We start from the raw sequence: 144,179 nt of genomic DNA on the forward strand, positions 1-144,179 counted from the left end.
TAGTGTCTTTTTAACTTTTTTAAAGAGATGTCAAACCTAACCTTATTTACATTATATTATTTTTTATTTAAATTATATTATTTCTTTATCACAATATTTCAATTTTAAAAAATATTTTCTATATTTTTTTAAAAGTTAAAAGGTATATTAATTTAACACTTTCCAAATAACTCATAATTGTCAAAAAATATATTAATCTAGGTCACGCTTGTTTGGTTCAATAAGATAGAAGATATTAAAAGTACGATGAGATATAGCGAAGAAATTATTAATGTAATGCTATTAAGTTAGAAATATAGGATAAAGAGTGTTTGTTTGTATACCACCAAATTAGTAATATTATAGATAGTAATATTTTTTTAATTTGCTTAAAAATTATTTAAAAATTCTCTAATTCTCTCGCTCAATTTTTAATCTCAACCCCACCATATGATTAGTAGTTCTACCAATAGGAATAGTTAATTCTCTCACTTATGTCTCCAACTAAACACTTAGCCCTCTGACAAATTGTAACCCTCTGGCTAATGCGTTCTTTGTAAACTCGAATTTTCTCATGCTCTCTAGCAAAATGAAGCCCTCTAGCTTAACTCAAACTCGTGCCCTCTGGCAATGGGTAACCCTCTGGCTGGACATTTACTCAAGTGGAGGAGGAAGTCGCGATGCGATGACCCACTGCGAGTTAGCTCAGAGAAGCATTGGGAGCATGAGTGATCATTAGAGAAACATCGTCCAGAGGAGTCAGCTCAGAGGAGCTTGAGTTTGCTCAGAAGAACTTGAGTTTGCTCGGAGGAGCATTGGCAGAGAAGCCATTTGAGAAGAGTGTTTGTTTGTATACCACCAGATTAGTAATATTATAGATAGTAATATTTTTTTAATTTGCTTAAAAATCATTTAAAAATTCTCTAATTCCCTCACTCAATTTTTAATCTCAACCCCACCATATGATTAGTAGTTCTACCAATAGGAATAGTTAATTCTCTCACTTATTTCTCCAACCAAATACTCTACTGATAGTCTTCCATACTATTAATCTAATTCCCTTTCGCAGAAAGCCAAACAAACATGGCTTTACGATTGTCCCGAGCAGTTGGTGGATTGCTTTCACACAACTGGTCCCCGTTTGATTTTTGAGGTCACACATGAAAAAAATCAATTTTCATAAGTTTTTTAAGTTTTAGCGTGGATGAACTATTTTTGATCGGATAAGAGACTAAAATTAGTTGAAAAATGTCAAATAACTGAACTAAACATCCCTAATTGCTGGAATATATATATATATATTGCGTGATAAGAGTACTATTGATAATTTTTATTCAAAATTTAAAAATATTTATATTTTTAATTTATTTAAATTATTTATAAACAAAAACTACAACATAATTATGAATTGGGGTTATTCATAGTTTTTTTTTTTCTTTATTTAGTGAGTTTATTTAGTTCAATTTTGGATTATAATTTTTAAAATCCATACTTCTATACTATATATTAAGCAAAATGGGGTTTTTAACCCCAAGGCCTATGGGAGCTCCAATATCTCAATCTGAATTTTCTAAATTTTTATTTTTTTTTTAAAAAAACTCAGCATTTATTGATTTGGTCAAAATCTCTTCTTCAGCATTTATTAACTTCTTTTAATCCACATGTCTTTCTATATGCCTGCATTTATTGATTTGGTCAAAATCCCCTTATCAGCATTTAAAATCTCCTCAAACAAATAATTACAAATGCAATCTGTGTATAGTTACTACAGTATCCTTTTCAACTTTCCCTATACACTATGGTTAGTGATAAGATTGTTAAATTATTTTTATAAAAAATCTTAAAAAACATAATTTATATATTAAAAAAAATCTAAAACGAATATAAATATATAAAATTATCCCGTGCATAGCACGGGTGATAGGCTAGTAATAATTTAAATAAAAACCACAATTCCCAATCTCAACATGTCAATGAAAGATCAATTGATCTAGGTTAGAAGTTAACTTTTTACAAAGATTCAAATCATATAAAAAATAAATTCACTCTGACCTACCTCATTAAGGTTAGAAGTTCAACTTCCTACAAAGATTCAAATTATGCCTTGGGATGCTACAGGGAAAATTAGTTTAAGGTTTCTCTCCCATATTTAGTAATGCAGGAGATCCACAATATTATTTTATTATCAACTCTCACACTCATATATACCACAAAGAAATTTCCAAATCAATCGTAGCACTCTCTCTCTCTCCCCGATCTCACAATCAGTGTAGTACAACAAGTTCAAGCATCTTCTGGTATAGAAAACTTTGCTAGCCCCAAGCTCCAATGCAAAACCACACCAAGAGGACTTTGGGGTTCGAGCCCATCTTCTCCAAGATCTCCATTTTCGATCTTGAAGAACAGTCTTCATTTCTCTAGCATAAGAATTCTATAATCTGAAAATGTGTTTACATATATATATGTGTGTGTGTGTGAATAGAAATTTGATTGGACTTTTGGTATGTTTTTGCAGAATAGCTGTGGTGTGTGCTTGCAGAGTGTGAAGACAGGTCAAGGAATGGCTATATACACAGCCAAATGCTTGCATGGGTTTCACTTCCCTTGTATAGTGACACACGTTAGCAAGAACGGTAATCTGGTTTGCCCAATCTGCAGCGCTACCTGGAAGGAACCCAGAGAAATTTGAAAATCCAGAGAAAATTGATCAAAATGAACCCAGAAAAATTTGAAAACCTAGAGAAAATTGATCAAAATAAACCTAGAGAATTAAATTTTCTCTGGATTTAAGTGAATTTCTCTGAAGTGGAGGGGGAATTTATCTGGTTTTCAGAGAATTTCTCTAGGTTGAAGTGAAAGTCCAGAGAAATTCTTGGTGAGATTTTCTCTGCATCAATTTGAGGGACCTTAGACATTATTAAAATACTGAATGTCTTAGTCTAATAAAATAAAATATCAGATCTAAATCATAATCATTTCATTTTTTCTTTCATAAAACTCAAAAAAATTAAAAAAACCTATCCAAAATGGGACTTTTTAGCCTCAGACTAAAAAGTTAAAAAACTAAAAAATTAACCCACATTCCAAACGAATTCATATAGGCGGAAAAAACACTTTTCAATTATAATTGATTTGACCATGGTATTGACAATTATAGGGGACAATTTTTAGATTGAATAATATTATTTAAATGATTATTTTTTATTTTAACATATCAAGTCAAAAAAAATTAAGATATAAACATATAATTATTAATTTATATACGATTTTATTCTTCATGACACGGCATCTTTCCACAAGAAAGCAATAATGTGAATAGAAAATGTTATAGTTCTTAAATTTTTTACTAAATAAATGAGTAAATGTCTCACAGTGTAGGGATTACAGACCCCACATCCATGTGAGACATTTGATAATTTATTTGGTAGAAAATTTTACATCCCTAACATTACCTAATGTAGATTAGGCGTTGGCGCCACAACATCCATGCCCCAGGGGCCCGACATCCTTAACGCTAGGATGATAAATAAGCTGAACGAGTCGAACAGCTAACTGATAATTTTAACAAGTTTTAAAATTTATTGAAGCTTGATTCGTTAAACTTTCGAACCGATCTCAATGAGTTTTTATTAAGCCAAACTTGAGTAATTTAATATTTTATATAATTTTAGACTTATTAAATCGGGCCGAACGAGTAATTGACTGGTCAAGCTTATTTTGAAAATCCTAACGAATTTTAAAATGTATTTAAATTTAACTTATTTATTTAATAAACCGAACACAAGTTGAGTTTAATTTGTTTATAAGCCCTATCTAACACCATGCTTTGAGGAAATATTGCAAATGAATGCAGTTACAACCATGTAAAATTGAAAAAAATAAAAATAAATTATAAAAATCGACTTCACAACCAAAACGCACTTCTCCTAAATAGATGTGAGATCAAATATTCAGATTGTATAATAAATAAATAAAAAAATAGAGAAATTACATTTAAACTAATTACAACTATAATTAATATCGTGATCACAATACAATCTCATCAAGGATTAATAGATCAATAATACTACAAATTTAGAATTTATCCAGAAAAATGAATTAAATATTCAAATTCATTTTACTCGTAGACTCACATTTATCAATTTAACCTCCATTACACAAACACATTCAGAATAAATTATGAGTTGATAAAAGTGAATTCATAACTGAGAGGGTAATTTTGGTGAAAATTGGGCCGAGCTATGAGATGGACTTTATGGCCCAAAGTACGAAGGACTGGGTAACAAGGCCGAAAAGTTACTCCGGCCCAAGAATTGTAAAGTTACTCCGGGCCAAGAATTGTAAAGTTACTCCAGCCCAAGAATTGTAAAGTTACTCCGGCCCAAGAATTGTAAAGTTACTCCGGTCCGGAAGCAACTTGGAGTTAGGTCGGTCTCAGAGGTAGTCCGGTCATGATGTATTATGATTAGAATGGTCAAAACCTTGCTACTCGGTAGCTCGGTCTAAACACACCATGGGTTGAACAAGAGAGAACCGAGATAAGGAGGAGTGAAAGGAAAAACCGAACTAAGGATAGTTCGGCCTACTTTGTGGCTCAGCATAGCTAGTTTTATTTCGGTCATATGGTAGTTCGGCCATGGTAAAAACCATCTCACTTGGTTTAAGCAATGAGGGGGGTGTTGAGGGATAAGCATTATCTTTTAGGAGTATGAATCCTAGGAGGACTCTACATGGAGGAGTGAAAGGAAAAACTGAACTAAGGATAGTTCGGCCTACTTTGTGGCTCAGCATAGCTAGTTTTATTTCGGTCATATGGTAGTTCGGCCATGGTAAAAACCATCTCACTTGGTTTAAGCAGTGAGGGGGGTGTTGAGGGATAAGCATTATCTTTTAGGAGTATGAATCCTAGGAGGACTCTGCATGGGGGAGTAGAAGTCCTACTAAGATTGTGCCACTCGAAACCTATAAAAGCTCACAAACATCACATTTGGGGAGGTAACACACAACTTTGTTTTCTGAATACATAGAGCTTTTTGTCAAGTTGGCTGACTTAGGCATCGGAAAGGTTTCCGGCACACACCCGCCGGCTAGCTCACGTTTGTGTTTTCAGGTGATAAAGCGACGTCGTACGGAGGAGCGTAGACTTGATCAACAGGATTATACGAGGAGTATTTCTTTCCTGTACAATTGGCGCCGTCTGTAGGAAAAACAGACAGGACAAAACCTCTTGATTAAGCTCCTCCTCTTTAGAGACAATGGCGCACATTGAAGAATTGCCGCAGTCCGCCGTCGACGGCTAACTCCAGATGGAGGCGCAAAGCGTGAAGGATTACCTTCTGTCCCTCCCATGGCGGACTTGGAGTCCCAGCGACATAACCCCAGGAGAGATGCTAGGAGAAGACGGACTCACAGCCCCTGTCAATCTCATTCTCAAAGTCCTGAAAGGCAAAGAAGGAGGATTGGCCCCCAAGCTCTGGAAGATCGCGTAAAAGAGCAAGATGAATTAATAAGAAAAATGGCGGCGGACATGGAGACCTTAAAACGCCAGATGAAGAAAAAAGAAGTGGCGACAGGAGAGGGGCGCAAAAACAAAACGCCCCCTCGCCACTTAGAAAATCGTAGTAGGAATACCACACCCTCGCAAGGAGAGAGTAGAAGCCTCAGGACAGGTGATACTCAATCCTGGTCTTCCAGAACTCGTCACTCCAGGTCTGAGAGGACGAGATCTGAAAAATCATACACAGAAGGAAGCACGTATTGGCCCTTGTATTCGCACCAAACCAGATCTAGACAGACGGAATTACCCAGATCATCCGACTTATGAATCGTGCTCGAAGCAAAGGCACGATGCAAGGAGAATGCCAGGACAAGGGATCCACACAGAGTTTCGGCCTTACAGCGGTTGGCTCCTCGGACGCATGGAAGCGTCGAGGTTGGAATGCCAATACCGCGCCCTGCCTATGAACCAACAGACAAAGCATTAGCAAGGCTGCAGACTTCGCCGTTTGTTCCGGCGATTGAAAACGCGCCCCTACCATCAGGCTTCCTTCAGCCAAAATTCACTACATATGAAGGGAAGACGGACCCGTACTCACACTTGAGCCACTTTCGCCAAGTCATGGCCGTATATAGGCGAAACGAGGCCTTAATGTGCATACTCTTCCCATCTAGCCTTGGCGACCTAGGCTTGACTTGGTTCGAGAAACTTCCTGAGGGCAGCATAGCCTCTTGGGTGCAATTAGCAGAGGCCTTCGTAACAAGGTTCCGAACAAACACTAAAACCCCGGTGGAAATCGACCAACTGCTCTCCATCGACATGGGCGATAAAGAGACCCTCAGATCGTACAATAGTCGCTACTGGGAGACATTCAATCAGATTGGGGACTGCCCCACCAATCTCGCCATTGCACAATATAAAAGAGGCCTTCCAGTCGGGAACAGACTAAGGGACTCAATCACCATGACACCACCCCTCACCATGGAAGCCCTGATGGAAAGAGTGCATCAGCACATCAGGGTAGAAGAGGATGGCGCACGTGCCAAAGTAAAATCTAGTGCAACCACAGTACCAGAAAAGAAAACCTCAGCAAAGGTCAATACAGGAGATCGTCAGAACAGAAACGGGCGTGGCAGACGAGATAACGGAGAAGACCCAGACAAAAGATGGTTGAGAATTCACACTGCCATAACAACGGTGTTCAAAAAACCGATATATCGGATTCTTAGCGAAATAAGAGATGAGCCTTTCGTCAAGTGGCCAGCCAAATTAGGGGAAGCACAGAAGGACTATGACGAAAGGTCACGGTGCACCTTCCATAAAGAAAAAGGACACCGCACTGAGAATTGCACACCATTGAGACAACACCTGGAAGAGTTGGTGGCAGCAGGCCACTTGGACAAGTACATTGAAGGAGGGACGCAACCAACCACCCAGGATCATAATAACCCCAACGGGATGCCAGTCGACGTCCCACCTCAAGGCGTTATCAATGTGATACATGGAGTCTTTGAACCTGAGCGTGTATGCGAGCTCAGAGGATCAATCAAAAAGGCTGAACATTTAAGAAAAGTGCTAAGTGCCCAACCTGCCACAAAGAAAGGGAAGACAGAGGCAACAAACGTCATGTCTTTTTCAGATAAAGACTTAGAACGGATATATAGCCCACACAATGATGCCCTGGTCGTCACTCTCCGAGTCAAGGATTTTGACGTCAAGCGGATTCTGATTGACCAGGGTAGTTCATGTGAAATCATGTACTATGAAACATTTAAACAACTGAAGCTACAAGACAAAGACTTGGCGCCTGCAGTATCTCCCCTAATTAGATTCAACTCCATGCCAGAATGGCCCGTCAGCAAAATAATTCTTCCAGTCAGAGTAGGAAGCGTAACAAAACAAGTGGAGTTCTGGGTATTGAAGGTCCCCTCCACTTACAACATCATCCTGGGCAGAACATGTCTGCATGCCATGCGATCGGTGGCATCATCTTACCACCAAGTAATGCGGTTTCCCAACGACACCGGAATAATTGAAGAAGTCTATAGAGATCAGATCATGTCAAAGCAATGTTTCGCCACGGTGAATGGCAGCCGCGCTGCCAAAGGAAATGTTCATTCCGTGGAAGAACTTGAAAGCAATGAACTATTCGCGAATGTTGGCAAAGAGGCTGATCAGAAAGCAGTAGAGGACTTGGTGGAGGTAAAAATAGATGAAAAGAACCCGGATAAGTTCTTCTTGCTCGGCTCGTCGTTGTCCAGCACTGAGAGATTAGAGGTCTTGGAATTCTTGACCTCTAACATCGAAGTGTTCGCCTGGACACCCTACGACATGCCAGGCATTGAGCCAAACTTCATCAGTCACCAACTCAATGTCCACCCATCCGCCAGGCCGGTCATTCAACGCACTCGCCGATCGGCACTTCACCATGCCGAAATAGTGGCGGAAGAAATAAGTAACCTACTGGAGGCAGGAGCAATTAGAGAAGTGCACTACCCAAGATGGATCTCCAACACGGTCGTAGTGCCAAAGAAGAATGGCAAATGGCGTGTCTGCGTCGACTACAAAACAGTCAACAAGGCATGCCCAAAAGACAGCTTTCCTCTACCACGGATAGATCAACTGGTAGACCTAACGGCGGGACACAACCGACTTAGCTTTCTGGATGCATACAGAGGCTACCACCAGATCGCCATGCATGAACCAGACCAGGAGGTCACGTCCTTTATGACTCCAAAAGGACTATACTGTTACAAGGTCATGCCCTTTGGCCTGAAGAACGCAGGGGCAACATTCCAACGAATGGTCACCAAGATGTTTGAACCATTGCTAGGCAGAACAATGGAGGCTTACATCGACAACATGGTGGTCAAGAGCAAGGATGAGAATGACCATCTTAAAGATCTAGGCGAGATGTTTGAGATCCTGAATAAGCACAAGTTTGCGTCCAAGTGTGCATTTGGAGTAGGATCTGGCAAATTCCTGGGTTTCCTTGTGACCAACCGAGGTATAGAAGCAGACCCCTTCCAGATCAAGGCAATCCAAGATTTGGAGAGACCAAACTCTGTGAAAGAAGTGCAGCATCTCACCGGCATGGCAGCTGCACTCAACCGGTTCATAAGCAGATCGTCAGATAGACTACGACCATTTTTTCATGCCCTAAAGACCAAGTTTAAGTGGGATGAAGAATGCGACCAAGCTCTGGAAAGCTTGAAGGAATATATGTCTTCTCCACCACTACTTGTTACCCCAGTACCTGGTGAAGAACTCTTCTTGTACCTGGCAGTCTCTCAGCACGCAGTTAGCGCAGTGTTGGTTCGTGCAGAGGGAATCCAACACTTGCCCATCTATTATGTCAGCAAGACATTGCTGGGAGCCGAAACAAGGTATTTGCCACTGGAAAAACTGGCATTAGCCTTGATGATGGCCTCCAGAAAATTGGCACACTACTTTCACGCCCACACCGTAGTCGTCCTCACAGCTTTCCCACTAAAAGCTTTGTTTGAGAGGGCGAACTTTTCTGGGCGAATTTTGAAGTGAGCAGTAGAGTTGGGACAATTCGACATAATAAAAGCCCAATCTTTGGCAGACTTCGTCGCAGAGTTTACTCCTGGAAGTCATCATATCTGCCCAGTCGAGCTAACTGACACCTCTGAATTAGGGATGGAAGTTGACGCCGGAATAGCGCAACCCCTAGTAGAAGGTACTCAGTCAGACTCCAAGGCAGACCAGGCTAAAGACAGCAAGGCAGAAGCTACACCAAACCAAGGCTCTCCAACAAAAAAAGACTTGGTACAATTAGATAGCGAGGGGCAGACAGCAAGCATGGACCTTGAAGAAAACACCATTCTTGACCCCACAACATCATCTGACCCCTCCACTTGCTAGAAATTGTTCGTTGGAGAGATGTGGAAGCTCTTTGTAGATGAAGCATCCAACCGGCATGGTGCAGGACTCGGCATAGTCCTCATCTCACCAGACGGACTGGTTGTAGAGCAAGCAATCAACCTTGGCTTCCCAGCATCAAACAATGAAGCGGAGTACGAAGCACTTCTCGCAGGACTCAAATCAGCATATTACATGACGGCTACCGAACTAATGGTCTACAGCGACTCACAGTTGGTGGTAAACCAAATTTCTGGCGACTATGAAGCAAAGGATGATAGGATGGCCAAGTACCAAGAATTGGTCAGAACAGAGATCAAGAAGTTAAATGTAGTAAGGATAGAACAAATCGGCAGGGAGGAAAACAGCTGAGTAGACGAACTAGCAGGCCTCGTTTCAATGGCAGATACCTCCATACCTCATCCACTACTGATCGACTACCTACCTAGACCAAGCATTGAAGACCCCGAAGTAGAAGAGGTATATTGCGCAGAGCTAGGCCCCTTTTGGATGGACCCCATCATCCTATTCTTAAAAGACGATATCTTACCAAAAGAGAAAAAAGAAGTCAACAGAATAAGAGCAAAGTCGCAGCGATTTTGGCTCTCCCCATCTTTGGCATTATACAAGAAGTCGTTCTCAGGACCCTATCTAAAGTGTGTCCACCCCAGCAAAGTGGAAGCATTCTTGTACGAGATACACGAAGGGGTGTGCGGAAGCCATCAAGGAGGAAGATCGTTAGCTTACAGGGCCATTTCACAAGGATACTGGTAGCCATATATGCAGGCAGACTCAGAGAAATATGTGAAGAAGTGTGAGAAATGCCAAAAATTCGCACACAACATCAACCAGCAAGCGAACTCCTACCATTAACCAGCCCATGGCCTTTCGCAATGTGGGGCTTGGACATAGTATGACCACTTCCAACAGCACCCGGCAACATAAAGTTCTTTCTCGCAGCAACAGACTACTTCACAAAGTGGGTGGAAGCAGAAGCATTAACATCAATCAAAGAAAAAGATGTGAAGAAGTTCGTTTGGCAGAATATCATCACTCGGTTTGGCATACCAAAAGCTCTAATCTCAGACAATGGCACTCAGTTCGACGGCAGAATCTTCAGAGGCTTTTGTGAAGAGTATAAGATAGAGTTCTACAATTCTACACCGGCATATCCTCAAGCAAATGGCCAAGCAGAAGTATCAAATAAAGTCGTCTTGGATAGACTGAAGAAAATGTTAGAAAAGGCAAAAGGCAAGTGGGCGGATGAACTTCCTCATGTTTTATGGGCTTACCGCACCACACCTCGGCGATCAACAGGAGAAACACCATTCTCCTTATCCTACAGAATGGAAGCAGTAATACCACTAGAAGTTGGCCTCCCCACAATTCGAAGCTAGAATTTTGATCCAGTCTTGAATGGAGAAGCCATAGCATTGGAACTCGACCTTGCGGAAGAAAGAAGAGAAAGAGCACTAGTTCACATTGCCTCATACCAACGAGAGTTAATCAGAAAATACAACAAAACGGTGCATCCAAGACAATTCAAGATCGGAGATTGGGTACTGCGCAAAGTGATGGAAAACACCTTGATACCAGGAGATGGCAAGTTAGAGCCAAACTGGAAAGGACCTTACAAAGTGGTTGGGTTAGCAGGCAAAGGGGCATACCACTTAGAAGACAAGGACGGCAAAGCAATCCCTAGGCCATGGAACACGGCCAATCTCAAGTTATTTTATTTTTAGCTTTTTTCCTTTTCAAACATGTGTAATTTCATTTTTCAATAAAACAATCGATTCTTTTCAGCATGAGTTGTTCTCTATAAAAGTTAGCTTTAGTAAAGATAGGAATATTGCAAACATTATTCTAAGTCGGCTGAAAAAACTAATTTAGAGGTTGGCTGGAATAAACCAACACCCCTCCTAAGCTCAGGATAAGGATCCAGGCTGCAGGACGTTTGGTCGGAATAACCAAACATTATTCTAAGTTTGCTGAAAAAACTAACTTAGAGGTTGGCTGGAATAAACCAACACCCCTCCTAAACCCAGGATAAGGATCCAGGCTGCAGGACGTTTGGTCGGAATAACCAAACATTATTCTAAGTTTGCTGGAAAAACTAACTTAGAGGTTGGCGGGATTAAACCAACTCTTAGTGCTCTTCAGCCGAAGTATGGGTATGGCTGAAGAGTGGTTGGCTGGATTAAACCAACTCTTTGTACTCTTCAGCCAAAGTAAGGGTATGGCTGAAGAGTGGTTGGCTGGATTAAACCAACTCTTAGTGCTCTTTAGCCGAAGTATGGGTATGGCTGAAGAGTGGTTGACTGGATTAAACAAAGTCTTTGTACTCTTCAGCCGAAGTAAGGGTATGGCTGAAGAGTGGTTGGCTGGATTAAACCAACTCTTTGTACTCTTCAACTGAAGTAAGGGTATAGCTGAAGAGTGGTTGGCTGGATTAAACCAACTCTTTGTACTCTTCAACTGAAGTAAGGGTATGGCTGAAGAGTGGTTGGCTGGATTAAACCAACTCTTTGTACTCTTCAACTGAAGTAAGGGTATGGTTGAAGAGTTGTTGGCTAGATTAAACTAACTCTTTATACTCTTCAGCCGAAGTATGGGTATGGCTGAAAGAGTGGTTGGCTGGATTAAACCAACTCTTTGTACTCTTCAGCCAAAGTAAGGGTATGGCTGAAGAGTGGTTGGCTGGATTAAGCCAACTCTTTATACTCTTTAGCCGAAGTATGAGTATGGCTGAAAGAGTGGTTGGCTAGATTAAACCAACTCTTTGTACTCTTCAACCGAAATAAGGATAAGGCTGAAAAGTGGTTGGCTGGAATAAACCAACTCTAAGTACTCCTCAGCCGAAGTAATTATGTCAGCTAAGGAGTGGTTGGCTGGTAAGCATAGTTAGTTTAAGCAGCAAAAACCGCGATAAAAGTTGGAAGTGTTAACATACAAATCAACCGAAGTAAGAGATAATGAAAAATTTCATTCACCATAAAGCAAATACAAAGGAGGGGCCATAGCCCGGTTACAAGAGTAAAAAAAAAAAAAAAAAAGGGTACAAAATCAAGAGAAAAGGTCTTCAATCTCGGCATCAATGTCAACTTGAACGCCGGTTGCAGATGGAACATCCGTCTCAGCAGCAACTGGTAGAACGATATCAGTCGATGGCTCAACAGTCAGGTCTTCCACCGTTGCCTCCAACCGAGCTGATTGATCGTTGACTTGCGCATTGACTACCGGAATAACAGTTTGTTCATTATCTGAATCATCTGAATCCTGCAAGAATTGTTCTTGGACCGAAGTAGCATATTCCGCAAGCGAGGCCGGAATAAAGTATTGTGGAGCATTGTAGACCTCAGTTTCAGGCCCATAGCCGAGCTACTCCACCGCACTTCTCCAGCCGCACTTGAAGAATAAATCCTTTGCCCCCTCGCATTGCGGAATGTATAGGCCCTTCGCTTCTTTGAAACCTTGGGCATTGGCATCACTGACTTTCTTCTTGAGTTCTGCTATTTCGGTATCTTTTTTGCCTTCGAGTTTGACCAACTCGCGCAAGTACTTGTCTTTCACCGTTGCCGCGATTTTTTGTTTTTCGGCTTCAGCCGAGCCAACAAGTCCGGTCAAGCGACCGTTCTCGAATTGTAGCTCGGCTATCTGCTTTTTGGCGCGCTCAAGCTCGGCCGTCTTTGCCTCGGCTTCAGCCATAACCTGCCTCGTCGTTTTCCTGAGCTCCAGCACTTTCTTATGTGCAAGACTGTTCTTTTGAATGGCCTGCAAAAGAGTAGTAACTCTCTTTAGTCGGACTAACAGTTGGGAAAAGTTAGACAAAGGAAAGGGAGAGCCACTCACCAGGATCATTGACTTTATTGATGACCGGATGGCCTTCAGTTCGGTGTTGAGTTGCTTGTTGTGGTGCTCCATATCTTTTGGAAGGCACACACTCTTGGCTAGGTTGAAAGCCATTAAGTGGTCCTTCTCAGCAACAACCGAGTCACTTTCCTCAATATTTCGATTTTGAAAGGAGAGAACTGGAGCCCATTTTGAGGAGTCAGCTCGGTCAGATTGCTCCGGTTGAAGGATGGGTTGAGGACTTAGTGGAGGGATGGATTCGTCCTCATCCACAAGTTGTTGTTCGGTCGGAGCAGATCGGGCACGCTTAGAGGGGCGAGATGAAGAAGGCTGTTGAGAAGGGAGGGCCACAACGGCAGGCTGCGTTTGGCCTGGTGGCGGTACTTCGGGCTTGTTTGTCTCGGTTAGAAGCGCCCTTACTCTGTTCTTTTTGGCCATTTCTTCTTCGGCAGTTAGTGGAATTAGTCTGATTTGTGGTAAGGTTGGGTCCGGCTCTGGTGCGTCTTCAAGAAGAAAATCAGTCACTCTGGCTTTCCGACGACCACTGTATCTGTAGGTCGGCTCGAATTTGAGCAACTTGGCCCAACTACGTTCTGGATACCGTAGTGCGGCGCGCAAAGTTGCTAGGTTTGGGTAGCTATATAAGGAATAGAGGTGGACAGAATCTGCGAAAAGAAGACAACTGTTAGTTCGGCTGATAGATAAAAAGCCGAAATATCAAATAACACGCAAGAAAACCGAAGTAAGTATACCGAGTTCTCCTTTTTTCCAGTTTATAGGTCGGTCGGGAATCTGGGCTTGATGATCCTCAAAGTTCCTAGACACCCAGAAAAAGTCGTCGTCGTTTAAGTCTTTATCCGGTGTATGTTTTATTATCTTCTCTCAACGACGACGTATTCTCAAATAGTAGACCCACCCATATTCTTTTGAACCAATGGAGTATTGGTGGAAGATTTCGGCCAGGCCAAGGTTTGGTCCGGCTTGGCGGTTCAGTTCGCCTATTCCCATAATGATACGGTATGAATTGGTGGATAGTTCGGTAGGGCATAATCTAGTTTGCCTAAGAAACTCGCAGATTAAAGGTTGGACTGGAAATCGTAGTCCGGTTTCAATAATTGACAAAGAGGGTGAAGGGGACAAAGCCTTCATTATCCCAAGGAATGACATCTTTTTCGGCTAAAGACAGGTGTACGTTATCGGGTATATTATAGTCCTTTCTGAATTCGGCTAGGCCGCCTGGAGTGTCTACTAGATACCCATACTTCCCCATTTAGGATATAAATTATGAATAATTTATATCGGTGCAAAAGTTGTGCTCAGTAGCTCGGTTGAGTGCACGGAGGAGTGTCTGGGCAACCTAAGTCTGCAAAGTAGAAAACAAAGGGGTTAAACACAGATCATTGGATCGTGCTACAAATTAAAAGCAAGGTAAAAGAGCTCTACTTCGGTTTTGTGGACAGGTTCTATCTCGGTTCAGCAAAATGCTTGGTAGCTCGGTTTGAGCAGGGTTTTTATTAGCCAGACCTTGGCAAGCATCTCGGCATACTTGCTTTGGAAACAATTTTGTTAGACCGGTTCATCGTCTAGGGGCAGCTTTCTGAGTTCGGTCTAAAAAACTAAGAAAGCTGGTTTAGCCCCAAAGGCCTAAATCAGTTGAACTATGAGTTTTGTTACTTCGGTTGAGCCTCTAGGGGCAACTTTCTGAGTTTGGTTCAGAAACTAGGAAAGCTGGCTTAACCCCAAAGGCTTAGCTCGGTTGAAGACCGAGGTTCCTAGTTTTATGAGTTCAAACTTCGTTCGGCGAGTTTATCTCGGCTAGAGTGATTCAGGAGTTGGTAACTTACTGAAACTACTGTTATTTCTACGAGTTCTAGTTCGGTTATTGACTGAAGTGATCTACGTATATAGCACAAACAGTATCCTAGTTCGGTTGCATCATGATTATAGATCAAAAACTAGTTCTCTACAGGATGAATCATATGCTCATGTGTTCTACAGTTAAAGTTTTTTTTCATAAGAAGTACAGAGCAAAACAAGAATAAAAAAAGTGTTTGCAAAAAGCAAACAAAACAAAATATACAGATACGAAAGCAAAACAGAGCAAGAAGGATAGGCTTGCTTACCAAATTGAAGAAGACCTAGATGGAAGCAGCAACAGTAAAGGAGGCACATGCGAAACAAACTTCACAGTTGCAAAAGTTGGATAAAAATGAAGAACTCAAAGAGAAGGAAGAAGGTGAATGGCAAAAGTAGAGGGACCTGGCCTCAGGGATAGTTTTTGTTAGAAAGCCCAAAATTTGGGCGGGACTGTTCAAAATTGTGAAACACGAAGACGGCGTTGACAGCTGCCTTCTGCGAATGGGAACGTGACACATGTATACGGAAAAGGAAGCGATTCAGTTTTTGGTGATTGAAAAGACGTTATGACCGGATGAGGGCGGCTCGGTTTAAGTTTAGCTCGGCAGGATTGACTAAATTGGTTGTAGCTCGACTGGAAGGTTTGGGGACTATAGCTCGGCTGATGAACGGTTAATCCCAATCATGCTGTACAGATGGAATTAAGGGGCAATTGAGAGGGTAATTTTGGTGAAAATTGGGCCGAGCTATGAGATGGACTTTATGGCCCAAAGTACGAAGGATTGGGTAACAAGGCCGAAAAGTTACTCCGCCCCAAGAATTGTAAAGTTACTCCGGCCCAAGAATTGTAAAGTTACTCCGGTCCGGAAGCAACTTGGAGTTAGGCCGGTCTCAGAGGTAGTCCGGTCATGATGTATTTATGGTTAGAACGGTCAAAACCTTGCTACTCGGTAGCTCGGTCTAAACACACCATGGGTTGAACAAGAGAGAACCGAGATAAGGAGGAGTGAAAGGAAAAACCGAACTAAGGATAGTTCGGCCTACTTTGTGGCTCAGCATAGCTAGTTTTATTTCGGTCATATGGTAGTTCGGTCATGGTAAAAACCATCTCACTTGGTTTAAGCAGTGAGGGGGGTGTTGAGGGATAAACATTATCTTTTAGGAGTATGAATCCTAGGAGGACTCTACATGGAGGAGTAGAAGTCCTACTAGGATTGTGCCACTCGAAACCTATAAAAGCTCACAAACATCACCTTTGGAGAGGTAACACACAACTTTGCTTTCTGAATACATAGAGCTTTTTGTCAAGTTAGCTGACTTAGGCATTGGAGAGGTTTCCGACACACACCCGCCGGCTAGCTCACGTTTGTGTTTTCAGGTGATAAAGCGACGTCGTACGGAGGAGCGCAAACTTGATCAACAAGATTATACGAGAAGTATTTCTTTCCCGTACAATAACACATTCATATGAATCTATTACATTGTATTGCACGTTAACATCCCCACCATATTGCATTATCACACATCATATCATAGAGCATATTGTCACCAATATGGTTTGAAAGATATTTCAAATGCTCACACACATTATGCAATTTCATACCTGTGTTGTTTGTCTAAGCACACTTGCGAAGCCAATGAAAAATGTCTTGCGAATCCTGTTCTCAGGATTGATACCAAGCCTTGTATGCGACAAATATTTTGGGAGTTTGCGTTAAAATTTTTGATATAATTGTTACTTACAATTTATAAATAAAAAAAATAGACATTAAAGTGATTGATTCTTAAGAATATAAGGGAATTGTGCTTTTAACTTACAAATTTTAAGCCTCCTTTAGGAACATGCTAATTTAGTAATTTTTTGATTATTTGATTAAAATATAAGGTAAAAAAAACTAGTATGTTTAGGATGACTTTTTAATTTTTTACGAAAAGATATGCAAAAAATAGAGAGAAAAGAAAATATTTGACTTTTTTATATATGTTGTTGACTTTTTGAATAATTTTTTGACTTTTTGGTTAAACCAATCCTTCCCAAATGAGGCGTTATTACTTGTTTTTGGTTTACAAAAAATTGCACCTCACCAGACTCATTATTCATTGTGGTTTCTACTATGTACAAGCATAATACCAATCGATCTATTCGAGGGAATTAAAAACTGTTAGAACAACCTAAAATCTACTTGAAATTTGAAAAGATATATGATAAGATTCATAAGTTTAGTATGTTTCTTTCAATAATGGTTAACAAAGAAAAAAATAAGTCATATTGAGGGCTTAAGTAAATGAATTTAAAGAAACAAAAAAGAAAAGAGCTACAATAATTGAAAAATTCCATTGACAGAGTGAGAGAAATTACAATGGAGGCTCATTTCATATGCCAACTTGCTGATCACAAAAAACTAACTTCCCTCCTTTCTCACAAAGCCCTTGTTCACCAACTGAATTAACTACCTTCCCATAACTATATCTCAAAGGCATCTTCCCCAAAATCCTATGAAACTCCCTTATACACTCCCCTCTCCTCTTCCTATGATCCCTTCTCCTACTACTCAACCCCACCTCCCTCACCCCCTCCTCCTCCCTCATCTCTCTCCTCAGCCACTGCCTCCGCCCCTCGTTCCTTGCATCCCCCCAATCCCTCGCCTTCTCCGCCCCCACCAGCACCGGCCCACTACTTCCCTCCTCCGCCGCCACAAAATTCATCAAAATGTCTTCGCAATTCCGCATTCGATCCACCACAGCTCTCGCTTCAACCATCTCTTTCCCACCTTCACAACTATACTTGTAAAGAGACTCAATTTTAGTGATCATGAATTTGGTGAGAATGATCGAGTACTTGTCCGGATGAACCGTGTAAATCCAAGTCCGCATTGACAGATCGATGTCGTGCGATCTCGCGAAGAACCCGACCAGGCGGTTAGGGTTTGAGGTCCAGATTTTGAATGCAAATTCGATTGATTTGGGGTCGATCTCGACGTCGTCGTCGCAGATGAGGACCGATCGGGTTGAGATGGAAGGGCGGGGGAGGAAGCGGGAGTTTAGGCTGTCGGAGGGGTGGCGGACGACGGAGATGGGGGCGGAGGAGAGGTTGTGGGAGAGTAGGGCTAGGGTTTGGGGCGGAGTGGAGGGATTTCCCCAGAGGACGAGCACTGCGGCGATTGATGGGGAGGCGGAGTAGGAGGCGGCGATGGAGCGGAGGAGGGGGATCCGGGATTCGGAGTAGCCGTTGATCAGGACCGTCGTTTGATCTGATCGGAGTGTGGTTGGGTCGGGTAGGGTTTTAGGGTCGCAGGGGTTTGGGGAGAGTGGTCGGAGAGAAATGACCGGAGGGGCACAAAAAAGTATTAAGAGGAAGAGAAAAGAGAGGGTGTTTGGCATTTCCGGCTGGGTGGGTCAGATCCCGATGAGTGTGTCAGATGCCGGCGACTGGGATTTGGAGTGTCAGGAGGAGGGTCCTTTTGCTGTTACGTTATGAGCTAGCTACCCATGTTCCGTTTGCTTTTGAAAACTAAAAACAAATTGAGTGAATTTGCAAACAAGATAGTCAAAAGTTGATTGGGTTGTTTAGGATGTTGTATATAAGTTTATTTTTTGATTTTTTATAAAATATAGGTTAAGTTTGAAGTGATGTGGTAGAGAGGTATGTGACTTAAATAAGATGGTAATTTTTTTGTGAAGATGACAAACTTAGCCTAAGTGGGCGTCTGATAAATGAGTTTTTATGTAAGTTTTTTTAGTTGTAGGATATTATTGGAGAAAGATTTTTTAGTGTTTGGGAAGATCGTTGGGGTTTTTTGTGGTTGAATGTGATATTTGTGAATGAAAAAATGAAATGATTATGAGATTGGATATAATATTTTATTTGGATTTGTTTTTTTTTATTTTGCAAAAAGTTTGTCTTTTAATGTAAAAAATAAAAAAAAACTCAACACACAAACTTCCCAAACACCACCCCTCATCTAGAAAGTTGACTATTTTAATTTGTAATTATTTTAATAAATTAAAATATTTGTATTTGAAAAGCGAATTAAATTTTTTTTTTTTTGTAATTAGATGTGATATTTGTGAGAAAAAAATTAAATGATTATGGATATGATATGACATTTTACTTTATTAACTATTTTAATCTATTTTATCTTTTTATAAATTTAAAAAAAAAAAATCAATTTTTATCTTTTCAAACACCACATAAATGTATCCATGAAATAGTCAAGTTCATTTAAAGTGGATGATTCTGGGATGTTTTGAAAAGTTGGTAAAAAGTTGACTTTTGACTTTTTACTAAATTTTTTCACTTTTTTAGAAAGTGATTTGAAAAGTCGGTAAAAAACTAGTTTTTGCCTTTTTGGATTAATATTTGTTTATGGTATCAAATCAAAATAAAATGACCAAAATATCTTTGCAAACTTTGAAATTTTAGGTAATTTGTTAACAATGAGGGTATTTACGTAATTTCACATGGCAGCATTTTTGTCACATCCCAAATGCAACAATTGCGTTTTCAGCTGGCCCAGCTTTTTTTCACATTGACAAAACGCTTGCGTTTTTATGCTCTTCCCAAAAAGGCACTCTATTTGCATAAAAAAAATCATTCAGTAAGTTTAATTTTTCAATACATTTTATTAAATTATTTAATATTATAATTTATTTCTCACTGCATTTTATATTTTTTCATAAATTATTCTTTAAAATAAAATTATAATTTGTGATACACCCAAAAAAATAAAATAAATGAATCCACCATGCGAACCATAAGATTCAGAACCTCCATCACCACAATCCATGTCAATCAATGTACAAGCAGGTTAGATGGAAAAGTATAAAGAGAACAAGAATGTCGAAGCAGTAGGAAGGGAATTAGTAATATTATATGCAATTTTTGTTACCACAACGCTGATGTAGAGAAATACTGGAGAAACTAGAATGAGATGGATTGATTCACCTCCAAATTAGAGAGGCGCTATCACTTTATGGTATTGCAGAAATTGATTGAACTAATACTTCTCTGGAAACAAAATGCAGCTACTCTAGGTAGGGGATGGCGTAGGTCGAGTGCGGCTACGGAACTTTTAATTTGTTATCTATCCGTTAAATTAGTGGATTATAAAAAATTAATCTGCATCCGTCCATTAATTCGGCGGATATTGATTGAGCGAATTGGCGGATGACAACGAATCGGTTTGGCAGTTTAAAATTTTATAAATTTTTAACTTAATTCAACTTGTGCACTTCTTCTAAAAAAAAAAATTACAGTCAATAACTTAAAAAAGTTTTACAATCACTGCATGCCTCATCCAAAGAAATGAAGTTTGAAATTTTAGAATATTACAATTACTGCATGCCTTATCTACATATTACAATTACAGCATACCTCATCTACATAACGTATTACAATATGTGGTTCTTAAAATATAAAAACAATTCAAACCACTAAAACCACGAACATAACAGTAGTAGAGATTGTATGCATCTGTATTGTTACATCTATATTTGTTTTTGAAAACAAAAATCAACCAAAATATATCATCTTTTTTATTTATTATTTTTAGAGTTAGATTTAAAAATAAAAAAATATAGATGAATAATACATTTATTTTTTTTAATTCAAAAAACATATTCAGAGTAAAAACTCTTTGTCAACAAAATATTTAAACTATTTTTCAATTTAAAAAGCAAACAGAATATTAAACAAATTGAAAATACAAAATATTACAAATTATTAGGGACGCTTGCGATTTGGTAGTTCGGTTGCGGCCAAAGGAATCTCAAATTTGTCATCCATCTAAAACTAGGCGGATTGAAAAAAAATCAATTCGCAACTGTCCGTTCGTTATCGCGCATCCATCCAAAATGCGGCATATTGGTTCAGTTCGGTCAATTTAGACGGATCAATATATCCGCTGCTTACTCCTAACTCTAGCCCTTCCTAGAATCCCGAATTATAAAGCCCAATACACGGCAATGGCCCTTTTTTCTATGGCCAATATTTATTTATAAGAAACAATGATGTTAATAATAATGGTCAATTGTTATTTATAAGTCATTAATTTTTAAATTTTTGCTATAATTTAAAAAATTGTTCATAGAAGAATGTCATTAATTATAAGTTTTAGAGATAACTTATAAAAATGTGACAAAAAAAAGTTATTAATTGTCAATTTTTAACAATATATACAAAAAAATTGTCAAATTTTTTTTAACAACAATTTTATTATAACTTATTTTTAATATGACTTGATAGAAATTAAATTCAACTATTAAGATGTATTAATAATTTACTCAAATTTTAATTGAAGCACTGAATTACCATTCGGGTGAAAATAAAAAAGGATAAGCTTTGGGTTGGGTAAAAGCCCAACAAAATTAAATGGTATCGGTCGTGCGAGCCCAACACACGTATCACAACACAAAATGTATTTTTTATTTTATTTTTTAAATTTTGAAATGAAGGGTTTCGGATAATAGAAAGAAAAATAATATACTAGTGGAGTTGGGTTGGGATAGAGGAGTAGAATATGAGCAGTGAATGTGAAAAAAGTAGCGATCATGTCTCTGATTCGGAGTCCGATTCCGAGCATGGTCTCTGCGAAGCTCAATTTTCTAGAGACGAAGAAGATGTTGCCATTGGAGCCCCCATCATCAGCATCAGCATCAGCAGCTGTAAAGGGGCGTTTTGTACAGGCTTTGCGTTGCACACCTCTCCAGCAATTCCAACAAAAGGTATCCATTTTCAAACCCCCTAACACAACAGCCTCCTCTTAACAACTACTAGGCTGTGGACAATTGGAATACCTACTATGTATGTATATATCATTGTTCAATCGACCCATAAATGCATCTGCTAATTGCTCTCTTCTCTCTCTCTCTCTCTGATTATTGTTATTTTTTTGTTAGCTGTGGGGCAAATGCGATGTGTTTTTAATTGTACATTTAAATTTTTGGATGGCTCGATAATTTAGACACAATAGCAGTTTTAGGCATCTTTTGGGAATTGGTTAATTTTTTTTTTGGTTTTTTTACGAAAAGATTTGTAAAAAATTACAGAGAGTTATGTTATAATTTATAGTGATTTTTTTATTTTTTGATTTTTTAAAAAAATCTAAAATAGCCTATTGACAAACAAGGCCTTCTATGGTTTGATGAATGAGAAAAATTGCGAGGAAAGAAAAGAAAAGAAAAAAAAAAAGAAAAAGAAAAAAAGTGACAATGTTCACATTAAATGGGTCTATATGCTTTATGTAATAGAATAGATGTGAATGTGTGTAAAAAGTACTTACTTTATATGCAAGTTGTTATTAGAATGCTTGAATAATCAAATGCAACGCATAATTCTTTTAAGAATAATGCTTGGGACCCCCTTTTGGGGGTCACCCCCTCACCCCCTTTGCCACGTGGCAGGGGGTGATTGGTGGAGAAGGAAAAAAAAGAAAAAGAACAAGAAAAGGTAACCAATGAGAGAGAGAGGGGGTCAAAGGGGGTGGGGGGAAAAGGGGGATGAATCATTCCTCTTCTTTTAATGTCTCCTGGCCCTAAAATAACTTGCTGAAAAATGGCGGGCACTTTAATGAACTGTGCTAGAGCAATGAATTGACGTATGATTTGGCTGATGGTTTGCGGTGATATGTTAGGCTTAGCTTAAGTATTCAAGCATATGCCATACATTGGGAAACTTGTTACTATGTCTTGTTGTGAACTGCATGAATGTGGAGATGTAATTTTGGTATTAGTGTTTTTTTTTTTTTTTTTTTTTTTATATGTATATATAAAATTATTTTTGGCTTAAAGGTACTCCTGTATTTTTGTTATAGAGGTTGCAAAGCTAGGGTTTTAGCAAGTCAACAGTAATGCTAGGATTCCCATGCGTTGTTTTGCTCTAATACCATGTAAGATTAGAGACAAATTATTATTGTGTTGCCTTGATCTCTCCTACTTACAATGTGTTTAAATACAACCCAAATAGAAACTAACCCTAATGAACAAAAGATCACAAAAATGTATGGATCTTATGCAACTCAGCAAATCAACATCAATGTGCCAAGGATTTTGCAGTGGATGACATGGTTTTACTGTGTTTTAGGTGAGATGAATTTCCAATTGGCACTTAATATAAGCTAATGTCTAACAGTGTGGTCCATATACAAGACACAAAGATTAGTTTTTCTTTTCTTTTTTTTTTTTCTTTCTTTTTTTTGGAGTAGCTGCCAGACATGCCAGTAAGTGCATTCTTCAATGTTGTTGAATTGAATACTTTCAAAGGTTATAGTTGAAGATGTCTTGGATATAGAAGGGATAGATGAAAATCTTATCCCACAACCCTTCAATGATTCAATCTCTTCTACTTTGTCTTCAACATTTCTTTCAGACCAAATTATCTAGTATATGGTACAAATAACACAATTCCAAAGTGCTCTCGTTTTCTTGTTAGACCCAAATCGTCTATATAGTTGGGTTGAGCTTGTTAAGTTTGTTAAGTCCTAGGGATGGTTGGTGTTGCCTCATGGTAGGAACATCCTCAATCTGTTATTTTATTTATTTTTTTTTTTTTTGGAGGGGTTGGGTGGGTGGGTAAATGATAATATCAGATAATAATGACAAATAAGTAAAAAGTTCCTAGTCATAGAATTTGATGACCAACAAGTCTCTTATAGGGCATGGTAGTGCATCCTAGGTTCCCATTTTGGAATTTTTATTTGCACCTCATGATTAAAACGTATGTGGTTGTCTTGATTGCCTTTAGAAGAATTTAACCCTTACAGAACTCAAATTTTGTTTTTCCATGTCCCAAAGAAAAAAAAAATGAGAAAAAAAAGAACGAAAGTTTCATTTCATTGAGCAATAGGCTATAGCTTTAATTGAAAACCAGAAGACATTCTAATTGCTAAATTTCATAAAAGTTTCTGATAGAGTAAAATTCCCAAGAAGGGTTGGGTTGAGGATATTCGGAACTTTCGGCCTATTAGTCTTTTAGGCAATGTGTATAAGCTTTTGGAAAAAGTGTCGGCAAATCGATTACGTGGTGCGTTGGAAGGGGTGGTCTCTGAGTCTTAGAATGCTTTTGTGGGTAGTCGCCAAATTTTTGATGCGGTCCTAGTGGCGAATGAATGTATGGATCCTAGAATTCGACAGGAGCAGGCGGGGCTTATTTGTAAGCTCGACATTGAGAAGGCATATGATAATGTCAATTGGAAGTTTTTGCTACATATGTTGCACAGATTAGGTTTTGGGGATCAATGGAGGAGGTGGATTCAATTTTGTATCTCCACAGTACGGATGTCGGTGACTTGTCAATGGGTCCCCAGTGGGTTTCTTTTCTACTTACAGAGGGCTTCGGCAAGGGGATCCATTATCTCTTTTGTTGTTCATCTTAGTGATGGAGGTGCTGGGGCGGTTGTTATCTAAGGCGGTGCAGGGAGGTCTGTTGCAGGCAAGGTTCTGAAAAGCGGTTGCGGTCACCGTAACGGTGGCGGTGGCGCGGTTGCGGATGCGGGGCGTAAAGGCCGTAGCGTAACGGTTGCAGTAATCGAAACCGTGAATTTTTTTATTTTTCGCATAATTTGAAAAAAACTTATCGATACGCACATTTTTTTTCCATGATCATATTTATTAGGTTTTAAAATAAATATTAATTAATTTTTATAAATTTTTAAGTTTGATCCAATATATTTCATATTTTTAAATCACTATAAACTGAGTTTTTTATATTTTATTTTAATAATTAATGACTTTATATTTTACAAAAAATCAATCACTAATTATTATATATAAGATAAACAATGACAAAAGCAAGAAAATAAATAAAAGCTTAAATATATATATATATATATATATATATATATATTAATCAAGCCAAATAGATAATGACCACACTTATTATTATTATTATTATTATTATTTTCAAACAATATATAGATAGACATATACAAACAAAATGATTGAATGAGAGCAGCTGAATAGAATAGCATAGGTCTTACAGTTTCAACAAATCAATAACATGTTCTTCATCTTCTCTCTCTATCTCTTGTTCTTCCATTTTCCCTCTTCATCTTCCCTCTTCTCTCTCTATCTCTCTTTTCCCATTTTTTACTTTTTTTTTTTTGTATTTTTTCGAAAGAAGCAATTCGGAACCGTTACGTAACGGTGCGTAACAAGCCGTTACGGCCACTATAGCAACCGCTACGGCCGATACACCTGTGAATCTCAATCACACTGCAAAAGCGGCCGTAACGGGTGGCGGTAACTACCAAAACCGTTACGTAACGGCGTTATTACGTAACGGTTGCGGCCGCTTTTTAAAACCTTGGTTGCAGGGGTTTGATGTGGAAATGGCTCCTGCAGTTTTGATGGTATCCCATTTGTTTTATGTGGATGATGCGCTTATTTTCTGTGGAGCAGATGATGCTCAGCTTGCCCACTTGAGACGTGTGTTGTTGTGTTTTGAGGCAGTTTTGGGTCTTCGGTTGAACCTGGCCAAGTCGGAATTGATTCTAGTTGGTGAAGTGGCACGGACATCGGTGTTTGCAGTTATCCTGGCGTGTAAAGTGGCGTTTTTGCCAATATCTTATTTGGGGTTACCTCTGGGTGCGTCCTTCAAGGCCAAGGGAGTGTGGGATGGGGTGGTGGATCGGGTGCAGCAACGGTTGTCAGGATGGAAGCGACAGTACTTATCTAAAGGTGGCTGACTCATATTGATTAAGAGTGTCTTATCTAGCATTCCGACTTACTTTATATCTGTTCATGTGATTCCAGTGTCAGTGGCGCAACGGATTGAGAAGTTGCAGAGGGATTTTCTATGGGGTAAGGGGGGGGGGGACGGCTCTTATCATTTGGTAGCTTGGGACCAGATTTGTAGCCCCAAGGTGAATGGGGGTTTGGGGATTCGGAGGTTGGCTGTGTTTAATGTGGCTTTGTTGGGCAAGTGGTTGGAGCGTTTTGTGGAGGAGAGCACTCGTCTTTGGAGGAGGGTGGTGGTAGCCAAGTTTGGTGAAGGGAGGGGAAGGTGGTGTTCAGGGCGGGTGGGGCAGTCCTATGGTCTTGGTCTATGGAAAGGGATTTGGCTGAGGTGGGAGGAATTTTGGAGGAGGGTTAAGCTGAAGGTAGGCGGGGGATAGAGTTCGGTTTTGGCGGGATAGGTGGTGTCGTGATCTTTCCTTAGAAGTGCGGTTTCCTTTGATTTTTGGTATTGCCCTTGATATGGAGGTGCGGGTAGGTGTTGTGCGATCTGGGCACGGGGATTCGACTGTTTGGAATGTGCATTTGCGTCATGCTGTACAGGATTGGGAGCAAGATCAGCTTTTGGAGCTGTTGGGTTTTTTATATGCGTTGCGTATTGAGCAGGCTGGGCAGGATTCTTTGGTGTGGGATTGCCCGAGGGCTAAGGGGAAGTTTTCTGTATCCTCATTTTATGGTGCGCTTGTTCATGTAGAGGCTGTTGTATTCCCTTGGAGATGTGTTTGGGTGTCAGGTACGTCGTCCATGGTGGCCTTTTTTGTGTGGACGGCCATGTTGGGACGTATCTTGACCCTGCATAATTTGATTCGTCGTGGCCACATTTTGGTCAATTGGTGTTGTTTGTGTTGTGGTGCTGTGGAGTCGGTGGATCATTTGTTGGTTCATTGCCCGGTTGCTTCCCGTCTCTGGATGCTTGTTGCTGCAACCTTTGGTTTGGCTTGGGTGCAGCCGCATTCAGTTAAGAGCAGTTATGCAAAGCTGGGCTGGTGGTCGAGTTAGGAGGAGGCGTCGGAAGGCGTGGATGCTCGCTTCTCATTATCTTCTATGGTTGGTGTGGTTGCAACGTAATAGACGTGTTTTTCAAGGAGTGTCTCATTCGGTCCCTTGGTTAGAGAGTCATCTTCTTACGATTTTGTGTAGTTGGGTGACACACTTGGTCAATCATGATGTTTTGGCTTTTTTAGATTTTGTGGAGGATTTGATTTGTTAATTCTTTGAGCCGTGGTGGCTTCCAGTTTTGTATCTTTTTGCATCTTCTTGATGCTTTTCTAATAAAGTTTGGTTAATGAGAGGGTAATTTTTGGTAAAAATTGGGCCGAGCTATGTGATAGGCTTCGTGACCCAAAGTGCCAAGGACTTGGTGAAAAGGCCGCAAGGTTACTCCGGCCCAGGAGAGGTATGGTTACTCCGGCCCAGGAGAGACAGGGTTACTCCGGCCCAGGAGAGACAGGGTTACTCCGGCCGAGGACAGGCAAAGCTACTCCGGCATAAGAGGGATAAAGTTACTTCGGCACAGTGACTATAGAGGTACTTCGGTCCGAAAGCAATTTGGAGTTGTGCCGGTCTTGGGGTGATACCGGTCGAAAGTCGCTGGTTCGGTCTAAAACCGTACTATGGGTTCTATATGGAAAGCCGAGATAAGAAAGGGAAGACAAAAGAACCGAACTATGAATGAGTTCGGTCCATTCGGTGGCTCAGTACAGCCAAGTTTTATTTCGGTCAAATGGTGGTTCGGCCATGGAGAAAACCATCCCACTTGGTTTAAAGGAGTGGGGGAGGGTGTGAAAGGATAAGCATTATCCTTAGGAGTATGAATCCTAGGAGGACTCTGCATGGAGGAATACAAGTCCTACCAGGATTGTGCCACGGGAAACTTATAAAAGCTCACAAACATCACCTTGGAGGAGGTAATTGAACACAATTCTTTCTGAGAACTTAGAACTTTGTCTATTTGTCAAGTTTTCTGACTTAGGCATCGGAGAGGTTTCCGGCACACACCCGCCGGCTAGCTCACGTTTGTGTTTTCAGGTGACAAAGCGACGTCGTACGGAGGAGCGTGGACTTAGTTAACAGGATTATACGAGGAGAATTATTTCCTCCCCGTACAGTTAATTTTCAAAAATAAATAAATAAATAAAAAATAAATGTTTTCATGTTTGATTTTCTAGAGAGAAACCTAAGTACCTAAGCATTATCACTTTGACACCATTTCTTACAGAGGTTAACCATTAGCTCTATTGATATGGATAAAAACTTTCATACCAAATTATAGTTTATAAATACCGAGGGCAATAGAATTTTGCAGAGTGTCATTATACACACATTTACCCATTTGTTTGCTTGCTTCCTAGATGCCATAAATCTTTGAACCTCTATATGTCTTTACTACTCTGCTGCAGCTGAATTTGCCTGCAGTCCTATGTCTTCATACACTTCTGCTCTTTCTTTCTTACTCTGATATAATTTTTGTTTCAATTTGGAAGGTTGAATCCGGAATTATGTGTGAACCTTGCAATGGAACAGGGTGGTTGCTTTGTGATTTTTGTGAAGGGCAGAAGACCAATGTGAAAGCTGCTAACAATCGAATCTATCGTCGGTGTCCATCTTGTAGAGCTGTAAGTAGCTCATTAGTTCACCTTTTTTGATTTACTTCACCTATGCAAATTTCTACCAATGCTTAATTTTATTCATCAAGCTCATCCAATCTCCATCGAGATAACTGCCGTAGCCCTGTCCTATCATCTGTATAATGGAGTTTGTCATTTTAATTCATTGAAAAAGGCAATTATTTTAAAAATACAACAGCTGGAAACTTTTCAGTCTTCGTGATCAAATATAAGGAGTTCGGATCCTCGGCCGCCATACCCAGCGGCCCTTTCCAGCAGCGCCCCAAAACGACGTCGTTTTGGGGCCAATTTTCCAAAAAAAAAAAATAATAAAAATAAAAAAGAACGGGGTCTGCTACTGGTTCATCCATATATATATATATATATCTTTATATCTATAGATGAAGAAAAAGAAGAAGAAGAAGAAGAGAAGAAGAGGAAGAAGGAGCTGCTGGGTTCTGTTGGGTTCATCATCAACAAAAAAAAAAAAAAAAAAAAAAAATTGTTCAAAATCTAGATTTGATTGTTGATGAAGATGATGAAGCTGATGATGAAGCTGATGATGATGTTGAGCTGCTGGGTTCTGCTGGGTTCATCATCAACAAAAAAAAAAAAAAAAAAATTTGTTCAAAATGGATTTGATTGTTGATGAAGATGATGAAGCTGATGATGATGTTGAACATGATGATGATGTTCAAAAAAAATTTTGATCGCCGATGGCCTCTACTTTCTCTACCTTTTTTTTTTTATTTTATTTCTTTCTAGTTGATTTGAATCTGGATCTAAAGGGGGAAAAAAAATTGATTCCTGTGTTGAAGACCTCTGTGTTTTTTTTTTTTGGACCACCGATCTGTTTTTTTATGCATTCAAAAATTGATTTGGTCACCAATCTATTTTTTTTTTGATCTGAAAATGATGAAGACCTCTGTGTTGTTATTGATGAAGGTGCGTTTTTGCTGATGAAGATGAACTGAATGTTGGTAGATGATGAAGACCTCGGGTGTGTTTGGATCATTCTTCAAGAACTAAATGCTTCCCCAAATTTTCCAAGAATGCTTCCCAGATTTGGATCATTCTTCATTTCTTTTTGAAAATTTACAAAGGAAATATATATATATATATATATATATGGATGAACCAGTAGCAGACCCCGTTCTTCTTTTTTATTTTTATTATTATTTTTTTTTGGAAAATTGGCCCCAAAACGACGTCGTTTTGGGGCGCTGCTGGAAAGGGCCGCTGGGTATGGCGGCCGAGGATCCGGACTCAAATATAAGTGGGTAGTCCTAATATTCCTTCTTTTGCAATATTCTAATGACATGGACCCCTTTCACAAAAACATGAAGTCAAGAATGCTAACTATTTTACCTTATCTTTTGGCCGCAGATTGGATACATCCTGTGTTCGAAGTGCAAAGTTTTCAAATGTGTTACCTTTCCTAATTATAGTGACGGTGAGGATGTAACCTTTTAAGTCTACTGTTCGATGCGACTGGCATTCAACTATTCTCCTGTTGGATGCAGCATGTTAGTTTTTTTATCCAGGTGTATTTTGAAACCAAAGAAGATGTTCTTTGAGAGGCACTTGCATATTTTGAGAGATAGATGCTTAGCTTATGTGTCATATGACCTATATTAATTCTTTGTTATTCTAATTGGAGCAATATGCAATTGGAAAAAGTAAAGAATGGCTTCTGTTCTTGATTGCTGAATTTATTATCTTGTACCTAACAAGGACTACTAGTGTAGGAAAAAACTTCAGACCTATAATTCAAGCTTAGCACTCTGATTTTCAGCTTTGAACTCCATGATTTTTAACTAATGCTTTCTGCTCCCATTTCTTAGTTTTTACCCAAGACTAAAGGTAGGAATTGCAAATGAAACAAGTGGAAATAATTGCAAAAATATAGATGTGCAATTAGATCTGTGCTCTGGTGTAAGTGAAAATTGTGACCTTATGGAGGACTTAAACTATGCATTTTGTGTTATTATGTTGCTCAATATTTAATTGTGTCAAAATTTCATTCTCCAAGTATTAAATGAGTTAAATTGGTCTCTATGAATAATGTTATAGTATTTATCATTAGAATAAAAACAAAAAATTACCCTTTTTGAAAAAAGTAGCCTTTTACAGATTGACTTAATTAAAATATTATGGATCAAAATGACACATACATTTTGAACCAAAAGTGTAATTAACATTCTTTTGTGATTTCTTTATTGCGAAATTATTATTTATTTTGACAATGAACATTAACTATTTTAATACATATTTAATATTGGGATTGGATTGTTTCCGACTTGGAGGGTGCCGTTGGGCTCTACGGAGGGGTTCATCACAAATCTCGACAATTTAAATTGTTTATTTTATAAGTTTTTTTTGTAATCTATAAATAAAAAAAAAAAATCAAATTGATATAATAATTAATAAAAATGATTGAGACCACTAATTAGTGGTGGCACCAATGATATGGTAGTGTGCCTCACACACTGTTAGGGGTGAGCAGCGGATATATCGATCGGTCAAAACTGACTGAACCGAACCGATTCGCCGCATTTTGGACGGATGCGTAATGGCGAGCGGACGGTTGCGGTTTGATTTTCTTCAATCCACCAATTTGGTGGACGGATGGCAGATTTGAGGTTTCTTTAATCGCAACTGAACCGCCAAACTGCGAACACCCTTAGTAATTTATAAGATTTTGTATTTTCATTTTGTTTAAATATTTTGTTTGTGTTTTTAATTGAAAAAGAGTTCAAATATTCAGTTAAAAAAAAGTTTTCAACTTGAATATATTTTTTAAATTGAAAAAAATAAACGTATTATTTATCTATATTTTTTGGTTTTTAAATCTAACTCTAAAAGTAATAAATAAAAAATATGATATATGCTGGTTGGTTTTTATTTTAAAAAACATATATAAATATAACAATACAGAGACATATAATATTTACTATTGCTCTGTTCATGGTTTTAGTGGTTTGAATTGTTTTTATATTTTAAGAATCATAGATTGTAATATTTTATGTGGATGAGGTATGCTGTGATTGTAATATGTAGATGAGGCATGTAGTGATTGTGATATTCTAAAGTTTCAAACTTTTTTTCTTTAGATGAGGCATGCAGTAATTGTAATATTTTTTTAAGTCATTGACTGTAATACTTTTTTTTTTTTTTAGGAAGTGCACAAGTTGAACTATATTGAAAATTTATAAAATTTCAAACCGCCAAATCGATTTGTATTCATCCGCCAAACCGCTTAATCCGCATCCGTCGAATTGGCGGACGGATGCAGATTGATTTTCTCCGTTCCGTCAATCTGGCAGACGGATAGCGGATTGGAGATTCCGTGGCCACAACCGACCCGCGCCCACCCCTACCCATTGTCAGAGTGTTGCTGTTTTTTTTTTTTGATTTTTCACCTTATTAGTGGTGATTTAGTGGTACCAAATTAATGGTACCAATCACTACTGAATAATTAAAGTTGTATAATTTTATTACACATGTCTTAAAAAAATAACTAAATATATTTTAAATTATAATTGTCTATTTTTTTTTCTTGAAGATAAATTTAATAAAATACCGTGTCTTTAATTATATCATATTATAATGATTTTTTCATAAATTGAAGACATAATAAAATAAATAATTTAAATTATCAAAATAAGATTTAAAATAACGTGCAAACTCAATAGTACTCTCCGGACCTCTCCCTTGAATATATTTTAAAGAAGAAATAGCACAATCAGAATATCCAAAACTAAAATGACGTAAAATGTAGGTTGAGAAACCGAAAGTGTAATAAAACTTTCCCAAAAATAAGAGATATTTTTTTGTGAGATTTGAAACCGATCAAGAGAGAGAAAGTGTTGTAGGAATGAGTTAGGCACACACGTGTATGGCACCATAATGATAATAATAGTCGTGTAGGAGAGCATAAATAATAACAATAAAAAGGATAGATGATAATAGTATAATTGGATAACGCATATCACTTGGCTACGAAAACGGCTATCCATTTTAAATTTCATTTGGTTATTATTCTTTTGTTAAAGATAAGTCATTTGTACCAACATTAAAAAATTTATCACGACTTGGACTCAAAAATAGAACACTGAGTAATTGTGTCAGAAGTACACTAATATATAAAATATTTCTCAAAATTGCCATCTATTTTAATTTTAGGGGCACTACCACTCACACTATTAATTAGGTAAAAAAAGGAACGTTCAAAAATGGTAACATTTAGGGTTAGGGTGATAGATAGATAGATGGATTATTTATACTGTGTTTAGTTAGGAAATTTATAAAAGAATTTAAAATAAATAAATAAATAAAATATACCTAAATTTTATATATATTTTTTCTTTTCTTTTGTAAATTTTTCCAAATCTCCCAACCAAATCTAAAGAAATAAAAGAGTGAGTGAGTGATGACACACAACACATACATGAGAATGGCTTGTGTGCGCGCTTGCACTCTTGTTGGCCACCTCTTCTCTCTCTCTCTCAATTAGATCTTTCTTTCTTTCTTTCTATTTACCAACATGCCATTCTTTCTACTATTTTTTTCAATGCCTTAATTTTAAATCTCTTAAACTTTTGTTGAAATATGTCCACCACCGCCCTTATGTAGCTCTTATTATTCGTGTATTCATTCAAATTTTTCTCTCCCACCTTAAAAATTTATTTGTATTAATTATGTGTTATATTTTATTTTTATTAGTATGACTATAATTTTTTTCTTATTTCATTCATAAGCTACTAAAGTTTCTTAATTTTTTTTATAACTTCTACGGTTTAATTGAAGACGATTATCCAAATTAGTAATCATTAAAGTCTAATTTGATAAGTCAAAAAGTTAATTAAGAATTTAAAAACAACTGTCCAAACACTCAACTTAAATCTTTTTATTATTAATTTGAACAAATTACAGACCACAACCAAACATCCATAATCTTCCCACCCCACCCCACCCCTCTCTTACCCTCTCCTTCTAATTGGATCATATGAACTTAAATACAAAAATTATAAGATGAAATTAATAATTTAGGGTATAAAAGTTAAATTAACCATTTTTCCAATCAATAGGAAATTATTTTGTAAGTTTCATGAGAATTACATTAAATTAGGCACTCAATTATGTAATAAAGTGTAACAAAATATACTTGTAGCAAAATATGTAATAAAAGATTTATCAATTTTACTTAATTTTATCTTTAGTAGGTAGAAATAATTTTTAAAAATTAAAAAAAAAATTTCTTTTGGCATTTATTTTGTCAAATTAGGCCTCGTCTGGCATGCAAGTGTTTTAGTCAAAAAGATACTAAAAGAATCAAAAAGTCTATAACTAATACCAAAAAGTCAAAGAGTCATTTTTCTTTTTATTTTTTACAGATCTTCTCGTAAAAAATTAAAAAGTCATTCCAAACATACTAGTTTTTTTTTTTATTTCATATTTTAGCCAAAAAATCAAAAAATTACTAAAATAGTCTATTTCCAAAAGAGGCCTTAGTTTATATTTTATTAAATTGACGATTTTACCCTTGAAATTAAGCAATGGTATCTTCAATTTTTCTTATTTGGAACAAGATTCAAAATTTAAGATCAATTGTATCACAATTGAAAAATCAGAAATTAAAGTGACACGAGTCCTAAACTATAGAAACTGTTAACGTAATTTGCCCTAAATTTTATGGTCCAAACAACTTTTATTGCACAATTGCTACCAATTTAGGATTCGTTTAGGAAGTGGGTTAGTTTTTGACTTTTTTTTTTTTTTTAATTATTTTAGTCTGGGCTAAAATAATCTCGTTTGGGAAGAGTTTTTGACTTTTTTGTAAGAGAAAGAATGTAATGATTATGAATTGGAAGTGATGTTTTGTCTTATTAAGTTAAAAAATTTATTTTATTTTTTATGACTAAAATAACCAAAAAAATCCCAAACTTAACTTTGCAAACGAAGCCTTAGTAAATATACTAAACTCTAGAGGCATATATATAGGAGACCAAACGGGACAAAAAAGAAACAAAACTCTCAGGTCATGTTTGATTCACAATACTAATAGTGAAGTATTAATAATCCTATTAAATTAGTGTGGTATTAACTATCCCACCCCTACCCCATTACTAATAATCCTACAAATTTGTTGAATTAATTATCCATTGGATTAATAGTCCTAAATTAAAATGTCAAAACAAACATAGGATAATTGGACCCACGAATTAATAATCCTAATCCCATACTTTAATCATTCCAATCAAACATGCTGATTAGGCCTGTGTTTCTAATTTAATAGGAAAGTGGAATTGTGCTTTTTGATTGTTTCTCTCTCTCTCTCTCCTGCTCTTCAAGGTTGGATGTTGCATTCATTCAAGTCCATATACATTAAATTCTTGTTACACTATATATACATACAAACATATATATATATATAGAGAGAGAGAGGTCCAAAGAAGCCAAAGAACGTTAAAGGAGAGGAGCTAACTCACACAAAATATACAAACAGTTGCACAGAGAGAGAGAGAGAGAGAGAGAGAGAGATGGAATGGAAGAAGTGTTACTTGGATGTAATACTGGTGCCAATGGGGTTTGTGATGACGATAGGTTACCATGTTTGGTTATGGCATATGGTTAGAACCCAACCTCATGTGACCATCATTGGAACCAATGCCATGGGTCGCCGCTTATGGGTCTCTTCCATCATGAAGGTAATAAATTTAAACACTCACTCTCCCTCAAAATACAAATATAGTTTTTTGAGTATTGTTGCAAAGAATCATTTTGATTTTACAGAGGAAGCAAAGCATATATATATATATACAGGGAGTTAATGAGCTCACAAGCAAAGAATTCCGGCTTGCCGACTCTTTTGTGTACCCACCACCACCTGAGGGTGGTACTTTGAGGTTGGGAGCTTATTCCCATGTAATTTGAAGGCAAAGATTGGGGACCAATAGACTCATGCACATTAATTTTGGGTACCCAAGCTCATTTTGAAAGATGGACTGTGAATACCCCATGTGTAGTACTTTGTGGTGTGTTGCCGGGCTGGTTTAGGTTACTTTTGTCCAGCTACCTAGCAGGTGGGAGCTTTCTATAATCATAATCAAGGAGGATTACAACGTGGTGTTTGCCTAGCATTTTTTTTTACTTGCCCAAAAAAACTTACTCATACCTGCTACTAGTTCCTTAGTTGGGAGCTAAGTAACGCGATGACTCAAGTTCGAGTCCTCACGAATCTCTCATGTCCAATATCCTGCATTAATATTATCAGATCCATCTAGGTCAGTCTTGTCCAACTCCCTAAGACCGCAGGAGTTTCAATAATCACACCCAACAAAAATTGCTTTTTTAACCTCAAAAATATCATGAATCATAAAAATTTATCCCAAATTTTACTATGAAAGTGTGTGTGATGTGGTTTTAAAATTAGTGGGATATGAGTTATATTTACAATTGAGGTAAACCATTGATTATTATAATTAGATAATTTTCTGAGTTCATAACATTGTTGGTTTCACCTAACAAAAAAATCTTAGAAAATGTTGATTAATGTCATTTTATTTACCCCTCAATGAGATTCTAATGTTGTGTTTGGTTGAGGGATTTGAGGAGGGATTTGGAAAAGGAAATGGAAAAGCTAGGTGAAATATAAATAAAACATGCCTAAATTTCACATAGTTTCACACACCTTTTCCCTTTTCCTTTCCAAATCCCTCCCCAAATCCTCCAACCGTCTTGTCATAGCATAGGCAATTATTCAATATCTAATAAAATTATTTACGTATTATTTCCACGAGAGGACTGGAAATTTAGAGTTTTTAAACTCCACGAGGCTTTCATGGTGGAGTTGAGGCCGTTTAGCAATTGAATCCAAACAGTCAATCTCTTTATCAAATGATTCCCTCTTAATGTCAATCTCTCTATCAAATAATTCCCTTTTAATTTTTTTTTTTAAAAAAATTTAACTGTAACAACCCAATCTTGTGATATTGTATATCATTTTCAGTTATCTTTGGGGGGGTTTATTGTCAATCGCTTTCATTTCCAATATTTTCCTTTTCATAATGCAAATATACTACTACTACCTTTCAATTCCACCCAATGAAGACATTAGTCTTTTTTTCCATTTAAGCCCTTCTACTTTCAAACATTACTTTTCCCCGATGTTTGAGGGGATTGACAATTGTTTTCTTAACAAATTTTTTTATTGGGTGGCCTCGTTTGGGAACAGGCTTTTTTAGTAACTTTTTGATTTTTTAGTTAAAATGTGATATAAAAAAAACTAGTATGTTTGGAATGATTTTTTGACTTTTTACGAAAAGATGTGCAAAAAGTAGAGAGAAAAGGGAATCTTTGACTTTTTGGTATGGGTTGTTGGCTTTTTAATTTTTTTAGTAACTTTTTAACTTTTTGACTAAAATGGACACTTGCCAAACGAGTCATTCATTTTTAGTGAAATATTCAAAAGATTTTTCATTTTTAGTAAACTTTTTTTTGTGACGAGTTGTTCACATGTCATTTTCTGTCAACTTCATTAAAAATTGGTGAATAGGAGGGTAATATTACGATTTTAATTAAAATTTAAAGGATTGATTATCACAATTGAGAGTGAGAATTTGTGAAATTCTAATAAAAAATCAAGGATAATTTTTTTGACAATCTTTCTGAGTACCTAGCATTAACCAATGTCTTTGGTCATGTAGGACAATGAGAAGAAGAACATCTTGGCCGTCCAAACCCTAAGAAACACCATAATGGGATCAACCTTGATGGCCACCACCTCCATCCTCCTCTGCTCTGGCCTTGCTGCTGTCATAAGCAGTACCTACAGTGTCAAGAAGCCGCTCAATGACGCCGTCTACGGCGCTCACGGCGAGTTCATGGTGGCTCTCAAATATGTCACTCTCCTCCTAATCTTCCTCTTCTCATTCATGTGCCACTCTCTCTCCATAAGGTTTACAAACCAAGTCAACTTCCTCATCAACTGCCCACAACAACCGCCGGAGACACCGTGCGTGGCGGTGACTGCCGCCTACGTGTTGGAGCTGTTGGAGAGAGGGTTCATGCTCAACACTATTGGGAACAGGCTCTTCTATGCAGCTTTGCCTCTCTTGCTTTGGATTTTTGGGCCAGTGTTGGTTTTCTTGTGTTCACTCACTATGGTCCCAGTGCTTTACAATCTCGACTTCGTGTTTACAAATGACAAAGGAAAGGGGGGTGAGATTGAAAGCAATGGATACCACCATGAATCTGTGTAAATTTTTTTGAAGGCATTTTCATATTAATTATATATATGGGTTGGTTGATTATATGATTATTTATGTTTATCATCATAGTGTTATTTTATTTGGCATTATAGTTTTTTTGCAGAAGTGGGATTTACTCTAAATATATAGTCATTGACTTATAATCTTGTTCTACTGCATGGGCATGGCACTAACTAAAGAAAACATTTCGTGAAGGGAAAATTCAATACTTTAGTTTTTGTGTCATTTAGGTTTTCAAAATTTCAATTGACTTGATTTTGATATCGAGTTTATGATGTTTTTTCAATTTGGTTTAATTGTAATCCTAATCAACTTAGTGAGTTAATCTTAACCAACTTTTTGATTATTTTTCATCAAAAATCCTTACCAGCGTTATCAATTGGACTAAAATTGACACCAAAAAAAAAAAAAAAAAAAAATTAAGAATAAAAATTGAGCTAATTAAAAATTTAAGGACCAAAATGACACAAGAAACAAAATGCAAGAACTACCAATATAATTTGTCCTTTGGTAAACTATAAGAAATGTGATAAATGCATTTTTGTTTCATCACAATAGTGCTTAAAGCTTCACCCCGACTAGTCTTCGGATATATGTAATTCCCCGTTTCACATGTACCAAGTCATTATCAAGCCAAAACTCTGAAAGTAACTTCAAAGGTGGAGTGAGGAATGAAATTTTAAACTATTGGTCTACCCTAAATGTTGGAATACACGACATCTCTCATAAGAGTTAGAAAGTCTATGAGAACTAGTAAATTAGTTTATAATCAGTGAACTGAACGTAATCAACTTATAATCTTCTTCTAGTGCATGAGCATGACACTAATTAAAGAACTTGTGGGAAACTATAATAAATAGTGTAATACATCATTCCCATTTTGTTCTCTAATGAGGTGGAAGATAGAGAGAATAGAGAGAGGAGTGTAATTCCTCTTCACATGGTCCATTCCATATCATTAGAAATGGATTGGAGGTACTCAATCAGAACTGCCAAATATTTTTCATCAAATATATACTAATCAAACTTATAAAATCTTGTTCACTAGTGCATGCATGCATGGGTATGGCACTAATTAAAGTGAACTTTTGGGAAAACTACAAAGAGATAATAATATAATATAACGGCAATAGTTTTGAAGGTGATTGAAGCATATATAAATAAAACAAAACTTAAGGGCCACCGCCACCACTATCAAAAATAAAAAAGAACCAAACAGGTTTGTAGTGTTGGAGATATTAGTAATACTCACTAATGGTTTAAATGTTTAGATTTGTTGTTAATATGATATGTGAGCAGGTAATAGATTTTACATATAAATTTCACTATCTACTCAATAATAATTATCCTCTTTATGAAACGTGTTGAGCCTCTTTATGCTCTTTATGCATGTTGTTTAGCCTCTTTATGAAACGTGTTGAGCATATAAATAATAAAATTGCCGTTCAAACTTTAGACGAATTAGTGATTAATTGATATAATCCAGAAGTTTATCTGTCAATTTCTAATTGGTTTTGCGTCTGTGGTATGTTGTCTACAAAACTCTAAACTCTCTTATCACATAAAACAACTACTTTTGCTTTTAAAAAACAAGAATCTGGGGTTGGTCGGTCTGACCGGAGTTCCATTCTATAGTGTTTTCTTGTATGTATTTGAGGGACTAGACCATATGTTATTTGGACTTGTGTGATTCTTGAATCCAAAGCTTCAAATGTTTCAAGTTATCATGTATTTTAATCCTATTCTTTCATTATAGCCATGTGTGTTTTTAATTGAAAATAGTTTGTAAACTTGTTTTTGCATAAAATTTAAAACAAAAACAAAAATAGAATGGAATTTTTGATGGAGATTATGACTTGATTGGAGTTTTGATGTGATATCTTTTGACTCGGTAGATTCATGAAAAGTTTGGGGTTGTAATCTTGTTGTACCAAGAAACGAATCTTCATTTGTACCTAAAATGTTTAGATGTTTTGGAGTTTATAGATTCATATTTATTAGGCGATGATAATTTGCCCAAAATATTTTTTTTTTATATGATGATATTAGGATGTTTTTTTTGTTGTGTTACTGGGCCTACTCGGATGGATTAATTTATTCCTCTACTTAGTCTTCTTGATGTATATTAGGTCATTTGCAAAAGGTATTGTATGACAGAATATTCCTCCAAATAGGCAGTGCCCAATGATTTTTGTTTTGTATGTCCTATTTTGTGGCTTCTAGATGATGGTTGTAAAATTCATTAATCGAGCATATGTATTGTATTGTAGTTTTTCAAGATTATTGGTCGCCTCCCTCATTAGCCCCCTCTGCCACCTCTAGCCGCTACTACCCAGTCCTTTCCTACCCTTCACAGTCGCTACCTTCTCAACACCACCATCGTGAACTAGCATCCCTAGCGCTACCACTACAACCAAACCCCACTTCTTCTCCTCATTCTCTTTATTCCTTAAATCATATATCTAAAAACCTAGATCTACTCTCTCTCTCTCTCTCTCTCTCTGGGTTGGGGAGGCTGGGGGGTGGCAACGATGAGTTGGAAAGGGTGAAGAAGGGCTGAGGGTGGTAGTTGAAGGTCATGATGATGGGCGGTGGCTTGGTGGAGATAGGGTTAGGGTTTGGGGATTAGGTAGCAATAACATTGGAATTAATTGAGGTGTTGAAAGAAAAATAACAAAACTTAAATTTGAAAATGGAGTGTTCAAATAAATAGGGTGTCCAACCAAATTTTTTGTCTGCATTTGGAGGTGCCAATTGAGAGATGTGTGGAATTCTGTACAATTTCTTAATGTATGTTACTAATTAGATTAAATTGACAAAATGTAAAATATTAAAGGGCAATATTGGTACTTCACTGTAGAAAAGTTGGGCAGAAGTTGAAATCAAAAGAGACAAAAAAAAAAAAAAAAAAAAAAAAAAGAAGCAAAACATGTCACTTTCATATTTTTATTTTAGTGAGCACACAAAAGTAGGATGACTCATTCACAGCCATATTCTATCAAACATATTTCAGTTTAGTGCTAGTCCAGATCAACCTCCATTATTGCTTTGCACCATTTTTTGCTTTGTGTAAAGCTCCACGTCAACACTTTAGTTTTGCTTACTGGAAATACCACTGCTGACTTTTTCTTTGGCAGCCAACTTGAAATTGGTTTTGTTATTTACTTGCTTTGGGAATCAAAAAAAATAAAATAAAAAATGCTAATATTACTACATTCTTTTGTATCAAACTTCAATTTTAATCTCTTAATAATGAAATCAAATTACAAAATTTAAATGACACATCAATTTTTTCACCCAAAAATAACTAATTATTATAACTTTTCAAAGGCATTATTTTTTTAGTTTCCTAAAAAAATGAAAAAATTATAAATAAATAAAAAAAAAACAAGTAGTCACCGAATCTGGTAATTAAAGGTGACTTCAGAGGATACTTAGGTAATTTTCAACAATAAAGTGACATCTTTTATTTTTATTAAAAAAAAAAAAAAAATTGAGTAAGAGCACCGTACCCACCAAGGGCACAACTCCAACAAAAAATTAAAACAAAAATTGATTGCGATAAAAGGGTTGATTCTCAAAAAGAAGTTTGAAGTAATTGAGTCATTTCCATATAAATTAATAAAATTTTCTTACACAGATAAATTATTTCTATCATATATTATCAACATGAATACTATTCTAAATTTCGTCTGCATGCATCATATTTGTTACTAAAATTCTTTTAAATTTCTTTAGTTCCTTCTTATTTATTTATTTTATTTTATTATAATTATGCTAGATGCATCCAAAATTTTCACAATAAATCCCAAAACAAAAAACAAAAAATGGATATAAAATTCCCATGTGGGTGTAAAAGTTTTCTCTGCCACATTTAATTTCCTTTGTGTTTTGCCTCTCTTTGTTTTGTACTTCCTTTTTACAATGCATGTATACATACATATATAATAAATCATTTACTTCACCTTTCTCTCTCTCTACCCCTCTCTCTCCTAAGTGCGCTCTCTCTCTCTCTCTCTCTTTGTATAGCTTACAGATTAAGAAAGCAAAATCCATATAAGAGGTGTGATACAACAAAATGGATCAAAAACCAGTGGAGGAGGCATCAATCTACGGCGGCAGAGGAGGAGGAGGAGAGATGAAGCGAAGCCAATCGGAATTGGCTCTAGAAGAACTCTTTAGCAAAGATGAGAAAGTTGGTGGGAAAATTCGGACACAAAGAGCTCGTGTTTTTGCCGATGCTGATGCTTTTCTTGGCCTTGATGTCAGCCAAGCCCACTCTAAATGTTTTTGTGACGTTTGTGCCGCCACCGCCGATCTTACCATCCCTTTCCGATATCAGGTTACTCTCTCTCTCTCATCTCTCTTTGTATCTTCAAATTTGTCTATAATATCTATACTCTTATCTATCTACTCTTACACAATTCATTTAGTGGGTATTTTGTCACAAAATTTTGATTTTTTTTTTTTGATTTTTTTATTAAAAAATAACCACAATAATACTAAATTTTCTTTACTATTTAACTTTGCCTTAAAAAAGGCAAAATCAATCAACAAAATTGACTGTGTTCAGTTGTACACTATTCGCTCCACTCTCACCCATGATCTCCTACAATTTCAATTGCACACGTTATTGTGCAAGTCTTCAAGTATTATTATATCTATTCTACTACACAAAGCTTACACCTAAGTGGGCGTACCTCATCTAAACTACTTAAAATTTAACACCATTTACAGGCGTGAGATCTACACATGATGGTGTGTAAAATTTTCCAAAACATGGTAACTTTTCAATTCTCCTAGATCTAAATTACTTCAAGTAACTGCCTTTAGTTATTTTAAACTTCACACATGTAGTGTGTACTCACACGTCTAGTATTATATTATATAAAGCTCACAACTCAATTACGGCACGAATTTTCTCATGCCCAAATTACCTAACTGTCCATTGGCAGTTCCAACTAAGATGGGACATCTCAAACATATGCAATATGAAACCTAAAGAAATAAATGAAAAGCTACCAATGCAAAAGAATACGTAGGGAACAAATATTTGTCATAGATTTCAGCTTTCCGCTTAGGAAATAAAGGATCGAGATTTTTTGATAGATATTTTAGTATGTGTTTTGTGAGAGTTGAGGAGTAAAGACATGTTATTGGTGATGTATCATTAATTTGTGAGGAGAATTTACTATGCTTAAGCAACAAAAATATTTCTTACAATATATTTGTATAAAATACATTAAATGCTCCTCAAGTTTCTTTTAGCCTTAGACTCTTCTATGTGCACCCACTCCCACTTCCTACAACTAAGAGCTAAATCACAAGCATAACTACCGTTATCCCAAAAGCAAACTTCTTGTCTTCAAACCTCCAAAAATAACTAAAGTCCATTTTCTCAGATGTGTTGATGTCATGACATTTTCAATTATTCATTGTTTATTCAACAGTAAACAAGGCCAAATTGGAGTAATAGGATCTTAAGATCCTACAATTTAGATCAGGATTCTAATAATCATCGATAAAATATGTTTCCATCAAGAAAGAATCATAGTATATAATCGATATATATATATATATATATATTAACTGTACATAAATTGCTATTCATTTTAATAATTTCTATACTCGCTTGTAATATCAGCAGACAATGAACAGCGTACCGAGTTGTGGTGGACTAACAGACAACATTCTATGGCCTGAACATGTCACTTCAAATCAATCCTGCATCTCGGCAACAATTGAATCCCAGTCATCAATATGTGGTACGATAAAACTTATGTGAATAGGATACATTTGTGTGTGCATGAGTGCATGTGCGAGCGTGCATGCATATTAGGAATCAATCAACTATAACAAACAACTTACATCTCACATGTACTCCTTTTTTATAAATAAAAATAAATGAATTCATTGTGAAGTTGCTTGAAAAAGTGTTCAAATGTAGTTTTTTTAAGATATAATCCACTGTATTTTATTCAATTACTTTTCTATTGTTTAACTTGTGGATGCACCTGTAATTGGTCAGTTAGCAGTCCAGATTCAGCTACTAAACCGAAAGGCATTGATAACCAAACAACAGGAGCTACAAGTGGTTCCTCACGCGAGCAATCAGATGATGATGACATCGAGACAGAAGCTGGTCAATGTGAACAGAGCACTGATCCTCTCAATTTAAAACGCGCCAAAAGGTATAGATCAATGTCTATGAATCAAATTACAGACATGGGTTAGATCTTGACCAAGCCTATATGGCATTGTTGCCGTGGTTTCAGAATGGTTTCGAACAGAGAGTCAGCTAGGCGCTCAAGGAGAAGAAAACAAGAACATCTGGCAGACCTTGAGAAGCAGGTAACTAGTTTTCCATTTTATGTGTTATTTGATTGGTTGTCTGAAGGATGGTGGACCTAAGAGGCAAAATTGAAATTAGTCTTACCATTTATTTGGTTTCAGAAGCTTTCTATAAGATTTATATTTTTCTTGTTTCTTCATGCTACTGCAAATATATAGAAATTAATAATTTTAGCATAAAACAACCATGCATAAATGTTGAGTTGTTTCGGTTTTCTTTTGGAAGGTTGATTTATGGCTTTTCTCTCAGGTTGAACAACTGCAAGGAGAAAATTCAAATCTGTTCAAGCAATTTACAGGTGCTTCTCAACAATTTAAAGATGCTAACACTAATAATCGAGTGCTTAAGTCAGATGTAGAAGCTTTGAGAGCCAAGGTATCATGGTTAATCTACATAATTAAACCCTTGAAACATCACTACAACATATTCTGTTTTCATAAATGCAAAAACCAAAAGATATTTAAGCTGAAATCCTTGTGCCATAAGATCCCATGGTGGTTGCTTTCATAATCTACATCACTGCTGCTGTTATTGTAGGAGACATTATTGAAAATTACATTAAAGAAGCACAAGAAATTATATGATATTACAAATGTTTTCAAAAGTTGTTATTTTCACTGCACTTAACATTGCAAATCTTTACATCCAACTACTATTAAGGTGGGTGAAACGTATTGTGACTTTAGGTGAAGCTGGCTGAAGATATGGTCACTAGAGGCTCGTTGACAATGTCTACTTTAAGTCATCTCCTTCAAAATCATTTAAGCACTCCCCAACAACCTTTTACTACTGACAACATGTGTCGACTGGGCAATAATATCTCACCAACAATCGCTGTACATGAAGATGATGTCTCATATCCTGGAATAACAGTTTCTGGGCAAAATTCAACTCTTGGACTTGAAAATCCTAACACCTTCAATGGTGGTGCCAATAATGATTTTATAAGCGATACTGTCAGCTGTGTGGCCGAGGATTGGTCTTGGAAATCTCATGCACCTACAATTTCCAAATAGAGCTGAAGTTTTGCTATTTCTAGACTGTGGCCTTAGTTTCTCTAGAGCTGCTTTTCTTTCTTTTTTTGTGTGTGTTTTTGAACTCTCTCTCCCCTCCTGTTCATGGTTTTAAATAATGGTACTGGAATACGGATTGGTATCAGCGATATGGTTATATATTGGTTGACATCAGATAGTATCAGCCGATAGATCAATATCAAAAGTCTAAAATCCTGATACGTAATAGCCAATACAATATGTAACGGCTGATGTTTAAAGCCTTGCTCCTGTTGTTTGTTTATTTGGGATTGTGGCTTGCAAGAGACCTATTGTTTCAGTTGTATCTTGCACTATAATTGTTAGTGTACAATATTCTTGTTTCACAACACAAAAGTCTTCTTCACACGCTATTAATGTTTTCAGAGAGGAAGACATATATTGAATATGTGGATGTATGTTTAACATTAGATACCATTTTGACAAATGTACGGGGTGAAAACCAAATTTAGATGGGGTAGTGGATAGAATAAGACTATGTGAGGAAAACTGAGGAGAGAAGAGGAAAATTTCGTTTTGTTTGGGTTGGAAATAGAAGATCACTAACCACAGAGCTATGAAGCACGGATACTTCAAATAGGATGACGTATCCGTATCGTATCCGTATTGGATACCGATACTCCTTAGATACTCGCGGATACGTATCGGATACTTCTTAATTATTTTTTCATTAATTTTGGAGTATCGGATACTTAATTTTAAAGTATCGGACACTCCGAGTCATGTTTACTTGTTTTATAAAATTAGAATTGTAACATTTCTTACATAGTAATATAATATAATATAATATAATATAATTGCAAGTATAAATAAAAGAATATTTTTCTAATATTTTGTTAAGTTCTTTGATAAGAAGAGCATAGTAAATTAAATAATAGAATTTATCAAATTGATGTATCCTAATTATTTCATGCATGTCCCCTATAACTAGATAGAAAGTAAGAATTAACAAGAGAATATAACAATGGTAATATCAGTAAATAAATAAACAAGTAAATTTGAATACAATATTTTTTACTAGCCAAAGGAAAAAACATAGGGATAAGTTGTGAATTGTTCTATTATTGTAATATAAATATATTAAACTTGATGTTGAAATGAAATATTTGCAAGACCTATTAAAAATTTTAAAAGTAAACAAGATACTAGCTTAAATTAATACAAAATTCTTAAATGTTAGTATTTTGCGTTATAAAACTACATTGTGGTTTCTCAACGTTCTTTAGCTTATATGTAACTCACTATTAATAATTTTAAAAAATATATTTTTCGCAAACGTATCCTAGCCGTACCGGTATCCTATTTTTTTAGGTTTTGTCGGACCGCCGTATCCATATCGTGTCGTATCCGTATCTATGCTTCCTAGCCACAGAGTTACTACACAGAGAAGAAGAGGATGCAAATGCTGAAAGCATGAAAGGACAAAGGTTGAAAGGCCAGTGGTAAGGGATCCAATAATTATTCCATAAAGAAATCTCATTCCCCTGTCCGACCTGCTAACAAAGATCTAATTTTATAACATTTCTGCCATAGAGGATGCTTAGCTAGCACCAAGGTAGAAACTGGCGAAAACGTCCTACATTTGAAAATTGTGTTGGACTAACTCTGTATTTGAACAAAAATTCAAGCAGGGGTCAACAACTTTCTGCAGGTCACACATAATTATTGGTGATAGACTTTCAAACATGTCACTAATACTGTCTTTGTTATGAAGGAAAAGTAGAACTGTAGGAACTCTTCTATTAGAACTATTGGGTCAATCCATCCATGGACACCAGATATAGGTTCAAACCCAATCCAAAAACTAAAAGGAGGGGAGGGAGAAATATGGCTGTGAAAGACTGGAAGCCATCTACATGGTCTAAAAGTCAAATTAATGTCGTACATACTAAGAAGAAAAGAGTACACAACATACCAAAAATAGATTTTTGGCTGAGGGAGAAAACAAAAATTGAAGAGTAACATGTAGATATAGAGAAAGCAGCATTACCTGTATATGATTGTGACCATGAGAAATATCTCTAGTGATGGTATTTTTGTCCTCTAAGAATAGTCCATGCCCTATAAATGAAACCAAAAAGCATCCATTATTCAAGTTATTTAACATTGAACAAAATATCCAAGTAGAAACCTTTGTTGTTCCATGCTTTTAATGTATGCATGGGCTTCATTTCATGTCTTCTTTTTTTTCAGTATTCTTTTCAATAAACAAAATAATAATAATAATAATAAATTACGCCAAAACTCATAAAAGAAATCTTCAATAATAAAAACAGATATTAAGTACAACCTAAAGTGAAATTGTAAATCAGAATATAATCACCTATATAGTTGCTCCATGAGTACAACCAATGCAATCTGATGATTTAAGACCAAAGATGACAACTTGATTGATAAGTTAGCCCGTTGTCGCAATTGTCTCCCATGACCATAAGATCCGCCAATGCAAAATAATAAGCTTGAAGCTCCCTGTCAATATAGAAAAGATAAAAACTCTGTCAACTGGTTCAAAGAAAAAGGAAAAAACCGGATGACTATAACTATCCACTAAAATGTCTACTTCAGACTCTTTATTCTTACTTCTTAATTTGATTCTTGATTTCAGATGCTTTGGATGCTTAATTCGAGATACTCCATTCCAATTGATGCAGTGCATAAGAGGAGCAAAAAAAGGTAAATTCAACAAAGATGCTGAAGTCAGTTATTAGCATAATTTCAAAGTGTGACCTATAGGAACCAAACCAGGCATAGTCAAGTTTCTAATCATAGTAGTCTTAAATTTAGTCTAAATAAGATGCTCATCAATTTTTAATATATTTTTCAACCTTTATAGACCGGGGTATTTTGGTAATTTTCAGAATTTCATAGCATAGGGCTGTAGGGGTCAAACCATGGGTCATTGTATGTGAAGCTAGAGTTCTTAGTTCCCAAATAGCAAAATTGTAGGTATTAAATAGGTTTGATGCCTGTGGAATTCTAGGTGTGATCTTTTTCTACATTATTAATTCTTGCATCTTTACATCAAATCATGCATCTTATTATCGTCCTACCACATCAACACCATTGAGGGAATGCAGGATAATGATCATCTTACTCATCCAACATACTACTGCAGCAATGATTTTATTTTATTTTTGATAAATAACCAAACTTTATCGAGAAAGCATCAAGATAATGCAAAGAATACAAAAGCAGCCTCAAAAGCCCGACCAAACTAACAAATCAAATCCTCCACAAAATCTACAAAAGCCAACACATCCGGATCTACTAAACCTGTCACCCAACTATACAAAACTATAAGAATCCGCCTCTCTAACCAAGGAATGGAGTGAGCCACCCCTTGACACACCCGCCTATTACGCTCCAACCAAATCAACCACATTAAATAGTGTGAAGCAAGCAGCCAAGCCTTTCGACGCCTCCTCCCAACCCTCCCCCCTACCCAACTTTGCACAACTGCGAACACAAAACCCGGCTGAACCCAAACTAAACCAAAAACTGCAACCACAAGCATCCAAAGACAAAAAGAGACAGGATAATGAATAGGCAAATGGTCAACCGACTCAGCTGCCCTACCTCACATACAACACAAATTCACCAAAATATGCCCATGATGAATCAAATTATCAATAGTTAAGATACGCCCCAAGCTCACTGTCCAAACAAAAAAGGCAACCTTGGACGGCGAGCCCGGCACCCAAACACCTTTCCATGGATAAACCATACATCGTGAGCATACACATCCTGAACAAGCACCCCATAGAATGAAGATACAGTAAAAATACCTTTGGATCTAGGACAATCCCATACCAAGAAATCCTGACTTGCCCTCCCAAGATGCAAACCATATAAAAGACCTAGAAGTTCCACCAACTGATCTTGCTTCCAATCCTAGACAGTGTGACGCAACTGCACATTCCACACCATTGATTGCCCTTCCCCATCAATGATTTAGCAGTCTTATTTTCTTCTAGGGTTTTGTTTACTTGGGTTGGCTTTTAAATGACAATCAAGATTAGTTTGATTGAAGACATTTCTTTATTGGGATTTTCAAGTCTATGAAAGAGAGTAGTGTCATCACTTATGAAGCTAGTTAATATTTAATCTACATCTTGCAACTTTAAAGCATCATTCAAGATATTGTGATTGGATTTTATTTTTTTCCACCTCTTTTTTCATCTTCTACCTATTCTTCATATTATTCTACTCTTGCTCTTTTAGTTTCTTTGCAGTAGAAATGGTTGGCTGTTTCCAGCTTCGAACTAAAGTAGGCACTTGAAACCCAGCATCTTCCCAAAAGTCTCTTGTATTAGATGGGCATGATTCTTTCCAATCTAACAAGTTCTTGACCAAAAACAATCAAAAGAGAAAAGGTAATTGGCAAGAATGCATATAGCGATCCCGGTTTCTAACTCGACTTTTATAGTGTTTCGGACTCGGGTCTTGTGGTTTAATGTTGTTGTTTATGTCTTTTCCTCTTGTTACCCTTTGAATTTGAGTTTTGAAATGTCCTAGGGGTGTTCAGAACAGGGCGGTTGGTTGTTGGTTTAGAACCTTATTGTCTAGAATTTTGGTCTTCCGCTTGAGCGGGATTTGCAATCTTTCAGTACTTTGTGCGTCTGTAAAAATACTGCGGAAGTGTTTTTCACGCTCGAGCGTTGTTTCTTACGCTCGAGCGGGTTTGAGCTCGAGCAGCCCCTTTGGTGCTCGAGCGACTGTCTGAAATCTGTAAAATACTGGGCGAGTGTATTCTACGCTCGAGCGAGTCTTGTTGCGCTCGAGCGGGTAGTGCCTTACTGTTGTGTTTTGGCGCTCGAGCGGCCTTTATTGCGCTTCAGCGGGTCGAATTTATGTGTCTGACGCTCAAGCGTTAAACTCTCCACTCGAGCGGACTGTGCATATATCAGATTGCGAAAGTGACTTTTTAAATCACTTTTTCTGTCTTTTCTCTCTCTAAAACTTTCCAAAACTCTAAGTTGAGAGCTTCCCTCTCTAAAATACTCTCTCTTTCTACATTTTAACCTAGATCTAGTGATCTCCTCACCCTCATTCCTTTGATAAAAAGATTGAGCTCTTCGAGATCTCCATTTTCATCTGAGTAGAAGTTGATTTCGTCATCTTTGGAGTTCATCTCTTGCTTAGCTCATCTTCTCTTCTTGAGGTAGGGATAATCTACTCATTACTATGAGCTTTAACATAAATATTGGTCATTTTTGTATAAATGGTTGGCTTGGGTGAAGTTAGGGTTTTGAGTTTGAAATAATAAAAGAGAGGTTTCCGATTTTTGGGTTCTATATGTATGTAAGATCTTGAAAATGGGGTTGTTTGTGTATAATGGGGAAAATTTGGCCTTAGGTGCAATGTTTGAGAAAAGGAAGAGAATGCCCTAATTTGCATTATATAAATTATTTGTTTAAATAGTGAAATCATTGTGGAAATATGAAATTGGTTGGGGAATTATGAAATTTGGGGAAATTGTGATTAAATGGTGTAGTCGGATTGATAAATCATTCACCTATGGAAAAATTAATAATTTTATCTGTTTGATAGATTTATTTATCCGTTTAGAGATAACTGTTTTGGACTATCGGTGAAGGATAGTCATGATTGTTGTAGAAACTGCATGATGATTAGGTAAATTAAAACTAATTAATTGGATTATGTCATTGAATATGACGGTTGGATTAACATACTGAATATGTGATTTAATTGGTCATTGTATATGACAACATGTTTAAATATATTGCATATGTATCTTTGTTTAAGAGGAGAAAGGGGATGTATTCCATTATTTGGGAGGAGATAGGGGATGGACTCCATTGATAATTAAGTTGGCCAGAGTGTCTAGGATGAAAGTCCCAAAATCTTATATACATCTGAATGATGTTGATGATTGAAGTGTTGTTGATACGAGTTGTACTCTCATTTTGAATTGATTGGATAAAAATGAACCATGTTAATGAATTGATTTAGATAAATAAATGGAAGTAGACTGAAATATGGATGTCAATGTTGATTGGTTATGGAAAGAGTGTAACTTGGTTTTCAAATGTTAAACATTTATCGGATGCTAATGTTTTAGTTAATTCTCATATAATGTTTAGCATATCTCTACTGGGTATTGGCTCACCCTACTTAGGACACATTTTTCAAGTACAGGTGGTATGCCGCCTCCAAGATCTTAGCTTAGGAGGTTTTGGAGTTGAAGACTCCCTTTTGTTATTCAAGCCTAGGGCTTTCTATGTATAGAGTTAGGACTCTTTTGTTGTAACCAAGTGATGACATGGACAAACTATAAGCCCGTAGGGCATCCATTTTATTGCTAACATGTAATATCTTTTGTAAAGAATACTTTAATGAATATAATATGTAACATTTCTATTATGTTTTATAGATTTTATGAATGGATGAGTATATCTTATTTTGAGGGCATTACAATGCATCTTTTCAGAAAGACTTTTGGATTTAAGAAGTAGATCATACTGTGTTCCCTGCATCCCCAATCAACTCAGCCATCTGCTCAGACTCAATGTCTAGTCCATGCTCATCCAGCATCACAACCTACACATAGGATTATATGACATAGAAATAAGAATATGCATTGATTTATCTACACACACAACCAAAAAAAAAAAAAAAAAAAACAACAACAACAACAACAAAATAAGAATACACATTGAAGCTCCAAATGGTGCCATGTTGTAATAGAGATTGCCCTTCACTTTCCCAAGAAAATGGAATTGTATATTTAGCTTGTTGAAGGTTCAAATTGATCTCTTGTGATGGAGTTCATAAGGAAAATACAAAACCCTTATTAAATATTGCTAACCTAAGAAGCATGGGCATGGACATGGACATGGACATGGACACGCTGACATGACAATTTTTAAAAAATGTAGGACACAACACGTGGGGGACAAGTAACAAAATATATAAAAACAACGTCCAAATAGTAAACATTAATGTATATTTGGAAGGAAAAAGATTGGGTGCACACCTAACTTTTAACATAGTACACAAAGTGGTTGTCCCAAGACTTTAACACATAACCTCAAGGTTATTAGGCCAAAGTTTTACAAAATATATAATTTTATATATTTATTATATGTCATATATATAAATATATCGTTAACAAATAATTAAAAGAATGTAATATAACACTAATTTCTATAAAGTTACATATTGTTTTTCTTTTATTATTGTCTAATAAGTTATTTTGTTCAAACTTATAATTAGTTTCATATGTGCCTAATTGATAGATACATGTGTTTAAGTGATGGACACATGTGTCCTCTAAGTGAACAAAGAGTGTCCAGGTCAATAGAACTACAAGAAACGGAGAAAATTGAACTCTCTAGGTGATTCAATCAAAAAAAAAAAAAATTGACATTATACCCAATCGTCAGACCGGATGAGATGCATGACAGCCATGTCTTCATGTTCTACCTGAGCCTTTACATCTCTGCTACACGGGGTAAGAATTAAATAGTAAATCTTTCACTTTGTAGGAAAAAAGTATCCAGAAGAAACTAATCAACAAGTTTGGCAATAATTTCTAATCTGTCTAAACAATACTTTCAGAATTCCACCACAGACAAGAAATCAGAACTATAAGCTGATGAAAAAGCACAAACGAGCATACTTTTTTCTTATAAAAAAAATGAATCTTGATTTGCTGAATTTGGGGTTCCAATTTGAGCAGTGAAGTGGTAGAAATGCAAATCGTCCACCCAAACTTGAAAGGTATAGATCATGCCAACTTGAAAAATAACTACCTACTATATATCTTCCTTTGTTTTTCTCGTGAGAAAATGAACCACTACCCCTTTTTTTTATCCAGACAGATTCCATTATTCGACAAACAACTGGGATTTCTCCAACATCAGTGCCGAAGTTAGAACCCCAAGTTCAGATAATCCAAATTAAAAAATTGTATACATTGATACATTACAATTACTAATACTATATAAAGCAATCAGGAGATATATGTATATAGATATGACATCTTGTTGAAAGAGATGTCAGCTATATATTAGTCATGAGATATGAGCAAAGCTGAATCAGACGGCGACGCACCGGGAATTCTTAGGATTGGACCGGATACGGACATCTTCAATGCGGCAGTAGCATTTGAGTTTCTCAATGTAATCATCAACTATTAGTTGTACCCCCTGTGACCTTGTTCTTCCCACCGTTAATATCTTTATGGGTAGTGCTCTCTGTCCCCTCATTAAAAACTAACTAAATTCAGTACCTACACACATATACGTAGTCCAAACTTGTGTGTATTATGTGTTACTCTTCAATTCACAATTGGGTTTAAAAAAGTTCATCAATAGGGTAATTGGGTAGGATTCAACAAAGTAGAATGAAAGATAATTGTATTAAAAAACAAATGTAAAGAGTGAGATGTGGAGATAGTTTTACCACTGATTGACCCGTGTATTTGCATTGTCTACCTGAAAAATTCAATCAAATTTTGCAATTGCAGAAATTAAACCAAGTAATAGCAAAGTTAGAATAATAGGGATGAATGAAAACCTTGAATACGAGTTGAATGATCTGCGTTGAGAGTCGCAGAGAGTGAGACCGCCATATCCACAGCATAGAGCGAGAGAGCGAGAGAGAGAGAGAGAAATCTTTCGCATGTATTTTACCTATAATTTCACTTTGCCTCTCATTCTTTAATTGTACTAGCTGTTGTCACTCATGATCATGATGTGCCTATAATTTAAATAAATATAAATAAAATAAAATGTTTATTATATGTTATTGGTGATTAAAGTGGTAAAAAGCTTTCTTTGGTAAATAAAATATTTAACATTTCATTTATCCATTTTTTTTTTTTTATTATTATTTGGAATGAAGAAATGGATACTTGGCTTTAAGGAAAAAGAAGTTTCAATTCTTAACACCAATTGAGACTATGACAATTAAAAGGTTAAGAACAAAATGAAAATAGGTATAACATACAAAAGTGAGGTTTGTCTAAGTAGATTAGGAAGACAGAAAGATCGATGGTAAACTAAAGAGCAAAATAGTAATTCTAACCATATTTTTCCAATTATTTTTTTCATGTTTTCATATATACTCCAATTACTTTTAATTCCCACAATTTTTGGAATTGCTTAATTTTCCCTTCATTTTTTGATTTTCCAAATACATTTATGTTTATTTTTATTAAAATAAAATTTTAAAAACATGTTGGACACACATACTTTCAAAAAAACATCTTTAAGACACATACTTTCAAAACCAGCAAAAGCAAGCATCACAACTATCTTCCCTCTTGCAACTTTGAGGATGTCTTTGAATATTAAATTTATGACATTTTTTTTTTTTTTTTGAGGAATAAATTTTGAGAAATTAAGTAAAATTTCCTCCATTGAACCTTTAATTGGTGACAAGAATAATCCAATTTATTTTTCTTCATAAATCTCTTAAAAATGGACGCATAATTGAATAAGAACAAAGTAAAATATCTTTTTTTTTTCTTAGACAATATTGTCAGAGTAACATGTTAGTGTCAACCAGAATAACATCTTATTGTGAAACATATTACTGTCAAATAGAGTAATATGTTACTATTTACATTAATTTTTACATAATATTTTTTTTTTAAAGAATTTCATAGTTAACATGAATCTTGCTTGATAGATCTTGATGTCAGAATTCTAAAAATACTAATTTTATTAAAATCCGACATCTAGTTTAAAAGTTATATTATTTTAAAATTTAATATTTTGATAATAAACCTATATATATTTAAAAAAAAACTTTTTGTACTTGTCTTTAATGCATTAAAATTTTATTATAATGAAATTCTAACCAAATCTCTCATAAATTTATGACATTATTCGCATAGAAAAAATACAAATAAAAAGTGAATAAAAAATAAATTAAAATTTTCACATTTTTCTTTTTTGTATCTTTACGTACACAAATGATCCAACGTCCAAAAGCATTTTTGGTTCTCTTCCCTTGCTTAGAGTCTCTACAATTCCACCCGGTTTACAAGCATACCATTACCATCATCAAGGACATGGGTTTTCCCTCGTCACCTTTGGCATTTGCACATTGTAGTTTCTAACAGGTCACCATATTTTCTGGTCAGAAAAGCAGAGCAGAAAATACACATTCCGTCACTGAAAAATAATGGATCGACACTCTAACAAATCCATGGCATTTAACATCAATTTTCTAGAATCTTGGTTAGCACGGTAACAAGTAAATACAAATTTGTTTACAGATATATGCAGGCACTTAGACACACAGAGATGTCCAAACCAAGAAATCAATAAATTATAGGCACATTACAAATAATATTTCAAGTAAACAACGCCAAAGACTGATTTCAACTGTCTAAAGGATTTGAAGCAAAAAAGAAGTATCCCAAGCACAAAAAAAACAAAGCCCTCATAATACATGAATTTCCAAACTACCCAGCATTAACTTAGTTATGGACAGAGACTTCAAGCGTCTTTTACTTTGAACCTTTATAAAATCAAGTGAAGAGCTCCAGGAACAACAGCCATAACAACAACAACCAAAAAAAAAATCCTAGTTTGTCCATAGAGACCAAACTTCAGAGCTCCACAAAACATCCAGGCAAATAACGCTCATACATACCTGCAGGGAATGATAAAGACATGGAATAGACTGAATTAATAATTATGTTTTCATAGCAGTATATATAACCAATAACAGCAGTGCAGGTCTACGCCGGTGTGAAATCATTACAGCACTAGCCTGTATGGGAAGCAAAAATGGTTGCATATCATAGATCATGAATCAAAGCATTATATATCTATGCATACCCAACTGTTCTGTAATTCCCTTCCACCCCAAGAAAAATTGATAGAAGTAGCTACAATACATCAGTTTTATCTAAATCAATAGAGACCTTGAAGGCTCATATCGTCAAAGGCTCACAACATGTAAATTCAATCACATTAATAAAGAACCAATCATTAAAAAAATAATAATAAGTATCAATGCATTAATGAATTGAATTGCAAATATGACAGAAAATTATTGAATCTTGAACGTTTTCCCTGCTGCTTGAAATATCTTACGAAGTAATTTTTTTGCAGAAAACACTACGTGAACATATTATATTAAGCATTTGCTGTTTATTTACAGCAATCTATCATATGGCACGGAGTCATGAGCTGCAAGTATGACTTTGGAGTCCTGCTAGCTACCTTTGAGTAGCTACAATACATCAGTTTTATCTAAATCAATAGAGACCTTGAAGGCTCATATCGTCAAAGGCTCACAACATGTAAATTCAATCACATTAATAAAGAACCAATCATTAAAAAAATAATAATAAGTATCAATGCATTAATGAATTGAATTGCAAATATGACAGAAAATTATTGAATCTTGAACGTTTTCCCTGCTGCTTGAAATATCTTACGAAGTAATTTCGTGGCAGAAAACACTACGTGAACATATTATATTAAGCATTTGCTGTTTATTTACAGCAATCTATCATATGGCACGGAGTCATGAGCTGCAAGTATGACTTTGGAGTCCTGCTAGCTACCTTTGAGTTGCCATAGGTGGGTTTGGCATGAGGGCTGACCCATTGGGTGGCATTCACTGTTTACTCTTTTTTCATAACACAACCATAGCACCAAGAGATATCCCTACTTCTATTCGCTAATCATTTTAAAAAAAGCTTCTCATGGCAATGATTGTGAACAAGTACCAATCACATAACTACAAAAAAAAAAAAATTGGTTGACATTAAAGTAAAGGGTTTTTACCCACTTTCATCAGCAATGCTGATCATCATCAGTAGTGTTTTTTTTTTTTTTTTAGTTGCCTTTTTTGGCTTTTTTTCACTTCGGCTTACTTTCATCTTTAATGAACTTTTTTTAAAATTATGTAATTTCTTTACTTTTTAGATCCATCTTGACTAGATGATCCTAAGAATTTTAAAATATTAAATTTCTTTTTTAAAGTTAAGAAAATACAAAAATAAGACAGTTTTTGTAAAGCATTTTGATAAAATGTGACTTATATTCATCTTTCGTGAAATTTTTTTCAAATTTAACTCAATTTTAAAAATTTTAGAATCGTATAGTCAAGACAGAGCCAAAAGTAATTTTTTTTGACTCATTAAAAAAATGATAAATTATCAATAGGTCATAATAGTTAGACTTAATTTCTATCAAGTACTATTGAAAATAAGTCATAATAAAATCGTCGCTAAAAATAATTCTTTGTAACGGTTTTTTTGCATATGTCACTAAAAATTGATAATTAGTAACTTTTTTTGTTACGATTTTTATAAATTGATGCTAAAACTTACAAATAGTGACGTTTTTCGGTGACGAATTTTTCAAGTTGTAGATGAAAGTTGAAAATTAGTCACTTTTTTGTGACAATTTTTTTTTTTTTATAAATAAATTGACAACTTCATTAGAAAAGCATCAAGACGATGCAAAGAATTCAAAAACAACCCACAAAGGGCCAAACAAAACTATCTAATCAAATCCTCCACAAAATCTACAAAAAACAAAACATTTGGATCAATTTGTCGCTAAAACTTATAATTAGGGACATTTTTTGTGACAATTTTTAAATCGTCACTGAAAATTAACAATTAATTATATTTTTTAATAGTGTTGGATGAAAAACGTAATTAATTATGGTGGGACCTATTGGACAATAAGTCCGCCTATTATAACTTACATGTAAGTCCCCCTTAAAAAAATTGAGTCAAATTTTAAAGGGAAAAAAAAATCACTAAAGACTACAATAATAGTCCTGTTTGGTATTTTGATGTGTTTGGTTCAGCTTAACAATACAGCTTATAGTTTTTTGTAAGTCAAAAATCAACTTATTCTTTGAGTGGGGGAGGAGAAGCTTAATTTATAAGTCAAAAATCAGCTTATGCTCACAGTTATAAGCTATAAGCTGTTAAGGTATAAGCTATAATCACTTTCCCACAACTCTACCAAACGGGGCCAATAAGTCCCCAAAAAGATATTAAATAAAAGAAGACTTTTCAGTATTAGCCAAATGTTAACCTGCTTCCAGGGTTGGCACTTGATCAGGTAAATCCAATTGCAGGAGTTGTTTTCTTTAAATCCACAGATAATAATAAAGGTAAGTGTACGCTTACTTTCAGAAACTCGTATTAAAATCAGTCATATGCCAGCACCTAAATTGCTTTATGTGCTGAGATTATGATTGGCCATAGCCCTTTCCTTCTATTCTCTTCCTAAAACCTCTCTATTTTGTAAAGATTCTACTGTTATTTCTGAATATTCTCTTACAAAAAATAACCAAAGGGATAATTAGATTCAATTTTCTGGATTGCTAAGCTCAATGTCCTGGAAAGGAAGTGTTCTATGTTTCAGAGAGTATGTCTTAGGCTGCACATAATACCAAATGACCTAGTGTAACCGACTGGCCCGATCTGAACCGCCCAATTTTGGACGATTTCAGAGTGTAACTGCAATTGAATCGGTTTCCTTATTCATCAGCCAACCAATGATTGATTATGCAATGATTTGCATAGTTTTTAAACCAACGAGCAACTCACGTTATATATATATATTATACAAAAATAAATGTCAGGTTCTAGCGCATCTCTTCTCTCTCTCTCTCTCTCTCTCTCTCATTCAAACAATCTAGAGAAGAGTTTCACTCATGTTCATCTCTCTCATCTCCAGCCTCTTACTCTCGATCTATCTCCCGATCCTTCTCCTTCCCTCTTCAGACTTCCAATTCGTAGAATGGCATCAGAAACCCCAGGATCCGAAAGAGCCGGCTGTGTTGCTGCAAAATGACGAAGCGTTGCAGCCAGATTTGAAGTACTGCATCAGAAAACCTACCTCAGCTGCAATATGGCGCAATGACGATGAACGTTACTGGAAGATTTGATCTATGTGCAGTGCAAGTCTCTTCTCCTTCAACTGGGATTTGGTATTTTTGTTTTTGAAGTATTTTTGTAGATCCAATGGATACGTTCTTTCTGTTTTTTTGTGTGGATTGTTTTGTGGGTTTCTCTCATATTCTCTGATCTCCCTCAAACCCTTACCCATGAAACCCCCACTCCCTCTCCTTTCCACTCAACCTTAAAACCCCTCCCCTTTTCAATCTACCAAATCCAACCAATCAAACTGATAATCCGAAGCACCCAAAGACTCTAGTTTTCCTGCCACACTCAGTTGAAATTGGGTGGCCAATGGCCAATCCAACTGTGATCGATTTGAGTGATAGGTTAACCTCAAAACCAACCCAGATCGACCCATGAACCCCCCAGTATGTCACAAAACAAGAATCACGGGGGTATTATTGGGGCTTTGAGATAACAATCTAACATTACCCATTAAAAAACTATGCAACCTTGGCCCTTTTCTATACGAGGGGAATTAACTTCTTGGAAAATGCTTGGGGTCCCAAATAATCTATCAAATTTTTTACCAAACCTTTTACGTGTGGGACCCACACAAACTCACATGTGTGTGGGTTCCACACCCATGTTAGAGGTCTGGTAGAAAATTTGGTAAACCATTTGGTATCCCTGGCATAACTCTAACTTCTTTCCTGGTATCAGATAATTTCAGCATGCAATGATTATAAAGCACATTCCTCAAAATCCCTAAAATGTTAAATGTTCTGTGAGATGCAAAATTTAGCCCTATATTATGACTCTGCATACAAGATACCTGAACATGCCAAAAAAGAGCATCAGTCTATGTGCCACTACTTGTCTGGATGTCCACGCTTAGTCTTGCGTGCATTCTTTGGATTTCCACTTCGGGCAGGTTTCTTCACCTTTTTACTGCATGTTTACGTAGAAGAGAAATGAAATTATAATTCTCTAGTGGCCAAAAACAAAAAAGTTGAAATGTTCTTTTTTTCTTCTTTCAAAAACAAGTATCAAGTTGAAATGTTAGACAGACATCTATTTTCCTTTTTCCTTTGCCCTTACTTTGCGGCAGGAAGACAGCAGAATCTACCTTAACCTCTTCAACACAAACGAAGATAAAACACACATAGTCTGAAAACTAGAAAAAATAAATTGCAGATCAAGTAACTGACCAGAAAATGACTGAACAGATTCTCGGCAGAACAATGATGGGTAGAGCCAACAAAGCAGAGGCCTACAATATATATTTAAGAAAAATTAGACATCTATCAAATGTCAAGTAAACTAGAAATGCATAAGTCAGTTCAGCAACACATACAGCAAACCACACCAACTCTTTAGTTGCAAGAGGTCTTGTAAGCTCATGATTTTGTAGTGTATCTTGCACTTTGTCTTGGACCTTCACAAGTCATAAGAAAGTTAGAGAAATGCATAACATAAACAACAAAGGGCATATTAAGAATTGCACATGAATCACATTACAGTTAGGATATTGTCTAATTAAGCTTTCATTTTATTTGACTCTAGTTATATAAGAATGGCATGTTATAAGAATTTCTTACATTTTCAAAATCCTGAAAAACATTTTAAATAGGATCATCCATAACTAATATACCTTCAATTATTGAAATTCATGTTCAAAAATAGATGTTACCTCTTCTAAGTACTAATAAATGTTTGCTTACAAGTGAGCTCATATAAAAGAAAATAAGTAAATAAGAATTCCAAACTCTATATTATTTTTAGTGCATTTTCTTGTGGGGAATTGATATAATCTATTAAAAATGTATTAGTGTGAGAATATTGTTGACTGTGAAATTAATACTCGATTGGAAACTATGATTGATTTCATAGAATAATTTTGCCAATTTTACATTAAATATATTTGGATCATCTAAAGACACAAGATAGAAAATGGAAAAGGCAGAATAGACAATGCACATTTATGATCTTCTAAATTTTGTAGCAGTGTTTGATATAAATTGCTCCAGCAATGTAGTATGTCCTGCTTCATTTATCAAAAAAAAATGTAGTATGTCCTGCTTCACATAAAGGATATTCCCGTCTGACAATCCTAAATCAATCCTTTAACCATCCTATTACATGATTTTCTAATTTCCAGTGTTCAGCATATTTTTAGCATAGAAACAATCTTGAAACCCATTCTACACAAAGGGATGTCATTGAAAATGCTTTATTCTTATCACCCATCCAATGTTCTTTTTTTTTTGGGTAGGCAAGTCATAAAATAAATACAAAGAATTTACACATTTACAAGGAGCATTCCCCAGGCAATACATCAAAACTAAAACCGCGGGGGAAGATCAATGCAAATCGTATCTAAAAACAACCCCGCATTTGCAGAAAACCAACAAAAGAAGCCATAAACACCGAAATTTGCCCATATATCCTTTGTTTTCCCCAAGTAACCCTTGCCATCAAAGATGATAGATGGAAACTTGGGGAAGATATATGTGCAAGTGTACAAAAGGAGCCACATAAACATAATAAACTGATATACGACAAGACACCATAATAAACAAGCTAAAGCAACCACTAAGACCAATTAGCTCTACTACCCTCCCCCACAAGCTCCCAGTCCCATCATGGATAAAACCTGAAGTCAAATAAGCATCTCGCATCTCACAGCCATGACATCCATAGCCACTCACACAGCCATGATGGAGGAAAAAGTATACCCCATGAACCAGTGTTGTTAAAAGCGCGCCTAGGCGCAAGGCGCATCGAGGCGCAGCCTGTGCGCCTGAACTAGTCACAGGCGACGCGCGTTGAAGAGGTCGCGCGCCTTAGGCGCGACTAGAAGCAGGCGAGAGAGGCGCAAGGTTCGCGCCTAGGCGCGACTAATGTTTACGCCCTAATCTTTGATCTAACGACTGTGGTGTTTGTTCGGAATGGCTCTAACCACAGAGGATTACAACTTATATACACTGCAAACCCCATACGACTGAAACGAAAGCCCTAATCTGTGTCGCCTCTTCGTCTCTCAACTTCGATTCGACTTCGACTTCGACTTCGACTTCAACTTCCAGGTGCGCTACACTCTCTCTCTCTCCCCTTCTGCCTTCTTCGACTAGCTTCTTCAACTTCGATCGTCTCTCTCCCTCCTTCGACTTCGATCGTCTGATCAGTCTTCATTTTATTTATTTTTTTCTCCTTCTTCTTCTCTCTTCTTCGCTAATCAGTCTGCTCTGCTTTGTTTTTTTTTTTTTTCTCAATTATTTATGCCTTTGAGTCTCTGTTAAAAACAAAAAAATAATAATATAAAATAAATACAAATACAAATAAGACTTATATTATTAATTGATTAACTAAAAAAATACACTAAATTGGTCTCTGTTATTAGTCTCTATTTTTTTACAAAATAAATTTTTTGTAAAAGAAATACAAAATAAATTGGCCTCTATTATTGGTCTCTGTTAAAGAAATACAAAATAATTTTTTTTTTACAAATAATTAATTAGCACACTGCTATTGGTCTCTGTTTTTTTACATTACATTATTTTTCTAAATTGACACATTACATTACATTAATTATTTTTTAAATTGACACGTTACATTACATTATTTTCCATTACATTGTATTAATTAAAATTAATTCATATTTTCCAAAATTAGATTCTGATTTTGATTCTTATTTTCCAAAATTCATATTTTCCAAAATTAGATTCTTATTCTAATTAACTAAAATTAATTCATATTTTCCAAAATTAGATTCTGATTATTGTTCTTATTTTCCAAAATTGAAATGTTATGTAATATGCACTTTCATGACTTTGAGAATTATTCTATATTTTGTCTTGAATCTTGATTACTTTTTATTTTTAAAAAAATTGTCTTAGTACTATGAATGATTAGTCTATGTTAATTTTTCTATTTTTTACTAAGACTGTGCGCCTTACTTCAATAAAGCCCGCGCCTCGCCTTACGCCTATGCCCCGAGAGACCTTCAGCGCCTTAGTGCGCCTTGAGCCTTTAAAAACACTGCCATGAACGATCTTGATAGTGTCATATGAAGCTCGCACGGTAGATACCATGATTAAAAGTCTCAGGAAGAAGAGCAAAAGCAAAAGCAAAACCACTGCATCAACAATCACAATCAAAGCCGATCCCACCATGCAATCCAGTCCCTTCCATCACAGATCACAAAATCTCAATCGCCACGGTAGTGTCTCCCTCACTCCATGTCGGAAGTGGCTTAAAGACGAAATCAGGATGAGTCACAAGAAGACAAGAGGCAACCAGAAAACTAGTATATTCTTATCTCTCAATCTCTAACTCGGTCAACCATCAAACCACAATTCTCCATAGTAGTGATCCCTAAATCACTCTTGGCGAAGATAGCTCAAGAACAACCTCATACTGAGTCACATGAGGATCACATAATCAATGATCATGAATAAACCGGTTATAGACAGTATGCCATTGCGTAATGGCTCAATCAAAATGTGGGGCCAAAAATTGCCCACTTGCCATAACCAAAATCACGTCAAAACCCACGGATACTTTCCCAAATTGAATTTCCCTCCAAGAAACACTCGCGGGTCAAACCCATTGCACCATAATCCAAACTTGAATATCCCACCCAGTCCCCACGAAGAAATCCCTCCAACCACTTCCCCACGTTATAGCCCAGCAAAATAGCATAGAGAAGGAACCAACACATTTGGAGCATATTGCACTACACTCAATAACATATATAATATACATATTATATATATTTATAATAAGAGACAAACTTAGCTTTATATCACCCCAACACACTACCAGCCTGAATGACTGTTCATAGTAGTCAGCCACCCCGACCCATGTGCTCTTGGAATGATGAGAAGCAAACCAGTAGTGCCTACACGCACCAACGGTGCGTCACCAAAACTCCATCGTCTTCCTTGAGTTAACTCCATAACCAGCCATAACCGAAGCTGCAAACCGTCGACAAACAAAAGAACTCCAGCCATGGCTAAACTAGAATGGTCCAGTACCGAGACTGCTACTTAACACCACACCCTTATCGATGAGGCTACAAACCATCCAATGTTCTTATTCTTATAAAATCATAATTTCTACTTTTTCATAAATCCAGCCAATTTTTTTTTTAAAAAAAAAAAATAGCGTTAGGGAGAGCCTAGCCATTACTGCCCTCTTTCCCACACAAGGAGGGTTGGTTTAGTTTCTTTCTTATGCACTCAACCATACCCTGGCTACGTGTCGGGTGTGGATATGTATCTAGGGGTTGGACTCGGCAAACCTCTAAATGCGGGATACGCGGGTACGTCTAAAAAGTATCCAAAAATTAGACGCAAGTACATGGATACAACTAGACATGGATGTACCAAAAAAATGTTAAGTATGTTTTTTATAAAGTTACAATAATTTAATGCTCTGAATGATTATTGTAATTTAATGCTATGCTGAGAAGATACAAGAGGGTGTGGGTCGAGTGTAGGACAATGGTTTATGGATTCTCACCATTGCCATCGCCGGTCGAATCCCACCATCGCCATCGCCGGTCGAATCCCACCATCGCCATCACCGGTTAACTCTCACCATCTTGTATCTTGTAAGTAACTCAACAATCCTTCATTGTCTCTCATCCCAGCCGTATCCATTTGTATTTAGCCTTATTCTGCACCCGTGTCCGTGTCGTGTCGTGTCGACACAAGTATCTCTCCAAAAACAAAGAGTCCGTGTAACGCAGTCCCTTGGTCAAGCTCTAGACTAAGCTCGCACTCAGCTAGCATCAAATGTTTGGACATAGTTTTCATGCCCGAAACCCTCGCGATTGATTGTAAGAAAGAGCGAAAGAGATAAATGTTCCCTCCCTATCATGGCAACAGGAAACTAATGATAATGTTATTACAGGCTGTTGTGGAGTACAGTTTTATTATTGAAGGGCTACCTTCACGACAACTATTAGATCTGTACAGGTAAGCAAAGAAGCTAATCCAAGCATGTCAATACTAGCACTCTTCCTTTTATGGTAAGGCCACAAGGCATACTAGCTGAAACTCGAAAGTTACCCACAAGGTAGACTTGAGGAATTTAGTAACATTTAATAATACAAATTCTTGTTAAGCAAGGTCATCCGGAAGGGAGTTCAAAAAATTCTTGAAAAGGTGGCTGATGTAAGCTTTCTTTTTCTTTTCTTTTTTGAACTGGCTGATGTAAGCTAAACCAGGTAAAAATGTCACTAAAACTTCTACTCATAAAAAAATAAATAGAAAACTAAAACTTCTGGATTATTTTTTATGCGTTTAACAGTTTCAGAGTAACTAGTCAACATGGTAAATAATGTGCAGGGTAAGATGGATGAGTTCTGCCATTTGGGCAATAAAGTTCATGGCCCCTTCTCTCACCAAATCTCCCAATCAAAGATAGAGCAGCATCCGAAAGGCAGTGCAAACGGAAAACTCACATAAAAGCAAATAAAGTAGATTCAACAATAGAGTAAGAAATGATAGCAAATATCATGCCTGCTGATGATAGACAGTGGCAGATTCAAGAAACTTCCCATACGCAAGAACTATCTCCTTTGTATACGGCTTGATAGCAACCCGTACTTTATCAACATGGGGCTTTGTCACAGTGGCAACATGATCAATGTACGGCTTGCCAACTTTCTTAACTTCCTGCGACCATATTAATTACACTCAAGGAGCATAATGATGCACCTCAATAAAGTAGGTAAGCAATAAGGATGAACCAGCTAGTATTAAAAGACATACCTGATAGTAAGGATCCACAATTTCTTGTACTTTGATAATATGTGGAGTTATAGCACTTTTAGATGTCTTATAAACTTCAGTAGCTTTTGTGGTTAGTGATTGCACATGTGGTTCAACAGATGTTGTTATCATCACCCACTGTTCTTGTACAGCTGGGATCCATTTCTTCACATTGCAGGACAAATTTAAGAACAAAAAATAATATTCAATTTAGTAAGAGACTAATCTAGGAAATGCCAAATTCAAAACCCAACCAACCAATGGGCAAGATTGAGCACAAACTCAGTAAATATGTAATGACTTACAATTTTAATTGTTTCCACGTGGGGTTCAGCCCACTTTGCAGCCTGGGCTTTTTTCTCCAGTGCCTGAAACAGTTCAACAAGTAATTTCATTTTATTAAAGAATTCTGAAAGATGTAACAGGCATGTTCTACAATTACATGAACACCTATAAATAAATATATAATTGCCAGCAGCTACTATGTAAGACATGCTAAATCTGTGGAAATCAAGAAAAAAACACCTTCTGGTTTACTTTATCCAATGCTGGTTTTCCATGCATATTCCAATGTGTCTCGACAAATGACTGCAAGTTAGAATTATTGTTCAAAACTCATGTGCAAAGTCCTCATACATATATCATATACTCCAAAAACCTACCTGTCCATGAATTAAATGAACAGCAAGCCAAGGGGGGAGCCATGCACCGTGAACCTGCTCATGGATTACAATAGAAATGAATCAGAATGCAGACAAAAACACTGGAATAAGACCTTTCAACAGAAACGTAGAAGTTACAAGGATATCCATTTTTCTTTTAGATGTCAATGTCATTTCATCTGTTAAGTCACCAATTGTCACAAAAGCTTAAGTTGTTAGTAAATGGGCCGAACAATGTATATCAAGCTATCCAACTCCCTCCCTCATGTGCAACCCAATCTTGCACATGGAGATGCAAATATCCATACATAGAGAGAGAAGAGAATGCATATGAGAGAGAATGCAAACGGGACCAAATGCAAATGGATAGACTTTAACCCAAAACCTCTCTTAACCTTACCTCCGATACCATGTTAATCAGGTTTTGAGAGGAAAACTAAGGTAGCATTTGGTTTGTGTTTAGAATTATGATTTGAGTGTGGAGTTGTATTTTGAGTTTGTAAGTTTTGGATTATTATTTGAAAAGAGAAAATTTGTTTGGTTATGAGTTTTGAAAAGAATTTTGAATTATGATTTCAATTGAGTGTTGAATTTTTGAAATGAGTGTTGAGTTTGTGGAAAGTTATTTGATTATAAGAGTTTTCAAAACTTAATTCAAAAATTATAACTCATAACTAAACACACAACTTAAAACTCTATTGAAAATTCTATTCAAAGCTCATAACCAAACTCTTTTTAAAATTCAATTCAAATAAGAAATTATTGACAAAAAATAATTTTTTATTTAAAAATTTTTAAAAATTCAGAAAATATTTTTTATTTAAAATATTAAGAGAAAATATTATTATTTTTTTATTTTTTAAAAATTGCTATAATAAATTAATTTTTATTTCAAAATGTTTTTTGTTAATTTTAAATAAATGTCCAAATAATTTGTCATTTTGGTCTAAATTTTTTTTTTCTATATTTAAAAAATATAAAAACCAAATACAATTTTTTTTCCCATATAACAGGTGCCAATTGCCCCAAAAAAAAAAAAAAAAACTATTCCGATCAACCGCCCAGACGTCCAAGGGGCAACCGGGCAGACCCAAAAATTCAAAATCTGTCTCGGCAGATGACCGGGTAGACCAAAAATTCAAAAAACTCTCTGGTTTACCAAACATGTTTTCAAAATGTGTTTTGAAATTGATTTAGAATCATGATTTGAAAACTGTAAACAAACAGAGGGTTGATTATTAGTGTGGAATCATGGTTTGAAACACAAACCAAACACAGCCTAAGTATCGTATTATTAAGTTTAAGAACAATAATAATATTGCAAAAAAAATTTATTTATTTATTTATTTTTTGATAAATAATATTACAAAAAAAGTATAAATAATGTAAACTAAACAAATCCTAATAACATAATAAAAACAAAACAACACCCTCCATGTTTGTGTAGCTTATTTTTTTCTGTCCCACTGTTCAATGATTCCCCCAATAATAAACCATATAGCTTAACACCATATCCTATAGTTCCATTCCATCAGTGAGATGACATCATAACAAATTTTGCAAAGGGAGCTTCTAACTTTTGTCAAACACCCATGCCACCTTTAATATAGTCAAACAGCAACTACTAAATCCCATTGCCCTTAACAAAGAAAGTAAAACATCCAGTTACCCTTTTAAAAATATATTCTCCCTTCTCTTATTTTGTTGTGTATTGTCACCAACCCTTGAAAACCTCTCCATCACAATGGCTACAACACCACCTTCACCTAACCAAATCATATTAACCTTTATGGCTTAATCTATCACAGACTCAGCCTCTCCCCTTTATAGACCATCATCTGAAAGGCTTCACCACTGCCTCAGCCCCTTTTCACTGTGCCGTACTGTTAACCATTGGACCAGTAAAAGTAGAACAATTTAGATCATGATATGAAAAAATCAAATAAGGCTATAAATTCTTTTACCTCCATTAGTTGATTAGTTTTTGATGTGGCATCAAACTTTGCCTTCATCAATTCTTCCTGGAAAGAATTTCACATGGAATAAAAGTGCACATGTCACCATCAGTAGCATATATTATTATATTTGTATTAGCAACACAAGGTTACTAGTGTACCTCAGCAACTTGAAGTGCACGTTCAGTTTTATGAATTTTGGTCTTTTGTTCTTCAATAATCTTTTGAAGCTGCAAAAGAACAGAAAGCAAAACACAAAAATCACTATACCACGATCATTCAATTGAAATCTAGCAAACTCAAATTACATGAGAAACAGAGGAAACAATCATAACACTCATTCCAACTCTCATTCATTCAAAATCAAGCAATATTCAAGTTATTCGATAGATGGAGGAAACAAATCTTCTAGGGCGTTTACAAAGAAAAAAAGGTAGGAAGGGATTTTGATGCGTCAGATGCCAGGCTGCCTATCCAACACACAAACCGACTCCTTATTCATGATTGGGACCAGCAAAATTGAAGAAATAACACAAGTGGAGTTGCTTAGCAATAATAGATATATACATTAAGGGCAACATCAAACAAAATATATATATAATAATAATGTCCCATGGTATATGTTATTGCCAGTTGATATTCAAAATTCAAATTCTTAGAAAGGTTGCACCTTAATAAAGGTAAAAAGAAAAAATGAAAAAATTTCCAAATAAACCTGCAGGTTATATAAATACAACATGAAACGCATATATTCATGTGTCTCGGAAGTATATAATAGATCAATACTTGTGTTCTTCAAAACTTTGCTTATTTACAACATGCCCCTATTTATAAAACAACAATTTAAGAGATTTAACAATCTAATAGATTTATATCCAAGGAAGACAACAAAAGTTTATAACTTAAGAATTGGCATAATTTTTCAAGTCTACCCGAAAGATTCAAATCATTACTTTTGTGGGTATCTATATTATATTTGGCACATGGCGAGCCCTACGGGTGTCAAGTCAGCACCACTACACATCCACGTGGCAGACTCCTAAAGCACCACGATGAGTATGTCATCGCCATCACACATCTGCGTGGCAGACCCCTGAAGCACCACGATGAGTAGGCTTGTATGCCTAGCCTAAGCGGGGGGTGGACACCACCAAGTATGGAAAACAGGACCACAACTCACCTTGATAGAGCTAACTCAACTAGAGCTCTCCATGGCCTAACTTAAGAAATATATTCTCTATCCATTCACCCCAGCTCACTGCAACATAGTTGGACTCTTGGCTCACCCAGTGTTGTGAAAAGCGCGCCAAGGCGCAAGGTGAGGCAAGGCGCACTGCCTGCGACTGAACAGGTACCAGGCGAGACACTTTTAGTTAGGCGCGCGCCTTAGCAGCGACTTTAACCAAGCGAGAGAGGCGCAAGGCTCACGCCTAGGCGCGACTGATTGTTTAAGAGGTAGATCAGATCTAACGGCTGTAGGGGTGTGTTCGAATGGCTCGTAATCACAGAGGATTACAACTCATGTACCATATGAGCCAAATACGACTCAGATTAACCCTAATATGTGTCGTCTCTTCCTCTTTCGCCTCGCCCTAGACTTCGACTTCAACTGGGCTGCTGGAGCTAGACTTCGACTGCGACTGCGACTGCGACTGCGACTTCGACTTCGACTTCGACTTCGCAAGTCTGTTTGACTTCGACTCTCTCTCCCCTTCTCCTTCTTCTTCTTCTTCGACTTTGATTCTTCTGGGCTTTGTAGGTCTGCTTTTTTTTTTTCTTTTTTTTCTTTTGTTGGGCTTCGACTTCTTCAGGTGTGCGTGTGTTTGACTTCGACTATTCCTCTCTCTCCTTCTTCAGTGCTCTGTTTTGCTTTTTCTTTTTTTTTCTTTTTTTTTAATTATTATTCATAAATAATTAATTATAAATAAAAAATAATTATAAAAAAATTACAAATAATTAATTATTCACAAATAATTAATTATTTGTCATATGCTATTGATCTTTTTTTTTTCCTTTATCTGTTAGGGAAAAAAAATTACAAATAATTAATTATTCACAAATAATTAATTATTTGTAATATGCTATTGATCCTATTTTTTTTCCTTTATCTGTTAGGGAAAAAAATTACAAATAATTAATTATTCACAAATAATTAATTAATACAATGTGGCATTGGTCTTTTTTTTTTCCTTTATCTGTTAAGGAAAAAAAATTACAAATAATTAATTCATCACATGATCACACATTACATTATACTGAAATTATTTTCCATTTATTAAATTTGTTGTGTAGAAAATGACATCGGAAAGTAATAGAAAAGATCCAACGTGGCAATATGCCCATTTGGTAGAGGAGAATAATTTAAACAAATTTGAGCATAATTTTTGTGGTAAAGTATCAAATGGAGGTGTTTATCGGGTGAAACAACACCTCGCGGGAGGTTATAGCAATGTCACTGCTTGCCCGAAGTGTCCTCCTCATGCAAGAGATCATGTCACAAAAAAAGACACAAAAAGAAGAAATGAACATGTTGCTTGATTTCGATGACATGGACATGGACATGGACATGGAAGATGAAGATGTTGCTGAGATCAATGTCAATCAACACCGTAAGTTGACAAGTAGTAGCCAAGATTCATCCAAATCCAAATCCAAATAAAAAATGCCAAAGAGAAAAGGGCCTATGGATGTTTACTTCACACCCAATCCGGAATCAGTGGTGAAAAATCGAAGAGACCAAGCAAAAGGGAAACAAACCAAAATTGATGCAAATGACCCTTACAAAAAAGAAATGAGAGCTCGGGCAGTGCAAAGATTTGCAAGGTGGATGTATGATGCTGGTATCCCTTTTAATGTAGTAAATTATGAGAGTTTTGGACCACTGATTGAAGTCATTGGCCAATATGGTCCTGGTATAAAGCCACCGACTTACCATGAAGTGCGGGTTACCCAACTCGAAAAAGAAGTGAAACATACTGAAGATTTGATGAAAAATCACAAAGAGGATTGTGCAAAATACGGGTGTTCCATAAAAGCAGATGGTTGGACTGATAAGAGAGGAAGGACATTGATTAACTTTTTAGCTAATTGTCCAAGAGGAACCCTGTTTGTTGAGTCGGTTGATGCTTCTAGCTATTCAAAGGATGGGCCAAAGCTATTTGAATTACTAGACAAGTTTGTGGAGAAAGTTGGAAAAGAGAATGTGGTGCAAGTTATCACTAATAGTGCTGCAGCTAATGTGTTGGCGGGTAAGAATATTTCCTCATTCCTTACATCAAAATTGTTTACTCATAGTTTGTTTTGTATTCAAAATTGAAAAACTTGAAAATAATAATTCTTCGTTATTGTTACATTATAGGGAGGTTTTTGGAAGCTAAGTATGAACACTTGTATTGGACACCATGTGTTGCTCATTGTTTGGACTTGATGTTAGAAGACATTTTCAAGATACCTAGACTGAAAAAGACATTTGAAAGGGGTATTGCAGTATATGGCTACATTTACAATCGGCCTACGTTGCTAAACATGATGAGGCGCTATACAAATTTGAAGAATTTGATCAAGCCTGCAAAAACTAGATTTGCAACCGCCTTTTTGACTTTGTCTAGGATGCATCAACAAAAAAATAATTTGAGAAAGATGGTCACCTCCGAAGACTAGACCTCAAGCAAATAGGCAAAGGAGCCACAAGGTAAAAGAATGGCACAAACTTTGTTGATGCCTTTATTTTGGAATACTGTTGTGTTTGGCCTTAAGGTCTCAGGTCCTCTTGTCAAAGTGCTTAGATTGGTTGATACCGAGAAGAAACCTCCCATGGGATACATTTATGAGGCAATGGATAAGGCAAAAGAATGCATTGCAAGTTCATTTGATCATAAAGAAGAGAAGTATAATGAAATCTTCGAAATCATCGACAAAAAGATGGGATGTCCAATTGCATCGGCCTTTACATGCAGCTGCGCATTTTCTTAACCCAGAATTCTTTTACCCAAAAGCGTTAGAGGTGCAAAAAGATCATGAAGTGATGAATGGGTTTTATGAATGCATGTAAAGGTTGGTCCCGGATGTCACTGTTCAAGATTTGATCACTAGGTAATATTTATAAACTCATAGTTTATTTTTAGTAATACTTTTAATAAAACTCAATACTTGGTAACAGTTATTTCTAACTAGTGGATTATCGCAGTTGATTGGTGGGCATCATATGATTCTAAAACTCCAAACTTGCAAATTTTTGCCATAAAAGTCCTTAACCTAACATGTAGGTCATCGGGTTGTCAACGAAATAGGAGTGTATTCGAACATGTGAGTATTTAACATTCTAACTAATTTTTTGTTCAATTCAAATATTTTTATTCTCATTATATAAAATTTAATATCTTTTTAATACTTGCAGCTTCATAGCAAGATAAGAAATAGATTGGAACAACAACGTCTCAATGATTTAGTTTTTGTCAAGTACAATAGAACATTGAGATTTAGGTATGACATGCGCAACACTCTTGATCCCATATCTTTGCAAAATATTGATGAAGCAATGAGTGGTTGCTTGGGAGGATGGATGGAGAATCAGATGAAGATAATGAGCCTGTGTTTGATGATGATGATGGCGGCTTGACATGGGCCATTGTTGCTAGAGCTTTTGGAGTAGAAGAAAGTAGCCATGCAAGTAGAGCAACAAGTTCACGCTCAAAGGCACAACCGAGGATATCTAAATCATCAACATTGACTCCACTTCAATTAATAGATGAAGAGGAAGCGAGCTCAGATGACACAGAGGAGGAAGATGTTGAGGGATATAAATCAACTGATGGAGAAGACGATGTTGCCATTGATGTTGAGGATGATGATTGACTGACACCGACCTAACCTACCCTTTCTTTTGATATTGATGTTTTTAAATGTTAAGACGTATATTAGTATTTGTTGGATATTTATGTTTTGGATGTTTTGTGTTTGTTTTTATTTTTATTTTATTGAATGTGTATTATTTTATCTTTGAAAATTAGAATGTTATGTAATATGCACTTTCATGACTTTGAGAATTATTCTATATTTTGTCTTGAATCTTGATTACTTTTTATTTTTTAAAAAATTGTCTTAGTACTATGAATGATTAGTCTATGTTAATTTTTTTATTTTTTACGAAGACTGTGCGCCTTACTTCAATAAAGCCCGCGCCTCGCCTTGCGCCTAGGCCCCGAGAGACCTTCAGCGCCTTAGTGCGCCTTGAGCCTTTAAAAACACTGGGCTCACCTATGTTCGGCTCTCTTATGTTTACTTAGGATGAGCCCTTGGCTCACCCATGCACTCACCCACTTGGCTGCCTAAGTTGGAAGTAGGACCTAGGCACTCTCGCTTGGGATCATTGGAGAATTACGGATTGGAGGCTAAGATCTCGAGATCGTCAAAGTCGTGTAGCTATCTCTCTGCAGTGATAGCTCCCCCTTCGACCTAGCTTAGAGAAAGAGACGTTGACCTTACACTTACATCTGATGCACATATGATACGCCTCTCAAGATATCATATCCACACCTACAGTTCCTATGATGCAACCTTCCCAAGGACATAAATCATAGGACACAACTAGTAGGGCTGATATCACCCTCCTGTCAAGTTGAAGAGAACTTGCCACTTGTCCTGAGGTTGCTTGGGCTCCAATACTCCTGGAGTCTATACAACGGCATCATAAGTACAGCCACAGCAAGAGCAACAAGAATCACATAACATACATTAAGTGTTCAAGGTCTCTCACTGCTACCCCTTTTCTCTCTAAGCTTGCCTTGGTCTTCTCCTTTTCCAACTTCGATAATCTCAAGCCATTGAAGTGCCTACCATCTTCCCAAAGGTCAACGACCGATCGCCTCTAATCTCTAGTACTCACAACTTTCTATCTATTCATGATTTTAATTACACAAGCATTTATCCTTAACACAGGAACTTTTGCATTTGCTCACATTTTAGTCCCTTATGCAGAACATGTTGGCTATGAAGCACAGGCACTTCAACTTAGTTACCATAGCCATGTCGTCTTTGACACACCAAGATATGCATCGGAAACATCATGTGATGTGTCCTATTTTTTAGTTATTTTTTCTTTGCTTGAACATTTTGAAAACATTTCACAGCCACACGTGTCTTGCCTGTGCATACGACCCAAGACACGGTTATCTTGCCATGAGATGTAAAAGAGTCATAAATTCATAATCATCGTTCTCTTTAAAAAAAACCACATAAGTAGCATTCTCCCCTTAATTTCAGAATTAGTGTTTGATTGTTGAATTTGTTGAATTGTCATTCTAAATTAGTTTTTGATCATTGAAATTGCTGTTTTTTTTTTTTTTTGTTGGCTTCTTTTAATTGTAATGGTTATCAAAAAACTTTTCTATTTGTGCTAATAGCTCAACTAAAATTTCGGATGTTGATACTATTTTATGCCTTGTAAGATTAATGACAAAATAAATCATAACGCAAAATACACAAAATTCTAACAAAACAAAGAACTTACATTGTCAAGATTCAAAATCAGTTCAGCCATCTTTTTCTCAGATTCATTCTTTTGAGATTCCAGGGCCTCCTTTTCCCTATCTTTTGTTCCTATTTCCTTCCTAAATTCTTCCATCTGCAGAGAAGATGCAACATTAACTTATATAACAAACAACAGTAGTCTTAAATATAACTACATACTCTGCCCATGACTAACCTGTTTCTCTAATTCACCAACCAGTGCATACGCCTTTCGCACCCGCTCATCAGCATCTAGTGTCCCTTTTCTCTAAGAAATATTGCAGTCAGAAGTTGTTAAACATTGTATGGAAAAGTGAGCAAATAATTCAAAATAGAATCAACAAAATAACAATATTAAAGGATATTAATGAACCACCTGAAGGGATGCAATCTCGCTCTGCAATGATGCAATGCTATCCGCCATGTTATGAATGATCTTCTCCTTTTCTGTTATGATATCATCCTTGCTTTTCAGTTGTTGAGTTTTCTCAACAACATGGGACTCTTCAAGAGACCATTGTGTCAGAGGAAATGAGCAGAACAGAACAAGATGCAGGAGTAAGGAAAAGAAGACAACAAATTTCAAATAACCCCATCAAAAACATAAATTGAATCAAGAAAAATCAACATATCAAGCAACAAAAGGAAAATGAATATTATTTTAAATTTTCGTTCATGTGTTTCTCCAAATATATTTTATTCATAACAAGTCAAATGGGTGCACTATAATTGTTACACATCGCCTCCAATAAAAAAGTTTTTAGCCACTAGATAATGCTGCATAGTGAATTATTCACTTTCCATATTTTGATTGGTCAGGAATTAGCAAATAAATGTCCTTTTAGGTGTTCCTGCTTCCCTATCCTTTCTCTTTTCAACAATATCACATGCCCAAATTTGAAAGTTTTTATTTCCTATTTTCTACCCGTTAAAGCCCCTTGAACTGGGTTGCAATTCTGTGTGCGCTGCCGCATGATAAGAAGGTCAAAATAACTATATAGTTGACACACACACTCGCACATATCCAAATTTGCAGACTTTCATAATGAATGCATGAATTAGTGAAGGATTCCGTCCAAATTTGGGAATTCATGTTCCCAGAGCTCCTGCCTACCTGGACGAATCAGGTGACGTAGTAGGGCCTACCTCTCTCTCTCTCTCTCTCTACCTCTTCTTTTTTGAGCTGGACAAAACATGAAACTACAGTTCCTCAAGCCATCTCCAGTTAACCAATTTAGCTACAGCAAATGTTACGCGTCTATACTATGAAGCCTACAACCAAGTTGGCAAAGCTTTGTAACGCTATTTTCATTTCTGAAAAATGCCCACACAAGAGGTACATAATAAGAGCAGTTGTTATGCCATACAAAATTGCTTTGCTTTTTTTCTTTTTCTTTTCTAAAAGATCTCTCAACTACTTCAGTTGTAGATTTCATAGCACAACTTTTTTACGATAAATAGCACAACTTTTTTAGATGGGTTCTAAAAAGAGGTACAGATTGGATGAAAACCTAACTTTTTTAGCATAAATGGTACAAAGTAGCTGCCCTCGTGTTCAATCCACAATTTTCCGATTTTCGTACCCACAACTTCATAAATCCTTGAAACTTCATTAAAAATTCTCTAAACTTTCAAAATTAAAACCCTATATATTGATCTTCATTAAGTTAAACAAGACAACTGAAGCATCTGAAATTCCAAAAACCTACCATACATGAGAGAGAGAGAGAGAGAAAGAGAGAGAGAGAGAAATTGCTGGAAAAATTCAAATCCAAATATGTGACTGAGAGTGTGTATGAACATGCATACATACAAACATACATATATATACAGAAGTTAATAAACTGACCAAGAGCACGGATTTGAGAGTTGAGTTGGTCCAATTCGATCTTGAGAGATGAATCGGAGTGATCATCCAATCTGACTTGTTCTGTTGTTTGTTGATGATCATGTTCATGGGCAGCAATAGGGGCATCATCATCTGCACTAACCTTGGCGGCGAAGAAGATTAGGGCAAGGAAGATGGAGAAAAGTAGGAGAAACCTCGAAGCAGCCATGGCCGATCGAATCCGAGTCCGACCTAAACAGAGGACTCCGGTGAGAGATACAAAGCAAGCGCCCACACACAGACAGATATACACCTCTCTCTCTCTCTTTAATTTTTTTATTGTTTTTTTCACTTGTTTTTTTATTATTTTGTCATTTGAATGGTAATTAACATACTATAATCATTAAACAAAATAGATTAAGTTTTTTTTTTAAATAGTCAAAATTAATCGAGTTGAAATTCAAAAGTTGTACATTATTGACTTGAATGAATCTCCAATTGTTGAGGGTATAATTAAAACATAGTATATAATTGATCCATTTTAATGTTGAGGGTATAATTAAAACATAGTATATAATTGATCCATTTTAATGTTGAGGGTATAATTAAAATATAGTATATAATTGATCCATTTTAACAAGTCTAAGTAATTTGAATTGTTTTTTTCAAATATCTATTAATTTATAAATTTCTCCTTATCTATTTACTAGCGTATGTCCGTGTCTGAAAGCACGGCATAAATAATGTTCGGTGTAAATAATGTTGAGATTAAAATGTAATTCTAAGTTCTACGTATAATGTCAATTAATTAATTAATTTAATGCATCCTCAACATTTAATTAATCATAGAGAACATGAATATATTAGAAACAGTATGCTGCCACCACACATAAGCCAATTTTGTTTGAATAATTGTAGGTATCATTAAAATTTAGGAAAAATTAACCAAAAAAAAAAAAAACTTAGAATTTAATACTTGTAACAAAATAAACTATTGAGTTTTTAATTTTATAAATTTAAAAATTAAATTTCTGATTTATTTTCAATCTAAACTATTTGCATGTTTCCAACCTAAACAATCCAAGCAATTTGTCGGTAGGAAGAAGTAGCCATCAGTTCTTTGCGGGGTCTATCTTTCACATATTTTTTTGCATTCCTATTGAAAAAAATAATAATATATCAACACATTTTGCATACCTATTGAAAAATAATAATATTGTATCAACACAATTTAAATAGCACATAAAATAAATAAAGATGTGATAGTGGCCAAGCATTTGAATGCGCAATACAATTAAGGAAACCGACCACTATCTCTTTTCTTACTCTGTTTCTTTTCAATTTCTTCACCATGTCTTCAACAGGGATGAAGAAATAGTCCATGAATTATGAGTGAAAATTTAAATTGAGTTATAGAAATAAAATAAAATGAAACAAGAATAATGACCTGTGAGAGACATGCGGGTTGAAGAAAAAAAAATAAACAAAAAAATGTTAAGACCCAACCCAATGTCAACAACCCCCACAAACCAATGTCAAGACTCTCGCCTGACAACACAAAAAAGAAAAACAAATACATATCAGTTTAAGGTTTAGAAACACCAACCCAAATACATAACATAACTTAACACCAACCCATATAAATTGAAAAATGCATAAATAAAAAAATGAAAAAAGAAACAGAACACAAAAAAAAGAAAGAGAAATCCAAATACATATCAGTTTAAGGTTTAAAAACACAAATCCAACACAAACACATCAGTTTAAGGTTTATAAAACAAATATAAATCCAAATCTTAAAACACACAAACCCAAAATGATGGGTCTCTTTTGCTTTGATTGAAAAGAAACATAATGATTTTCAATACTCTGTTCCAATGCTTTGTGTCTCTTAAGCTTTGTTTCCAACTTTTTTCTGTGGTTCCATTGAATACATACCTAATCACACAAAACCAACACAGAAATCTTAGAAACATAAATATTAGAAACACAAACACAAATCAAAACTGAAATCTTAGAAACACAACCTAATCAACAAAAATATATAAAAATAATAATAATAATAACACAAATCCAACACAATGAAACATTGAAAACCATTTGAAAAATCACTTAAGAATATCTTAAAAACCATTTGAAAACCATTTCATGAGGATCAATTATTATTTCAAACCCAAGGATTAGTTTGTATACCATACTACAAAATAAGTCAAAAAAAAAAAAAAAGGCTCTTTCAACCCACCTAAATATTTCAATAAAGTTGCTCTACTAAATTTTTTAGCAACTTCACATCTCCTTTCATTCTTACCTTCGTAACACAAACACAAAGTTGTTCACCAGTTTAGAAACACAAACACCAATCCAAATCATACCCAAATACGTACCTAATCCTATCTGTTCATTAACAGCAACATAATCACCAAACCCTATCTGTTCATCATCATCATAAAAAAAAAAAATCAAAAAATTAAAAATAAAACAGAGTTGTATATGCCTCTTCCAAGTACTTCTTCGGCCTCTTTGCCACACTTTTCTAAGTACTTCTTCGACCTCTTTGCCACACTCTTCAACCTCTTCATCATGATTATCAATTTGGATAGATCAAAGTCTTTTATATGTATAAATTTTAGTTACAAAAATTTACTTTGCACAAATCAAGTCTTATACATGTATCAAGGCAGAGAAATTGGGCTTAACATATCTTGCCATTTCATCAAGGCAGAGAAATCGGGCTCTCTCTCGATGAATCCAGTGGTCGTCTCTTACCCCACTTTTTGTCACTCGTTAAAATTATCTGATAAGTCCAACCCATTACATAGCGGTATTTCCTTATTATTGAAATTACATATCAGGTGCCATGTAAACTGAATTTACTAAATTTTTCACTTTCCATTTATCTCATTCATAATCTCCATTTCTTTCCCCAAATATACATTCTATCAAAAAAATGGAAAATTATAGAATACTCTAGGACTACTGAATAATCATCCAAAAAGAAAAATTATAGAATAACACATCTATTTTCAAGCATTTCTAAGTGTACAATCACCAAAATATTCCATGTTGTAATTAAAATGCGAAGAAAAAACAAACAAACAAACAACCAAATAATGGAAGAGTAAAGTTCATCAACTTATTTCAAATAGATTGTGTCTTAGTTCATAGCATATTTCGAAAGTGTGTTTAAATTTTAGCTGTTAACCAAGCTATAATATATAGAGCCAAGATTTATTCTTTGTGACAATGATGTTTGTTCACCAACCAGGATCTGGAATTAAATCCAAGTTGAATTATACTTCCGGGTTCTTCCATATGAACATTAAGCTACCAGCCAATGACTCCGGAGGAGTCGTAACAGCCTTCTATGTAAGTTTACATTTACATATATATTCGTGCTCCTTGGTATAGGTTATCACTGAGAAAAAACAAAAAACAAAAAAAGCTGATCTAGTGCAAGAAACTCCTGCTAAAAAACTATCACTGATAACATAATGTAAATCCTTTTTTTTTCTTTGTTTTGGCAGTTGAAATCGGAAGATAGTGAATTGGATTTTGAGTTATTGGGCAACAGAAAAGGGAAGCCCATCGAAGTCTAGACGAATGTCTTTTTAAATGGAAAAGGGGGTAAAGAGCAGAGGATCCATGTATGGTTTGATCCAACCACAGACTTCCATACTTACAAAATCCTATGGAACCAACATCAAATAGTGTAAGGCAACTACCTAAACGCATTCCAATTTGAAAAATAAACTTACTCCACAAACTGCTTCTGAAAGCTAGCTATTTTCAAAAGAAATAAAATCATTATATATGAAAATTGAAAATACCCTGTTTCAAGGAAACATTTTTAAGTTGTCTTTTAAATATGTCTACACAAAGATGAAATTTATTTATTCATTTATTTTGATATTTTCAAACTTTCCATTATTTTTGTTTTTGAAAACACAAAAACATTGAAATTGAAAATGATATCACACTCCTTAAATCACAATATGTTGAGTTCTAACTTATTTTGTTAATCGCCTTTTCCCCCAATAGTTATTCTATTGATGAATATCCCATTCGAGTTTTCAAGAACAACAGATGTGATGGAGTTGGCTTCCCAACACAACCAATGCAACTAATGGCAACTATATGGGACGGAGAAAGTTGGGCCACGAATGGTGGAAAAACTAAAATCATTTGGGCTCATGCACCGTTTATAAGTCACTTTCGGGGCTTTGCCATTGACGGATGCCCCTATGACAGCTCTCACAGAAAATCATGCAATTCTTCAAAGTTCTGGTGGAATGGAAAGAATTACTGGCAACTGTCTCCTGACCAAGAAAGAAGACATCAAGTCATAAAGTGCAATTATATGTACTATGATTACTACAATGATAGAACTAAACACCCAACATATCCCCCAGAATGCCCACAGTGATAACAGCCCTTTATTTTCCTATTACATAACCATCTGACGATAAGTGCAGTTTAAAACTATTGAATTCACAATATAATATTATGCTTAATCACTTTCTACTTCTTCTAATTCTCAACCTTCTTGTGGACCTTATACATTTTTCAGGACGACTATTCGGGCCTGTCTTTCTAATTCTAAATACACAAAATATTGTAGAATTAAGCTGCACCATGTACAAAAATATGCATACAAACATTGATGAGCAATCATTAGAATCAATGCTTCACTTGTATATTCTTCTCATTCATAGCATAAGAATCAACTGTGTCAGAACTTCATACAGTATTTCTTGAGCACAACCATTTGCCACTATCTCACCATCACAGCCCTTCCATCAAATTAAGCAAAGCAGAACACTACACAATAGACTTCAGAGCAAAACAAAATGTTCCTGGACAAAATTCAAAATAAGCATTATTTGCATTGGCTCTATAATAAAAAATCACCAAAATGTATGGAAAATTACTTCATTCAAAATAGGTCCATTAAAAAATTGTACCTCTGCAATAAATACCAATAATAAAATTATGGGCCCAAAAAGAAAGAAAAAAAAAGAAGATAAGGTCATTCAAGAAAAAACTTATGCAAATTGTGGGGATATATTTTTTGAGTACCAACACGTGGCTAAGGTGACGCCGACGTGTCAGCTGAGGTGCCACGTGTCCTGGTCATGACGCCGAGGTTATCTCGGCGAGGCTGAGGTTACCTCCGAAGATATCGGAATCCGAAATAAGCGGATAAGGTACAAGAGTCCTAGAAAAAGGGAAGACTACAGTTGAGAAATGATAAGACTCTTAGGGAGTTTATCCCAATCCTACTAGGAGTCCAAGATTGATAGTAATACTAAGTCCATTAGAGCTAGGCTCCTGTTGGGACAAGGACTGTGTTGGCTATAAAAGAGAGGCATCCCCATGGGTCTAAGGTATGCTTTTGATATTCTGTCTAGTGAGTTAAGCACTATTGGTTATCTTTGAGAGATAATGAGTACTGACTTGATCGTCGGAGTGGACGAGCCACCGCCGGAAACTCTTATTTCTGTTGCAGGTCGTTCGGGCTTAATCTATTATGCCGGTGTTCTCCAGTTGAGTACTAAGTTGGCAGTGTGGTCAGAAAAATCACCCACACAATTTGGTACCGTCTGTGGGAACGAAAGGAAAATAGATGGCCAACGACAGACCGAAAGAGAAGCTTGGGGACAACACCCCTACTGAGAGTGGGAAACATATTGACCTTGGCGTCGAAGAAGACAACTACAACGAAAAAACTCGTGATAAGAATCACGGAGAAGAGGACGTCAGCCAGGAGGGCGACGTGCCGAAGAAATCAGACCGAAGCGAGTATTATAACGAGGACGACCTCCAGGAATGGAAAGAAAGATGCTTACGAAGGGATGACGAGATGAAAGGAATGGCGAATAAATTGGCAGACCTACAAACGGTTGTCAATTTCATGATACAGAACAACGTCATGCAGCCACCGTTCCCGTCACAAGATACGCCAATTCCAGCAGCCAAGAAAGATGTCCAGGCAGGGGGACAGAAGACAACTCCTACGACTCCTCAGCACGATAGGGCCAAGGAACATTCTCACCGGCCTTCAAGGGAGGTTGGACGAGGAGAATCAAGAAGGGGAGATTCACAGAGGACACATCGCACCAAGGAAGCTGACTCCAAGGAATATCAGCATGTTCAGGGGAAGGACCTTTGTTTCGACACGACCAATGGAGGGAGGTCCAAAAGGACTCGTAACAACACAGGAAGTAGTGAACCAAAGAGGCTGAAATCCGGAGATAGCCGAGCTCTTGGACGAACCAAGGAGGATCTGAGGGATTACCTCCAGAGAAAGCGACAAGATGCCGAGGTGACCTCACCTGTCAAGCCGAGATAACATTGGATATGAGAAGACAAGAGCTCAGCCCAAGTAAGCCGATCTCGGATTCTAGATCTCGGATCCCAGATCCCAAAAGACAAGATCTCGGCCTAAGATGATTAAGTCTGAGAAGAGAAGAGTTTACCGAGATGATGTTTAACACTTGTTGAAACTTGAGAAAAGTTTGCAAGTTGAAGTTAAACCGAGATGATGTTTAACACTTGTTGAAACTTGAGAAAAGTTTACAAGTTGAAGTTAAACCGAGATTATGTTTAACACTTGTTGAAACTTGAGAAAAGTTTACAAGTTGAAGTTAAACCGGGGTCATGATTAAAGGAATGAATGATATAGGTTCTATCACCTCAGGATGCCGAGGTAATAGAACCTAGGGGCAGTTATGGGGACATAATTTTTTAATGACAACGCGTGGCCGAGGTGCCACGTGTCCTGGTTATGATGCCGAGATGATCTCGGCTAGGCCGAGGTTATTTGCGAAGATGTCGAAATTCGAGATAAGCGAATAAGGGACAAGAGTCCTAGAATGAGAGAAGACTTCAGTTTGGGTAAAGATGAGACTCTTAGAGAGTTTATCCTAATCCTACTAGGAGTCCAATATTAGCAGTAATCCTAAGTTCATTAGAGCTAGGCTCCTATGGGGACTAGGATTGTGTTGGCTATAAAAGGGAGGCACCCCCATGGGTCTAAAGTATGCTTTTGATATTCTGTGTAGCGAGTTAAGCACTATTGGTTATCTTTGAGAGATATTGAGTACTGACTTGATCGTCAGAGTGCCCCCGGATGGACGAGCCACCGCCGAAAACTTTTCTTTCTGTTGCAGGTCGTTCAGGCTTAATCTATTCTGTCGGTGTTCTCCAGTTGAGTACTAAGTTGGCAGTGTGGTCGGAAATTGACACACACACAAATGTATTGCAACTTAGGTAATGAAAACTCTAACAAAAACTTATTTTTTGACCCAAAAGAAAGAAAATTCAACAAAAACAGTAAAATAAAATAAAAAAATATGTTTAACACATTGTCAAGTAAGTGAAGAGGGTTTTTGAATTTATATAATAAGAGAAAATATAAAATGTAAAATTCAAAAATAAAATGATTTAAACGGGAAAATTCAAATGAAATGTGAATTTTAAAATAAATTAAAAAAAAAACCGTTCTCCCGTATTCAAAAAATATAAAATAAAAAAAAAATCTCAGCCATTCAAACAAAATGTAAAATTAAAAATAAAAAAAGAACCATTCTCCCTTATTAAAAATAAATAAATAAATAAATAAAATCAGAGATGGGTATAGATGATTTACTGTCTTTGGGTCCATGAAAATCCACAGAGAACTTCTCCACCTTATAGTCACTCATCATCCTATTTCACAACAATCAAAACCCAACTATTAAAATAATAATAATAATAATAATAATAATAATAATAATAATAATAATAATAATAATAATAATAATAATAATAATAATAATAATAAAAAATTAATGGAAGAAGAAGAAAAAATATATATATATATGTGTTCTCCCTTATACAGTTTCTCTGCGTTTGCTTTGGGAAGACATGGTGCTCTCGACAATGGAGGACGGAGGTGCCGTAATGGGTTGAGATCTAATAGGGAGAAGAGATGAAAAGTTGCTGTCGGTGGAGATCGGAGGAGACGAGATGGTGGAAGCGGAGCGGCAGTGGAGGGGAGGAAGAGGAAGAGAGAGATCTCTGAGGACAGAGAGTTTGAGACCTGAGAAGTTGGAGAGGAGATCGGAAGTAGCGCGACGGTGGAGACGACTCGACGATGGAGAGGAGGGAGAGGAAGAGAGAGATCTCTAAGGACAGAGTTTGAGACCTGAGAAGTTAGAGAGAGAGAGAGAGAAGTGTGCAAATAATGTTTGGAGTGAGTGGAACACAGGAGAGAGAGGGGATTGTTTTGGGCGGGAATTGAAAATATTACAAAGCATCTCTGCCCTCAATGGTTAAAAATAAATCATCTCAGCCGTTGAAATGAACTGTATCTCTGATACATTTTACATATTTTCAAAATCCGTTCTGTTTTATTATATAGATATTTTATTTAATTCATATTATTTTTTTATATTTCAATAAGTCTTATGAGCAATATAGTTATCAAAATACCCCTAATAATAATATTCACATTAACAGTGTGAATATTTTGTAATGTGAACCTTCATACTGTCAAATGTGAATGTTAACATCACTAGGTTATTAAAGGTTCAAAAAATATTTGTAAATGTAAATTTATTCATAAAATACATTAAATATGAAAATTAGGATTTTGTGGATCAAATGTTCAAATAATACGACTTATTGAAATATAAAAATATCTTATGAATTAAATGGGATACAAATACTTGAAAAATTATTTCCTAATAAATCTCCCATCAAAAAAACGTATTTTGAAAAAGAAAAAAAAAATCATACATAAAAAATTATGTGGCAATCTCATTATTATAAATAAATTCATCTTCATTTGTATTTTGTTTTAAAATTAAAGATCATAATAAATTATATTAGGGCAAACTTTACTTTAACCCCTATGGTTTAGGCCATGTGCGGATTATCCTTGACTTTCGAAATCACCACATAACTCTCATGTGGTTGATGGAGTAAAGTGCACTGTTAACACCGCTAATGACAGACGTAAAAAGACCAATTTACCCTTGTGTATATAACCCTTATAGTGAAGTAAGAATCATTTTGTTTGATCATCAAACAAAATCATCAATCTAGAGAGAGAAACAAAGAAAGAGAGAGCAAGATCCAAAAAAAAGAAGGAAGAAATTGAGAACAGAAGAAAAAGCATCTCATATGTATATATGTAAAAGAGAGCACAATCATCAAACAAAAGTAAAAATGGCAACGGGGCGGGGCGGGGCCGGGGATCACCTACCCCGTTCTCGATCCCCGATGGTGGAAATTTTCCCGTCCCCCGCCCCGATCCCCGACGGAAAACCCACTACCGCCCCACCCCCGCCCCTAACGGGGATGGGGTTTCCTCGACCTCGAAAATCCCCTGCCAAAAAAACAACATCAACAGAAAACGAGTTATTTGGGCTCAAAAACAACATTAACAACATAAAATAAAAAATAAAAAAAACAACAACAACATCAACAACATAAAATAAAAAAATAAAAGCTCAATAAACAAAAAAAAATCTGAGCTCTAACATATCTAACAGATCAAAAAACATCTTCATCATTTTCATCACCAACAGATCTTCATCAACATCTTTATCTTCATCTCCATCATTTTCCAAATCTAAAGAACAAAAGCAAAAAACAAGAGAGAGAGAGAGAGAGACGGAGATACCGTGAGAGGGAGATAAGGAGTCGGCGGTGAGAACAAGAGAAGAAGCTGGCAGTAAGGAAGCTGCCGGTGAGAACGAGAAAAGGAGCCGACGGTGAGAGAGCTGCCGTTGTGTGAGAGAGTGAGAGTAAGAGTGAGAGTGAGAGTGAGAGTAAGAGAGAGAGAGAGAAGGAGATCCGTGAGAGAAAGAGAAAAGGAGATCTGAGAGAGAGAGAGAGAGACGGAAATACCGTGAAAGGGTGATGAGGAGTCGGCGGTGAGAACGATAGAAGAAGCTGGCAGTGAGGAGCTGCCAATGAGAACGAGAAAATGAGCCGGCGGTGAGGGAGCTGCCGTTGTGTGTGAGAGAGTGAGAGTGAGAGTGAGAGAAAGAGCGAGGGAGGCCAGATGTATTATGATATTTATATACGTAAACACACAACACACACATATATATTTTTATATATATAAACAGGATCGGGGGGCTAAACGGGACGAGACTGGGTCCGGGGTTGAAAAATGTATCCCCATTCCTGGCCCGAATATCATCGGGGATTTATTTTTAAATACCATCCTCAGCCCGTCGGGGGTATTTTTCGGGAAAAAAACGTTCAATTCGGGGTCAGGGGGTCGGGTCCCCATCGGGCCGGGTTCAAATTGTCATCCCTAAACAAAAGTCCTCATCTCATATGTATATATATAATCTTCTTTGGTTTCAATGAATATCCAAAAAAAAAAATGAAGAAATGGAGCAAGTTAGCAAACTTTCCAGTGGAATCCAATATATATAATTTGTGGTTATATATATGTATATACGTATATATATAATCTTCTTTGGTTTCATATTATGTATATATATAATATGTATAATAACATATACATATTATTATATGTATATATATAGGATTTGTTTGGTTTAGATTTCAAAATATAGTTTCACCACTGATTTGAGTGTGGTATTTGGTTGCAGCTTTCAAATCATAATTCTACGCCCATTTCTCAAAACTCATTTCAAACTATAATCATTACTTTTCAAAACTCATAACCAAACACACAACTCAAAACTCTTTTCAAAACTCAAAAACAACTTAATTTTTATTTTAAATATTTTATTTTATTTTATAGGAATATTTTTAATATTTTAATTTTCGTAAAAATATTTTAATATTTTGATATTTTAATTGTAAATATTTTTATTTTCGAAATATTTTTAATATTATTAATATTTTAATTTTCGAAATATTTTTAATATTTTATTTTTTGGAATATTTTTAATATTTTAATTTTCTAAATAATTTAAAAATATTTTCAATATTTTTAATGTTTATACAGGCTTAAAAAATGAATCGACAGAAAAATTAATTGGCATAGAAGTTATTTGAAGAAAAAAAATTATTTGAAAACGATTAATTGAAAAAAAATTATTTTTTTATTTGAGTATTTTAAAAATAATTTGGTTATGACTATTGATCAAAAATACGGATATTGAGTTATAAGTTGTGTGTTTGATTATCAATTATAGGTTGAATTAAGTTTTGAAACTATTTTGAAAACTTATTACCAAACAAATTTTCTTATTTCACATGTCACATTAAATTTTCAAAACTCAATTCCACATACAATTCAAAACTCAATTCAACATTCTATTCAAAAACCATAACCAAACAAATTTTCTACACTCAAATCATAATTTCACAACTCACAAACTCAAAATACAACTCATACTCTCAAATCATATTTACAAAACTCTACCAAACGCAACCATAGTCTTCGACTTCCTATTTTCTTCAATTGAAGATGGAATCTAGTAAAGAAGATGAAGAGGATGAGAAAGTAATGAAATCCAAGGAAAAGCTCTTTTTATTTCTTGGGGTTCATGGATTATGATTGTAGTTTAGGTTTTGAAATAAAATTGAATTGTTCATTTGGGGTTTTGGGTTTTGGTCTAAATTTGATGATTTCTTTATTTGATAAATATAAAGATAAAAGCATCACAAGAGAGGATGATGAAGATGAAGAAAATCAAAATCAAAACCATTAACGGTGGTAGGTGATGATTTTGAAATCAAAATAAAAATCATTCTGCTTTTATTTTTTCATTATGTTTTTAATTTTTGATTTTGAAGTCCAAATCTGATGATGAAGATTATGAAGATAAACAAAATAACATGAGGGTATTCATTGAAAATTGATGATAAAGATAAGGTCATTTTGGTCTTTCCATTGTGAGGGAACATAGGGAACATCATCAGTTCATGCCCACTTGTATCACGTTCGCATGCACTGCACAGCAGGTTAGAATACACTGAAAAGCTAACGGTGCATATTACTCCATCATCCACAGGGGTTTATGTGGTGATATTCGAAAGTCAAGGGTAATCCACACATGGCCTAAACCATAGGAGGATAAACTGAAGTTTGCCCATTATATTATTATATATGAATTTTTTTGTAATCATATTCTAAAAATATAATTTAAATTTTAAAATTATGTTTTTAAGATTCGTTGTTCAAAAAAAAAAACATAATTTGGTAAACATATTGAAACCTTACAATTGAAATCATTCGGATTTGATAAATAACTTTTTCTTCTTTTTATAATATATACATATAATTAGTAGTTGATTTGTACAATGCAAATTATTATTTTTTTCAAAAAAATATTTGATGGTACGATGTGCGTGTTATAAAAAAAAGAATTTGATTTTTAAATTAAAATTAAAATTAAAGTATGATTTTAATTATTTATTTGATAATATTGATGCTATTGTTTTGTAAAAATGTTACTTGAATACTTATAAATATTAATTTTAGTTAAATTGTTTGTGTATTTTGATAATTTTATTTATATCGTATTATAAAAAATATAATTATCATATAATAATTTTGTATGATATATATTAAGTTATAAGACAGGAAAATAAATAATCATTTTGATATTAAAAATAATAGTTAAATTATAAGAAGATTTAGTAAGATAAAATAAAAATAATTATAACTATTTAATTTTCTTTTATATTAATTTGTAAAATAAAAATATGTGAAAATAAAAACTATACAAAATTGATTGAAAAATTAAATATAAATATGTTGTCGTTTGACAACGACTAACCAAGAAAAAATCTCATAACAACATTTAAACCCAAAAAGAAAAAATAAATGAAATCATCTAAACAATAGATACATCTGTATGAGGTGATTAATCATCTATAATATGATGCCAAAATATAAAAGAACTTACTGTTCAGCAATTGGAAAATTAACTCAATCAGTAAATCCAAACTTGAGAGGTTAGATTCTTCTTCATGTGAGTTGTGATTATATAAAATAATATAAGAATGATTTTGTACAGTCAAAATATAATCTATGGGGATATATTTTCTGAGTACCAACACGTGGCAATGTGACGCCGACGTGTCAGCCGACGTGTCACATGTCCTGGTCGTTATGTCGAGGCCATCTCGGTTAGACCGAGATTATCTCCGAAGATATCGGAATCCGAGATAAGCAGATAAGGGATAAGGGACAAGAGACAAGAGTCCTAGAATAAAGAGGAGACTTAGCCAAGATAAGGATAAAGCTCTTAGGGAGTTTATCTTTATCTCTTGAGGAGTCCAAAGTAAGTTCTGAACAGGAATCCATAGAAGTCAAGCTTCTATTGGGATTAGAATTGAGGTAACTATAAAAGGAGAGGCACCCCCATGGGTTTAAGGAATGCTTTTTATGCTCAAGCTAGAAAGTTTAGTGCTATTGATTATCTTTGAGAGATATTGAGTACTGACTTGATCGTCGGAGTACCCCCGGGTGGCGAACCACCACCGGAGTTTTCTCTTTCTGTTACAGGTTAGTCAGGTGCCATCTATTCTGTTGGTGCTCTCCAGCTAGATACTAAGATTGCAGTGTAGTCAGAAAATCACTCACACAATTTGGCGCCGTCTGTGGGAAAGAAAGGAGAATAGATGGCCATCACTGTACAAGATCAACGTATCGAAAACGATGAGTTTAGCAAATATGAAGAATGTGTCGACATAAACGGAGTGAAGACCCTTCCAGAAGGGACGCAAAGACAGGGGGCATGAGTGCTCCCAAGGAGATGACATTCAAGTATAGAAGAGCTCAGCCCAAGTGAGCAGATCCCGGATTTCAGATCCTGGATCCCGGATCCCAGAAGGTATGATCTCGGCCTAGATGAGTAGGTCCGAGAAGACAAGAGCTCAGCCTAAGTGAGTAGATCCCGAATTCCAGATCATGGATCCCGAACCCCAGAAGGCATGATCTCGGCCTAGATGAGTAGGTCCGAGAAGAGAAGAGCTCAACTTGAGAGAGCAAATCCAAGGTTCCAGCAGACAAGACCTCGGCACTTAAGCCCGAGAAGAGAAGAGCTCAGTGAGCAGATCTCAGATCCTAGAAGATAAAAAGAAAACATACAAGGTCAGACTGCATTTAGCCAGGTTGAAGACCTTTTATAAGGTCCGCAAAAGAGCATGTGAAAGCCATGCATGGGGCAAAGAGAAGAGAGATTATTGTTTAACACTTGTTAAAATTTGTAGCAATTTACAAGTTAAAGTTAAACCGAGATTATTGTTTAACACTTGTTGAAATTTGTAGCAATTTACAAGTTGAAGTTAAACCGAGATAATGTTTAACACTTGTTGAAATTTGTAGCAATTTACAAGTTAAAATTAAACCGAGATTATTGTTTAACATTTGTTGAAATTTGTAGCAATGTACAAGTTGGAGTTAAACCGAGATAATGTTTAACACTTGTTGAAATTTGTAGCAATTTACAAGTTGGAGTTAAACCGAGATTATTGTTTAACACTTGTTGAAATTTGTAGCAATTTACAAGTTGAAGTTAAACCGAGATTATTGTTTAACACATGTTGAAATTTGTAGCAATTTACAAGTTGAAGTTAAACCGAGATAATGTTTAACACTTGTTGAAATTTGTACCAATTTACAAGTTGAAATTAAACTGAGATTAATGTTTAACACTTGTTGAAATTTGTAGCAATTTTCAAGTTGAAGTTAAACCGAGATAATATTTAACACTTGTTGAAATTTGTAGCAATTTACAAGTTGAAGTTAAACCGAGATGATGTTTAACGCTTGTTGAAACTTGAGAAAGTTTACAAGCAGAGTTAAACTAAGATGATGTTTAACGTTTGTTTAAACTTGAGAAAAGTTTACAAGCAGAGTTAAACCGAGATGATGTTTAATGCTTGTTGAAACTTGAGAAAAGTTTACAAACAGAATTAAACCAAGATGATGTTTAACACTTGTTTAAACTTGAGAAAAGTTTACAAGTTGAAGTTAAACCGAAACGAAGATTAACACTTGTTGAAATTCTAAGAGAATTTACAAGTTGAAGTTAAGCCGGGAAAAAAGATTGGTTTAAACACCTGTTGAAATTTTTGATAAAAACTTACAAGTTAAGCCAAGGTTATGTTGAAAGAAGTATCTACATACTTGCCGGGATTACCATATTGCCGAGACTTGGAAGAAATTTGAAGACAGAAGTCTTGCTAAAAGTGGAGTATCAAGTTGTAAATAAACACTTGTGAAAATATTATTTTCAAGTGTTAAGCCAAGGCTGGGAAAAACTGATTAGTGGGTACAACCGAGGTATTACACCCCGAGGAGATTGCACAGTTAGAGTGTATTTTGAAGACATGGAAATTATTAAGCATACAAGAGTAAAAAGAAGAACACATCGGCTTGAAAGGGTCTGTGCAACTTATGTTTACATTTGTAGACAGGAAGAAGGAATAAGCAAGGAATGTTAACACTTATTGAAATTTTTAGCAATTTTCAAGTTTGTTATAGCCAAGATTACACCGAAAGACGTTTTCGAAATATAATCATCCAAGATGACCAACTAGCTTGTTAAAAACTCAGAAGGTTGGGAAATGAGAAGCATGCATAAAAGAAGGCAAGTATAAATGAGGAAGTAACACTTGAATACCTCTATTAAAAAGCACACTTGTAGAAATAAAATACCAAGGTTATATTGATCCGAGGCGTCCACCTAATGATAATTCTGAAGTGATGTTTATCCGAGGTGTACTACCCCGAAGTGGTTTGCAGAATATACTCGAAAAAAGTTGAAAAAATTCTAAGTATGGGGAAGCATACAGGCAGTCAGCAGAAGAAAACATTCAACATTCAGAAAAACACAAACGTGCATTAAAAAAGGCACTTCGACCTAGTAAAGTGATTCATTGTTCAAGATCAAAGCAGTAGCACATCGGCCAACGACAGACATTTTTCAGAAGCAAAAAGGTTACATATGTAGAAAAAACAAAAGTACAAAAAAGAAGACCCTAAGAACTAGGGACTAAAGCAAGAACGTCGGAATGATCTGCTTCAACAGTTGACAGTGGTTCAGCCTCGGCAATCAGTTGGGGGAGCTTCTTTACCATTATCTCGGCTTCAATTGCAAAAAAGGGACGTGGTTCTAAGACTATACAGAAAACAGAAACGAAGGCAAGAATCTGGAAATACAACAAGAAAAATAAAAAGAGAAAATTTAGAATCAATAAGACAACAACAAAGTTCAAGAATAAAGCTAAGTGCATAGGCACTAAGTAAGTATGTGAAGAACAAGAAAGTAATGACCTAGACACGATGCTAGCAACAGAAAAGCGGATATGGCAAGAATAGTGCCAGGCATTCAAACAATAAACAATTCAAAACTTAAAGACAGACGAAAATAGAAGGCAACAGATGACAAATAAACAGATTCGAAGTGAAACAGAAGAGTTATGAAAGATTGAGCTTAAAAGCAAGTAAAGAATAGCTGAATTACCAAGTGAAATAAACGTCGATATGAAAATCGCCAGAGTCAAATAGATGACTGGAAATCAGGAGCCCACCAGAGAGTGTGAATGGAGCAGTTGCAAAGCTCTTGGAGTTTACGAATTAATGGAACCGGAACCTCGGTTAGGAGGTGCAATCTCAAACAGCTTGGAAAGCATGAAACTTGATACTTGACACAAGTGGACAGTAAAGTCCAGGGAACTTTGAGATCTGCGAGTTTGATCTCGGATAGAAGGGCACAGATGGATGAACAATGTAGGTTCCATTGCCCCAGAATGCCGAGGTAATAGAACCTAGGGGGCAGTTGTGAGGATATATTTTCTAAGTACCAACACGTGGCAAGGTGACGCCGACGTGTTAGCCGAGGTGCCACGTGTGCTGGTCGTTATGCCGAGGTCATCTCGGTTAGGCCGAGGTTATCTCTGAAGATATCGGAATCCGAGATACGCGGATAAGGGATAAGGGACAAGAGTCCTAGAATAAAGAGGAGACTTAGCCAAGATAAGGATAAAGCTCTTAGGGAGTTTATCTTTGTCTCTTGAGGAATCCAAAGTAAGTACTGAATAGGAATCCATAAAAGTCAGGCTTCTATTGGGATTAAGATTGAGGTAATTATAAAAGAGAGGCACCACCATGGGTTTAAGGTATGCTTTTTATACTCAAGCTAGAAAGTTTAGTACTATTGATTATTTTTGAGAGATATTAAGTATTGATTTGATCGTCGGAGTACCCCCCAGTGGCAAACCACCACCGGAGTCTTCTCTTTTTGTTGCAAGTTAGTCAGGTGCCATCTATTCTGCCGGTGCTCTCCAGCTGGATACTAAGATTGCAGTGTGGTCAGAAAATCACTCACACATAATCCATATAGAATTTGTAGTTAGATTTCAAGTAAAACTCAAATTGAATTTGTACAATAAGTATTTTTCAAACAGAAATGAGTATTTTCAAATAGAGTCCATATAAAATTGGTGTTGAATTTGTGAATTATCTGAATTTATTTATGATGAAAAATATATTAAAAAAATATTTCACAAATAAAATTCATATAAAATAAGTAAAATTAGTATAGTTTAAATTGAATTTGAATTTGTGTAGAAATCTATATATAAATGAAAAATACACGTTGATGTGATTTCTTATTTTTATTTTTTATTAAAAAAAAGGACCTTAGAATATACCACCTGAAAAAGGAAAAAAAACAACTTTTATATACGATATACATATATGATATTTTTTTTAGGTCTCCCACGGTATTCCTAAATTTTTTTGGATTCAGAACTAATCCGCCGAGGAAGTTTCCGGGCGCATATGCGGGGTCCTCTCCCAAGGGAGTTTGCTGCATCCACAAAGATTCGAACTCAAGACCTTTACTTAAGCGACCCAAGTCCATTTCCACTTAGACCATCCACCATTGATATATATATATATATATATATATATATATGTGATATGATTGCACGAACTATCACTAGATTTTTTTGTCCAATGTACATAATTACAAAACAAGCATCATAAGCAACTAATTAACTTTCTATAAAAATCTTAATATTAAAAATAAAAAATAAAAACTCAATAAGGTTGTTTATAAAAATCTATATAAAAAAATAAAAAATAAACACTCAATAAGGATGTTTATAAAAATCTATATAATTTAAAATTACTTATTACAATATTATTATTTTATGTTGTTTTTCAAAGCAGTGGGGTAACATCAATTTCTACCAACTTGACTTCTATCCAAATTTGCATGAAATGCAGATTGTGAAAGCAAAAGCAATTATGAATATTTGGGGAAAAAAAAATACATATTGCTAAATTAAACCTCCGTTTGGCATAAGTTAAAATGAGATTTTTTTAACTAAAATAATCAGAAAAATACAATAAACTTTTTAGCCCAATAAAATAAAATATCACATCCAAATCATAATTATTTCATTTTTTCTCTCATAAAAGTAAAAAAAATCAAAAAATCTATCACAAATGAGACTTTTTAGCCCCAGACTAAAAATAGATAAAAGTTGATAATGTATCGATTCCCGGGTGGATGGGTCGGACCGGCCCAGGTTCTCCAGACTCCGACTCAAAAAGGGGGCTCCGCCAGATGACCTGCAAGCAAGTTCAGGGGGGGAACGGGGTAGTCCCCCAGCGAACCCTCCGGTGCGAGAATTAGAAGAGCAGAGTATGAAAAGACTGTATATCGAGAGATCAAGAGAGAGAGAGCAACTTAACCTTCTTTTCTCCCTCTTATCCTTGCTTATATCCTTTTGTCATCATTTTTCCTGTCTCTTGTGACGTGCTTTTTCCGCCGAAAGCCTGTGCCATAGCTCATCTTGTTTAGGGTGATGGAGGCTCTGTTCCGGCGGGGAGTGCTGTTGTAATAAATGCTGTGATGGGTTGCATTAATGGTGATGTGTTGTGATAATAACTCTGCAGATCTTTGTCTGCTGATGTGGCCCGTGTCCCACCTGCCGTGTGCCTAAATGCCGTTGGCCCTTCATGCCTAGGTGGCCTCCAGCTGTTCTGGGCCTTGTCACCCAAGCAACCGGGTTGTGCCATTGGCCCCAAGCACTGGGTTCGGGGTGGTTTACCGTGGGCCGTGTGCCTTGTGGGCCTATCCATGTCAGTAGTCCCCCATTTCCGAGTGCAGCTTTAGACCAACGAAGGGAATAGTGAGAAGGGAGAGAAGTGTGAAACGGGTGGAGAGGCCGACTGGAAGGTGTGCCGACTGCGAGGAGAGCCGAGCGGGAGGTGTCGACTGTGAGGCGGGCCGACCACGAGGGTGGCCGAGCGGGAGGGGTCGACCGTGAGGCGGGGCGACCACGGGGGTGACCGAGCGGGAGAGGTCGGCCGTGAGACGTGCCGATCATGAGGGTAGCCGAGCGGGAGGGGTCGGCCGTGAGGTGGGCCGACCACGAGGGTGGCCGAGCGGCAGAGGTCGGCCGTGAGACGTGCCGATCATGAGGGTAGCCGAGCGGGAGGGGTCGGCCGTGAGGTGGGCCGACCACGAGGGTGGCCGAGCGGCAGGGGTCGACCGTGAGGTGTGCCGACCAGGGGGGCGTGGGGTTCTAAAATGTGCTGATGTGAAAATGGAAAAGACAGGGTAAGGGTAGGGGACAGTGCATCGTGGCCATACACGTGGCAGTGTCGTGGGGGAAGATGAAGCGTTGGAGCAGGAAATGAAGCGATAGGTCACGGGGGGTTTTGAAAAGGCGTTTTTGGCGGTTGATTTGAAAGGTTTTGAAACGGGTGAAAATTAATGTGGATCCGTGGAATACGGGCAAAACCGTAGGTTTTAGGTATAATGCGTTTTACCTACCGTGGGACAAGAACTCAAAATATCCAACTCTTTCACGGCGTGCGACATATCTGTGTAGCATTCTCTCAACTTTCTTGTGGTTGCGTCAGAAGTGTTTTGTGAGCAAGCCCTAGAAATGGCACAAGAAGGAGTAGTGTGACAATAGGCGAAGATGATGTGGCCCAGACCCCCCTGGACGAAGGCGTTGAAGAAGAGGATCTAGCATCCAGCGAGGAAGAGTAGCCAAGGAGAAGAAGAGCTGGGCGTGTTCTGTGGGGTTTGGTTAAGTGTATACATTGTAATTTTTGTGCATTGTTTTTTTTTTTTTTTTTTTTTTTTTTTTTTTTTTTTTTTTTACATTGTAATTCTATGAGTGAATGAATAAATACGTGAAGAGTTTGGTTAAGATGAATTTGTGTACGAATGTTATTTTGTGTCTGTTGGTAGCTGACTGTTTGTGCAGCAAAAGTGAATAAAAACCTTGTGCAGTAAAAATGAGTAAGAAATTTTGTGCAGTAAAAGTCCACAAATGAGGGTAAAGGGTAAGTTACAAGTAGTAGCTAGACAGTTAAGTGTAAATTTGAAAGTGAATGTGAAAAATGTAAGTGTTATGAGGAGGTTTCAAAACGGACGAGTGAGCGTGTAAACATGAAGGTAAGAGTAAGTAAGTGTTGTGGTGAAGTTTAAAAATGTGACCAAGTGTGAAAAAATGTAGCCTTGTTTGGTTTTGAAGTGCTCGGTCGAGTGTTCAGTCTAGCTGGGGCTTTGAAGTGCTCGGTCTGGCCGAGGCTTTGACGTGCTCGGTCTGGCCGAGGCTTTGAAGTGGTCGGACTGGCCGAGGCTTTGAAGTGCTCGGACTGGCCGAGGCTTTGAGTGCTCGGTCTGGCCGAGGCTTTGAGTGCTCGGTCTGGCCGAGGCTTTGAGCGCTCGGTCTGGCCGAGGCTTCGAGTGCTCGGTCTGGCCGAGGCTTTGAGTGCTCGGTCTGGCCGAGGCTTTGGGTGCTCGGTCTGGGCGAGGTTTTGACTGCTCGGTCTGGCCGAGGATTTGAAGTGCTGAGGTTGGCCGAGGCTTTGACGTGCTCGGTCTGGCCCAGGTTCTCCAGACTCCGACTCAAAAAGGGGGCTCCGCCAGATGACCTGCAAGCAAGTTCAGGGGGGGAACGGGGTAGTCCCCCAGCGAACCCTCCGGTGCGAGAATTAGAAGAGCAGAGTATGAAAAGACTGTATATCGAGAGATCAAGAGAGAGAGAGCAACTTAACCTTCTTTTCTCCCTCTTATCCTTGCTTATATCCTTTTGTCATCATTTTTCCTGTCTCTTGTGACGTGCTTTTTCCGCCGAAAGCCTGTGCCATAGCTCATCTTGTTTAGGGTGATGGAGGCTCTGTTCCGGCGGGGAGTGCTGTTGTAATAAATGCTGTGATGGGTTGCATTAATGGTGATGTGTTGTGATAATAACTCTGCAGATCTTTGTCTGCTGATGTGGCCCGTGTCCCACCTGCCGTGTGCCTAAATGCCGTTGGCCCTTCATGCTTAGGTGGCCTCCAGCTGTTCTGGGCCTTGTCACCCAAGCAACCGGGTTGTGCCATTGGCCCCAAGCACTGGGTTCGGGGTGGTTTACCGTGGGCCGTGTGCCTTGTGGGCCTATCCATGTCAAAAGTTAAAAAGCCAACTCACATTCCAAACAAACCTTAAAAATAATTCACTGGTGTGCTTGGTGTAAATTTGTCTCAATTTTGTGAGTTGAAGATCAGTAAAAAAAATAAATAAAGTGATTTTTTTATTGTCTTTGATATTTTGATACAAAAGTGATGTCAATATTATTATTATTTTTTTTATTTTTTTACTTTCTAAGCAGTTTAGTGTAGCATAATTAATAAGTAAAATAATTGTTAAAGCCATTAATTATTTTCTGCAATATATTTATTTATTTATTAATTTTCTAATTTGTCTAGTCAATCAAATGTAAACCCATATTTTTTTTTTGCAAAAAAAAAATAAATACAATAAAAATGTCACTAGAATCAATCACATGCCTATTTTGAAAAGATGTTTAAAAGTTAATTTTTTAACCTTTTATTAAAAAAACATATAAAAAATGTGAAAAATTATATGATTAAATTGAATTAAAAACTGGTTTTGGTTTTTTTAGCTCTTTCCAAAAGAGCCATTTGATTGTATCTTTATTTCAAAAAAATATATAATAAAAAATAAAATAAAAATTATTTTCCATTTATATTATAATTTATTTTATATATTTTTTATTAGTAATAAATTAAGTTGGGAATGAGGGGTAGTAGTTGAGTAAATGTTGACCGATTGCACGTCGATTGAAAATGTGTACGCACGCACGCACATCAAGGTTGTGGGTGTAGCAGTAGCACTGTAACATTACTTACATCATGGCACACGCGATCTGCATTCCTACAATTTTTAACTTGGTGTTTGGTGTAGCTGTTAAAACAGATTATAGATTATAGCTTAACAGATTATAGATTATGACTTTAATCAGAAGCGGTTAATCTGTTTGGTATAGCTGTTGGATTATAGATTTAAGTTGCTGAGTAATGTTTGTTAAATAAGCTGTGAAGTAGCTTTTTCAATTAATTTTTATTTTTTATTATTCACTATTTGTCTACATTTTTCATAAAAAATAATAATAATATTTAATAGTCCATTTGAGTCTTTTTCTATTTTAAAAAAAATAAAAAATAAAAAAATCTAAGAGTATAACCGTGAATTAACATGTCCACAGCAGAAGTTGATAATCAGAAGCAAGGGGTGAGCAGCTTCTCAGAATCAGCTTTTTTGACTTAAAATAAGTTGTTAGAATCAGAAGCTGTTTGAAATAAATTTAACCAAACAGTCCAAAATAACTTTTTAAAAGCCAGAAGCCATAAGTTGGCTTAAAAAAGCTGCACCAAACACCCCCTTGTTCTTAAATTGACCCAAGATTGGATCCTATTCACCTTCCTTGCTTTCAGTTTTTAAAAAATACTTTTTAAAAAATTTTATTTTCTTATTTTTTATATTTTTTTGTTTTTATTGAATTTTTTTAATATTTTAAATATTTTTTTATTTTTTAGACACATCTAACATAAATACACTTAAAAAGTAAAAAAATTATAAAAAAAATCTTTTAAAAATTCACTAAATACCAAAAAATATAAAAAAAATACAAGAATTCAGTATATTTTTTATATTTTTATATATTTATTAATTTTTTAAAATATTTTTTCACAAATTTTTTACTTTTTATCTTATCTAAGTAAGGTGCATCTAAAAAAGTAAAAAAAATGTTAAAATTTAAAAAATATTCACTAAAAATAAAAAAAAAAACACGAAAATCAAAAAAGTCAATTTTCAAAAAACTTAATCCAGAAAACTCAAACCAAACACACTGATTACTATTTTTGGTATCAATTTTATTTTTTATAATTTAAATTATTCATATATAAATTAATTACATATATATATATATATATATTTACATTATTTTGTTAGGCTTGATTGGCCATTTTAGCCAAATAGTTCCCTTGACCACTTGATCACTCATTTATTATACATTTTATAATCATGTATAAAATTAATTTAAGAAAAATTAATCTAAGGTCCCTTTCTCATTTTTAGTAATGGAAGATGTGAGGGAGTTTTTATGTGAATTAGGACCGAGCTCAACTATGGTGTTGTAAGGGACGAGCTAGGTCCAAGTATAGTAAGGGACTGCTTTGTGGGCCGAGGTGAATAGGCTTCACAACTTAGAGCTTGTCCTTCTTAGCTTGGTCAGAGATAGCTGCAAGTAGCTCGGTCAGGGTATTCCAAACTGAGGTAAATGGGCGATGACCGAGCTAAGCACTGCTTGTGAAAGCATTGAGCTGAGCGTGTCAGAGGTGTTAGCTTGGTTGTGCTGTTATTCTACCCTAGTAAAACCATTTCACTTGGCTTGCAGTGGTGAGGATGATTTGAGAATAAGCATTATCCATGGGCATAAGACTCCTAGGAGGACTTTGCTAGGGAGAGTAGAGTCCTACCAGGATTGTGCAAACCATCTCACTTGGTTGGTAGTGAGTAGAGTGTGTGATTTCTAGGAGGACTAATGTAAGGAGAGTTGGAGTCCTACTAGGATGGTAGTAAGCAGAATCTATAAAAGCTCATAACCAGACCTATGGACAGGTATCACAACTTTGATTCTCGAATACACAGAGCTTTTGTCTATTTGTCTATTTTGCTAACTTAGGCATCGGAGAGGTATCCGGCACACACCCGCCGGCTAGCTCACGTTTGTGTTTTCAGGGAGTAAAGTGATGACGTTTGGAGGAGCGCATACTTGATCAACAGGATTGTACGAGAACATTATTTCGTGCTCGTACAGAAAAAATCCTCAAGTTCTGGAGGATCGCGTGAGGGAGCAAGACGAGTTAATAAGGAGAATGGCGGCACACATGGAGACAATGGAGTGCCAGATAAAAGGGAAAGGGGTGGCAACAGGAGAGGGGCGCAAAGGCAACACGCCCCCTCGCCGCTCAGAAGACCGTGACAGACATACCATACCTTCACCAGCAGAAAGTAGGAGCCTTAGAACAGGCGATACTCAGTCAAGGACCTCCAGCACTCGTCACTCCAGGTCTAAGAGAACGAGGACTGAAAGGTCATATACAAAGGAAAGCAACTATCGCCCCTCGTATACCCACCAGACGACATCTAGGCACACGGAGTTGCCCAGATCAGCGGACTTACGGACAGTGCTCAAGGAAAGGGCCTGATGAAAAAAGGACACCAGGGCTCGCGACCCACGCAGGGTTTCAACCCTACAGCAGTTGGCCCCTAGGACGCATGGGAGTGTCGAGGTAGGGATGCAAATGCCGCGCCTTACTTACGAACCAGCGGACAAAGTATTAGCAAGGTTACAGAGCTCTCTGTTCGTTCTGGCAATTGAGAACGCACCACTACCTTCAGGCTTCCATTAGCCCAAATTCACCACCTATGAAGGGAAGACAGACCCCTACATGCACTTAAACCACTTTCGCCAGGTTATGGCAGTATACCGGCGGAATGAGGCCCTAATGTGTATCCTGTTTCCATCTAGCCTTGGCAACCTAGGTCTAACCTGGTTCGAAAGACTGCCAGAAGGCAGCATAGCCTTATGGGCACAGTTGGCAGAAGCGTTCGTGACCAGGTTCAGAACGAATACCAAGACGCCAGTGGAGATCGACCAGCTACTCTCCATTGACATGGGCGAAAAAGAAACATTGATGTCTTACAAGAGTCGCTATTGAGAGACTTTCAACCAGATTGGGGATTGCCCTACCAATCTCGTCATTGCACAATATAAATGGGGTTTACCAGTCGGAAATAAATTAAGGGACTCAATAACGATGATGCCACCCCTCACGATGGAGGCCTTAACGGAGAGAGTGCATCAACATATCCGAGTAGAGGAAGATGACGCCCGAGCTAAAGCAAAATCTGGCACAACAGCGCTGCCAAATAAAAAAACTACAGCAAAAGTCAACACGGTGGAACAGCCAAGTAAGAATGGGCGCGGCAGGCGAGCCAACAGAGAGGACCCAGAGAAAAGAAACTTAAGAGTCCGCACTGCCATTACCACAGTATTCAATAAACCTATCTACCGGATTCTCAGTGAGATACGCAATGAACCTTTCGTTCGGTGGCCAGCTAAGTTGAGAGAAGCACAAAAAGGCTATGACGAGAGGTCCCGGTGCAACTTCCATGATGAAAAGGGCACCGCACTAAAAATTACACGTCGATGAGGTAACATTTGGAAGAGTTAGTGGCAGTCGGGCACCTGGACCAGTACATAGAAGGAGGGACACAACTAGCCCCCCAGGACCTCAACAAACCAAACGGGATGCCAGTCGACGGTCCACCCCAAGGCGTAATCAACGTCATACATGGGATCATCGAACCTGAGCGGGTATGTGAACTCAGGGGGATGATAAAAAAGGCTAAACACTTGAGAGAGGTATTAAGTGCACAGTCTACCATAAAAAAGGGCAGAACAGAGGCTACGAACGTCATATCCTTCTCAGACAAGGATCTAGCAAGGCTACATTGCCCTCAGAATGACGCACTGGTGGTGACTTTGCGAGTCAAAAATTTTGACATCAAGCGGATTCTGATTGACCAAGGAACCTCATGCGAGGTAATGTACTACGAGACCTTCAAACAGCTGAAATTGGAGGACAGAGACTTGGCACCTGCGACATCTCTCCTTGTCGAATTCAACTCAATGCCAGAGTGGCCAGTAGGCAAGATAATCCTCCCGGTCAAGGCAGGAACAATGACAAAACAGGTGGAATTTTGGGTATTAAAAGTCCCTTCCACTTACAACATAATCTTAGGGAGAACATGGTTGCACGCCATGCGATCGGTAGCGTCAACCTACCATCAAGCATTGCGGTTTCCCAACGAAGCCGGAGTAATTGAAGAGGTCTTGGGAGACCAAATTATATCGAAACAGTGCCTCGTCACAGGTAAATGACAGCAGGGTTGCAAAAGAGTATGTACAGATGGTAGAAGAGTCAGAGAGCAATGAGCTGTTTGCGGATGTTGGCAAGGCAGGCGAACAGAAGGAAGTGGAAGACTCGGTAGAGGTAAGAATAGATGAAAAGAACCCAGAAAAGTTCTTTTTTGCTCGACTCGTGTTTGTCCAGCATTGAGAGAATAGAGGTTATGGAATTTTTAACATCTAACATCGAAGTGTTTGCCTGGACACCATACGACATGTCTGGCATTGACCCAAACTTCATCTGTCACCAACTCAATGTCCACCCAACTGCCAGACCAATCATACAGCGAACTCGCAGATCGGCACTCCACCACGCGAAGATAGTGGCGGAGGAAATAGAAAACTTGCTGGAGGTAGGAGCCATAAAAAAAGTGCACTATCCCAGGTGAATCTCCAATACTGTAGTAGTGCCAAAGAAAAATGAAAAATGGCGTGTCTGCATGGATTACAAAATAGTCAACAAGGCATGCCCAAAGGACAGTTTTCCCCTACTACAGATAGACCAACTGGTAGACCTGACGGCAGGACATAATCGACTTAGCTTCCTTGATGCGTACAGTGGTTACCATCAGATCACCATGTTTGAACCAGACCAGAAGGTCACATCGTTTACAATGCCAAGAGGATTGTATTGTTACAAGGTCATGCCCTTTGGCCTAAAGAATGCAGGGGCTACATTCCAACGGATGGTTACCAAAATGTTTGAACCATTGTTAGGCAGAACGATAGAGGCTTACATAGATGACATGGTGATCAAAAGAAAGGATGAGAAGGACCATCTCAGGGACCTAGATGAAATGTTCTAAATTTTGAAGAAGAACAAGTTACGTCTAAATGCATCCAAGTGTGCATTCGGCATAGGATTAGGCAAATTCCTAGGCTTTCTGGTAACCAATCGAGGTATAGAAGCAGACCCCTCTCAGATCAAAGCGATCCATGATCTTGAGAGGCCCAACAGAGTCAAAAAGGTACAACATCTCACTGGTCTAGCAGCCACGCTCAACTGGTTCATAAGTCGGTCGTCAGACAAATGTCGACCATTCTTCCAAGCATTAAAGGCCAAGTTTGAGTGGGATGAAGAATGCGATCGTGCCCTAGAAAGCATGAAAGAGTACATGTTTTCCCCACCGTTTTTAGTAACTCCAGTGCCTGGAGAAGAGCTCCTTTTGTACTTAGCGGTTTCACAGCATGCAGTTAGCGCAGTGTTGGTCAGAGCGGAAGGAATCCAACATCTGCCTATCTTTTATGTTAACAAAACCTTGCTAGCCACTGAAACAAGGTACCTGCCATTAGAAAAGCTAGTATTAGCTTTGATGATGGCCTCAAGAAAGCTGTCGCACTATTTCTATGCTCACACAGTGACCGTCCAACCCAGAACAGCAATAAAAGCCCAAGCTTTAGCAGACTTTGTGGCTGTATTCACACCAGGAAGTCATCACATCTGCCCAGTCAATTTAGCCAACGCAACCCAAGTAAGGGGGAAAAGTGTCGCTGGAACTGCACAACCCTTAATATAGGATACCCAACCACACTGCAAGCCATACAGGATTGAGGACAGGAGGGAATGAGCAAACCACGCTGTTCCCAGCAAAGACTCATCAAAAAGTAAAGACATGGGGCAGTCAGACAATGAAGATCAAACCCCAACAGCAGTCATGAACTTAGAAGAAAACATTGGCAACACTTTTGATCCCAAGACATCATCCGGTCCCTCTACTTGCTGGAAGCTATTCGTAGGAGAGATGTGGAAGCTCTTTGTGGATGGAGCATCCAATAGACACGGTGCAGGACTTGGCGTAGTCCTCATCTCACCGGATGGCCTAACAATTGAACAAGTAGTCAACCTTGGCTTCCTAGCATCAAATAATGAGGCGGAGTATGAGGCAATTTTAGCAGGCCTAAAATCAGCACTTCACATGAAGGCCACCGAGCTAATGGTTTACAGCGACTCCCAGCTGGTAGTAAACCAGATTTCAGGCGAGTACGAGGCAAAAGATGAGAGGATGGCTAAGTACTAAGAGTTAGTCAGAAACAAGATCATGAAGTTTGAAGTAGTTCGAATATAACAGATCGACCGAGAAGAGAACAGTAGAGCAGATGAGCTAGCAGGTTTTGTTTCAATGGCAGATACATCTATCCCACATCCATTACTGATCGACTTTTTACCCAGACCAAGTATTGAAGAACCTGAAGTAGATGAGGTATGTTGTGCCGAGCTAGGCCCTTCATGGATGGATCCCATTATAGTATTCTTAAAAGACGGCATCTTACCTGAAGATAAGAAAGAAACCAACAAAATAAGAACAAAGTCACAGCGATTTTGGCTCTCTCCATCATTGGCGTTATACAAAAAATCCTTCACAGGACCTTACTTGAAATGTGTCCATTGTAGTAAGGTTGAGGTATTTTTGTTCAAGATACATGAAGGTGTATGCGAAAGCCACTAAAGGGGAAGATCATTGGCTTACAGAGCAATCTCACAAGGATATTGGTGGCCATATATGCAGGCAGATTTTGAGAAGTATGTCAAAAGGTGCGAGAAATGTCAGAAGTTCGCACACTAGATACACCAACCAGCCAGAGAGCTTCTACCATTAACTAGCCTATGGCCCTTCGCAATGCGGGGCCTGGACATGGTAAGACCACTTCCAACAACACCTGACAATAGAAAGTTCTTTCTCGCAGCAACAGACTACTTCACAAAATGGGTGGAGGCTGGAACACTCGCGTCAATAAAAGAGAAAGATGTAAAGAAGTTCGTCTGGCAAAATATCATAACCCGATTCGGCATACCTAAGGCTCTAATATCTAACAATGGCACTCAGTTTGACGGCAAAATCTTCAGGGGCTTTTTTGAGGAATACAAGATAGAATTCTACAACTTTACACCAGCATACCCTCAAGCGAATGGCCAAGCAAAAGCTTCAAACAAAGTTGTCTTAGATGGTTTAAAGAAAAGGTTGGAGTGAGAAAAAGGCAAGTGGGCTGAGGAGCTCCGCATGTTTTATGGGCTTATTGTACCACACCTCCACGATCAACTAGAGAAACGCCTTTTTCCTTGGCCTATGGCAGGGAGGTGATAATCCCACTGGAAGTAGGCCTCCCCACTCTTAGAAGTGAAAATTTTGACCCAGACTTGAATGGAGAAGCCATAGCCTTGGAACTTGACCTTGCAGAAGAGAGAAGAGAAAGAGCTCTAGTTCATATTGCTTCATACCAGCAAGAGTTATCCAGAAAATATAACAAAACGGTGCATCCGAGGCAATTCAAGATTGGGGATTGGGTATTACGCAAAGTAATGGGCAATACTTTGGTACCCGGAGATGGCAAATTGGGACCTAACTGGGAAGGACCATACAAAGTGGTTGGTTTAGTGGGAAAATGGGCATATCACTTGGAAGATGGAGACAGCAAGGCTATTTCCAGGCCATAGAACACTGTCAATCTCAAGTTATTTTATTTTTAGCTTTCTCTTAGAATATTTGTAATTTCCCCCCCCCTTTTTCAAATAAAATAAGTAGTCTACTTTTTCAGCATAAGTCTTTCTATTGTAAAAGTTGTTCTCAGTTATTCCCAGCAAGGTGCAATCAGAAAGTTTGGCAGGAATAACCAAACAAGTTAGCTCTCTTCAGCCGAGATAAGGATCTAGGCTAAAGAACATTGGCCGAAATAACCAACATTAAGCTTTCTTCAGTCGAGATCAGGATCTAGGCTGAAGAAGGTTGGCAGGAATACCCAACATTTATCTCGCTTCAGCCGAAATAAGGATCTAGGTTGAAGAAGTTGGCAGGAATAACAAACATTTATCTCTCTTCAGCCGAGATAAGGATTTAGGCTGAAGAAGTTGGCAAGAATAACCAATATTTATCTCTCTTCAGCAGAGATAAAGATCTAGGCTGAAGAGGTTGGCAGGAATAACCAACATTTAGGCTAAAGAAAGTTGGCAGGAATAACCAACAGTAAAACAGATTACAATATTCTGGAACTGATATGGTTATCTCAGCCATAAAAGATAAAAATATGCCAATTAAAGTAGAAAGACAATTGCAAGTAGGATATGAACCGGGCAAAAAGAATGAAAAAAAAAAAAATTTCATTCAAAATTAAAACTGCATTACAAGAGGTGAGGCTTTAGCGCGATTACAAATTTTTTCAAAAATTTCGAATTAAAAGAAGAAAATACAAGATCAGGCAAATAGATCGTCTAGATCTGCATCCAGGTCAACCCGAGCTTCACCACTCGGTCGCCCGGTTCCAGCAGGAAGGTCGGTCATAACCACATCTTCAACTGTAATGGGCACTGGTGGATCCACCCGAGCTGACTGAGTAGTTTGGAGACCGTGATCATTAGTAGCAGTGGGGGCGTTGTTTGGCTCTGGGGATGCCTCTTCCTCCTCCCCCACTTGAAGCAATTTTTCTTGGATAGCATTGGTGTAGTTCGCCATATAACTCGGAATGAAGTGGGACGGAGGGTTCTGGAAAACCTCGATTTCTTAGCCAAACCAAGCTTTGTAGCAGCCGTCTTCTATTCGCATTTGAAAAATATATCCTTTACGGCCTTATATTGCAGGATATAGGTGGCTTCCCCTTCTTTGTAGCCGTGGTCCTCAGCATCTTCCGCGCACTTTTTCAGCTCGGCTATTTCGGCGTCTTTTTTCTTCTCAAGCTTGGCCAGCTCGTGCAGATAGTGATCTTTCTTTTTGGCCAAAGCCTTTTGCTTGTTCACTTCTGCTGAGTTAACCAGCTCGGTAAGCCGGGCGACTTCAGATTCGAGCTCGGTCATTTTTTGTTTGGCCTTGTTTAACTCGGTAGTCTTGGTGTTGGCTTCTGCTACGGCCAGCCGTGTTGTCTTATGTAGCTCCAACACGCGCTTGTGAGCAACGTGGTTCTTCTGCATGGCCTGCAAAAGGAGAGATAGTGATGATAACAAAAACCGAGTGAAGAGAAGTAAATTAGAAATGAAACAAAGAGAGTGCTTACCAGAACCATTGATTTGGTGGCCGAACGGATGGCCTTTAGCTTGGTTAAATGATCATGGTGTTCCATATCTGGTGGCAGACACACGCTTTTAGCAAGGTTGAAGGCTAATGTGTGGTCTTTGTCTACCACCACTGAGTCTGTGTTCGTTATGGCTCGATTCTTATAGGTTATTTTTGGAGCCCACTCTGAAGGGCTAGCTCGGTTTGATTGCCTTGGCTCAGGACTTGGCTGTGTTGTTTCCCGAAGCCCGCGGTCGTCTTCATCAATCAGTCATTGCGGCTTGGTCGAAGCAGAGCGCGCACGCTTGTTTGACCGAGATAATGAGGCTCGAGAAGTTAGGAGGCCCACCACTGCCTCGATAGTTTGACCGGCTTGTGTTGTCTCAGTCTGGACCCCGCCGTCTGGAGCTAATGTTGTCTCAGTGATCAGTGCTCAAACAGCTCGGCGCTTGGCCATCTCTTGATCCTCGATTAAAGGAATGAGGTTGACTTGGAGAAGAGTTGGATTCGGTTCTGGTGATGGTTCAAGGAGGAAGTCAGTTACACTGGTCTTCCTCCTACCACTGTATCTATATGTTGGTTCAAAGTTCAAAAGTTCGGCCCAACCTCGGTGGCGGTATCGAAGCGCGGTGCGAAGAGCGTCTAGGTTGGGGTACTGGTATTGTGACTTTAGCTAGTTCAAGTATGCATAAGGACAAAGACAACGGTTAGCGCGGTGTAAAAGTTATAAATAACAAGAATAAGAAACAGACAAATTAACCCGAGGTATTCATACCGGCTGTTCTTTTATTCCAGTTAATACTGTAGCCCGGTATCTGGGCTTCCTGCTCTTCAAAATTGTCAGAAACCCAGAAGAAGTCGTCGTCATTCACGTCTTTGTCTGGTATATTTTTAATTATTTTCTCTCGGCGTCTTCTTATTCTTAAATAATACACCCAGCCGTCTTCATTTTGGCCGAGTGAGTACTAATGGAATAGCTCGGCTAAACCGAGGTTGAGGCCAAGCTGGTGGTTTAGCTCGGCGACACCATTTATTATTCTATATAAATTTATGGAGAGTTGAGTGGGGCAGAGCCTTATCTGCCTAAGGAATTCATAAAGGAGTGGTTGAATCGGAAATCGAAGACTGGCTTCTACAATGGATATTACGGTAAAGGAAACAAAGCCCGGTTTTCCCCAGGGCGTGGTATCTAGTTTGGCTAGTGAGAGATGGACATCGTCAGGAATGTTATAGTCCTTGCGGGATTCGGCGATAGCCCCTGGGGAGTTTACTAAGAATCAGCATTTACCCATTTAACTTAATTTGTTTATACGTTAGTACAGTAGCCTACCTCGGTGGTGAGATTACGTTGAATATCTCAGTTGAGCATGCAAATGTGTGCCTGGCCAACCTAGTCAAAGTCTGCAAAGGGGAAATAAAAAGTGTTATGCCCAGACAACTGAACCGGGCTAAAGAAAGAAGGATAAATAAATATAAACTCTAGATCGGCTAAGTGGGTTGCAACCCTTAGCTCGGTCATTGCGCGAGTTTTTAGCCCGGTTACTGAGCATTAAGGATTTTAGCTCGGTCAAAACACGAGTTTTTAGCTCGGTAATTGGGTAAGGTTTTCTAGTTCGACCGAGTATGCACCTATCACAAACTGGCTCCTAGTTCGGTTATGGTGTTATTTTCGATCAAAAGGATCGCATTCCAGATTGATTGAGGATTCAGCTATAGTGATTATGATCTAGGGAAGTGGTTTTCAAGTTTTCGTAGTCCTTACCCACTTGTGCAAAACTACAGAAGTGTGTTTTGGAAAATATATGTATATATACATATCTATGCTATATATACTCACGAAATAAACAGAAAAAGTGAAGGAGTGAGTTACTTACAGTTTTGAGCTAAGAGGATGAAAATCAGAACAGTGAAGTTGCCAGGCTAGAGCACGAGCTTTTCAGGCGCTCTGGATGTGAAAATGAAGATTCAGAAGGCAAATGAGTGAAGATGAACAGTGGAGTGTTTGATTTAGAAAAAGTAGGGTTTTTTGTATAAAGCACTAAAATGGGCGGGACTGTTCAAAATCTCAGAGTATAAAGGTGGCAGTGACAGTTGTATTAGACCAGTGGGAGCTTGCCACGTGTCCAAGAGAATAGAAAACGATTCAGACATGCAGAGCAATTGAAAAGATGTTTAAGAACCAGACTAATCGGTAGCCCGGTAGAAAGTAAGCTCGGTTGGTTTGAATGTTCTTAGCTCGGCTGGAGAAGAATAATCCCAAATCATGCGTTGCAGATGGCATTAAGGGGCAATTGAGAGGGAGTTTTTATGTGAATTAGGGTAGAGCTCAATTATGGTGTAGTAAGGGACCGAGCTATAGGCCGAGCTAGGCCCAAGTATAGTAAGGGACTGATTTGTGGGCCGAGGTGAATAGGCTTCGCAGCTTGGAGCTTGTCCTTCTTAGCTCGGTCAGAGATAGCTGCAAGTAGCTCGGTCAGGGTATTCCAAACTGAGGTAAATGGGCGATGATCGAGCTAAGCACTGCTTGTGGAAGCACCGAGCTGAGCATGTCAGAGGTGTTAGCTCGGTTGTGCTGTCATTCTACCCTAGTAAAACCATTTCACTTGGCTTGCAGTGGTAAGGATGATTTGAGAATAAGCATTTTCCTTGGGCATAAGTCTCCTAGGAGGACTCTGCTAGGAAGAGTAGAGTCCTACCAGGATTGTGCACACTATCTTACTTGGTTGGTAGTGAGTACGGTGTGATTCCTAGGAGGACTCATATAAGGAGAGTTGGAGTCCTACTAGCATGGTGGTAAGCAGAATCTATAAAAGTTCATAACCAGACCTATGGACAGGTATTACAACTTTGATTCCCGAATACACAAAGCTTTTGTCTATTTGTCTATTTTGCTGACTTAGGCATCAGAGAGGTATCCGGCACACACCCGCCGGCTAGCTCACATTTGTGTTTTCAGGGAGTAAAGCGACGACGTTTGGAGGAGCGCATACTTGATCAACAGGATTATACGAGAACATTATTTCGTGCTCATACAGAAGAAATCCACAATATTATTTTATAATGTCTAAGGTCCTTTAACCCCACACAGAGAAATTTGACTTCTTTCTCTACCAACTTCTCCATTACTAAATCTTTCTCTATCTCTCTTGTCTCTCTAGCAAAACCTCCTGAAGCAGTCTGAGGATGTGATGAACAACATTAGAACCCTCGACTCTCAAACCAAGGACTCCCTCTAAGTCCTTGAGAACCGCGAGGTCACAATCGCCAATTCCGTTTCCGCCGCCCCTGACAAGGGCCAGTAGTGCAAGGCAACTGCTCTCGACGCCATAGGCGGCAACGACGGTGGTGGAGAAGGCGAAGTTGATGATGGCGAGGGTTTGCTCCTAAAACTGAGGAATTTGTGTACGAAAATGGATGCTGAGGGTTTCTGGAGGTTCGCGACTGCTAGAAAGAAGGAATTGGACTCAATGAGGGCTCAAATGTCGGTTGCCCTAGCTGACTGTGTCGATCCGACGGGGTTCGTTTTGGAGGTGATTTCTGAGGTGTTTCCGGTGGATAAGAGGTCAGAGAAGATTGAGAGAATGAATGATTTGGGATGGGCTTGTGTTCTGATACTGGAATCGTTAATTCCGGAGGTGATTGATTCGGTTTTGGGGAATTCGATAACTAGTTCGGGATCCGATTTTGTGGTGGTCATGTTTACTAAACTGATATGGAAATTGATTTGTGCTTTGTTTGATATTGTTTCACAGGTACATTTCAAGAGGTTTGTGGGAAGTGCAGGGAAGTCCATGGAGGACAGAGAAATTTAAATTCTCTAGAGATGTAATTTTGTGGGAAATCCAGGGAAGGCTAGAGAAATTTTTATTTTCCAAAATTTCTCTGGAGAGTGGGAAGTATAAGGAAGGCCAAAGAAAAAAAATTCTCTGGAGAGAAAGAAAGGCCAGAGAAATTTATAGTGGGAAGTCTAGGAAAAGTCAGAGAAATTTAATTTCTTTGGACCAATTTTCTCTGTGAAGTCAAATTTTCTCTAGATCAATTTGAGGACCCTATACATTGTTAAAATATTGAATGCCTTTTATACTATAAAATCTTAATAATAGGGACCTTAAAAAAAAATCCCCTATAATTTATTTGATTGTTTGATAATTAATCCTCATGATTGAACAACAATTAATGAAGAAGGATCATGTATCTTGATATTCATGCAATTGTCTTCTCCTGTTTTTTATTATAATGAAGTATGTTAAATTCCAGTAGTTTGACTCTTGGGAGAGTGAAATGCTGGGTAATTTCAATGGTTCTTTGCGGAGATCTTGTTCTGTATTCTAATCGAATCCTAGACTCGTCTATGGCGTATGGTTGAGCTCTGCTGGTGTCTCGGTGGTAGATCCCTTCCTATGAGTTGGGTTAAATAAGACTGACAACCGGTTATTCCGGGACCTGGGCCCACAAATGCCGTGATATCACTTCAGAGCATCCTTTTTTTTCGTTAAAAAAAAAAATCATGTTTAAATTTAAAACAAATTATATTAAAATTATACACATGTAATTTTTTTTAAAAAAAAAATGATTGGATACCATGTAATCTTATTTTAACTTTAAACATAAATCATTGAGTTAACATAATAAAATTATTATAGATAAATATATTACACAAAATGTTGTATTTTTTGTATATTGAAATTAGTTTAATGTCACTATGGAGTTATGTATTTTATTTGTACTCTTGCTGCAGCTTTGATACTATGATGACGACTCACTCTTAAATTTTCAATACTACTTGCGTGTCACGACCCAAACCTGCCCCTATGGGTTTAGCACGTAACCGGCCAGTAATCCGAGATTACCGAAGGCCTACTTAACAGTAATACAGAGTACAGGGACTGGCGGAAGCCAAAATAGTAATTAAAAGATGTCCAATGAGCTGTGACAGTCTGTATGCAAAAAGACTTTTCATAACATATTCACATTCAGAACAAAAACAGTATATACATACATCGTTTACAAGCATTCAGGTTAGGGACCAAATCCCTAACATAACAGTACAGTAACAGTCTATACAGTCTATACAAAACAGAGACAGAAAAGGGGGAATCTAAAACACCCCGAAATAGCCTTAGCTTGGTAGCACTTGGAACCTCGCAGTGAGGCACGTTGGTTGGCTTGACAAAAAGGGAGTTTAAACCCCACGCCCCTAGCTCCGAGCTGGTGCCTGGACACCTACATATATATATAAACAGTGAGCTATAGCCCAGTGAATAACATATGCGTAAAGAGGTTAAGAATGAATGTCCTTTCAGTATTGAAAACAGTCATTTATCAGTATATCAGTCATTTAGTTTGTAGCTCATAATTCACGCCACAACAGTAATTCAGAAGCTACAAAAGACATACGTGGTACATCCAATAGCAAAACAGTACAGTAGGTCTTAATAGACCGAAGAATCAGTTAATGGCCATCATATCAGTAAACAGTAGTGGTTCCAATCAGTTAATGGCCATCATATCAGTAAACAGTAGTGGTTCCAACCATGGGAACTGACAGAGATCTCTGTAGTAGTAGCAGTATAGTACAGTAACAGTAAATTGCTATGGATGCCACAAATACAGTTCGCAAATAGGACAAGCATTCATTCAGTAAGAAATATCATTTCAGAAAGCAGTACAGTTGATCATTCAGAAAATATTCATGATTGAACATATCTTTACAACATTGTTACTCATAGAGCACTGGGCTATAAGCAGTTAGAGCATCCTCGGATGCCTACCCTATAGTTACAGAATGAACACACACTAAGCTACACAGTTGGGAAATAATAACTTAATCCCTAATTTGCCTCGGTGTGGTTCTACATCAATATCCTCATTAAGATGCCTTAAACTTGGCCTAAGAATACCTAGGATGGAATGAGGATGCAAAGATGCACTTAAAAACACTTTTCAAAATTTGCTGAAACAGGGGTCCACGCTCGAGCAGACATGCAGAACAAAGGATCTCCGCTCGATCGTAGTTTCCCCTGCTCGAGGAGACTGTAAAATCATGCAAAAGTACTGGATGCATGCAATTCACGCTCGACGGACGCTCGATCCCCGCTCGAGCATGAGACACAAGTCCTCGCTCGAGCGCGCATTTCCTCGCTCGAGCGGACTGTAAACATGGGCAAAGTACTGGATACACCCATTTCCTGCTCGAGCGTCACTTTCCCCGCTCGAGCGGACTGCATGAACTTAGAGTGTGTGCTCGAGCATGGAGTTCCCCGCTCGGGCGTAAGTCCAAAATCTAGAATTTTCAGATTTGAACCTCAAGCTCAAAACCAACTTTAAATGTACCAAAATCGATCCTTTTGGGCTAATTTTCTGGAAAACACTTGTAAACTCATAATATGACATGTTTCAAAGATCAATTTGAGAAATCAAAGCCCAAAAGTAGTTCAATTGAACACAAATTCAAAGAAGTTTTCATGAACATGAAGAACACTGCAAATTCAACACATGCATGGGTTTCTAGGAACACTAATGCTACAAAACAAGATCAAATGCAATGTTTAACTTCAAAACATGGTGAGTTCATGGATCAAGACAAAAAATATGAACATGCATGCAATAATTTCCATGAAAACAACTCTAAACTCCAAGATATGTACATGCATGCATAAATTCCTACTCAATTCAACATATTAAGCCAATTCTAGACTCAACTCACTAAACTTCCATGAATCATGCAAGATATAACTCAAATGCAAGCTCAAGAAGATGGTTCCTCTACCTTATGCCTTGAATCTCAAGTGTAGAAGCTCAATAATGCAAGACTTCTTCAATATCTCTAAATTTTCAAGCAAAACAAGATGAAATCAAGCTTTTCCTCTCTCTCACTCTCTCTAGTTGGTTTGCTCTAGGAAATAAGGCTGAAGAAATGGTGCTAAACAATGCTAAAGGTAAGAGAAGTAGTGGCCTAGCATAACCCACTCAATGGCAATTAGGTAAATAAAGCCAACTAATGTAATTTAGCTTATTTAATCCAATTTAATCATACCAAATCAATTTTCAATTAAATATACCATAAAATCACATTAATTCTAATTAACACAAAGCATTAATCAATTTCAGATTCGGCCGCTGATAAGGCCTTCAATTTGTAGTTTAAAACATGAATAGATCATTTAACGGTCAACAGATAGAAATGCATTTAAACTAATACACTAAATCAATCAGTACAGAATTTTAGTCAATCAGTCAGTTAATATGCTTAATCATAGATTAGTACTAATCAGTGGTGAGGGTTGTCACATTGCGTTTGATGCGATACCCTTCTAATCGATAGCATTTGTTATTGCTCAATTATGATGCTAATTTCTTTTAGGGTTGGGAATGAGGTTGTGACGATTGAGATAACATCTATATAATAAAGTAGAATGGTTTTTAAATTTGTCCTACTCACTTTTGTCTTATTAGGACATTTAGACGTCTCAAATCTATTTAAATTATAAAACAACGGCTGAGATATATTTTTTAAATAATATCCTATATGTACATTTTCTATTTTTCCATTTCTCTCTCTTACTTTTTCCTTTTCTTACTCATCCTTCTATGATTCCATGATCCCACCTTCCTCTTTCTTTTATTTTTTTATTTTTTTATTTTCTCCCATTTTTATTCTTCTCTCTATTTGTTTTTTTTTTCCTTCATTTTTTTCACTTATTTTTATTCATATTATATGAAAAATTCTACGATCCCAAAATTAGGGGCCAGATTTTACTGTGTGTAGTGGAGATTATATTAATGAATTTTTTAGTCCACAAATTAAATGAATTTGAACAATTAATTATTATTTTTAAATATATTGAATACGTGATAGATTTCATAAATTTAGATCTCATATGAATCTTCAACATCTATATAATAAAGTAGGATGGTTTTTGAAGTTGTCCTACACACATTTGTCTTACTAGGACATTTGGACGGCTCAGATCTATTCAAATTATAAAACAACGGCTGAGATATATTTTCCAAAAAATGTCCTACATGTACATTTTATATTTTTCCGCTTTTCTCTCTTACTTTTTCTTTTTCTCACCCATCCTTCCCATAATCCCACATTCTTCCCCCTTTTCATTTTATTTTTTTATTTTCTCTTATTTTTATTTTTCTCTCTATTTGTTTATTTTTCAATTTTCTCATGTTTGTTCAATATATTTTACACATATTTCTATATTTGTATGTATGCCCGTAACACATTAGGACATTACGGACATACATATAATTTTCATATAATTATATAAGCAAAAGCAATATTATATGTATGTCCGTGAAAATTGTATGTATACCAGACATATCTATGTATTTATCTATATAGCTATATATTGTATAAGCCAAAACGAGTTTTCGTGAGAAGTTTTATAAGAACTCCAAAATTTTATAATAAATTTATGAATTTATCAAATTAAAAAATAAATTTAAATAGTATTGAGATTGCAATTATATTATAATTCTAACATTATTTATGTCGTGCCTTCAGATATGGGCATACGTTAATAAAATGATATTTCGATATGGACAATGAGATTGGACATAGAGATAAGTACGAAATTGTACAAGTGTTTACGTGAAATCAGAGATAGGGATAAGTACAAAATGTTCATTTTTTGAATGAGTTACCTAAATGAATATTGGTGAAGTGTTTATGTTCCTTTTGAATAAATTTGTTATTTTTATTTATGGATAAATTACAAATACATCTCTTGAGGTTTGCTTAAAATATAAATTGTCTCATGTGATTTGAAAAATTACAAATACCTCACTGTCAGAATTTTTTATTTAACAGAATTAATTGAAAAAGTAAAATTTCTAACTGTTCACTTATACAATAGTAAAATTATCTGAATTATTAATTGAAATAAAATTTTAACATTATTAAAAATTGTTAATTAATTTGATCTTTTATTAATAAGTGAAGAGATGCGATACAGTGACGGTAAATAGCAGTGTTGAGAGAAGAGATAGACTCAGATTAATGTGGATTAGCGTAGTAAATAGATATACAAATTTTCTTAATTTAATTAACAAAATGGCCTTGAATAGAGTCGAATGAAGAATAAGGATTGAGAGGGTAATTTATAATTGGGCCGAGCTAACGGCTTCTTTGTAAGTTGGGTCGCGCAGTGGACCGGGGTAAGGGGTTGACATAGCCCGGTCCTAGAGCTAGCAAGCTTGACCCAAGTGAAGTTCGGACCTAACTATGGATCGAGAAGCTTGGGGCCTTGCATGGTCAACCTCATCATAGTTAAGCTCGGTCGAGGCTTGGTATAGTTAGCTCGGTCGAAGCTTGGTATTGTTAGCTCGGTCTCAGCAGACCAAACCGAGGTACATGTAATGAAGGGAAGAACCAAGCCAGTCGGAGCTCGGTCATTTTTGCCTCTTTAGCATGGCCATATTAGCTCAGTCGTTTTGTCATACTACCGAGGTAAAACCATCTCACTTGGTTTAAGCAGTGAGGGGGGTCTTGAAGAATAAGCATTATCTTTCAGGAGTGTGATTCCCAGGAGGACTCTACATAGAGGAATAAGAATCCTACTAGGATTGTGCCACGCAGAACCTATAAAAGCTCATAACATCACTTATGGAGAGGTAACACAACTTTGATTCCTGAATTCTTAGAGCTTTTGTATCTATTGTCTATTGTGCTGACTTAGGCATCGGAGGGGTTTTTGGCACACACCCGCCGGTTAGCTCACGTTTATGTTTTCAGGTGGCAAAGCGACGACGTTTCGAGGAGCGCAAGCTTGATCAACAGGATCATACGAGAAGAATTATTTCGTGCTCGTACAATTGGCGCCGTCTGTGGGAAATTCCAGAAAGAACAAAACCTCTTGATCAAGTTTTTTCCTCCAGGGTAACAGCCCCCGTCACTCTCAAAGCCCCGAAAGGCAAACGCAAAGGATTGATGCGACAACCCTCACCACTGATTAGTGCTAATCTATGATTAAGCATGTTAAGTGACTGATTGTTTGAAATTCTGACTAATTGATTGAGTATATTAGTTTGAATGCATTTTTATCTGTTTGTCATTGATTTATCTATTCATGTTTTAAGTTCGAACCGTAAATTGAAGGTCTTATCGGCGGCCGAATTTGAAATCGATTAGTGTTTTATGCTAAATAGAATTTATGAGATTTTATGGTATGTTTAATTGAAATTTGATTTGGTATGATTAAATTAGATTAAATGAAGTTAAAATGCATCAACTTGAGTTATTTACCAAAATGCCACTCAGTGGATTAGTTCATGAGCCTTTTGTTTGATTTCTATATGCTAGCATTATAACATTTCTTCAGTCATTTCTTCAGCCATAACCAACTAGAGAGAGAGAGAGAGAGAGGAAAAAACTTGATTTCAACAAATTTAGCTTGGAGACTTGAAGATTTTGAAGAGAGATTGCATAATTGAGCTCCTAGACTTGAAATTGAGGACCTAAGGTAGGAGAATCATCCTCTTGAACTTGTATTTAAGTTGTATCTTGCATGTTTCATGGAAGTTTGGTGATTAGAGTCCAGAATTGGTTCAAAATGTGGAATAGTGAGCTTAAATTATGCATGCATGTATACATTGTTGAATTTTGAGGTTGTTTTCTTAGAATCCTCACATGCATGTCCATATTTGGGTTATAGTCCATGAATTCATCATGTTTTGGAGTGAATTGACTCATTTGATTATGTATTAGAAGCTTTGAAATTGATTAAATTCATGCATGTTGCATGTTCATCATGTGTTTGAAGTTTTGTTTGGAAATGGGTTCAATTGAACTACTTTTGGGCTTTGATTTTGCAAATTGATCTTTGAAACATGTCATATTATGAGTTTTAAAGTGTTTTCCAGAAAATTAGCCCAAAAGGATCGAATTTGATGCTTTAAATGTTGAGTTTCATGCTTGGAGACAAATCTGGAAATTCCAGATTTTGGATCCACGCTCGAGCATGGAACTCCACGCTCGAGCGTACACTTTGAGTTCATGCAGTCCGCTCGAGCGAGGAAAGTGACGCTCGAGCGTGAAATACGTGTATCCAGTACTTTGCATGTGTTTACAGTCCGCTCGAGCGAGGGAATGCACGCTTGAGCGAAGATTTGTGTCTCACGCTCGAGCGGGGGTCGAGCGTGAATTTCATGCATCTAGTACTTTTGCAGTCCGCTCGAGCGAGAAAAGTCACGCTCGAGCGGAGATCCTTTGTCTACATGTCCACTCGAGCGTAGAAAGCCACGCTCGAGCGAGACCCCTGTTTTCTGAAAATTTTGAAAAGTGTTTTAAAGTGCATTTTTGCATTCTCATTCCATCCTAGGCATTCCTAGGCCTAGTTTAAGGCATCTTAATGAGGATATTGATGTAGAACCATATCGAGTCAGGATAGGGACTAAGTTATTATTTCCCAAACGTGTGTGTTCATCCTGTAACTGTGTAGGGTTGGCATCCGAGGACGCTCTCTAGCCTATTTGTAACCCAGAACTCTATGAGTAACAATGTTGTAAAGATATATTCAATCATGAATAATTTCTGAATGATCAACTGTACTGCTTTCTGAAATGATATTTCTTACTGAATGAATGCTTGTCCTATTTGCGAACTGTATTCGTGGCATCCATAGCAATTTACTGTTACTGTACTGTACTGCTACTGTCACAGAGATCTCTGTCGGTTCCCATGTTTGGAACCACTACTGTTTACTGATATGATGGCCATCAAATAACTGTTCGGTCTCTTAAGACCTACTGTACTATTTGCTATTGGATGTACCACTTATGACTGCTATGATCAAATAACTGATATATTGTTCAAATGACTGTTTTAAATACTGAAAGGACATTCATTCCTAACCTCTTTACGCATATGTTATTCACTGGGCTTTAGCTTACTATTTATATATATATATGTAGGTGTCCATGCACCGGATCGGAGCTAGGAGCGTTGGGTTTAACTCCCTTTTTGTCAAGCCAACCACTGTGCCTCACTGAGAGGTTCCAAGTCCTTCAAGCTAGGGCTTTTTGGGGTGTTTTAGATTCCCCCTTTTTGTTTCTGTTTGTATAGACTGTATGACACTTGTACTGTACTGTTATGGTAGGGATTTGGTCCATAACTTGAATGCCTGTATATGATGTATGTACATACTGTTATGGTTTGAATGTGAGTATGTTATGAAAAGTCATTTTACATATAGACTGTCACAGCTCATTGGACATCTTTCATTTACTGTTTTGGCTTCTGCTAGCCCCTGTACTTTGTATTACTGTTATTACTGTTAAGCAGGCCTTCGGTAATCACGGATTACTGGCCGGTTACGGTGCTAAACCCATAGGGGCAGGTTTGGATCGTGACAGAGTGGTATTAGAGCGATACTAAACCACGAGTTATACCGCACACACGTGTCCAACTGAGCTATAGGATGTCCTAGAAAAGTGAATAGGGCATTACATGAGCATTGAAAAAGTATGTATGGCCATGACATGAATATATGTTCTAATGTGTTAATATGTTAAGTATGCAACTGCCTATGTTTATAATTGCCATAATTGCCTATAGTGAAATGGAGAATGCAAGAACTACTGATGAAACTGAATCATTTGAGGCCAGAATGACAAGGCTCGAAAGAACAGTTGAACTGCTAACTGAGGCCTTAAGGCTACAATAGAACCAACAGCCCCCACCTCCTCCGGTACAGCCGGAACCGAATGTGAATGATGATATAATTGCCCTAACGCAGAAGTTCAGTAAAATGAAACTACCGTCATTCCAAGGAGGCCTCGAACTGCTAAAGGCTGAAGCCTGGGTTCTTGAAACAGATAAATTATTTGAAGTCTTTCCATGTTCTGAAGTACACAAAGTGTTACTGGCTACCTTCACCTTACAAGAAGAGGCCAGAAGGTGGTGGACACTTTTCCGTGACACCAATACAGCTATGACTTGGGCTCAGTTTAAGGGAGCCTTCTTTGAGAAATACTTTCCACAGTGTGTCAGGGACAGAAAAGTGACTGAGTTTGAACAACTGAAACAAGGCACTATGTCCGTAGCTGAGTACGAATCAAAATTCACCGAACTCGCCAGATATGCACCACACATGGTGGATACCGATTACAAAAAGGCCAGAAAGTTTGAAGGCGGCCTTAATGTTGAAATCCTTGACAGAATCAATGTTCTGAAGCTACTGAAATACGTGGATGTTCTTGACTGAGCAATAATGGCCGAGTCGAACATCGAGGCACTGAAACAGACTGAAACACCAGCGACCGAATGGCGTGGTAAGAGACGAGGCTTTAAGTTCAAGAAAGGCTGAAATAATTCATCTAACAAAAAGCAAAATACAGGGTCAACAACCAATTCCAGTCAGGGAAGTGGTTCCATACCGCCCTTTTCTGAATGTGGTAAGAAGCATAAAGGGGTTTGCTATAAAATTTCAGGTGCTTGTTACAGGTGTGGCAAGGTGGGCCACATGGTCAAAGATTGCCCTTCCGCTCATCAGGGCAATAGTAAAGCTGCAACCAGCGCCGCAACATCAACTGTTGCACCGAAACCAAATCCGAAAGTTACTAGAAAAGAGCCTATGAGGCAAGGCCGAGTGTTCGCACTCGTACCGGGAGATGTACAGAATATCGAGACTGTCGTGTCAGGTATACTCTCAATTTGTGCTCAAAATGCTTATGTTCTAATTGATTCGGGGTCTACACATTCATATGTATTGCATGCTTTTTTAGCGAAAATTAAATAAACTACTGGAATCTATGAACTATCTGTTAGTTGTATCTTCACCTATTGGAGGATCTATGACTTGTGCTTATATGCACCCTGCATGTGAAATTATTGTCGGGGATGTTCATTTGTATATTGATCACTTTGATATGATATTGGGAATGGACTAGTTAACGAAATATTATGCTACCATAGACTGTGTAACAAAACAAGTTGTTTTCCGTCCACCTGGACTGCCTGAATTTGTGTTTAATGGAGTTGGAGTAGTACCTCCCCAATATCTGATTTCATCCATGAAAGCTTTTAAACTGATTAAAAAGGGGTGTAAGGGGTGTAAAGGGTGTCTGTGTTGTGTATTGACTGTACCTACTGATGCTAAAACTGATGTGAACAGTATTCCTATAGTCAGAGAATTCCCAGATGTTTTTCCAGATGATTTGTCAGCGGATTTGATTAATAGGGAGATTGAATTCACCATTGATGTGATTCCGGATACACAGCCAGTATCTAAAGCTCCTTACAGAATGACACCGACTGAATTGAAAGAGTTGAAAGTTCAGCTGCAAGAACTGTTAGATAAGAAGTTCATCAAGCCCAGTACTTCACCGTGGGGCGCGCCGGTGTAGACACCCCATTTTTGACCGACCTTAAGACTCAGACGTCACCAGTTGAGCGCTCGGTGATGTTGCATATTGTGCTCGTTCTGAAGTTGCGGAGTCTTGACTGAGAGCCTTGCCTCCGGACTTTAGAGCTCTTTTGTGTCTTGCCTCGGTTTGCGAACCGAGTCCTGTTTTCTCTGTTTTCTCTTTCTGAAAGGAGGGAGGGGACTCGTAGACCATCTCTCAGTGGCCGTAGGCTATGTTTCGTGGTCGTAGGCCATTTTTCCTGTTTGGAGCCCGGTTTCTGGTTTTTGGAGCCGTCGACTGTGTGCCTTGGTTCGGGACCACTTAGCTGCCTCCGTTTACTCCGGTTTTTGGCACATATCTTATTTCCTCCCTTTAGAGGAACACTGTGTCCCTAGAGATCACCTTTGTGGTCATACGCCACTTCCGGTGCCTAGCAGCCTGTTTTCGGGGCCTCGAGCCACACGTTTTGGCCCCCGAACCTTCGTTTTGCATCCGTTTTGGTCCATTTTTTGTGGGAACTCTATTTTCACCGTTAGGAAAGTGGTAGGATAGTGGCCGGCCACCTATTCCCCTGAAAAGCTAGTTTTCTCATTTTCTCTCTCTAAAAGCCGATTTTTCTGACAGAAAACTGGTTTGTCCTACTTTTGAGCCACATTTTCTGGCTTTTCATACCAACATTGTGTTGTGCTCATCTGGGAGGCCACCAATATGGGTAGGCCGACCAGTAATTCACTTTGACCCTTTGAACCTTGCTTAAAATCTAGCTTTTCTCTCTCTTGGGTCACATTTTCTGATTTTTTTCTACAGGGCTGTGTTTTACTCATCTAGGAGGCCACCTTTCTGGGTAGGCCGACCAGCAATTGTTCTTGAACCTTTTGACCCCTGGTCGGCCGACCAGGGGGAGTGGCCGGCCGGCCACTTGAATCTGCTGGCCTGTTTATTGCTTTTCCTCTCTTTGAGTGTAATCCAGCTGTGCTAGCTGGAGACCATTTGGTGCATCCTCCATACACGTGTATGGAGGATCTTTGAAGCTTCCAAGAGAAGCTTTGGCCTCTCTTCTCTATAAGAGAGGCCCTCCTCTTCATATCTTAGGTTAGACACTTTTGCTTAAGGCTTATACACCTCTCCCTCCATTGCCACTATTCCAAGCTCCAAAACCCTAACTTCCTTGATCCATTTACACTACAACCCATAGCACCACACCACCATCATCCATTCCAGCCCCTTGAAAGTCATTTGCAGAGGTTGAAAGCTCATTTCCTTGGACCAAAGGCTGCTGGAAAGTTGGGCTACAAGGGTAAGCTCCTATTCTCCCCATTTTTGCACTATTTTGTTCTATATCTTAGCCCATTTTTCTTACATTTTTGGGCTTCGGCCTGAACTAAAAACAGTCTTATTTTGAGCTCATCTTCATGTTTGATTAAGGACTTTTCTCTGTTTGAAGTTTTGTACTCCCCCTTTGTGCTTTATCCCTCTTTTGAGGCTTATTTTGCATGACATATTAGCCCTGTTTTTGAGCATTTCTGGGCTTTGAGATAAACTGTAAAGTATCTTGTTTTAAGCCCCTCTTTGTTGAAGGGATATTTACTGTTTGAGGCCATCTACTGCCCCTTTCCCTTTATCTCTCTTTTAGGGCTATTTTTGCATCATATTTTAGCCTTACTTGTGAGCATATTCGAGATTTGACATAAACTGTAAAGTATCTTGTTTTGAGCCCATATTAAACTTTGTTGAAGGGCTCTTTAATGTTTGAGGCCTTTTTCTGCCCTGTTTGTTCAATCTCTCTTTTAGGGCTGTTTTTGCATGATACATTAGCCTTATTTGTGAGCCACTTTAGACCTCGACCTAAACTGAAAAAAATCTTGTTTTGATATCATCTTTATGTTTGATTAAGGTCTATTCTCTGTTTGGGGTCATCTTCCCCTATGCATGCTTCATTCCTTCATGATTAAGGCTATGCATTAGAGCACTTGCATTGGCCATGGTTTGGCCTCTTAACCACTGAAATCCAGTGGATTTTCAGTGGCTTTGATGCATTTTTGAGGGCCAAAATTAGAGGGGGGTGACCTCCTCTCTCCTTGTCTTGTTTGGGGATCTTTTACGCCTTCCAAAAGGACCCTATTTTTCATGCATCGAAGTCACTTTCCAGGCCTCATTTTGTGAGTTTTGGGGTCTTCCTTTGCACATGTTGGCTGCATTTTAGTGATTATCTGGATATATTTTGGCATGTTTTATTTACTGATTTTTACTGGTTTGGTGAGATTTCATATGCTTCATATGCATGCCATGTAAAACATGTTTGCTAGTCAAAGTTGCATGCTATTTTAGTCCATCATGTTAGCATCTTTTGGTCATGCTTTGAACAAGAAATGTTCATGTTTTGGGACTACCTTGGCTCTGTCTTCGTGCTTCATGGTTAAATAATGCATGCTTTGTATAGCTACAAGTCAATACATGTGCCTAGTTTTGAAGTTTCGGGGCTCATCTCATGCATCGGGTGCCATATATCCATGATTCGGGATTGTTTTGCATCATATTTCAGTGCTGAAATTTACATATTTGAATGCCATGTTGCATGCCTTGCCATGCCTTGTTAGAGTTGCACGTTGTGCCTTAGGTTCGGTCCTCGGTTTGCGTGTATATGTGCACACATTTCGGTGGTCTCATTTTTATCTTATGGCCACTGATGTGAGTGTGGTTGAGGTCCACTCATGTTGGTATAAGTCCATCATGCATTGTGTATACCGTTTCGTTTCATAGCATTGCGTATGCTAGGTTGCATGTTAGAGCATTGTGTATGCCATGTTACATTGAGCATTGTGTATGCCATTTCATAGCATTGCGTATGCTAGGCTGTATGTTAGTCGCATTGTGTATGCCATCTCATTTACATTGCGTTTGGGATAGGAGTTAGCCCGAGCACGGGAAACGAGGTACGGTTCGTACTCCGAGTGACGGAACGTGTCTCAATTCCCTGTCACCGACACTCCAGATTACCCATGATGGAGTTTAGGTCTTGTTGTGTTTTCATGTGCATTCATTTCATATTGAGTCGTGTAGTTCGACTCCTCGGCCATCATGCATCGATATGTGTGATTGGTGGCACGAGGATCGAGGACTACACTCCCTGAAGAGTAGTCATGCATATATGTGTGAAATACTTTGCCATGCCCCTTTGTTGCTCTTTGTTGCAGTAAATAAGAAATCAGCGGCCTTCCGGAGCATTGCGCAATCATTCCGGCATTAATTGCAAACAGAGGCGAATTGGGGCATCGCAATGGATTTCCGCGCCAGGCAACCCAAGTATGCATCTTTCATCATTCGGAACAGAGCTGAGGCGGTCCATGAGCTTGCATGCTGATTTACTTGCTTTCCTAGATTAATTCGTTAATTAATTAGGGTTTGTAATATTTAATTATTCATTCCGGACTGTAATTATTTATTCGGACTATATTATTCTTTCGGACGCTCCGAGTGAGGGCACAATTGTAATAAGTGTGCGCGTGTGTGATGTATGTCTCCCAACCCCACGTCTTTCTCCCTTTTATTTACCAGCTTATGATGGTTAGATTAGGGCATGTTTCAATTAGCATACAGTATGATATCATGTTTGCATTCATTCATCTATCTTGCACGCACCGGGCTCGGCGCATCATACTAATTGCATTTGTATTTCAATTCCAAATTGAATACTTGTTAATTGTAGCATTTCACATGCCATCTTTAGAATAGCCGAGCCTATCTTAGTTGCATTTTGCATGTGTTGCATTAGGCATTTCTGTATAGTTAGGATCATGCATGGATTTCTAACATAGCTTTTGTTTTGGCTTGGAGTACTCGGTAAGTGTTTATGCTTTAGCATCCTTGTATGCGTGTGAGTGACAGCCATGATAGCATGCTTACCATGAGGCTATGTGCTTATATGATATAACTGCCTGAATGCCTATGGGTGAAGGTTGGGTTATTTGAATTGGAACAATTCATTAATTGTGAGTTTTAGGCCCACTAGATAGTGGCAAAATCATTTTGTTTTCTAAGCCCACCTGAGGGTGGCAAATCCACATTTTAGCCTACTTGCGGGTAGTACCATCAAACCATTTTCAAAATAAACAAACATGAAATGTTTTGTTCCAATTCAGGCGACCCAGTCTATACTTGTATGCTATGCGCATCACGTAGTAAATCTAGGCTAATAACCGGAATAAGAACACATAATATTTTCAAAACTAGATATCATGGTTAGTAGAGGTCGATCTTTGATCGGGCGAGCGGGGGTGCTCACGAAGTGACCTTCCCCAATCGTACCCAAGTTCCCGAGCCGAGGCAACTTTGGTGATGACGGACACGTGGCCTTAGGCAACGAGTCAGGGTTTCCTAAATTTCCCAAAATAAAATATTTAGATGGCGACTCTGTATCTGGCAAAGCAGTCCATGTTTGGCACTTCTTTCAAAAAATCTGTTTTCAAAAACGATTTGCTGGATTTGGACTCTTTGATGATTTCATCGGTTTTGCTTTGCACTCTGCGAGATTAGATACACGACCGTGACATTGAGTCCTGAACTGTAGTGAGCCCAATGAACAAAACGGGGGGGGGGGGGCGGGACATCCTCCCGGGACGTTCGGGGACGTCTACAGTTTCTGGCGACTTTGCTGGGAAGTTAGAGAACTTGACTCGAACTCATGATATCTTGTTTTGATTACACTTATGTGTTTCTTTGCATTGCATGTGCATTGGTGCGCCTAGGACACCGTGTTTTCCATCTGCTATTCCTGAACGGTTTGCCGGAGGCTTGCTTTGTCAAAGCATGCCATAAGGCTGACCAGTTACGGGCTCTGCCAGTATGGGAGCACAAACCTCGGTTTTACCGGGGCACCCTTTTTGACCATTCGACCTAGTGCATATTCAGAATCCATAGTGACCATCCCAAACTAGGACAAGTTGTTTACCCGTTTATAGGTTGTTTGAAACCGCTGCGTGCGTAGTGGAACCCTAGTTCCTGACAAAATAGGACAGGGAAACCTTACCCCAACATAGGGGTGTTTTGACTCTCACTTGTTTGTTATGTGCTTTTAGAGTGCGTCTCTATACGAATGCATGTATCAGTTTGCAAGTTTGGGCATCAGGCCTGCGAGCACCAGTTCAGTGTTTCTGGGTATCAGGCCTGCGGGCACCAATTCAGTATTTCTGGGTATCAGGCCTGTGGGCATCAGCTCAATATTTTTTAAATCAGTTATCTGCAGGTATCAGATTCAACTTCGGGGGCAGTGATTTGGGAATAGTGATTTGGGAATAATGATCAGTCTTTGAGAACAGTGTATCAATTGCGTGTTAACTATACCCGACTGTGTGTTGTGTTTATTTACGCCGTTATGTTGTCCATTTGTCTGCTCGTTTATTTCCTTATTATTGCTTTATTTATCTTTTTGCTAGGTAGTTTAGCACAATTGCTTCAGACCAAGCAGATATTCCCCAAGCACTCTGGACAAGAGGTCGCTGACTCAATCGATCTGAGGATCTGGTCGACGGACAACCAGTGTTCCACTCTCTACCCCCGGTTATCAGACGGAGGCTGAGAAGACGCAGTATATCCAAGCAGAGGTTGCCAGAGCCGTGGATTACCCCATCAGTGGACAGTCGGATTGAGATCCCAATTGTTGCTATAGAGATAGACCTGCCAGTAGTTCAGACAGATCAGGGCAGTATGGCGGGACCGACAGGAGTTAAGGAAATGATGCGTCAGATGTAGGACACCATGAGAGCCATGCAGCAGGTTGCTGTTCGCCGAGATGAGTTTGCCAAACAACAGGCCGAGATCATGGCCCAGCAGGCAAAGTTAATTGCCAGATTGCAACAACAAACCGGAGCATCTGCTTTACACCCAGTTCCTCCCCCACCAGGAATCCCGGCACCCGAAGAGGCACCAAATGTCCAGGCAGATACAGACATACCAACGGGGCTAGCTTCACCCCCAATTCTGCCCCAGCTATCTAAGGCACCTACGCCTGTCAATCAACCGGACTTTCCCTTCGAGTTCGAGGTAGACCATACAACACTGAAATTGAGCAAGCTTGAGAAGTTGTTCAAGAAATCCCAAGGCGTAAAGGCTATTCCGGATATCGAGGACGGATATACCGATGTGGCTGTGACGCTGCCGGATAGGTTTAAAATGCCGCAAATTGATCGTTTCGACGGATCTGGAGACCCCATGGTGCATCTCCGGCTATTTTCAGATATACTACGGCCAATGGGCCTCACCTGACCACAAAAGCTTTCACTATTCGGTCGGACCCTGTCGGGCATGGCCGCTATCTGGTATGCGAAGTTAGAGGATGATGTCAAGCGGAGTTGGGATGAAATGGCCGAGGCCTTTGTCGCGCAATACTCTTACAATACCCAAATCGAGATTACGACCCGAGATCTCGAAACAACAAGGCAGGAGCCTAAGGAGAGCTTCTCAGATTTCGTAACTCGGTGGAGGGCGAAGGCTTCGATGATGACCCTGAGGCCTACCGACAAAGACCAAATCAGGATGATTGTGCGCAATCTCCAGCCAAAACTGATGCAAAAAATGATTGTGCTCCCCTTTCCCACTTTTTCAGATCTACATGAAATGGGGGTACAAATTGAAGATACAATGAAACAGGGTCTGATCGACCAAGATAGAGAGCAACCCTGAAGAACTTTCAACCGCAACAACAACACAGGCACCAGCAATGCCACAAATGCTAGAGCTTCAGAAGTAAGCGTGGTCATGTAGACACCCCATTTTTGACCGACCTTAAGACTCAGATGTCACCGATTGAGCGCTTGGTGATGTTGCATGTTGTCCTCGTTCGGAAGTCGCGGAGTCTTGGCTGCGAGCCTTGCCTTCGGACTTTCGGACTCTTTCACGCTTTACCTCGGTTTGCGAACCAGGCTCGGTTTTCTCTATTTCTCTTCTCGAAGGGAGGGAGAGGTCTCGTAGATCATCTCTTAGTGGCCGTAGGCTACGTTTCGTGGTCATAGGCCATTTTGCCCGTTTGGAGTCCGGTTTTCGATTTTTCGGAGCCGTTGGTCGTGTGCCTCGGTTCGAGACCGCCTAACCACCTCCGTTTGCCCCAATTTTTGGCATACATCTTATTTGCTCCCCTTTGAGGGACACTGTGGTCCGAGAGACCAACTTCGTGGTCGAATACCACTCCCGGTGCCCAACAGTCAATTTTCGGGGCCCCGGACTGCGCGTTTCGGCCCCCCGAACCTTCATTTTGCATCGGTTTGGGCTCATTTTTGGCAGGGACCTCTGTTTCATCGTTAGGAAGGTCGTAGAAGGGTGGGAGGCCAGCAATTGTTCTGTCAGCCAACTTTATCCCTTCATCGCCCTCCGTCGCCCAATTTTTCTCACTTGAAAGCTAATGTTGACCACTCTTGGGCCATTTTCTTGCACCCTAAACCCCATATTTGTGATGTACACACCTGGGAGACCACCAATATCATATGGCTGGCCACTAATGTTGCTTGACCCTTTTGAATCCCTCCAAAAAGTGGGCTTTTCTCTCTCCTGGTTTACTTTCTCCAGTTTTTGACCACATGGTTGTGTTGTGCACACATGGGAGGCCACCAATATCATATGGTCGGCCACTAATGTTGATTGACCCTTTTGACCCTTGGCCGGCTGGCCACCTGCAACTTGGATAACTGGCCGGCCATGTTCCTTGCTGCAGGTACATCTCAAATATGCATCTGTTTCCCCCCCAGATTCTGTATCCGGGGGACTGCTTTTTGGAGGGAAACTTGGTTGGTTTTCCCTCCATTTTTTCCCCCCATTTTCCCCCTCTTTTTGCCTATATAACCAGCCTCCAGCTCTGGTTTTAAGGGTTGGAAAAATCACCTAAGAGCCTTGCATACATACACCTTCTTCTCCATCTCTTCCAAGCTCCAATCCTTCAAACCCTACACCATTTTGCACTACACCTCATAGCACCACATCCCCATCTTCCATTCCAGCAGCTGGAGGTGGTTCTTCAGAGCCTAAGAGACACCAAACCCAAGCCAAGAGGCTGTCAAGACTTGGTCTACAAGGGTAAGCTCCATTTCCTCCTTTTTGGTCCATATTTTGTATGCTTTCTAAGTCACTCTTGCTTGCTGTTTTGGGCTCCGACCCTAACTGGAACTAGGCTTATTTTGAGCCATTTTTCATGTTTGTTTAAGGGCCTTTACCTGTTTGAGGCCTCTTTGTTGCACTTACTTCATGACCCCTCTTGTATGCCATTGTCTTGTGTAGTATTTTTGGCCTATGTATAAATTGTTTTGAGGCATGTCATAAACTGTAAAGTTGCTTGTTTTGAGCCCTTCTCCAACATTGTTGAAGGGCTCATCATTGTTTGAGACTTTCATTTATTACTTGCCTTTATACCTCTCTTTTGGCCATATTTTTGCATAATTTGTTAGCCTCGTGAGCTTCTATTTTTGGACTCTGGTCCGAACTGAAAATGACCTTATTTTGACCCTTCCTTCATGTTTTATTAAGGGTCTTTCACTGTTTGAGGCATCCTTTATATACTTTGTGTTATATCCCTCTTTTTGGCCTCATTTTGCATAGTATATTAGGCTTGCATGCATACTGTTTTGGGTCCAGCCATCAACTGTAAAGTGCAATATTTTTGGCCCCTCTTCAACATTGTTGAAGGGCCCCTTTGTGTTTGAGGCCAGCAACCGCCACTTGCTCCTTTGCCCCTATTTTGGCCCATTTCTTGCATGAGAGCTTAGCCATACCTGTGCTGGTTTTTGTGGTTTTCCATAAACTGTAAAAGGTCATATTTTGGGCCCCTATTCAATATTGTTGAAGGTCCCTAATCTGTTTGGGGTCAGAAGCTATGAGTTTCTTCTTTATCTCACATTTTAGGGCCATTTTTGCATGCTAGTTTTGCCCTATTTGTGTTTGCTGTTTGTCCTTTCTTAAAATTGTAAACATGCTTGTTTTGGGGCTGCCTTGAATCTGTATTCACATGTCATGATCAAATAATGCATGCTTGATATAGCTACAAGTCATTTCATGTGCTTAATCTTGCATTTCGGGACCATTTCATGCATCGGGTGCCATATTCCTATGATTCGGGGCTGTTTCGGGTCATATTTTAGCGCTGAAATTTGCATGTTTGCATATCATATTTCATGCCTTGCCATGTCTTGATAGAGTGGCATTTGGTGCCTTAAGGTCGGTCCTCGGTTTGCGTGTATGTGTGCGCGCATTCCGAGTTGTCTCATTTTCATCTCATGGCCTCTTATGTGAGTGTGGCTGAGGTCCACTTGTGTTAGTGTAAGTCCATTCATGCATTGTGTATGCCATTTTATTTTATAGCATTGCGTATGCTAGTTTGTATGTTAGCGCATTGTGTATGCCATGTTACCTCGTGCATTGTGTATGCCATTTCATAGCATTGTGCATGCTAGGTTGTATATTAGTTGCATTCATGCACGTCATGCATATTGCATTGTGCTTGGGATAGGAGTTAGCCCAGGCACGGGAAACGAGGTACGTTTCGTACTCCGAGTGACGGAACGCGTCTCAATTCCCAGTCACCGACACTCTGGATTATCCATGATGGAGTTAGGTTTTAGTTGAGTTTTCATGTGCATTCATTCTATATTGAGTTGCACAGTTCGACTCCTCGGCCATCATGCATCGATATGCGTGATTGGTGGCACGAGGATCGAGGCATGCATACATTTGTGAAAATACATTGCTATGCCCCTTTCCTGCTCTCTGTTGCAGCAAATCAAGAATTAGCAACCTTCCGGAGCTTGGCACGCTTTTCAAGAATAATTGTAAAACAGAGGCTAATTGGGGCATCCCAGTGGATTTCCGCGCAAGGCAGCCCAGACATGCATCATCCATCATCTGAAGAAGAGTCAAGGCAGTCCCTGGCTTGCATGCCAGTTTATTATTTTTCTTAGTTAATTTGTAAATTAATTAGGAATTTGTATATGTTTGGACTGTATTATTCGGACTATACTATTCTTTCAGACCCTCTGCGCGAGGGCACAACTGTAATAAGTGTGCGTGTGTGCGTTGTATGTCTTCCAACCCCACGTCTTTCTCCCTTTTATTTACCAGCTTATGATGGTTAGATTAGGGCATATTTCAATTAGCATACAGTATGATAGCATGTTTGCATTCATTCATCTATTTTGCATGCACCGGGCTCGGCGCATCATACTAACTGCATTGTATTTTCAATTCCAAGTTAAATACATGTTAGCTGTAGCATTTCATATGCCATGTTTAAAATAGCCGAGCCTGCTATAGTTACACTTTTGCATGTGTTGCATTAGGCATTTCTATATAATTAGGGTCATGCATGGATTTCTAATTAGCTTCTATTTTGGCTTGGAGTACTCGGTAAGTTTTATACTTTAGCATCCTTGCATGCGTGTGAGTGACTGCCATAAATAACATGCTTACCATGAGGCTATGTGCTTATGTGATATAAACTGCCTGAATGCCTGTGGGTGAAGGTTGGGTTACTTGGATTGGAACAAATCATCAAACTGTAAGTTTTAAGCCCACTAGATAGTGGCAAAACCATCTTTTCTAAGCCCACCCGAGGGTGGCAAAATCTGCATTTTAAGCCTACTTGCGAGTAGCAAACCATCTTTCAAAAACAAACATGAAATGTTTTGTTCCAATTCAGGCGATCCAGTCTATACTTGTATGCTGTGCGCATCACGTAGTAACCTAGGCTAATAACTGGAATAAGAACACATAATGTTTTCAAAAATAGATATCATGGTTAGTAGAGGCCGATCTTTGATCGGGCGAGCGGGGGTGCTCACGAAGTGACCTTCCCCAATCGTACCCAAGTTCCCGAGCCGAGGCAACTTTGGTGATGACGGACACGTGGCCTTAGGCAAACGAGTTAGGGTTTCCTAAATTTCCCAAAATAAAATATTTAGGTGGCGACTCTGTATCTGGCAAAGCAGTCTGTGTTTGGCACTTCTTTCAAAAATCTGTTTTCTCAAAACGATTTGCCGGATTTGGACTCTTTGGTTCAGACTTAGAACCGTGACAATTTGAGAGTCCTGAGCTGTGGTGACCCCAAATGAACGGAACGGGAGCTCACCCTCCCGGGGCGTTCGGGGACGTCTACAGGTCACCACCATTCCCCTTTCCTTCCAAGACCCATGGCAGCTACACCTTTCTCCGGCGCGTCCGGAAGTAACACACAAACCACTCGATTCCAACCCAGAGGCCAAAGAACCTTCACCCCACTGTATATGCCCCTGTCCAAGGCTCTAGGGGTATTAATCAAGAAAGGGCACTTAAAGCCCCTGGAGCCGAGGCCATTGCCGAATCCACTCCCTCCTTCTCATAACCCGGCAAAATACTGCGCATATCACCAACAACACGGTCATGACACTGACCAATGTTATAGATTGCGTCATGAAATTCAAGACCTCATTGACAAACAGGTGATTATACCTCCAGAAAAACCCAATGTCACAACAAACCCTCTTCCACTGCACAACCAAGCTCTACCTCCCAAAACAATCAACTTCATCCAGACCGGGGTCGTGTCTTACGATCCCAACATATATATCACTCCTTCCCACCTGCCTAAGCCGGAGGTGCTCCTTCCCGACTGCACTGATTCTTTGTGCATGTTGGACATCTCCAGAACCCAACCCGAGCCAATGGTGGTGACTAGCAAGGATGGAACATAGGAGATTTCAGAAGAGGATGCAGTAGTTCAATCAGGGTTTGAGTAGTCTGGGAGTGTCGCTGGGGAAGCCTACGATCCGAGTGATTACATTCTGCCAGTAGGCCAGCTTGAGCCTAATATTGAATTACCAGAGAGGGCAGAGCTGTGTGCGATCCGAGAGGATGGATTTGAGTTGGGTACAGATGGTTTGACGGTTGTGGAAGAGGACTTGGCCAACCTCCAGTTTTTCAACGACCAAGATCCAGGAGATGCGGCAGTCAACTGGTTTGATTATGAGGAATCGGCAGAGGCTACTGAGTGGCTCGATGACTTGCCAGACGTTGTTGACAAAGCTCAGTTAGAACAGGGCCCGGCAGGGGCAAGTATATCAGTGATGGCCGGAAGGATTGGAGATCAGAATGAATCGCCGGAGAGCGCCGGTGCTAAGAATTCCGCTCGAGACTTGGGCAGTATGAATGCGGGAATTGTTGAACAACTAGCTGTACTGACGCAGCTGGAACAACAAAGGTTTGAAGACGCCGAGAGAATTAGGAAAGCTAAAGTCCCTGAGGGGACTGAGAGTGCTGTGAGCACGAAGATAGAGAATGCTGCGAGCATGTGGACGGAGAGTACTGCGAGTGCAATTGAACCGGAGCCAGACAGGTGTCTGTTGGCTGTCGACGGAATGTGGTGGGAAGACGATAATTTATGTCTTGCCTACATGGATGAGGATTGGGGGAGTAATCAGCTAGATGATACCTAGTATATCGGTGAGGTCGATCATATGACGAGAAACGGACGGTATTTCAAGCCCCCGCACCTAGATCAACCAGAGGCATCTGGGAAAGATAAGGAAGCTGAGAGACAGAAAGAGAAGCAAGTTGAAGAAGAGGCTGTACTGAAGCAGTTAAAGAAGATACAAGCAGACATCTCCATCTGGGGATTGCTTATGGCATCGCAAGTGCATCGATAAGCTGTCTTATTGGCCATGGACAAGGCCAAGCTCTCTATAGACACCACGCCCGAACAGCTAGTGGGCTTAGTTTTTCCGGGAGGAGCTACCCCGATGTTGACCTTTTCTGACAAAGAACTGTCACCTGAGGGTGCGAACCATAACAAGCCACTCTACATCTCCGTGGAGTGCAGAAATAAATGGATACCCGTGGTGCTTGTCGACACAGGGTCCGCCATCAATGTATGTCCTGCGAGGACTGCCTATGCAATTGGCTTGAAGACCGCGGACTTTGTGCCAACAGCCCAGGTGATTCGAGCATACGACAACACAAGCAGAAAAGTCATGGGGACAGCAAAAATTCAGACCAAGGTTGGACCGGGGCAGCATGAAATTGATTTTCACATCCTAGAGGTTCCCGCCACTTTCAATCTGCTCTTGGGGCGGCCGTGGCTGCATCAAGTGAAGGCAGTTTCTTCTACCTTGCATCAAATGGTGAAATACCCCCATAGAAAGGGAGTAGCCATTGTTTTTGGGAATTCATCGATCCATCTACCGTCGGAAGTATCTACACCAGTTTTGGAAATTAAGCACGGTATGAAGGATGTGCTCTTATCCGGTTTTACCCTAGCTGAGGCCCGGGTCGTGCAGAATATCTTAGTTGTTAATGAGGGGGTGTATGTCAGTGCTCAATCGGTATACCTCATGAACAAGCTTCAACATATCCCTGGGATGGGATTGGAAAAGAGCGGCCGGAAGGGCGTCGTAGCATCGGCCGAGGTGCCACATAATCCACATACCTTTGGTTTGGGTTATCTGCCCACCAAAGACGATTGGATAAGGAAGGGTAAGGAGATGGTTGGGAGGGCCAGAGCAAAGAAGGCGGGGAGGCCTTTTGACTTAATGCACCGGCCCATTCAGGGTACCCTAAACGGACGCTTCGTTCGGGAGGGGGAGGACTTTCCGTTCTGTGGCTTCCCAGAGCCGTGGCTGAACGCGGAGAGGAAGCGCGTACCGGGGTTTGAGATCTTCTTTGACCTGCAGCTACCTGAGGATGACGTTGCCGAAGAGCAGACAGACCCATTAGCTGAAGTTGAGCAGAGCATGAAAGTGGAGTCCGAGGACGTCGAAAGTGAAATGGGGGTAGCGCTGGCGTGTCTACTTTCAAATCCTCCGATCGAACAGAAGTGCTTGGAGGATAACTTCTCGGTATGCATGATTGGGAATGGAACGGTTGAGGGCCTACCAGCAAACATCTTGGATGCATCTATCGCACCCTCTCTCATTTGGCAGTATAAAGAGGGATTTTTGTCCAGCAGCACCGGGTCAGGTAGCGAGCCGAAATCTGATTCCACCGAATCTTGTAAGTCAGAATCAGGTTCCAGCTCGACTGAGTCTGAGTCTGGTAATCTTGGGGATGATAACCCGGATGCCACAGTCTTGTCCAGGTCGTCTTTTTCTTTCTCTTTTGAGTCTGTTGTAACCGAAGAATTAGACGATTTGGATGTGCTTAATGAAAATCAAGTAGCTGTGGTTTCTGAGTACTTTTCTGTGCCCTTGATTTATTGCGTTAATTTAGACTTTCAAAATTTTGATGAAAACGACGAGGAAGAAATTCATCCGATTTTGCAATGCTTAATTGAACAAGAGCAGGAAAGATTTGTTAAACCCTTAATGGATGAAATCACTACCGTGAATGTCGGTACTGAGGAGGACCTGTGGCTGGTCCAGATGGGGTCCACGTTGTCTTCGGAGGAACGCGAGCGCTTAGTCGTTTTATTAAAAGATTTCAAAGATGTTTTCGCGTGGTCCTACTAAGACATGCCTGGAATCGATCCTCAGATTGTACAGCACCGATCCCTTTTGACCCCGAGGCCCGACTAGTTAAACAAAAACTCAGAAGGATCCGCCCGAACTGGGCTCTCAAGATTAAGGAAGAAGTCACCAAGCAAATTGACGCAGGTTTCCTGCAGGTATCCGAATACCTGACTTGGTTGGCCAACATTGTTCCAGTGCCGAAGAAGGATGGTAGGATCCGAGTATGTGTGGATTTTAGGGATTTGAACAGAGCTAGTCCGAAGGATGACTTTCCCTTGCCGCACATTGATGAGTTAGTGGACTTCACAGCGGGGCATGCTTTGCTTTCGTTTATGGATGGCTTCTCAGGCTATAACCAGATAGTGATGGCACTTGAAAACCGAGAAAAGACTGCCTTCACCACCTCGTGGGGGACCTACTGCTACAGAGTAATGCCGTTTGGGCTGAAGAACGCTGGAGCTACATATCAACGGACCGCAACCACAATATTACATAACATGATCCACAAAGAGGTTGAGGTGTATGTGGATGACATGATTGTCAAGTCCAAGGAAAGAGAGGGCCACTACACCGCCTTTCAAAAGTTCTTTCAAATGATCAGAGAATTCCGGTTGCGGCTGAATCCTCAGAAGTGTACGTTTGGTGTTACAGCAAGAAAAATGCTGGGGTTTCTCATTACACAGAGGGGTATCGAAGTCGACCCTTCCAAAATCAAGGCCATCCTATAAATGCCACCACCATGGACTGAAAAGGAGGTGCGAGGCTTTTTGCGTAAAGTGCAATTCATAAGACGGTTTATTTCAAAACTAACCTTGACTTGTGAACCACTTTTTGGTCTCCTGAAGAAAGGAAAGAAATTCCAGTGGGACGGCCGATGCCAAGCTGCTTTTGAAAAATTCAAAGAATATTTACAGAATCCGCCTGTGTTTTCACCACCAGAACTGGGAAGACCGTTGATATTGTACCTTTCAGTGACTGAAACCACAATGGGCTAAATGCTCGCGCAAGAATCAAAAGACAAAGTGGAAATGGTCATCTATTATTTGAGCAAGAAGATGCTGGAGTATGAGACTCGTTACACACCATTGGAGAAGGCTTGCTTAGCCTTGGTATGGGCTACCAGGAAGCTGCGGCACTACCTGTTAGCTCACTCTGTAATGTTGGTTTCGAGATTAGATCCCATCAAATATCTCTTCGAGAAACCGGCACTTACGGGTAGGCTAGCTCGTTGGTTGTTGTTGCTTTCCGAATTCGATCTAAAATATGTGACGCGCAAGTCGGTCAAGGGAAGAGCAGTAGCAGAGTTCTTAGCCGATCATCCAGTGGAAGGGGGTGAAGCAGTTGAGTACTTATTTCCAAATGAGGTCATTTTGCATATCAACGACAAGTTTTGGACGATGTATTTCAACGGAACATCCAACCAGTACGGGTATGGAATCGGAGTGTTGCTGATAGCACCCGACAATTCCCGTATCCCTTTAGCCTTCAAGCTCCGGTTCAAAGTCTCGAACAACGAAGCAGAATATGAGGCGTGCATTGCCAGTTTAGAAGCAGCACTGGAACTAGGGGCAAAACGGTTGGACGTCATCGGGGACTCGAACCTTATTGTATCTCAAGTGAAAGGAGATTGGAAAGTCAAAGAAGAAAAGATGTTGATGTATCATCAGGCCCTGGATTTGTTAATTCCTCGGTTTGAAAAGCTAAACTTTGCTCATCTAGCAAGAGAGAACAACAGGTTCACAGATTCACTAGCAACTCTATCTTCTATGATAGACATCCCATTCGGAGTCCGGATGCGTCCAGTCATTATTGATCAGAAGTTTGCGCCAGCTTATGAGTCAATTGCTACTATAGACGAGGTTCAAGATGAGAACCCCTAGTATTACGACATTTGGAACTTCTTAGAGAAAGAGGCGTATCCACCGGGGGCAAATGCCAAGGATAAAAGGGTAATTAGAAGAATGGCCGTTCAATTCATCATCTGCAGAGGTAAATTGTACAAGAGAGGTCATCTGGGAATGCATAAGGTATGCGTTGAAGCTGAAGAATCAAAACGCTTGATGGAGGCCATCCATGGAGGAGAATGTGGAGCACATATGAACGGGGTAATGCTGGCACGGAAGATCCTCAGACAGGGTTACTATTGGTCCACCATGGAGGAGGATTGTATTGGCTTTGTTCGGCGATGCCACAAATGTTAGATCCATGCAAACCGCATGAACATCTCGCCATCAAAGTTGTACAATATGACTTCGCCATGGCCATTTTCAGTTTGGGGAATCGATGTGATCGGGGCTGTCACTCCGAAGGGGTCTAACGGGCATGAGTTCATCCTGGTCGCCATAGATTATTTTACGAAGTGGGTTGAGGCCCAGTCTTATGCGGTATTGAAGGCGTCACATGTTGCAAAATTCATTAAAAACAACATCATCTGTCATTATGGGGTCCCAAACGAGGTCATTTCAGATAATGGTTCCCACTTCAAGAAGGAAGTGATTGACTTGTTGGAGAAATACAACGTGGCTTTTCATAAGTCGTCTACATATCGGCCGCAAACCAATGGAGCGGTTGAGGCCACCAACAAGAATATCAAACACATATTGCAGAAGATGGTGGAAACCTATCGGGATTGGCCAGACAAGCTGCCGTTTGCTCTGTGGGGGTATCGAACTTCAATTAGAACTTTTACTGGGGCGACTCCGTATTCATTAGTTTATGGGATGGAGGCCGTTCTACCTATTGAAATTGAGGTTCCGTCTTTACGAGTGCTGGCTGAGTGTCAGATAGCCGAAGCAGATTGGCAACAGAACAGATTTGAAGAACTCATGCTTTTTGACGAACGCAGACTAAAAGCACTGTACCATGTTCAAGGCTATCAGCGCAGAATTGCCCGGGCTTTCAACAAAAAAGTTAAGTCCAGGAATCTAAAAGAAGGAGATTTGGTGCTCAAGGACAACCGAGCTCCCATCCACGACCTAAGGGGCAAGTTCAGACCCAATTGGACTGGTCCCTACATCATCAAGTCAATCTGGTTAGGTGGAGCTGTGGTTCTAATGGACCTAGATGGCTTGGAGTTCTCGCAACCGATCAACATAGACAAGTTGAAGAAATATTACCCCTGAGAGGCTCGCTAGGCCAAAAACCCGAAAGGGCGACCTAGGCAAAAGTTAGAGTATTGAAAAAAATTTGAAATTATAAAAACTGAGCTCGCAAGGTTGAAAACCCGCAATGGGCGGCCTTGGCAAAAGTTAGAGCGTAAAATGAGAGTGAAAATACTCGAGTGAACCTAAGCCTGAACTACGTAAGGCTTGATTCCCATCTTTGGGATACGTAGGCAACTTCATCCTGGAGTTCAGCCATAAACTTTTCCCCGATCAACTTTGTCCATATTGATCATCCCGGCCATCTTTGTCTATTCAGCATTCAAGAGTTTGGTTACGATCTCTGGTGCAGTGCTCTTCAGACTAGGGGCAACTTTTCGTTGCTGCGCAGTGCTGCGGTACTCTTTAGACTAGGGGCAACTTTCCAGTTGCTGGGATCCGGGGTTGTGCATCTCAGTGACAGATCTCAGGCATGTCCAGTTCTGATTCCATATCGAAAATGGTTTTGAAAAGTTTTAATAAAAGTTGACTTTGTTCAAAATTAATCTTTTTACAACTTAGACCATTTTTGGACCAAAGCGGAAAATTTTCAGTACCCACAACCTTCAATTTCATTGATTTCAATACAGAGTTCTCCTATTCTTGCATACAAATTGAAGTTGCTTTTTATTACATTCATAAGGAAAACTTGGAAGCACTAATAAAGCAATAAATTCAGGGCATAGCTAAGTCAGGTGTTCCTGCGCCCCTCCCGGGGCTGGTCGAAGCCTCTGATACCAAAGTAGGCCCTTCCTGTGCCTCTTCATTGAGCCAATCCAAGCACTCATCAAACAAGGTGCAACTGAAAGTAGGAGCAGGGGCTAGGAGTTCTCTAGTCCTCTATGCTGTGGCATACCGGGCAAGCTGTGCGCCTCGAACCGAGAATGCAGCAGGATACTCTATCCCCTCTGGCGGGCAAGTCTGATCATGACCAAACTGGCGCCGGAATCGAAACGAAAAGTAGAACACGCAGTGAGTCAGACCAATCAACTGGATCCCGGCCTGCCGGGACATGCTACAGCTCATTGCCGGAAGATTGAGCCAAGGATAGCGCCAAGCAATGCGATCCGCAGACAAATTGCACATCCAGTCGAACCACCATCCTTCATCAAGGGCATCGACTAGTCATTGTCGGAAGAAGTAGCCGTGAGCTGAGTAGGCTGGGCAAGAGTTCATAACCTGCAATTTATCCATCAGCCATACTTGGGGAGGGATGAAAAAATGAGAGAATAAAGAATAGAGAGATGTACGATGAGAGAAAAGTAAGAAAAAGGTTTTGTAAGAAAAACCGAGCCTGAGGACCGAGTGATGTGAGCAATATATATGTGAGAAAGGGTGGGAAACATTACCTGCAGCAGTAGTGGACTCCCCGCGAATCTGGTCGTCTCTCGGCGATAGAAAGCATCCAAGCCCATCAGCGTCTTGGCCAATGTCATGACAATGCAGCTCTTTCCTTCTTTCAAGCCCTGAGCAACTTCAATCAGACGGATGCTAGATCCGCTAAAGCCCGTGGCAAGCAAAAAGTGAGATAGCATGCACAAGCAAAGGGCATGTTGCCAAAAACCTTGCCAATAATGGTCGCCGCAGTTACCAGCATCAGAAAAGCGATGAATCAAGCCAAGGATATCCAGTTCCCCGTTGCAGATCAGAGACCGAGCATCGTGCATGGCGAGCCCACACATCTGTCCTAAAGCTTGGGCGTGACCGAAGCGAAGCTGAGACAAAATCTCTTCATAGCGCTTAGATTCCATCAAAACTTGAAAATCTTCGAAGGTCGGACACATCTCTTGCCCGGGAGGTAGTTTTGATTGTTGTAGACAATGCATGATGATTAGGCAAACTAAAACTAATGAATTGGATATGTCATAGAGTATGACGGTTGACAGAATACATTAACATTATGTATTGATTGATTGTGTATATGACCTTTGTGTATATATGCATTGTGTGTGTGAGAGGAGATACGGGATGTACTCCACGGTTTAGGGGAAGATAGAGGATGGACCTCTAAACCGGATGTTGTTTGGAAGGAGATAGGGGATGGACTCCACTGATATAGCTTATATGCTTGTCAGATAATGTGTTGATACAACTCATATGCTTGTCATTGGAAGTGTTGATATTGCTAATATGTATATCTGTTGAAATGTGGATATAGCTTGTATGCTTATCGGTTGAGATGTTGATACAACTAATATGTTTATCTATTGAAAATGGGAAATGTTTAATATGAGTCATTGTCTCATATAAGTGGTTGGCCAGGTTCTGGGCCGTTGTTAAGAAATGGAAACTGAAGTGAAATGGAAATGGGTTATGAATTGGTTTATGAAAACTGAACATCTATCAATTGCTAATATCTTAGTCATTGTTCATACTGTGTTTAGCATATCTCTACTGGGCGTTGGCTCACCCTTTATGGGACATTATTTTCAGGTACAGGTAGTATGCCACCTCCAAGGACATAGCTTGGATGATGATGAGAGTTGAAGACTCTTCTTTTATTTATTTTGATGTATTACATGTAAATTCAAGCCAAGGGCTTAATATGTATTGAGTTAGTACTCTTCTTTTGTATCCAAGTGTTAACTTGGAAAGCTGTAAGCCCTTAGGGCATTTGCTTTTGTTGTTAACATGTAATACAGTTGTAGAGTTACTCTGATAAATATAAATGGTTAGTTTATTTTTTATCAATGCATGTCTAATGAGATGGGTTTTATCTATTTTTTTTGAGGGCGTTACAATTGAGCCAAGGACAGTGCCAAGCAATGCGATCCGCAGAAAAATTGCACATCCAGTCGAACCACCATCCCTCATCAAGGGCATCGACTAGTCGTTGTCAGAAGAAGTAGCCGTGAGCTGAGTAGGCTGGGTAAGAGTCCACAACCTGCAATTTATCCATCAGCCATACCTGGGGAGGGATGAAAAAATGAGAGAATAAAGAATAGAGAGATGCACGATGAGAGAAAAGTAAGAAAAGGGTTTTGTAAGAAAAACCGAGCCTGAGGGCCGAGTGATGTGAGCAATATATATGTGAGAAAGAGTGGGAAACATTACCTGCAGCAGTAGTGGACTCCCCGCGAATCTGGTTGTCTCTCGGCGATAGAAAGCATCTAAGCCCATCAGCGTCTCGTCCAATGTCATGACAATGCAGCTCTTTCTTTCCTTCAAGCCTTGAGCAACTTCAATCAGACGGATGCTAGATCCACTAAAGCCCGTGGCAAGCAAAAAGTGAGATAGCATGCACAAGCAAAGGGCGTGTTGCCGAAAACCTTGCCAATAATGGTCGCCGTGGTTACCAGCATCAGAAAAGTGATGAATCAAGCCAAGGATATCCAGTTCCCCGTTGCAGATCAGAGACCTACCGTCGTGCATGGCGAGCCCACACATCTATCCTAAAGCTTGGGCGTGACCGAAGCGAAGCTGAGACAAAATCTCTTCATGGCGCTTAGATTCCATCAAAACTTGGAAATTTTCGAAGGTCGGACACATCTCTTGCTCGCCGAAGCTAAAGACATGTGTTATCGGATTCCAAAACCTCGCTGCGGCATGAAGGAATGGAATGCGCAGCGAAGTACAGCTTAGCGTGAATAGTGCATTCAAGCCGAAGCCCCGGAAGTTCAACTTTTTCGAGCCATCTAGAGAAGCAATCCAAGCTGTGAGATTTTGGGTGAGAAATGCTTCCATTTTGGTGCAAAACTAAGATGAAATGAGAGAACCACGAGGCTGGAGTTTTTAAAGAGGATAAGGCACTGTTCGGAAGACACGTGTCAAAAATTTGGTGGTTGCCAAGCTAGGTGGCCGGCCGGCCACCTTTTCTGGGAGGCCGACCACCCCTCTCCCCTCCAATGCAAAAGCTGGTCGGCCAGCTCCCTTAGGTGGTCGGCCATCAAGGGGAGGGTGGCTTTAGTCTTGTTCTAGCCTCTAGAAGAAAGTTCCAAGCATTTCCATGCATTGGGGGCCTTAAAGATGTGAGTTTTCCTATGTTTCGGATGCGTTCCGTCACCCAGATCGTCCGAAATGCATTTGTCTATCGAGTTGTTGTTATATCCGGCTTATTGAGTTGTTGTTTTTGCTTATCGAGTTGTTGCTTAGCTTACCGAGTTGTTAAGCTTACCAAGTTGTCAAGTTTTGTCGAGTTGACGAGTTTTGTGTTTTGAGTTGTTACTCTTTGTTTATCAACATTGTTGTGTCTTGCTTATCGAGTTGTAAGTTTAATCAACATTGTTGTGTCTTCTTATCGAGTTGTAAACTTGCTAAGGTTCTGTCCTTTCTTAGTAAGTTAAGTTGCTTTGTTTGTTGC

General features: G+C 38.2%; 7 protein-coding genes and 1 pseudogene across 25 annotated transcripts; 5 read left to right on the top strand and 3 right to left on the bottom strand.

Annotated features, from left to right (window-relative positions):
* Nucleotides 1-17,383: 17,383 nt before the first annotated feature.
* On the bottom strand, nt 17,384-18,623 carry LOC114311231 (Nucleotide-diphospho-sugar transferases superfamily protein). The gene has a single exon (XM_028257329.2). It carries the CDS (start codon nt 18,446-18,448, stop codon nt 17,441-17,443), a length of 1,008 nt encoding a protein of 335 aa, XP_028113130.1. The 5' UTR covers nt 18,449-18,623; the 3' UTR covers nt 17,384-17,440.
* A 2,841-nt stretch (nt 18,624-21,464) lies between these two features.
* LOC114311230 (chaperone protein dnaJ-like protein) lies at nt 21,465-30,083 on the top strand. Of its 3 annotated transcripts, none has more exons than XM_082902856.1 (4): nt 21,522-21,790; nt 28,282-28,413; nt 29,350-29,404; nt 29,791-30,083. In XM_082902856.1, exons 1-3 carry the CDS (start codon nt 21,617-21,619, stop codon nt 29,362-29,364), a joined length of 321 nt encoding a protein of 106 aa, XP_082758982.1. In that variant the 5' UTR covers nt 21,522-21,616; the 3' UTR covers nt 29,365-29,404; nt 29,791-30,083. The 3 variants fall into 3 exon arrangements, 2 of the variants coding, with proteins under 2 accessions (XP_028113129.2, XP_082758982.1); XR_014349240.1 differs by having other exon boundaries at nt 21,525-21,790; nt 29,350-29,680; XM_028257328.2 differs by lacking the exon at nt 29,350-29,404 and having other exon boundaries at nt 21,465-21,790.
* A 4,640-nt stretch (nt 30,084-34,723) lies between these two features.
* On the top strand, nt 34,724-37,744 carry LOC114311228 (transmembrane protein, putative (Protein of unknown function, DUF599)). The gene is made up of 2 exons (XM_028257327.2): nt 34,724-35,114; nt 37,113-37,744. Exons 1-2 carry the CDS (start codon nt 34,947-34,949, stop codon nt 37,665-37,667), a joined length of 723 nt encoding a protein of 240 aa, XP_028113128.1. The 5' UTR covers nt 34,724-34,946; the 3' UTR covers nt 37,668-37,744.
* A 2,450-nt stretch (nt 37,745-40,194) lies between these two features.
* LOC114311225 (basic leucine zipper 9) lies at nt 40,195-45,416 on the top strand. Of its 2 annotated transcripts, none has more exons than XM_028257314.2 (6): nt 40,195-42,018; nt 43,321-43,441; nt 43,705-43,867; nt 43,952-44,027; nt 44,278-44,403; nt 44,715-45,416. In XM_028257314.2, the coding sequence occupies exons 1-6, from the start codon at nt 41,755-41,757 to the stop codon at nt 45,042-45,044; spliced, it is 1,080 nt and encodes a 359-aa protein (XP_028113115.2). In that variant the 5' UTR covers nt 40,195-41,754; the 3' UTR covers nt 45,045-45,416. The 2 variants fall into 2 exon arrangements, with proteins under 2 accessions (XP_028113115.2, XP_028113116.2); XM_028257315.2 differs by having other exon boundaries at nt 41,200-42,018; nt 43,324-43,441.
* Nucleotides 43,228-53,804, bottom strand: LOC114311226 (methyltransferase). 14 transcript variants are annotated; one of them, XM_028257325.2, is made up of 8 exons: nt 53,622-53,804; nt 53,508-53,539; nt 53,157-53,334; nt 52,476-52,545; nt 51,564-51,641; nt 47,404-47,549; nt 47,071-47,141; nt 43,228-43,400 (listed from the first exon to the last, which is right to left on the bottom strand). In XM_028257325.2, exons 3-7 carry the CDS (start codon nt 53,309-53,311, stop codon nt 47,102-47,104), a joined length of 489 nt encoding a protein of 162 aa, XP_028113126.1. In that variant the 5' UTR covers nt 53,312-53,334; nt 53,508-53,539; nt 53,622-53,804; the 3' UTR covers nt 43,228-43,400; nt 47,071-47,101. The 14 variants fall into 14 exon arrangements, with proteins under 14 accessions (XP_028113126.1, XP_028113124.1, XP_028113123.1 ...); XM_028257323.2 differs by having other exon boundaries at nt 52,476-52,542; nt 53,157-53,299; nt 53,622-53,785; XM_028257322.2 differs by having other exon boundaries at nt 53,157-53,299; nt 53,622-53,785.
* A 1,554-nt stretch (nt 53,805-55,358) lies between these two features.
* On the bottom strand, nt 55,359-77,169 carry LOC114311224 (uncharacterized). Of its 2 annotated transcripts, XM_028257312.2 has the most exons (15): nt 76,691-77,169; nt 75,218-75,345; nt 75,038-75,109; nt 74,843-74,956; nt 68,496-68,564; nt 68,344-68,400; nt 66,380-66,433; nt 66,243-66,305; nt 66,023-66,085; nt 65,718-65,882; nt 65,466-65,621; nt 60,293-60,373; nt 60,147-60,208; nt 59,771-59,886; nt 55,359-55,709 (listed from the first exon to the last, which is right to left on the bottom strand). In XM_028257312.2, exons 1-14 carry the CDS (start codon nt 76,896-76,898, stop codon nt 59,808-59,810), a joined length of 1,371 nt encoding a protein of 456 aa, XP_028113113.1. In that variant the 5' UTR covers nt 76,899-77,169; the 3' UTR covers nt 55,359-55,709; nt 59,771-59,807. The 2 variants fall into 2 exon arrangements, with proteins under 2 accessions (XP_028113113.1, XP_028113114.1); XM_028257313.2 differs by lacking the exon at nt 66,243-66,305 and having other exon boundaries at nt 76,691-77,062.
* Nucleotides 70,627-73,585, top strand: LOC145806300 (uncharacterized). The gene is made up of 2 exons (XM_082902866.1): nt 70,627-71,582; nt 71,693-73,585. The coding sequence occupies exons 1-2, from the start codon at nt 70,997-70,999 to the stop codon at nt 71,992-71,994; spliced, it is 888 nt and encodes a 295-aa protein (XP_082758992.1). The 5' UTR covers nt 70,627-70,996; the 3' UTR covers nt 71,995-73,585.
* Nucleotides 77,170-79,592: 2,423 nt separating the features above from the next.
* On the top strand, nt 79,593-81,148 carry LOC114311122 (xyloglucan endotransglucosylase/hydrolase protein 2-like; annotated as a pseudogene). Its single transcript, XR_014349241.1, has 3 exons — nt 79,593-80,035; nt 80,194-80,378; nt 80,708-81,148. The product of XR_014349241.1 is annotated as a xyloglucan endotransglucosylase/hydrolase protein 2-like (transcript).
* Nucleotides 81,149-144,179: the final 63,031 nt, after the last annotated feature.

The sequence above is a fragment of the Camellia sinensis genome, chromosome 13, assembly GCF_055761805.1.
Source record: "Camellia sinensis isolate YWXY chromosome 13, ASM5576180v1, whole genome shotgun sequence".
Taxonomy (NCBI): domain Eukaryota; kingdom Viridiplantae; phylum Streptophyta; class Magnoliopsida; order Ericales; family Theaceae; genus Camellia; species Camellia sinensis.

Excerpts from the sequence above, each read along its gene's own strand:
- LOC145806300 (XM_082902866.1), top strand. The coding sequence starts at position 70,997 with ATGCCAAAGAGAAAAGGGCCTATGGATGTTTACTTCACACCCAATCCG. Across the intron at positions 71,583-71,692 it reads TGCAGCTAATGTGTTGGCGG|GGAGGTTTTTGGAAGCTAAG; the intron begins GTAAGAATATTT and ends GTTACATTATAG.
- LOC114311224 (XM_028257312.2), bottom strand. The coding sequence starts at position 76,898 with ATGGCTGCTTCGAGGTTTCTCCTACTTTTCTCCATCTTCCTTGCCCTA. Across the intron at positions 68,401-68,495 it reads GTGCACTTCAAGTTGCTGAG|GAAGAATTGATGAAGGCAAA; the intron begins GTACACTAGTAA and ends AATTCTTTCCAG. Across the intron at positions 66,434-68,343 it reads AAACTAATCAACTAATGGAG|GTTCACGGTGCATGGCTCCC; the intron begins GTAAAAGAATTT and ends ATCCATGAGCAG.
- LOC114311228 (XM_028257327.2), top strand. The coding sequence starts at position 34,947 with ATGGAATGGAAGAAGTGTTACTTGGATGTAATACTGGTGCCAATGGGG. Across the intron at positions 35,115-37,112 it reads GGGTCTCTTCCATCATGAAG|GACAATGAGAAGAAGAACAT; the intron begins GTAATAAATTTA and ends TTGGTCATGTAG.
- LOC114311231 (XM_028257329.2), bottom strand. The coding sequence starts at position 18,448 with ATGCCAAACACCCTCTCTTTTCTCTTCCTCTTAATACTTTTTTGTGCC.
- LOC114311230 (XM_028257328.2), top strand. The coding sequence starts at position 21,617 with ATGTCTCTGATTCGGAGTCCGATTCCGAGCATGGTCTCTGCGAAGCTC. Across the intron at positions 21,791-28,281 it reads TCCAGCAATTCCAACAAAAG|GTTGAATCCGGAATTATGTG; the intron begins GTATCCATTTTC and ends TCAATTTGGAAG. Across the intron at positions 28,414-29,790 it reads GGTGTCCATCTTGTAGAGCT|ATTGGATACATCCTGTGTTC; the intron begins GTAAGTAGCTCA and ends TTTTGGCCGCAG.
- LOC114311226 (XM_028257322.2), bottom strand. The coding sequence starts at position 53,676 with ATGGCGGTCTCACTCTCTGCGACTCTCAACGCAGATCATTCAACTCGT. Across the intron at positions 53,300-53,507 it reads AATACACGGGTCAATCAGTG|AGAGCACTACCCATAAAGAT; the intron begins GTAAAACTATCT and ends ATGAGGGGACAG. Across the intron at positions 47,142-47,403 it reads CTCATGGAGCAACTATATAG|GGCATGGACTATTCTTAGAG; the intron begins GTGATTATATTC and ends TTTCATTTATAG.
- LOC114311225 (XM_028257314.2), top strand. The coding sequence starts at position 41,755 with ATGGATCAAAAACCAGTGGAGGAGGCATCAATCTACGGCGGCAGAGGA. Across the intron at positions 42,019-43,320 it reads CCATCCCTTTCCGATATCAG|CAGACAATGAACAGCGTACC; the intron begins GTTACTCTCTCT and ends TTGTAATATCAG. Across the intron at positions 43,868-43,951 it reads AATTTAAAACGCGCCAAAAG|AATGGTTTCGAACAGAGAGT; the intron begins GTATAGATCAAT and ends CCGTGGTTTCAG.